General features: G+C 39.9%; 3 protein-coding genes across 9 annotated transcripts; 1 reads left to right on the top strand and 2 right to left on the bottom strand.

Annotated features, from left to right (window-relative positions):
- Positions 1-33,248: 33,248 nt before the first annotated feature.
- Positions 33,249-46,305, bottom strand: LOC120796120 (cytosolic phospholipase A2 gamma-like). Of its 2 annotated transcripts, XM_040138515.1 has the most exons (14): positions 46,229-46,305; positions 45,937-45,989; positions 45,288-45,398; positions 43,165-43,307; positions 41,554-41,740; positions 41,330-41,435; positions 41,096-41,236; positions 39,969-40,034; positions 39,652-39,792; positions 39,249-39,395; positions 39,046-39,129; positions 38,286-38,440; positions 36,774-36,945; positions 33,249-35,585 (listed from the first exon to the last, which is right to left on the bottom strand). In XM_040138515.1, exons 2-14 carry the CDS (start codon positions 45,961-45,963, stop codon positions 35,401-35,403), a joined length of 1,665 nt encoding a protein of 554 aa, XP_039994449.1. In that variant the 5' UTR covers positions 45,964-45,989; positions 46,229-46,305; the 3' UTR covers positions 33,249-35,400. The 2 variants fall into 2 exon arrangements, with proteins under 2 accessions (XP_039994449.1, XP_039994448.1); XM_040138514.1 differs by having other exon boundaries at positions 45,937-46,305.
- A 28,732-nt stretch (positions 46,306-75,037) lies between these two features.
- Positions 75,038-81,676, bottom strand: cdc42ep3 (CDC42 effector protein (Rho GTPase binding) 3). 2 transcript variants are annotated; one of them, XM_040138543.1, is made up of 3 exons: positions 81,130-81,676; positions 76,372-76,842; positions 75,038-76,218 (listed from the first exon to the last, which is right to left on the bottom strand). In XM_040138543.1, the coding sequence occupies exons 2-3, from the start codon at positions 76,607-76,609 to the stop codon at positions 75,551-75,553; spliced, it is 906 nt and encodes a 301-aa protein (XP_039994477.1). In that variant the 5' UTR covers positions 76,610-76,842; positions 81,130-81,676; the 3' UTR covers positions 75,038-75,550. The 2 variants fall into 2 exon arrangements, with proteins under 2 accessions (XP_039994477.1, XP_039994476.1); XM_040138542.1 differs by having other exon boundaries at positions 75,040-76,842.
- Positions 81,677-100,327: 18,651 nt separating this feature from the next.
- On the top strand, positions 100,328-140,147 carry LOC120796038 (regulator of microtubule dynamics protein 2). Of its 5 annotated transcripts, XM_040138336.1 has the most exons (13): positions 104,664-104,850; positions 107,232-107,686; positions 117,565-117,742; positions 117,851-117,953; positions 119,540-119,600; positions 129,452-129,507; positions 130,634-130,667; positions 133,898-133,973; positions 134,523-134,600; positions 136,091-136,189; positions 137,225-137,278; positions 137,390-137,470; positions 137,671-140,147. In XM_040138336.1, the coding sequence occupies exons 2-13, from the start codon at positions 107,241-107,243 to the stop codon at positions 137,722-137,724; spliced, it is 1,320 nt and encodes a 439-aa protein (XP_039994270.1). In that variant the 5' UTR covers positions 104,664-104,850; positions 107,232-107,240; the 3' UTR covers positions 137,725-140,147. The 5 variants fall into 5 exon arrangements, with proteins under 5 accessions (XP_039994273.1, XP_039994272.1, XP_039994269.1 ...); XM_040138335.1 differs by having other exon boundaries at positions 104,663-104,850; positions 137,390-140,147; XM_040138339.1 differs by lacking the exons at positions 104,664-104,850; positions 129,452-129,507; positions 130,634-130,667 and adding an exon at positions 100,328-100,415.
- The last annotated feature ends 1,257 nt before the right edge of the window (positions 140,148-141,404 follow it).

The following is a 141,404-nucleotide window of genomic DNA, read 5'->3' as shown; positions in this document are numbered from 1 at the left end:
GTGTCATGAATGCGTACATGTTTAACACGGGGGGCCTCTGTGGGAAGGCCTGGCGGTGGTCAAGTCACTTCCAATCTTATCGGACATATGGTTTCACATGCACCAGGAACCAAATGACGACAACGTGTGTCTGTTCCTACTGTGACATTTTGAGGGTGCTCTCCTTTCACCAGTTGTTCCTGTTCTGTCCACGGAGAAATTTCACCGTGTTGAAACGTTGGATTCCTGCAGTGACGCTGCTTGCGCCTGACCTAATTTCTCTGTGCCTACAGGTTGATTCAAAATAGCAGATCTCTCTCAAATAACATATGACATGAGAGTGCACGTTGAGGTTGTGCCATGACACACAGTCTCTTGGAATGTTTTAATTATATGCTGCAGCTCATCTTCTGATCCACTCGTGTTGCTCATTCATAGTTTGAAGCTATTTCATTGAAGTATTGATAGAGCTTTATGCTCATCTTGATATAATTGTCAGGGTTTAATGCTGTAGTCTGGCTATGAAATAAAATTTGTTCTCTTTTTTACCCCAAGGGCGTTATAAAAGGGAACTGTAAGTGCTGAGGTCAATGGTTCATTCCTGAAATACAGTATTTTGTTACACTTCCCATTGCTTTCTTATGATAAGTGTTGAGCTCCCAGTATAAATATTGCTGCAGGAGAAGTGCAGTGTAATAATGCTGTTATGCTGGAAAACAGTTGCATCATCAGTGACCCATGGGGATATTGTTCAAGACCCTCTCCAACGAAAATCAAGTTTTTGTCCATATGGTGTAATTTATATGATACGAGACATATCATGAGCGAAATAAGAAGTCAGCGCCATGGCTGAGTATTTCCACCTGGGAACTGTAGTGTATCAATGACAGTCTCAAAAACACGGATTCAGACAGTGTGGGTTTCCTACATCACATACCTAGGGAACCAATCCCGTCAACTTGCAGGGTGGGACAAAAGAAACCTGAAACCCCCAGCTCGTTGCGGAGTACAGAGAGCAAGAGTTCGCATTAGCACAACCGCTGAAGCTTGATTCATGCTTGACACAGCCACAGTGACGTCACACCAGCAGACACGCCCCTTCGCGAGGGTCCCATGAGGCGGGTTTTTTCACCTCTCCACGCACATCAGACATTGTCTAACTATGCAAACCAGCCACTGCCAGTTATAAGCTAAAAAGCTAGCAAACAACATAAACAACTGAAAGATGTTAACGACACCTGCCATTCTCATGCGCCTGCTAGTCACCGATTTAGGTGCACAACAGACTCCTCATCTGAGTCTGGGTACGACTGACGCTCAAACGTGGATGGCTGAATCTGTCTGATGTCTCCTTTAATGCTTGGCGTCTTGATGCGCACTGCTCTGTCACCGATAAACCTGGAGCAAGCAGTAGTGGTGGGCGGGGCACGAGGCCTGACCCAGAATTTCTCAATGAGGAAGTAAGTGTAGATGTGCTTCCAGTCGTTTTTTATGAGGTAAAACCATGTTAAACAAGATATTAATCATAGCAGAATATTTTTACACGCTTTAAAACGTGTCTGGAGGGGAACCTTCAGACTAGCAAAACTTCAAAATAAATAGTGAAATCCAATTAATAAAATAGGCCAATGGGATTGAGATTCCTAAGGAAAAACAATTCCAATGTGCGTGGTGAATGTCAGAAATTGAACAGGCTTTATTGACAAGTGAGCCTTCAAATCTAAGTCTAGTATGTTCTGAGGAGGTGTCACTCTTTCATGGGTCTTTAAACAATTTCTGCAGCCTTTGCTGCTGACATAATCTCAATAAGAACTTAAAGATCGATGCTTTTTTAAGAGTTTCCTCTCATGCTTTTTATCTCTAGTCAGAGGGTCTCCGACAAGGTCAAGCTTTCAATCAAAGCATTTCTCACAGACTCTCTGTCTGGCCGTCTCTCTCTCTCTCCTCCCATGCATTTGTCAGTCTCATTTTATTAAGAGTCAGTGAGCATAATAGGTTCTACTGAGTGGAGTTATTGAAGGGAATCTCTGAGGATATGCACCTTCAATTTTCAGCAAAGCTGCTTGCATACACACAAGCATCCCCTGCTGAGATGCAATTACTATAGAATTACACTCACTCTACTGTGAATCGGCTCCAAAATGGATTTTTAAGTGGCTTTTCACTGTCACAAACATTAGCCCTCGGACATGACAAAGGTCTGTACAATTTCTACCACCACCACTCGCACATCCACAGATAATTCAATATCATTATACCTTTACTGATACTCTCCAGTCGTGCTGCATTGGTTCACCGAGCAAATAGCCTTCTGTCTCTTGTGAACAACCTGATGTCGAGCTCCAGCTCCAGCTCTGTCAGCTCATTCAATGATTAGAACCACTTTTATGCATGAGCACACAGCTGCAGACAAAAATAAAGTTTTTTGTTGACTTTTTCATTTTTTATATTCTGCTGGAAAGGCAGTTGTAGTTGTAAAGGTTTATTCTGGATTCAAAATGAAGAGCACAATCCTTATCTCAAATGGAAAAAGTCCTGCACCAGAAAAAGCCGGAACAAGGGAGTGAATCATTTCCAAGTTGTCAAACAGATCAGTGCAGCTTTCGAAAAACAGACGAGCAGAGTGGGGGTTTAAAAAAAGTTCAGCTTTTGGGGAAATACGCTTAATCCCTTCCTTGCCAGGAGTTAAAAGAGATAAATCAATACCACTCTCATGCCTGTATGCTGAATATGAAGCTACAGCCAGCGGGCAGGTAGCTCAGCTTAGCATACAGGCTGGAAAAGGGCAAGGCAGGGGTGACAGCCTAAGACCTCATAGGGCTAGTTTATGTTAATCTTGCTAGCTTGCCTACTTGTACGGAAACAGATGTAAAAGATCCTAAGAGAAACAAACTCAGACTTGTAGCGAGCTAACCTCCCTCCAAATTATAACATTACAATATATCCATTATGCATATTCACGCAAATGCATCTAGATGATCAGATTTTAAAAACACATTTAAAGATCGCTGCAAAGTAAGTTAATTTTCAGTTTATGGATTACGATTGTATTAACAAAGATTTTTCACTCAAATTATTCAATGTGTGGGTCTGTCACCCAGCAAACAACTTCCACCAGCTCCATTCGCTATGTCTAGAGAGTTGCAAATGAAGAGGGCACAGCTCAATGCCATTGTAAATAATGGACGGAGGGTAATGGAAGGTAATTCTAAATTAATCGAGTCCATCTAAAATGTGTCCGTTGTGCCATTTATTCAAAATAAAAAACTCATACAAATACATCATCAAACCCATAGTCACAGCTTGCACAGCAAATGACAGACAGCAGGCAGTAGCTAGCAGATTAGCTTGCTAGCAATAGAGCTAGCTTGGCCTGGCCTTGCAGGTTGTCCATTCGGAGTCTCCATTGCAAGCAGGGGGAAAAAGCTAGCTTGGCTCTGCATAAAGCTTGCATGACATGTCATTTGTTGAAACTGTTCAAAAAACTAAATGGGGACATTTAAAAAGGACAAAGTGTTGTTTTGCAAGGAGTTACCTGCTGGGAGTTCTTACACATGGGTGAAATTAATGAATTATAATCCGTTTAACAGTGTACTTTAGAGGTGCTGGAATGGAGATTTTTTTTTTTAACTTTGGAAAGAGCCTGGCTAGCTCTTTCCCTCTCTTTATTGCTAAGCTAAGCTAAATTCCCTCCAGCTCTAGCTTCATATCTTCTGATCTAACTCTCAGCAAGAAAGGAAATAAGCATATTTCTCAAAATTATTCCTTTAAATTTTTTATACTTCAAATCTGCCTGTAATTTACAGAATTGAGTGTTTCGAAATCCATATAGCAGATAATATTCTTTTAGGTTAAGGTTCAGGAATAAGAATTTAAAAATATGTTAAATTTTCTTTGGATTCATTCAATAATAACCGAGGCAAGACTTGCTAGTAGTTCTGACCCCGATGAGCTACTTCAAAAGTCCTTGACAGCCCCTGACCGATTTCCCTCCGACTCCACAGAGCACTGTTACATCTGAGGTGGCATTTTAAGAGCCTCCTGAGTTAGAGTATATTTAGACCAATTTTATTCCAATAGCAGCTGGCGCCTGCTTTTTCCCCCCCTAATCTTAAGTAGAAATAATGCATGTGCCCAAAACCAGCTTCTCTCAAATGGCTCTGTGTTATATCATCCCTACTCTCTCAGAGGGATTAACAGAGAGGAGAACGTGAACTTGGAGGTTGAGGACAGCGGATGGTATTGCTGTAATGCACTGCAGTATACAGTGCATGCAGGAATTGAAAGGAATTGTGCTTTTAGCTTTTCACATCTGTTTTCACTCTTTTGTAGCAGCTAAAATGCCTGTGTGTTTTCAGGCTTGCAGCTGGATTCAAGCTGTTTAATTTTATGAAGCACAGTAGTAAACTCTTAAAATGAGAACATTTCTCTCTCAGGATAGCGACTGTCTTTCATTATCACGCTTGGCGTTAAGCAGTGAAGAAATTTTTCTTCATTTTAGACTGGGGCGAGACAATGCTGGGAATTTCTTTCTAAACTAGTTTAATTGCTTTGTTTTAATGCTTCATAAAACCCAAGTCAAATTCCATTTGCAGCTACAAATGCAGGCAGAATTAAAATCTAATCACAGTGAGTCACAGATTGGTGGCCCAATTCTGCCCCTGCAAAGAGCAACTTAATAACGTGAGTAATGATGCCTGTTGAATTCAAGAAATAATCTTTTAAAGGGATTCAGAGGCGGAGACTCCAGATTAACACGCTAACCTTTCTGGTGCATCTTTATTGAGTTATGAATAATTCATTACAGTAAACCATATCTTGTTCTTGCAGTAATGGGATAAGATAGATGTTTGTGTATGTGTGACTGAATAAAATCAGTGCTTGAATATCACAAATGTAAACTACAACATGTGTTAACATGCCATAGTGAGAGACATATAAAAAACGTATTATTGACACGGAGGGTCTGCTGTTCTCAGAGCCACAGAGCAGCAGTGGAGGTATTTTCAGATGCTTCGGATCTATTTTCCACCCCCTGGAGGTTTCTATTCTCAGTGGAGGCATGTATCCAAAAAGGTTTTTTTGTCAGGCTTGTGTCTCGTATTACAGCCGGGGTACCTGAGCCTGGCCAGTGTTGTCAGGCTCTGGCAGAGGAATGCAGAGGTAATTTTTCAAATGGTACGTATTTAGTGGCAACCTCGAAGAATTGTCTTTCACTGTCAAGTCACTTTCTCTAGCCAAATGAGGTAACACAATGGTGATTGAGCCTATGGCCGAATGTTGAAAGCACTGCAATACTTATATATTTGCAGTATTATGAACTATGTGTCTGTGGCGACATTCCCGGAAAAAATACTGTATTAAGTTCTCAGCCAGGTAACCAACTCCTTTCCCTGTGCCCCGCGACAGACTCAAGCCGTGTGCAGCATAAAATCAGATCACTGTGGCTCATAGAATGATGTGAAAAAGCCAATTATTGCATGACTTTTTTATTAAGACAAAAATATTTTGTTTTGATGCCCCAAGAATTCTGTGATCTGTAGTATTAAACTGCATTTGTTGTTACTACCAGTAATTTAAAGGTGTCACCCAATCAACCAGGAGTGAGATCTTTGAAATTTCCATTTTAAAGCTGCGCTAATCAGAATATTTTTATAAAAAATGGACAAAATGACTATGTGTAATGTGAAAAATGTCGTTCATAATGATGAACCCACAGAGAATTATTACCTGACTATGCAGGAGTATGCCCTAGGCCCTGTGAGCATTTTAGCCTCTTTTAGCTAATTGTTTTGGTTTTAAAGCCCCAAAACTCTGCTCTCATCAATCTTGTTCTCAGTGGTAGCAGGCAGCTATTTTTAGCGAAAAGCTCTAATAAACTCACTGTAAACTACCTAGCCAGTGCCAAAACGCAAGCAGACAACGTTAGCTACTAGCTGACGGTGAGTGACTTTAAATATATAGCTATCATTTTGGATTCTAAACTCAGGTTTAATGCCCATGTTGGGAAACTGTCCAAGATGTTTAAACTGGTTTTTTGGGGGTTTTTTTTTTTTTTTTTTTTTTTATTAGACCATGTATCAAAGCAGCTCAAATGTATAAGCAAGTTATGATTTTTTTTTTTTTTTTTACATATATCCTACATCAGAGTCTTCACTACACACATGAAACAATGGCTTAAATAATTACAAAGATGTGAACACTGAACAACTTTGATTGGATTGTTAGATTCACAAAATTCATACCCACATACTTTTTCATACTTAATGTCATACACACACACTATCACACCTACATAGATGTCAATGTTAACACAATAATGCAAAACACATACATAGATACATACATATACAAAAATTCACAGTCTGAGTTATGTGTCCTGTTGTTTTTATGCTGATTCTGTTTTATCAAGTTATTTGTTTGGGTGTTTTAAGCTCGAGTTAAATGCCTAAGCAGTGACCAGGGGTTTAATTAGGTCAAGTTAGATCTCCAATATACATTGCATCTGTTCCACTACTTATCTGTATGTAATAATGATTATTTGCATGGTCCCTGTTAAATAAACAATTGAATAAATAGATAAAGATAATGGAGCATTTAGTAGATAAAGACCCAGATATTTCCCAGGAGGGGAAAAAGAACTACAATGACAGTGAATATTGGACTTATTTTTGTCTGTTGGCCAAAAACATGACTCCGTATTAATTCTAATATTGCTCTGTGTCTGTTGTATGCATAAATAGGCAACTGTTTAATTGTACATTAGCTATAACACATTTATAAGGTGATGATGATGTGTTTTCGGCTTGGTCTGCTGCCCCCAAGTGGCCAAAAAAAGAAAAATCAGTTAATGCAGCTTTAATTTGAGAAAAAAAGTAACATTCAAAAGTTCAACTTAATATCAAGAGAAAGAAAGAATTCAATAAATGAAAGTGTTAATTATTTGTATACGGATCTTCACACCTATTACCTAATATAAAAATAAAATGTATCAAATGTCATATATTTTACTATATTTTTGTGCCATTAACTATTTTTAACTTTTTTCAATTTTAAAATTAAAGAAAAAGTACCAACAGTAAAAAAAAAAAAAAAAAAAAAAAAAAAAAAATCAATCAATCAAGATTGTAGAAGTGTTCAATATTCCATAGACAATTTCCCCTAAAGTACTGTATGCTAGGCGTTGTTGGTTTGTAACTGATACAGTATCTGTGTATATATACCCAGCTTTATTTCCCTAGCTTCCCGTTAGGTGTTTGCAGTGGCCTTGAGATTTGTGTTTCAAAGTGATGGAATGGGTTTTACTCAGTTTTTTACCAAACACACTGTTGTCAGACTCCTGATCTACATCTCTCTTCAAAGACGTAGTTTGAAGCTGTAACAACACTTTTTGTTTTGTGTCTCTCTCTTCTGTTGAAATTTCTTTTGAGCTCTGACTTTGCAAATGTTTTTTGTCCTTTCTCTCTGATGTGACTGAAATCTTGGGTTTTTTTTAGGACAATACTGCTAAAGGTAATAACTACAACACACATCTCCTCTCCACCTAACTGTTTCATAGATTTAGTTTTATGTTCGGTATTAGCTGTTTTTGCAGCTGCTCTCTTCATACATGGCTTTTAAAAATATTAAAAGCATTCACCAGGGGACCTGTCGGTGTCAGCTGTCTATTCTCCACCTGATACAACCAACTTGTCTCCTCACCTCACCACCTGCCATAAGAATTAGAGTGTTTGTATTTATCTCAGGCGAACTTCTCTGCAGCTAGTCATCGTTATATAACTAACAGGTCTGCAGATGATGTCACCTCACCTCACTCTGAAACATGCACTGCAAGCAACCCTCAGCATCATCTTCAATGTCCTTTGCTGCCACAGTGAGAAATGCTGATTCATAAACAAATGAAGATCCTCTCCATCACATCAATTGCACTGATGTTCCCAACACACACAGTCATGTACACATTATTATAATAGTCTCTTCAAGACTTAATTTACAAAAAGTCATTTGCAAATTCAAACGCAGGAGTGGTAGTAGGTGGGTGGTTTTGGCAGGAGTCAGAAGTCTAAACTCTGTGCTGGAGTAGGCTCCCCTGAGAAATTGTGGCCATTTAAAACCAATTTATTGCGATTTCACAATTGATTTGCATAATTAAAGTCCGTCTGAATAACTTTCTGCCCAGAAGGTCAGGCAATCACATCACTCCAGTCCTTATGTCAGACGTGGTCATTTGCGTCTAAAGCACCCTGCTCAATGGAACTTACTAACTACGACTATTTGCAGACACAGTTTAGAGGAAACATTACGAAAAGTATGTTATAATAACCGATGGTTATTATTGTTTCAGTAGCTTATAATTGCTTTGGCACAAGCCTTCAGTTCAAACTGCTGGTTTAATGTTGCTGTACACCTTTAAATTTTATGAATTAACACATTGTATCTTGTATGTTTAAGCCGTACACAAAGCAAAATTTAAAAACAAGAAGCTGTGGTTGTATGGGGAACCATAAAAGCTTTTTTGATTTTGCAGGGTGAAGTCAGAACTCCAATATTCCAATTAAACAAATGAGATATAGAATGTTAATTTGTAAAATTTAGATGTGCTGGTGTGTGAATATTTTAAACTTTAGAGTCACTCTAGCTGTTTTCCCCTGCTTCCAGTGTTTCAGTCTGTATTTTCCAAAATATCTAAATATTCCTTTGAGCTCTTTGTGATGTAAATTGTGGAAGTCGGTTACATCTCCTTTGCATTGCGTGTTCTGAATTCATTTCAGATCCAGTAGCTACAGCTGAACGGTTAACCAGGCTAGCTTGGTAAATGGATCACTGTGCTGCATGAATGCGGCCATAGGTTAGTAGCTGACTGAATGATACTTGCTTTCACATTTCCCTACTTCCTCCTGCTGCCTTTCCTCCTCTTTCACAGCAAAGTCCCTGTATGTTCTACCTCCCGCTCCAGCTTTGGCCTCTGCTGCTGGCTGTGTGACAAATCACATTTGCTGAGGAGACACCACACATAGACACATTAGTTTTAATCTTCCTCAGGGGTCAGGTACTTTGCTCTATGTTTCTCGACGCAAATGATTACTCTTTGCTCTCACAGATAAAGATGAAGGGCTTGAATAGTACATTCAAATGTTCTTTGGTTACAGGGAAAAATCCTTTTCTTAGCTGAGTGCAAATTTATTAAAGGTCATTGTCTTGCAGTTCTGGTCAAATAAGACAAATTTGTCTTATTTACATGTCAATGTCAGTGCACGTCTTGTTACCAGGGGTCATTTTCCTTCTCTTACTCCTGGTAAGAGAGCAAACAAGCTGACCCCTAAATTGTTTAAGCGTTACTGGGAGTAATAATTGTAATTTAATTCCTGAATTTCATATTGTAATCCTTAACACTACTTGTTACAGAAAAAAGTAATCACAGTACTGCAACAAGTTAATGTTAATGTGTTACTACCCAACACTGTCTACCAGGTTGGTAAACCAGCGTTGTCCAAGTGGTGTCGCAGGCTTGGTATACTGTAGACAGAAAAACAAATATACCTCAGATAAATGTGTATTGAACAAAGCAATAATAATAAAAAGAGAATGAAAAGACAAAATAATACAACAACAAAAAAAGAGGCTAAGAATTGAAATCTTATGCTCTCACATTTTAAAGATTTTGGCCAATCTAAAACTGGAAAGCCAGAAAAACACATATCTGTTACCTTTTATTCAACTAAGAAGGACTATTAATAAGTTTGACTCAAATTGCAGAATCTCGTTTGTCTCAACTGCTGTAGTGGAAGGCATAACCTGAAATTTCAGTTTTTGCTAGCAGGCATCAGCAGATGGTAGTTCTAGTTGTCACTGTTCTCACAAGAATACCATATTGTCAATGCATCACTGAGGAATCATAAAACAAAAGGTCACAACAGAAGAGATGAGAAACGGCAGAGTACTGGGTCTGGAAAATCCAGGACTGGAGTGCGTCAGTGTCAGACAATATAGTAGCTCTGTATTTGTTTTTTAAGCAGGAATACAGGGGGAGAATGAGGCGGACAATTGGAAAGCATAGTGAGAATGAAAGTGGTGCTCTGCAGCTTTAAAAGTCAGGTAAATGTCACAGAGCCACTGGAACGGGACAGGTATTGACGCAGTCGTTGCTCATAGAATCTCTCATTACTTGTATTGACCTTTTTAAGTAAGTGTACACTCTTTATTCAAAATTAGCATGTAGAGCATTACATGTGTGGTACCTGAGGTTGATTTTGATCAGACTGTGGGCTGTTTGGTGATGTTTAGTGATAAGATTGCTGTATGAAAGACAATATGCTTTGAACGCTCAAGGATTTTACTTTATAACTTTGCTGATTAAAGAATGATACAAAGCAGGAAAATCTGACGTATCCCCACAGTAGAACTACAGAATGGGGAGGTCGCCACGGCTGTTGGCCCAACACACTGAAGTCCAGCTAGAATGGACACCAGTCCGCCATTTGATATGACGGTTTTGCCCCTGTGGTGAGGCTGATGATAGATGATGAAAAGAACTCAGGCCTCAGACTTCCATCCCCATTCAGCAGCCCCCCGCAGGGCCTGAAAACTTATAGACAAGTGGGGGTGAAACCAAATAACAGAGGATGGTGACAGTTTAGAGGCCACCCGATGCTCTCTGCGTCACCATCACCGTCCAGCTAATCTCCTCACAGACCTGCAGCTATGTCCTGGCCTGGTTCAAGGTGAACAGAGGTCAGATGGAGGCTTGGGTTGGAACAATTACTTTTGATACTTTTACTGTAGCAAGTTATAATTAAATGCCACTTTTTGGAGATTTTTCAAGCTATATACCAACCAACCAGCTTTAAAGAGATTTAAAAGCTTGAAATAACTATGAGTTAATGGTCAAACGACTCCACTGACAACAACTAGCCAAGTGCATATACAGTTAGGTACATAATTATTTGGACAGTGACATAATTTTTGCAATTTTGCTTCTGTTACACCACCACAGTAGATTTGAAACTAACCCATCAAGATGTGATTGAAGTGTAGACTTTCAGCTTTAATTCAAGGGGTTTAACAAAAATATCACATTAACCGTTTAGGAATTACAGCAATGAGTCATCAGCCTCTGAAAATGAGGGACTATTTCTAAAAATGGCTGTAATTCCTAAACATATATTTTTAATTATCCTAAACCCTACTCTCAATTTACACTAATTTAAAATCCAACCATCTGAGAAGAAAAAGTAAAGGAAACGTTACACTGTCTGATAAACTACACACCAGTGTTGAGTGTAATGAATGATTTCCAGCAGTGGACACAACGCACTGGGATATCCCTCATCTCAGTGTGACCCATGTGGGTTCACAGATTGCCAAAGCCTCACAGTTCAACAGATAAAACAGTTAAACAACAGATAGTTAGATAGCCATATACTGTATGTAAAGAAGTACTGTTGATGCAAATTCTTTCGTTCGGGATTATTAGCTGTGATTGCTGTTGATCACCTTCCCCTACAGCAAACTTGCACAAAGTACAGACTGCAATCTCCACTGATAGCTGAAACATATTCTGTAGTAATGCGCAGTTCATCAAACAGTGCTTTACATTACACATTAAAATTAAGGTAAAGCATGAGGAGGCTTAAAGCGTGTGTATGTTTGTGAGATTATTTAAAGGAATACTTTGACATTTTGACAAAAATCCTTATTCACTTTCTTGCTAAGAGAGAGACAAGAAGATTGATACCACACTCATTTTTGTCCAAAGCGTAAGCTGCAGCCAGTTAGCTTAGATTTAGGAAGTCATTGCACCTAGCCGAGAAATAGCCTAGCACATAAGCCCTGTAAAAAAAAGCAGTGAGTTGTTTTTGCACCATGGTTTTTGCACAGATTAAACTAGAATGCCACTGAATAGAGCTCATTCCTCCACCAAGGCCAATGTCGCACAACATACACCAGACTTCAGAGGAAAAAATTCAACTTCATAGTAAATGATTCAGATCTGCCACAAAATTGAATGGGTTCTCCCCTGGCCCGTGCCCCATCCCTCCACCAAGTTCGGTGCAAATTGGTTCTGTACTTTTTTGCGTAATCCTGCTTACAAATAAACCAACAAACAAACCAACAAAAAGACACAGGTGAAAACATAACCTCCTTGGCAGAGGTAATAAATGAGCTATAACTAGTTACTTACTGAGCTTTAGAGAATTTTTTCACTTTTGGACACGGACGGGCTAACTGTTTCTTTTTGTCTTCGAAAACAGCCTGACAGCTAGCCTAACTCACTCCAGATCTCAAAAATACACCTACCAGTACCTCTAAAGCTCACTAATTAACATGTTTTATTTTGTTTTTCTTGTTCATTCCCAAAATATAAAATTAAAGCAATTGTTATTTTACAAGCAGTTGCATGCTGGAGCTATGTCTTGGCTGGCTGCATTGGTCTGCTACAAAAGTTTAAAACCAGAGCAATGCTTCAAAACAAAAACAATTCCTCTCATGATTTCCTTAGTTTATTGCTGATATGAGACTGAAAAAGACAAGTTGGCAATCATTTACCTCGCAACTGCAAAGAGAAACATTAATTAGATGCTGCTGTAGTGATGAATGAGTACAACTTATTCAGGGCTGATGCCAGTCACACCAACTTTGCTACATGAATGAATTTGCTTGTTATCACATCCTGCAGGAATATTGAGTCTGCGCTCTCTGTTTTATTAAAGGCCTCAAAGCTAAGCGAAATGTATTACTTTGCTTATTATTCCTCAGCGGAAAATACGAATTGGTCCTGCTCCAGTAACCTTGATCCATAGCCCGTCTCACACTGGACCAAAAAAAGCCGATAACACACATCTGGCTTTCGTCTTCAGTGGGAGAGGGTAAGTTCTGGCATTCGCTCCCAGGTCACATGTTTGTGCAGTAGCGTTGAACGGCGTACCGATACTAGAACGGTATTGCAATACCCTGCTTTTAAAAACGGTACTATATTTCATTTTATTAGTACCAATACTTTAAGAATGACAGTGTTTTAGAAGAAGCGTCAATGTGCGACAGAGCGGCATTCTGTGTGTGTGTGTGTGTGTGTGTGTGTGTGTGTGTGTGTGTGTGTGTGTGTGTGTGTGTGCGTGCAGCGCTCTGCTTCCACTCACCATGAAAGCGACAAAACGAGAGGCATGGCTGCAAATACAAGTGGTCTTGCCGACCATCCACAGGATGCCAACAAAGCAGACGCACAAAGTGAACTGCGGCATTATGTCACTGACACTCAAGGCAAGCCCACAAACACCAGCAAGCCCGCCTGTAAAAGCCAACATGTCCAGCTTGGCGAAGCATCTCCAGTTATAAATGATCAATTCATACTCAGTCAGTACCGGTAATGGTATCATGGCGTTTACATTTTGACCAATAATCAGTTCTATTACTAGAAAATGCGCTTAGAAGAGCGCACGCCTCCGCCGAGGAGGTGTAACGAGTTTCAGTAAACGCTGTTTAATAAGTGATATCTGGTTGCAAATATAAAGTTAACTATCAAAGAAATCACATAAACCTCAGTATAGGGGACATCAGATTACCGCATACCATGTAAAAGCTCTAAAAACACTATGACCTTGATCTGGTTATTTACACATAATCCAATTAGTTGTAAATGTACCAATTCATTGTCAAAAACACACCTACAATTATGAAAAGACAAACGTGAAAACACTTAACACTAAAGCACATAAACTACAATTTTATTAAGCATGAAAATAATGAACATAAATGACATGATCTGTAAATCCGACACTTCGTGGTGATGAAGCTCAATCCCAGGATTATTAGCCTGCACACTACAGCAGTGCAGTAAAGTAGACTGAACACAAATGACTCAATACACCCCCTTGGCAGAGGTCTGCATTTTCTAGTGTTTCTATTTAGTCAAATAAGATTGAAAAATGACAACTAATGACAACAGGCTTGTGGTATTGTTTCAGGATCGGAATCCAGGTATTAAGGAAGGTATCGCATCAAACTCATAATTTTGGAATTGTGCGCCACGAGGTTCCGGACGTTGGCGCGTAAATTGCCAGGGACCTTTCTTGTTGTTCACAGTCTATGGGAATAACGCGCAGCGGTGATTCTGTTCTTCGTATGCAACACTGCAAGATGCAACATTGGCAAGACAGCGAGGTGAGAGTAAGGAAGTAAATGCCGTAACATAGTGGCTGGCCTCCAAGCTGCTTTCTACTCCTTGCCTTATCCTAAACCCACATATATCGCTAATTTTGCTGTAAAAAGGGTATAAGAGTGTGTGTGTGTGTGTGTTGTATTTGTGCACTGTGTGAGCCATCACTTTGATTTCTTCGCAAGACAAACACTGGTCAGATTACTGCCATACCAATATAGCCTAGTCTTTATGAGTATTTATATCATGGGTAGGAATCTTGTGTTTCTTTGAACCGATCTGTTTGTCTCTCTGTCCAGGTACTGGCCTGAGAAAATTATATTCCCTCTCAAGCTCCGTAACTCCAGCTGCCGGTGAATTATTCAGCAGTGTGCTTTATTTTATGGTGAGCCAGAAAGACGCGAGGGACAGACATGGAACAAAGTTTTCAAAGTGTTTATTTGAGCTCTTTCAAGGAAGCCTGCTCTTGATATGCCAGCAGCGTGACCCAGATGCCTACAGCTCTACAGTAATTGCAAACTGGTTTTGATGATGCACAGTGGAAGTAGATCAACGGGCCATACAGCATGAGGTAAACAGCAACTGCTCTCTGCACGCAGTCCCACTGTGCAGAGTACAGTACAGAGTTTCCTCATGGAACACCAGCAGAAGCCTGACATGTAAAGAAGTGGGGTTTTGGAGGTGGAGTCTCAATTGTATTCAAGGAAAAATCAATGTAAAATAAAATTCACATGAAAAAATGTGCTCAGTTTTCACGGATGGAAGCCCTGTAATAAAATGACACTAACTTGTAAGTAATATTTGAAACAAAAAACCCCATCAGTCCACAGGGTGAGTCACTAATTCTCTATCAATGGACCAATTCAAAATGTGTCATTTGATAAGATCGTAACTTTAATACTTGATGCTTGATGCGGTGCGGTCAGAATGTCGTTGAATGAGAAAACTGGTGGTAGGTATAGCAGCTTCCAGACAGTGTGAACGGGTAAAGCCTTCAAGTCTTATGAGTGAAATAAAATGTTCTAATGGAAATCTAACACTTTTTTTCCAGTCAGTATAATATTTAAAAAAACTCTAGCAGCACATTGCTGTTTTGTTACCTAGAGTTTGAGTTTCTGTTTGTGGCAACAAGGCTCTTTTGTTGAGTCATGGTGGCCAGTATTTTCCTGGAACTGAATGTATGTCACAACAATGTTTTTGTGTTATTTCTTGTACTACTTTCCTCAAGGTATACTGATAAAGAACCAAAAAAAAACTTGCACACTGTTTATATCTTGTACTCAATTTATTAACAATGTGCTGGTCTGATCAGCTGCAACATTAAAACCAATTACCTGTTTTACTGTCGTGCCTGATTGGTGTCTATCTGCCATTGTAGACTGTGATGCGTTGCCTGAGTTTTGTCTTAAAAATGTCAAGCAGTCTGTTGTTTGTATAAATACAACAAACAACAGACAAGAAATAGATCAATAATGAATAAACCTCACCTGTCATGCGCTGCGTATAGAAATCAAATTTCTGTCCGGTTAATTTCTTCTGATGCTTGGACTTATCATCACATTTTAGGAACACATGCTGCAGCTCGTCAATTCAACAAACTGCACAGTAGATTAGATGCCTTGATTAGAACAGTCAGTGTAAAGGCTTTAGTAGACCATACTTAGGGTGACTAATTATCGTATTTACCAATCAACAATTCAGTGGCAAAACGGACATTTATTAATATAAAAAAGTAATAGATTATTGCCCTAAATAATGGTTCAAGAAGCCCACACCTTGAGCCACGGCATTCTCCTCAAAAACTGAACCTGGGAGTCTCAGAGCATCTTTTTCTAATCCTGCCGTTACACTTATCTGTCTTTAATTTAACCATCTGTAGTCGCCGAGTTGGAAATCTTTCCAAATCTACATCTAAGCAGATTTCCCACAGTGAATTTCAGTTAGCCAGGAGGGAAATACAACCAGTCATTTATGGGTAAAGTTGAACAGCATGTAATGAGCAGTGACGTAACCAGGAATCAATTTAGAAACACCCGGCATCTGTCTGATGTTTATGTTGGTCATGTGTGTCTTACTGTACCCTGTTCCAAGTTACGTAATGCTGGAAAACAGAGGAACAGAGTTGGCTGAGGGCGTTTGAATCATCTGCTGTCAGGAGTCTTATCAATGAAACAAAGAGCTGGGTGAAAGGGCTGACTGTGGAGCTGTGAATGTGTTTGGAAATGCCAAGTGGAAAATGGAGGCAGGTATAAGACGATCAGCTCATCTCATCTCATCGTTAATGCATCACCCATCGTCTTTGTGGGAGCAGGGCTGAGTCAGAGCCTTGTTTGAAGTCTTCTAACCTCATTACGAATCAGTTTGCTGATGGGGAATTGGGTCGCGCTTTCTGCACATCTGTGAGGGGGAAGAGCCGAAAGGAGGAGGTTTTGATGCTTCTTTGATGTTTCCATCAAGGGATTGTGTGTTTCTTGTCAGCAGAATGGTCCATTATGACTGAAATCCATATCTTCCCAACTCATTCACACAAGCATATGTGCGTAACGTTTGATGTCTCCAAGCAAGGCCTATTTCATGAAATTCAACAGATAAAAATCTATATTTTTTCAAATCAGCAAACTTTTTTATGTGTCGGTGACTCTTCTTACCCTAATTCCCCTCTGTCCACTCCTTTTTCCTCTTTCCCCTACTCAGTGATTATTCCAGGTGGGGGCTCTTTCATCCATGTGATTACAGCTTTTGAAAGCCTGCTGCTGGCTGTCAAGCGACAGCCAATTTCTTGCAATTTCTTTCAACTAGTATTCAGTCGTAAGAGGCCGGCCATGACCACAAAGAAATGACTAATTTTTAATAATTGTATAGGAGCCAGCAGAGTTTTGTACTCATTCAAAAACATTAGCACATCACCATAACACACCTCGGTTTAGCTAGAGTATTTGAATTATTGATCACTGTGAGGAAATTAGGTTTCTGTGGCAACAAAAGTTTACAGACACAGCATCAAAGACGAGAAAACTAGTACAAAAATATGCAAACATTATGTAAATCTGCAAAAAAAAAAGCACAAAATTTACTCACAAGGCATCGATGTCTTACCGACATTTGATTCTAATTTATATTTGTATCTAGAATTAGATTCTGCATGTTCACACTTGTTAGCGACTACATTGAAATTATTGAAGGGAAGGGTTTTGTAATTTTTTTAATTTTTTGCTGAAGGGAGGTTAAAATTTTTGAGAACAGAAGAGGGAGCTTTTTCTCATCTCAGATTTATGTTTTATTTTTATTCATATAGATTTGATTGAGATTTACTGTAAAGTGAAATGAAGCTCAATTATTGCCTGTTGTGTGGATGATATTTCCTCCATCAAAATCAGATGGAGATTATGTTCAGGCACAATTTTGACTGTGGGTCACTTGGGTTTTGGCAGCACTCAGAGCCCAACACATTATCACCGTAGTTATGCGCGTAAAACAGAGGAAAAATAGATAGAAAATTCGCAGAAATACACTTTGGGTAACATTTACACACATACAGTATAGCGTGAAGGAAATGCAAGCCATTATTTGGCCTATGTAGATAGCTATGTTGATAAAATAGGTGCGAATCCATTCCGTCAGATGTGTGTGAGATGGACAACGCCTACTGTGTAGACATCCAAAGAAAATTCAAATGAAAACAAAGAGGATTGGACCTTTTTTTTTTTTTTTTTTAAATAAAATACAATATAACATTCAACCCCCAATAATTTTCACCTCGATTAGGTGGCAGAGAGAGTATTAGTGCATCGGTGTGATTTCCTACGGTAATGGCACCCTCTAACAGCAAGTGTGTGCATCATGCTGTGAGTCCAGGGCTGGAGTGCGTGGAGGATAGAATTAACACCCTGCTAATGTCAACTTCACAGCTGTCAAAGGAAAAAAATCTTTAAAGGGATCTTTATGTTCAGACACAAAAATAGGTGTTTGTGCAAGAAATGTTTGTCCATGCAGTGCAGTTGTATGTTCAAGATAAATGTTGAGGCTGATAGTGATCAGTGCAGTGATCATTGAGTGATGAAAAAGAATGGAGGCCAGTGTTTTCTTTTGCCTTGGAAATGCATTAGTTCTTCAGGAAAACATAGTGATGTTGCCTTTAATTTGTCCCCCACTCAGTTTATTGCTTTGCTTCCTTGTTACTGTGTATTAATAAAATTACATAGACAATAGTCCCTCCAAATTCTTTTCATCTTATAACCTGCTTAGGTATTCGCCTCACGGTGCTCTGACTTTACATCATTTCAAATTGTGTCTTAGTTTCGGTGGGAGGGATTACTTCTTTCACCATAGTTACCAGAGCAACTGTTGCAGAGCCTGACTGCTATTCAGAATCAATTTGAACATGAGAGAAGATAATCTAGGCACCGCATCAATCCCTTATTTTCTGTCAGAAGGCTTCAAATTACCTGAAAAGATGCAAGCAACGCCTTAATGATCCTCCTTGCTGCTGACATTCTATCATCCATCCATCCACCTGAATTTATTCACAAAACTTATATGAAGGATGTGCTCTTTCCCTAAGCTAAATAGCATAACTTTGCTCAGGTTATTTCCGTCTGGTGAGGCTCACCCTGGAGGGTTGTGTGAAAACCTCACTTAAAATCAGCAAATATTGAGAGACTTGCTACCCAGGGAAGTGTGATATTAGTGTATTAGTGCGCTTGCCTTTGATTTTGATATGTGAAAATACAAACATAGTGTGAAACCTGACATAATGTGAAACATAGTGTGCAAACTGACAAGCAAATACACATTTCTCAAGGGCGAACAATGAGATTGCCAGTGTTTATATCAAATCCTCAGATGGATACGTATATTGATTAAATAACATTATACCAGCTTTAAGGTGACCGTAGTACGTGTAGGCAGGTCATTCTTTATTAATGCCTTTCATCGAGTTCAAAGTCCCTCATGTCTTATATATGGAATTGTGGTAGAAATCTATGAAAGCAGGATTTTTAAAAAGGTGTCGATATAATGAAAACTAATAAAAAAGATAGCATTCATCAGTGTACATAGTTAATCTGTATGTAAAAGTTAGCAACACTCATAAAAATAGTTTTCACATCAGGTAAGTGGGTACCGTAAGCAGTATGTAGCTAGATGATATTATAGTCTATAATACATTATAGTGTAGATACAGGCTTTATAGAAGGGGCTGCCCAGATTTCTATTTGAAGAGAGCTAGTTACACTTTTCTCTAGGCAACCTGAGTGCTACAAATTCCGTTCACATACTACTAATTTTGCAACAGCAAATACGTTTTGAAAGAAACGTAATGCTGCCTGAATTATGTCATTGTTCAACATAATGGGGAAAATGTTTTTTATGATTGTATGTGCAAGGTCAAGAAATGTTTGTACTGAAAAAGTGAGGAAAATGTTAACTGACAGCGTATTTAATTTTTTTCCTGCCAGTATCCACTCTTGCAATACAAAATCTGCTTGTAGCAACTGAAGTATGATATCGGTTTTTTGGGGTTTTTTGGTTATGGCAAGGAACTCACAGCAATTGATCAAAGAAACTGTTAGACACACTGCACTTTCTTGCAAGAGTTAGATAAGAAGATTGATACCACTCATCATTCATGTCATGTCGGTATGAGAAATGCAAAGCTACTGCCAGCAGCCAGTTAGCTTAGCTTAGCAGAAAGACTGGAGACAGATGAAACAGCTAGCCCAGCTCTGTCTGAAGGGAATAAAATCTGCTTACCAGCACCACTGAAGCTCACTAATTCACGTGTTCTGTCTTGTGTGTTTCATCCATACAAAAAACCAACTCTTTAAGCTAAGCTAAACAGCAGCTGGCTTTAGCGCTCACAAAAATGAAACACTCCAGTTACTGGAAAAAAACGGTGACTGTGAATGTAGTCCACACAGCAACTATGTTCAAAAATGTATATGGCAAGAAAAATTACTATAAATATAATTCCATGCTATATTCAATGTAAATTATGAGGCAACAAAATTACAAATGTTACTGTAAAAACTGTTGATTGCAGGCAGAAAATTGTAATTAGAACAACAAAGTTTTAGTCAGATCCCTCTTGAATGCTATTTAGTCATATAAGTTCATTTACACTGTGGCAACAGAAGAGCTGGAGGGATGGACACGTGTCCCTTCAATTAGCTTGTTATAGCATCACAACTTTCTCACAAGTCCTCATATTGGCTTTGACCTTTTGATCTTCTTAGAGACCATTAGTGCCTTACCTTTGAAAACCTCTCATTACATTGGTTTCCTTTGTGCAGTACTCTTAGCATGTCTGCAGAATCATGGGCTTTGAAGTGCAGGGACTCTTACCTACAAAGATAACACTGGACACTTAGTCTGGAGCAAAATACAGAAGTTTCTGTTCCTGTGTGAGAGGTGTTCCGCCATTCTTTCAAGGCTGAAATTTTGGAAAATACACTTGTTGGGATTTACATTGATGGAAGGCTTTTTTTTCTTTTAGCCATGCTAGCAGCGTGGCTCCCTGAAAAGTAATGCTATTCACTCTGTCTGTGTTCCTGTCCACCACTTTATATCTCAACAATTGTTATATGGATTGCTTTAAAATTTTGAAAAGTAATGCTATTCACTCTGTCTGTGTTCCTGTCCACCACTTTATATCTAAATGTTTTGTTAAAATTTTGAACAGACATTCATGTTTCCAAGAAGATAAACTCTACTGACTTCGGTTATCCCCTGACCTGTCCTTTAGGTCCACCATGAGGTTGACATTTTTGCTTTTTAGTGAAATGTCTTGAGAACCTAGATTGCAATGTGGTACAGAATGTCCTCATTGGGATGAATTGTAATCATTCTATTGGTCTCCTGATGTTTCATTTAGCACCATCATCAGGTCAAAATTTCAAATTGTCCAATACTTTAGTTTATTACCAAATACTTGCAGTACTACTAAGCACAGCTTTGTATTTGGTAATTAGCAAATGTTAGCATACTAATATGCAAAACGAAGATGGTGAACATTGCATATTTTATTACATTATACCTACTTAACATCAGTGTGTTAGCACTCGCACTGTGAACATGTTAGCATGGTAAAGTTAGCATCTAGCTCAAGTAGCCTAGCGTGACTGCAAAATCCTAGTCTTGTTTTTCCTTTGACTAATCTAGTATAACGGTTTCCTTCTGATTCCAGTCTTTGACTTAAGTTAAATACATCCTGGAACAATCACTGTAATGGAGGCTAAAGATGACCTTTCTATGGATCTCCTCATCTGCCTCTGGGTAAAATGGCAAGCATAAACAAGGATACTTCCCAAAATGTCAAACTGTTCCTTTAAATGCCTCTAACAAGGTTAATATTTTTGTGTGTGCTGACCATTTATTTGTGCATTTTATTATTACACTCATAAATGTTATCATGAATATTCATCACCATTAAACCTGTGTATTCTTTTGAATGTTTGCATTTCCTGTCTCCAAAGCTGCTGTTGGAGTCAGCTGTCAAACCGACACCCTCTCTTCCTTAGATTTCTATGACAATGTTGTTCAGATTAAAGCTTCTCTGGTTCTTTTCTGTATTTTTTGTGTGATTTATAAATCTTTTCAACTTTTTCTTTATGACCTTTTTGACACTCTTCCTATTTCGGATGATAAAGATAGAGTTTTGCTTGCGTGCTTATCTGCCCGCAAACTGTGTCAATAAATGCATACAGGAAAGGTGTTATTTAAGTTGACAAAACAGTGCCACTGATGCTTTCATCAATTTTAGATGACATGGTATTTCAGTGTACCCGTCCCTGTTGTATAGGTGTAGGCCATTTATTGTGAAACTAATTATCATGAATTACTATAGCAAAAGCTGTGTTTGACCTCCCAGATGTGACCGCATCATGGTCAGTGTAATCATGTCTGCGTGGGAGAACAGCTGCATCTCTTTCTAATGGTGAGCAGGTAAGTGTCTGTGTGCAGGATGCAGAATATGTGAAAATGGTATATATTTTAAATGTGAAATTATGCATTTTCATGATGTGACATCCCACCAACATCTGTTTCCACATCAATACCATAATTTAAATTGCCACAACAATCTCATGCAGTTTGTCACAAATGGAAAAAAGCTGATTTGCTGTGATAGCAAATTGGGAGCATCAATTCACCCTGGCTTGTGCACAAATGATAGCGTTGTTTTATGGCCACCAGCTGTTACGCTTGACTTGCACACTGGTTGTCAAACGCAGCAAAGGCAGACAGCCCGTCTGCATAAGCAAATTATTCTAAGCAGGTAGCAAGTGACACAGAAAATGTGACCAGATCCATGCTGTCCGCTGTTCTCTTTCATGATGGTGTATTGTGGTGGAGGTCTTGTAGCATGTTGTGGCAATCCCACTGCCATTGCTGCAGTCGGATATGTGTGATAGCAAATGCCAAGAACAAAATAACCCACAGAAGCATCATTAACAGGAGAAATGTTGATGTAATGAGGTGAATCAGACGTTCAATACCTATTTTATGGGCCAGCTCATTTTCTTATGATCATTGTGGAAAAATTAAGAACAGGTGCTCGGGTTTATTCTCCTAAAAAAAAGGAATCTCTTAATATTAAGAAATACACTTTACTTAAGGGAAAACAGAAAGTACAAAACATCTACTAGGGGATATTTTTATTCAAGTGATGTTCCAAAATCCAATTCGCCAAACACACAACTGCTTCACACCAAACACTGACTATCAGCCACCATGGGCCAAGTGATGAAGCACAGTCCGTTCCGCTGGAAGGTTTACAGGGAAATTCCATCAACGGTGAAGTGGAACCACTGATGTATTGACTCCAGCTGCTTTGCAGATGAGAGGAGCCGCACAGGCAGGAGATTACAGACGTCTAAATTTAGGAGGCATATTTCAAAAGGAAATGGCTGAAAATAAGACCATTAGGTGGGAGACCTTGAAACAATCAATTTCTCTCCTTCAAAACATTTGTGCATGAACAATGAACATGGTATGGGTGGAAGGTAGAATTACAGCTGCTAACCCGTGTTCTCTCTGCAGCAGAGACGTTTGGGAAGTGACCGTGTTGTATGAAGGAGAAAATGGTGACCTATTCGGTGCAAGGCTCAACTACTACACCTAATTATGCTGAATCAACATAACAAAGTTTCCTTTAGTGAAGAATTATGTGATTTGTAGCAATGGAAACACATTTGTCATGAATATAATGTTAATGACTCCCAAAGCAGCTTGTATATTGAAAAAAAACTGTTTTTTGTTTACACTGACCTACCAATATACCAACCTAAAGACTTCATTGTTATGTTCAGCAACTTTTCAGATCAGAGGTCTTGACTTAACTTCACTCAAGAAAATCTTGTGCTTCTCCAACCATGGGGAACAGTATAAGTGTGTTGCCTGAAAGAATTTACCTTCAGATCCTCAGATCTGCATGGTTAATGCTGACTTGAACTGCTTGCTTTTCAAAATCCAAAGTGCTTTGCATACCAAAATGGAGCCCCCCTCCTTTTGCTGAGACTGAGGGAATGATACTGACATGCTGTATGATATCTACTGACTTCAGAGACAAACACACACTCAGTTTAAGAATAGTTGGTAACAACTTACTAAAGAAGAAAATTATTAAGATTGATTTCCCTGTTTTGTTTTTCAAATGCTTGCCATTAATGTGGATGATGTGTTTTTTCGGTATGATCCAATATTTCTTCATTTCAAACAAGGCAATGACCGAATCTAATACACTCTTTATTTCTTGCAACATTTCATACATTCAATTAAATGAAAACTTCAACAAATTGGGAAATATTTGCATTCTCTTTCTACCTGAAAGTTAAATGAGACAATCAATACCACTCTCATGTCTTTACACTAAATACCTTAAATTCTGTACCGTAGCTAGAGCCAGGAGACTGTTAGCTTATTTTAGCACAAAGACGGTTAAAAAGGTTTAAAAAAAATCTGCTTGCCCGCACTTCTAAAAGTCTTTTTAATTTCATTTCGTATAATCCTTACTGAAACGCATGTGTAAGAACAGGACAAGTTGTGCATTTAGCTGTTTTCCCCTGCTCCCAGTCTTTATGCTCATCTAAGCTAATCGCCTTCTGGTTCTAGACACAAACACAGATGTGAGAGTGGTATCAATCTAAATCTCAGCAACAAGGCTAATAAGCATAATTCCCAAACTGACAAACTATTCCTTTAAAATTGTTGTTGCCAGTCACATACCAAAAAGAGGCGGTTTACGTCAAAACAGTTAAAATAGTTATCATTCATGATGATAAATGACACAAAATGTAGTTCACCCTTTGACCTAAACAGTATTGTGTCATATTGCCATAATATTGTATCATATATGCATAAGCATAGTCTTTAGTCTATAAAGCTGTGTGTTAGCTATGAGCTTGGAACATTTACTGGTTGTGTTTCCTTTATTTTGTATTTTTCTGATTCTGCATCTCAATGTCACAGGCAGGGAACAAAGCACGGAACATGAAAATTAGGTCTTTAAAGATAATACCCACTTATGTATAGTCTGACATTCATTTTCAATATGTAGCAATATCTAACAAACTTCTGCACAATCATTTCATTTATGCAAGATAATCAATGATTTGACATTTAAAAGAACGATGTGTGTTGCATGATGATAATTCCTTTGGTAATGTCCTTCCTTTATTTTATGTATGATCAATAAGAGTCTGTCTTTTTTTTGTCTCCTCCCTGAGGGTTTGTTCTCAACAGGCTATTGATTGGAACCGTTTCATTATCCTGATGGCAGGCCGCAAAACATTTACTGCCCATTGTAATCAGAGAAGAGTACTGCTACTACTACTGCTACATCAAAGCCCCGTGTATACGGCATCCATTTGTATGGGCAGCTTCGCTGCAATGTGAGCTTCTAGCCATAAGAATGGATAGTCATAAATCTACTGGGACACTAAATATGTAATTATGTAATAATATACAGGGCACATATACATGTACACAGACATACAGTAGGTAAACACCTCTAAACATATCCATCTAGAGTTGGTACAGTCCAGACTTAGACTTGGACCTGCCTAGTGTTAAAAAATGAGTGTTAAACTGAAAGAAAGAGTAAAAGGTTATCTGTTAATGACATTTGTCACTTCAGTGTATGTCCAGCAGCTCCCTCAGCCATCAGCAGATTGTCTAGGCTTGAGGGAATTATGTGCATGTGTGTGTTTGTGTATGCGCATTTGTGTGTGTATGTGTGTGTGTGTACGGATAGGGTGGGGTTGGGTGTGTGAGGAGAGTACAGTCTCTCAAGGACAAGGTCATTGAGGAAGACACAGCGAGAGAACAGTAAGAGAAACAAATTGAGCAAGTCCAACAAAGTGGCTTGCACCGCCCTTAACATAAGTGTTAGTCGTGCACATACACATATATTGTATCTAAAGTCCTGTTATTTAGCCTATCAGGCTCATGCTAAGGCCTAAGATGCCATGCTGGTAGATACAATGTCAATGCACAATGACTACACTGGTGCTATGACAGCCTTTACCACCACCGTTGACCCAGCAGCAAAGCCAGAGCCAACTCAGTCACTGACTGATTGAGTGGCTGAGTGGCTGAGTGCTGAAGTCACATCATTGGTTGGCCGGCCCAGTGTTTCAGTTTCCCCACTGGCCGTGGCTCTTTTAAAATGAATTGTGTAAACAGTTTCTGTTGCATCGTCAGGGGGCCGTTTACAGACAATGTTGCCATTTAGCAGCTTTGTCGCTAGATTGAACTTTTTGCATCTTAGGTGACTGTTTTTCAAAAAAGCAACTAGCGACAAATCTAGTAACTTTGTAGACAAAGCTTAGCTACTTAACGTAAATATAGCCGAAATCACAGCACAGCCGTTCTCTTTAACTTATGTGTGTGGTGATTTTGTCAGATGTATAAAATCAGGATTTGAGCAGAGCAGGGCAGCAGCTGGGAAATGGCTTGAAAGTGACTGCTGGTTAACATGTGGTCTTCATGGGCCGCGTTTCAGTCACTATTTCATACTTGTTGCATTGTTTGACAACATGTAAATGACAACAGCTGTATTGGGATTCATCTGTATTAAAATACTGTATATGTGAGCACAGAGAGTAGGCAAACAGATAAAGGGTGGTCCAGCCATATACTAGATAGCCTTTGAGTTGAAGTCTCACCTTCTTATTCATTTGCCGCCTTGGCTTTCATTCCTTTCCCTCCTTTCTCCTCCCATGATGCTCCTCCTTTGTCACACTCTAGTGGAGGTGGTAATCGCCACAAGCAGAGGAAGGCACTGCAGAGATAAAGGAGAGGGATATTTTGTTGCTGTAGACCCCCCCCCCCCACACTTCTAATGAGCACATGCCTGCTTCACACTTCTAATGAGCATACTCACACACACACACACACACAGACACTGTACCTGTCTGAATAGAATTGTTTATAGTGTCTTTGCTCATCATACCCCAGTCTTTCTGCACAGAATTGGATGTCAAAACCATGGTGAGTTAAAGGAAAGATATTTTTAGCATTCAAACCATAGCTCTTTACCACAGCTTTGTGTGTTTTTGAACTATACCAAAAACAGCAAGGCATGTGTAGTTTGCTGTGATGATGCATGAGATAGTTTGCTCTGTTTAGATGTAGAAAAACTGAAACCTCTGTCTGATTCGTCAATAAAATCTGATTAAAATCAGGAGTCATCAAAATTTGGCTAAAGTGCTGACCGTCATTTGTGTAATATGTGTGGGTTCTGTTTATGGGAGAAAGTGACTGAAAGGGAGGCAGCAAATGGGTAGTAAACAAAGTGAGGTGATGCTAAAGTTGCGAGCCTGTGTTTACACTGCGGGCACTGGCAGCTGATGTCCACGGTGCCTGCAGATCAAATCAGACTCCGTCTCCACAGGCCACCTACTTGAGAAGTGTTGAGCTGACAAGGGGACAGCTCTGTTTACCTGGAGGATGTTGTGCTTCTCTGCTTCAGCCCCTCTGAAACAGTCATAATCACTTACACTGTTGACCCCCGGTGTCTCACAGTTTTCACTGGTGGTGTTTGTCCAATTCATTAATGTATATAAGTCCATTCCAAGTTCGTTCTTTCCAAACAATGTGCCTGGCTTGAGTATGTGTTGCATAAGTTGTTTTTATGCTACTATTTCCTTATACATTAATGTGTAAACTAAAGCAGTCCCAACACTAAAATTGGGAATATGCTGTATAACTGGACAGACACACACACACACAAACACACACACACACACACACACACACACACACACACACACACACACACACACACACACACACACACACACACACACACACACACACACACACAGTATTTCAGACTTGGATTTAATGGGTGTTTGTGTGTGTGACTGCACAGTTGTGACCTGTGACTATCACAGGGGTTTAATGTAGGAAAGTCTCCTGATCAAGTGTGTTTTTGGTTCCGATCCCGAATCTGAGTCCGGAAGAGGTTTGTCATTTTAACCTTTGGAGTGAAGGTATTTTTCAGAATCCTCAAAGACTCCTCTAACCACTTGGATGAAAAATATTCCATCTGCTGCATAAAAAAAAAAAAAAGATTTTTAACCTGTTTCCAAGTTGGGTCTGTGTCCTATCCAGGTGGCCATCAAGCTGCTTTCTTTGTTTTGATTCTGAACAGAGGTGGAACTTGGTAAACGGATTGAAAATCGTTTTCATCGTGCAGACACGATATATTTTCATCCATATGATTAAAGAATCTTTGGGGATTCTGGATCTTCAGATAAAAGTATGTGTTTTTAAATGACTGGGTTTTTCAAACATCACTGGTTAATTATTATCATTAGTTATTATTGTCAAATTATTTTAGAAAAACTGATGGTTACCTCTTTGATTTGATACATGCTAATACATGATAGGCACGAACTGGAGCTAGTTTATTAGAAGATAAAAAAAACTCTTTGGTCCGACTTTTTTTTAAGTAGTATGGACCAATTAATCAACGTCGTTTTAAGAGACAGGGGTATGCACCATAACAATCCCATGGACAGTGCAGATGGACTCAGTGTCATGGTACAGACACTGCGTCTTGAGCTTTCAATTGCACATGACTCTGGTCATGTGCTTATTATAATGAAGTGAGAAAGAGAAACTAAAACATTTGGTAATTTACAGCAAATACAGGAGAAACAAATCACGAGTTGTCATGAGAAAGAAATCACTGTGCTGGAACTTCTTTTGAATGTATTTTTTATTCATTTATTTTATTTACAGTGCATTCGGAAAGTATTCAGACCCTTCACGCTTTTCACATTTTGTTATGTTGCAGCCTTTTGCTAAAAAAGCGGAAATAAATATTTTCCCTCATCAACCTACATTCAATACATCGCAATGACCTCCACATTTAACCCATCCGTGATCAGTGAGCAAACACCCAGGAGCAGTGGGCAGCCACGCCGCAGCGCCCAGGGATCAGCTAGGGGGTTAGGTGCCTTGCTCAAGGATAGTTCCTCCGTGGATGTTGAGGGAGGGGAGAGCCCTGTTCATTCACTAATAGGCCCCTTTCCTGCTGATTGCCCAGTGTGGCTGGGCGGCCAGCTCTAGATTCCTGGTTGTTTATGCATTGCAGAATTATGGAGCCCACCGTGCCCTCGGGAACCTTCAATGCAGCAGAAATTTTTTTGTAGCCTTCCCCAGATCTGCGTCTCGGCACAAACCTGTCTCTGAGCTCTGCAGGCAGTGGTTTTGGTATTGATTGTAGATTGATGAGGGAAAAAAATGAATTTAAACGATTTTAGCACAAGGCTGCAACATGACAAAATTTGAAAAAGTGAAGCGGTCCGAATACTTTCAGGATGCCCTGCATTTTTATCGGATATCACATCAGATCACATCATATCTCAGTTAGTCTCACACCAGGGGTCAAAACAGGAGCCAGGACACCAAACTGTCCTGCACTGATTTACTCCAGTACTGCTGGTTTAGACCACATTAGTGTACCTAATAAATTCCCATTCGAATTCTGGTTGTCGATGGATTTGAGAAACTCCTTCTTCTCATACTGCCAGACTTATATGCCGGACTTATATTTTGTGCTCATTCTTCAGTTTTTCTCTGGCCCGCGAGGCTCATTATCTCTGCAGTACATTTTTCAGCCGTCAATTTCCTCCAACAGCACTTGGTTCTGCTTCCTGCCTTTCTCTGGCTGCGAGGCTTCCATGCAGGCATTACAGCTCTTTCTTCCCTGCTATGCGTTCCTCTCTAACAACTCTGTCCAGCCGAGCATTTCATTGTACATGATGAACATGTTTTTTACCCTCTCCAGTTCCTTGCTGAACTTCTCCTCATTCTACTTCACCCTCAGTTTTCCTTTGGCCAAAAACATGTTTTGTGAGGTCACAGTGACCTTGACCTTTGATCACCAAAATCTAATCAGCTCATCCTTGAGTCCAAGTGAATCTTTGTGCCGAACATTGGATTCCAAATTCCCTTCGGGCGTCCCTGATATATCACATTCATGAGAATGGGACAGACGGACGGACAACCCGAAAACACAATGCTTCTGGCAACAACTGTCGCCAGCGCGTAGACATAAAAAAGAAAACCCACACTGCACCTGTACCACAACCATCCTAAGTCAGTGGCTAAGGTTAAATGCACAGGTTTTTTCATTCTGATTAAAATCCTTCGGATTGTAGATCTCAGGTCCAGTGTTTACATGAAATGTGATTTAATACGGTCTGGTGTTTACACCAGCCCTACGCATTTGATCGGAACAGCTGTGGGACATGGGCAAAAGTGATGAATACGTCATGCATCCGTCTTCCTCAACGGCTGTCTTATTCCTTTGGCACGTGGCATCTCAGAACGCTTCGGTGATTTGATCGACAAGAGCAAACTAAATACACGGAGCAAATGCACATTAATGGTGGAATAATGCTTCAAATGCCAATAAACCATTTTAACTAATCGCTCTCCAGCCAGTGGAGGCGTTTGAATCAGCATTAAAAAGTTTATTGTCTTATTTATCGTCTGCTTTTATCTATAAATTAGTTATTATAAATATCTGTTGTCCACAGATGCTGTAAACTGCATGAAGAGTTTTGTCACATTTTATGGTGCGTTTCTGAGCATTTATGATGCCGGATGCCATCGTGTGTGTCTGTGTTTGTGTGTGACTTCTTATCTAACAAATTAGTTAAGGTAAAAAATAACTTTTGTTTGAAGATACTTTAGTATGTTCTAACAAACAGGCCTCTGACCTTCTTTCACACAGTCTGCTCCTTCCTCTGCCATCTTCTTTGCAGGAAAGTTCTCCTTACGTTCTGGTCTGGAAAGTTAACAGAGTGACAACACATAGGCTCCATCCTCGAGAGCTTAAAAAGATTCACAGTAATCCACTCATTATATTTTCAGCTGTCTTATACAAATATAAATGTAATAGTCAGCCTTTGAGCGGTGCTACGTTAAAGGGCAATTCCCTGAGATTGAACTAAAGGGCAAATAGCATAAACCATAAAAACAAAGCCCCAAACTAAAAATAGACAAAGGTATGTGGACAGGAGTGTATTGTTAAAGTGTAGTGGTAAATTACTTTTGGGACATTGGATGGCCAGAGGTTGATTCACGGTGTTACCATTAGAGAAAGGGTTGTTTTAATCACGTCATCCAAACGATGTTTGATTTTTGATGCTCTCCGCTGAGCCCGAGCCTCTTCTAGGGCATTAAGACTAATTTGACCACCAACCCGATTCACAAACACACTTGAAAGAAAAATTCCCAGAGAAAAGTGCGACTCTTTTTCCAAACCTCCATGATTCACAGTGATATATTAACTCCTACTGTTGACTTGAAGCCTAAAACAAGTGACATATTAAAGATGGAAAGAGAACATTATCAGATCTGATCTGTTCCTCCAAAGTTAATACTGTAATACTGTACTAGCTGATGAGAGCCATGACTCCTGTATCTACATTCAGAAAGGGAAACACAAGCAGATGTAATTCACTTCAACACAACTCTATTGTACAGTTTACATGTGTACTATAAGTAATACATACACAAGGAGGGATGGGTGGGCGGTGGGGAGTGAAGGGTTGGTTAGGGGGAGCGGGTAAGGGGTAAGGGGTGGGGGAGAAAGGGGTAAGGGGTGGATAAAGGGCAAGAATGGGGGCGGGGGGGAGTGCTGAGTGGGTGAGGTCGGAAAGGAGAAAGGGGTGGGGGGTTCAGGGAGAGGGATGTTGTGCTGTAGCTAACCCCTGTTCTTTTTCTTCCCCCTCTTCTTCTCTGGCTTCTTCTCTTTTTTCTCATTCGTTAGTTTATCTTCACTCCTCCAATGATGTATGTGAAGAGTTTGACACTAAAGGCATGTTATCAGATTCATCTCTGTGCTCATTTCAAATCTCAGTTTAAGGTTTATTTGAGACATTTCTCAGCTTTTTCTCGCACAATCATTTATGCTGGAATTGTTGTTGCTTTACAGATGTCCAGAAGGCTTTTGACAGTGTAAATGAGCATCTCCTTAGCTTTAAACTACTGAAATTAGGCATTGGTGGGAATTCTTTATAAAGCTGTGAAAGCTCTCTATCGAGTCTCAGTTGCATTTGTGCAAATTAATGACTAAACCAGGTTGGTTGAAATTAAGCAGCAGGTGTTGGGGTCACACCTTCTGTTTTTAGAGTCGGTACTTTTCTTTCTGCAGATGATCTTACTCCTCTGGTAGAGACTGAACAGGCTCTTCAGGGTAAATATTGTACAATGCTGGTGCAGTGAATGGCAACAAAGATAAATACAGGTAAAACTCAGATCATGCATTATAAAGAAAAGGGGATACCTTAACATATTGTGTTTCATATTGGTTCAGTTCTTTTTTCACGATTAGATTGTTACAAATATTTAGGTTTTACCTTGGATGATCATCTTACTTTTTGTTGGGGCTCTGGGAGCCGTTCTAAATATGGTTAAGCTTTGTGAAACTCGTGGTTACAATATGTACATGCAACTGTTTAAATCTTGTGTCTGTCCAATTTTCGATTGTGCTGCAGGAATCTGGGGCCGTAGCCAAACAAAAAGTGATAAAGTGCAAAACAGAACATTGTGTTGTTTTTTGAGTTTGAATAAAATGGTACCAAAACTGTCCGTACATGGTGATAAAGAATGGGAGCCACGTGAAGTCAGGCAAAATAGTGACATGCTGCTACTGTGAAATAGATTAATTAACATGCCGGACAATAAACTCACTAAACAAATCTTTTATTGGGATTGCTCAAATAATTATCCATGGGAAAGTGAACTTGCAGAGTTGCCTTGTTGTGTTACTTATTATCTGATATTTGAAAATTATAATGACAAATGGTCAGAAGAAATATCAAGCAAACCATAACTGAGAACATTTCATGTTATGAAACACACTTACCTTCCCCAGCAATATGTCACCCTTAAACTGAGCAAAGATCAAAGTCTGTTTGTGCTCAGTTAAGCTCTGGCATTCTGCCTTTGGCTGTGGAAACTGGATTCTTCCGTTCAGTCCCAGAGGAGGACAAAATGTGTCTCCTGTGTTATTTGGATGAGGTTGAAAGTGAACCGCATTTTATATTGTACTGTCCCCTTTACCCTGATCTTTAAATTAAACTTTTTTTGAAGATTGTCTATCAACTATCAACTATCAACATATGAAAGCACTTAATTCATATAAATGGGATGGACGTAATATTAGGAACATTTCTCAGTATAATCCAGTGCAGAGGAACCCCAAACTGTCCCAGATAGCTGTGCAATCAGTATGTGTGAGTGTGTGTGTTTGAAAGTGGCATGTAGTGTAAAGTGCTTTGAGTGGTAGATAAGACTAGAAAAGTGCTATGTAAGTGCAGTCCATTAAAATACTATTTACCATTCAACAGCACCACAAATTACAGCCTCCAAAATGACCATTAAAATAAATCAACATCTTCTTAAACAGATTCAATAAAAACTGAACATTATAATCCTCATGAAGGGAGGATTTATTGCAGGGCTGTTGTATTATACTGCATTAGTTTTATTTGGTGTAATTGGCTTTGTCATAGCAACCCTTTCCCTGAACTGGAGAATCAGTATTTTTACTGAAGAACTTGAGTTAAAACTTAAAATTGGTGTGACATGGATTTATTTCACCACTGGAGTAATATGCATTGAAGAAAATTGCCCCAGCCCTAACGGACTGTAGTTTAATGTTTCTCTTTTTATGTTTCACAAGAACCACTGATCCAAAAACCTTCACAGTCGACACTGCACTTCCTTGGGTCCTCAACAATACACACGTGACGTTTGAAGTCGATTGGATGAGCGGTTGGCAAGACAATCAAAGGACAGACAAGAATGAAGACAGACAGAGATTCCTCCATTTATAGTTAGATTATGAAACCAGAGTTTCAAAGATCTAGCGCAGCACAGACACCCTGGAAGGGAGAAGCAATGGGCGAAAGGAAAGTCAGTTATGTTTTCATCAGCCATCCACGTCTCTCTCTCTGTCTCAGACACACACTGACACACAGATGTGACATAAACTCCTTTAATGGAGTCCTTTTTTATCCATCCAGCTCCTTCTTTCACACAGATTGGGCCTCACGCATATGAAGAAATTTGTACTTAAGTAGTAGGTACGAGCGATTTAAGAGAATTTGCGGCATTCACAAATTTTCTCGTCCTTAGAATTTTCTTTTAGGTACCAACAAAATTCACGAGGGGTCCAGACCTGTTGTATGAGTCCTGAACAGACACACTGCCTTTCTTCACAGGGCGAAAACACACTCATTCACCCTAAGAATTCTCTATGAGGCCCAAATTATTTAAATTAAAAAACATCTATAACAAAAATGGTGTACAATTATGATTCTGCTCACCATATCCTCATCCTCACGGCTTGCCAATTTACTGGCAGTTTCTTTTAGATTTTAGTATTTTTAAATCGCACGTTTCATCACAGCAGCTTATATATTTCAGTAGTTGGTAGGAAATTTCTCTCACTCCGACAGCTGCCTCAGGGTCTTTATGCAGGTCGCTGTCCAGTATCACCATCTGTGTGACATCACCTACTGTAGGCTGAAATAATCTCTAGCCTACTATCACAGTGACTGTCATCCCCTTGACCGCCTCGCATATTGGTCATGTACCGCTTTGCTTTAAAAAGAGGTTGTTTTTTTTTTAATCTAACTTCATGTAGCTTTGCAGTGTGAAATTCTTCTTTTTACTCTTGTTAAATGACATTTCTGTCAACGAGACTTTCCCGCAAACGAAGCGGAACAGGCAGCCTTATATGGCAATTTTAGGGGCTTTGATTATGCTAATGATCAAATCTCAAAAACGCAGACTTCCTCACAGACAGGTGGTGTTCATCAGTGTGAAATGAGCAATTTACGCCAAATGTGTGCAGCTAAGAGAGTTTGTGTTCTGAAGACTCGTACACCTTAAAACATCATACAGAAATTTAGTGGAATCGACTAATCTTTTCTCATTAATGTAAATATGTAAGTTTGGTCAATTTCAAGTTAATTCAACATCGAATGTTTGGTATTAATGTCAAACCACTTTATAAATAGGAATTGTTCAAACTTGAGGTCTTTTGACTGACATAATGAGTTGAATGAGTGAACTGCTGATCGATCACTCAACTCATTGCATGATATTTTAAAAGAAACAAAACTAGCATATTAACAGACTTCCCAGCATGCATTGTTTGAGAGTTAAAACTCGCCATAGAACCTTCTTTTTTTGTAGTTTACAGAAAACCGACATGATGTAAACTTGCTGTGTGTTTTTAACGCATGCAAAGGTGATTCATGTCAAATGAAGAACCAACTCTTTAAACTGAGGAAATGTAAAAGGAAAGCAAGTCTGTCTGTAATAACTGTCCATGTGACTAAACAGTCGATTCAACGTAATATCTCAAGTTTATTGATCTTGTTTTCTCAAGTTCAGTTAACTTGACTCAGTAAGTTTATAGTTTCAAAACTCATAAAACGATGTTGAACTAATTATTCAACTTCCTTCATAATGTCAATCTGTGATCAGTTATCTCACAGTTTTAAGGAAGCAGTTGAATGAACTTAAAATGGTTTACAGTGTACAAACAAGCCTCAGAGAAAAAAGTAAGAGGATTTTAGGACTAGAATGTGAAAATGTTCTTGCATGAGGCTCATTTTTTCCTCAGACACATTGAGCTCACAAATTACATGCTGGAAAGAGATGTAAGGTTCAGGTTTGACCGAGATTGTCAGTGCTTTTATGTCTCCCTCACTGTCTCCCTTAACACCTTCTCCCACTCAGGCCCATCCCTGCCTCTTGTTCTGTCGGCGGAGAATGGCCTTGTTAATCTCCCTCAGCAGAGTTTCCTTGTTGTTCTTCATGTTAGCTTTCGCCATCTCCAACAGAGCCTGAATGTTCTCGTCACTGAAGGGATGCTTGAAGGTGGCGAACTCCTCCATCTTTGCCTTGAACACCTCTGCATCTATAGAAAACAGTGAAGCCAAATTAGGCTCAAGTCACACGTGACCCTCCTTTTCCATGACGCACTGCTAAAAGTATAAAGAAGACCTGAGCTAGCTAGTAGTATGTAGCACAACTAGTGCTAAGAAGTCAATTTAGTTTCCTTTTCATCTATTGATTTGTCAACAATGCAACTCAATGCTTATATTTAATAAAGGTTTGGTCTTAAACAGCTGTTGGTCCTCAGAGATTCTTCTTTTGGTGAGATGTGTACCGTCAAGTTCTTCAAGTCAAGTTTCTAGACGACTGGTATAGCATTTTTGCACCATGAACCATATCAAACTAAACCTGAGTAAAACCATACCATTTTAAACAGTCTGACACTCAAACCAAACACAAGATATGAAATAGGAAGATCCACAGTCTGTAATATATGACCGACACAGCTAATGTACTATGAATAATCAGGCTGCTTCCAAATCAAAATCAAACCATTTCACTATTAAAACAAGACCACAAGTCTACAGCCACGCTAGTGGCTCTGTTGGGCTCAGCAGTACTTTGACTTAAATGCTAATGTCCTCATGGTAACATGCTCACAATCACTATGTTATCATGCTGATCTTTAGCAGGTATAATGGTTACCATCTTTAGTTTTGCGTGTCACCGTGCTAACGTGCTAATTAGAACCGAACACAAGTTGCAGCTGAGGCTGATGGGAATGTCACTAGTGAAGCCAAGATAAATCACACACACAACTTCAAATGCTATTTTGTGGGGTATTTATTTTCTCCCCAATTTCTTATTTATGGAGTAAATGTGAAATAAAGCTTGGCTTCCACTCGGAGAAATGGTTTCAAAGTCACAAAAAGAATCAGGCATTGTTCAAAGCAAACAGAAAGAAATCCAATACTGTTCCAGTATAAAAGGGGCACAAATACGGTAGGGCACGAGTATGGTACAATATACGTCACACAGCACCAGCACCTCTATAAGTTGGACAAAACAGAAAAAACATTTAGACCACTGCCCTGTGTAAAACATTATATAAAACACTAACGAGTTAGCGCTAACTTGTATGCCAAAAAGTAATGGTTCCTCTTTGCTTCTGTGAATTGAAGTTTAAGATTATGCATGCCTTCAGAGCAGTTCTGTCTTCGACTAGAAAAATCACTAAAAACAAATGTGTGTGTATGTGTGGGTAACAGACCTTCGCAGTTCTGTCTGTTGAAGAGTGGCATGTAAACGATTGTGGGCTCCTTCTCTTTTCCCTCGAACACGTAGCAGTCCTTTGGCCAGTCCTTGTCCTCCAGGATTTTATCATCTATCTCTGGGAAAGGCTTCTTCACCTCCGCTGCATAGTCTCTGGCAAGAGTCAGAGTCTGTGAAGAGAGCAGAGGGCGACCAGCGTTTCAAACTCTCAGGTTTTACAGCATAAAACTTGTTGTGGGGGCAACAAATCACTGTTGAGGAACTCAGTCACTCAGGAACTCAATTACTCAGTCATCTTTCACGTCATAAGTCAGAGGTGCAGCCACAGGTACCAATTTTTAATAAGTAATAATATATTATTTAGTATTTAGAGTGTGAAAGAGGAGAAATACAAACACTGGCACAGCTTTACAGAAGAAACGGGTGTGTATGTAACATAGCATCAAACTATATCGATATAAATAGTATTGTCGCATCCTATATTTTGTTTGAAAATATACTGAGATATCTTAAACAGCTGATCTACCATCCAGCCCGAAAGGGAAATGTAGGATCCTGTGTTTTTGTTTTTGATCCATATTTGTAACTAAAAGTCAGACTATGTATTCTTTTTTTAATCTGTCTCTTGTGAGTCCCTTAAATTTATGGGAGCCCAATGCTAAATTCCTGGAGAGACCTTTTAATACTCATACTTTTTCCTTTTTTAAAAACTATTGTGTGATTTTTGCAGTGTGTTTGGGATCATCGTCATGTTGGAAAATTCCTCTCCTGCCAAGCTTCTTGAGACTGGGAGTCATCTTTTCATTCAATATTAGGGTACATGAATTTGCATTCATTGTGCACTCCCACCTCCATGTCTCACGGTCGGCACTATGCAGTCACTGTGGTGGTTCTGGCCAGGTCCATGCCAAAACAGACTGAACTCCATCCAATGCAAACTAATTTATTTTAGTTTCATCTGGCCAAAGAATGTGCTGCCAATATTTATCAGGCTTCTTTTCATGTGCTTTTTCGTGAGAAGTGGTTTTCTTCTTGGACGCTGCCCATAAAGGTTGACTTTATACAATGTCCTTCACACTGTCTGATCAGTCCCGGAATCACCAGTTTCCACAGATAATCCTTGTGCCATGTGCAGCCATGAGGAAGCTGTTGTGTTCATATTTTATTTTATAACCTTGTTCACACAATTAGCCTTAACTGAAAATCACACCTGTGACCACTTTTGTTGCATAAAGGTTGTACTTTGTGGTCTGTATTTTCAATGTATTCAATCTAGCCCGTTTGTTTTTAATGATACACAATTAGCAATTGCTTATTGTAAGATGGTACAATTTTGAATCATTTAACATTATATTGATATTGCACAGGGCAAGGTGGAGCTTATTGGTCGGTTCTCATTTCTAGCCAGCAACTATCAATTTTCTCATCTTAAATTACCTCTACAGTTAGCTAATAATGCTAATGTTAGCTCCATGGTGCACACACACAACACACACGCTCTTTACAGTACTTCAAACATGTTTCCAGCGCTGTATTCCAGTGCGATGATGAGGTCGATGTCTCTTTTATCTCCCAGAAATGGAGGGTAGGCTACATTGATCAGCATCCCGGCATCCACAAGGTGGAATATTTCTTCAGAGCGAAGGCAGGATGGAACGGTGGAATCTGACAACAGAAAATGTTCAGTTTAGGAATGTTTTTTTTTACCACCATTTAATACCACTTTTAAAAGCGGAAACTATTAATTATTGTATTGGATTCGCCCATTACTGGACAATGGGGCTGTCATTGTCCACTTATTTTATCTTTGTTTCTTTACTTTTTTTATGTTTAACTATGTCACTAGGCAATGTTTTATACGTCCTTGAGGGGTCATTATGGAATTAAAAAAAGACCCTCTCAAAAAGTCTCTCAAGTAAGCAGTAATTTACATATCCAGTAGACACAGAGCAGCATTAGCATTTACTTGTAGTCATGTATCAGGCCACCTCATCAAGGTAAATTAAATATTAACTATTTGCTAACCCCTGAGGGGAATATTTGGCTCTTCAGCTGCTAAATGCTCCACTATGTTCACCAGCTAGTCGCTAACTTTCTCTGTCTGCTGTTTGGTGCTGTGCTACCAGTGTGCAGTGTGTTTTTAGAGCTTTTTCACCAGAAACAGCTGCCAGATGCTTCCCAAAACCATGCTGATGATAGCTCTGACACTGAAGTTAAAATGTGAGACTAAAGTTAATTCTTATTGTTGCTGAAGAGGTCTGTCTTCTCACCTTTGTATTGGTAGAGGAAGTTTCTGGTTGTTCCCCACTCCCATTTCATAATCAGTGGAATGACTTTATTAGTAAGCAGAGAGACTGGGGAAAATACATTGACAAGAAAAAGACAGATGTGTTTCCATCTCAGTTTAATAAAATGTGTTTGTTGTCAATAATATTGACCAGTTTGGCTGTAGTCTGCCATACTGTACACTGACCATGTGTTCTGAAAGCTCCATCCTCCAGACTTTGGCTCCATGTTGCTACTGCTTTCAGCAGCTCCAGACTCCACTGCTGAAACAAAATTTTTCTTTCCTCCAAACTCTTTGACTCCAGCAACGTAGACTCATTATGAATTAACTTGTCTGAAAAAGATAAGAATCCAATAGGCACTGTGGATCTTTAAATCAGAAATTTTCTGTGTCATTATTTCCCCCCAGGCCAAAAAAAATTGAATTAGGCAGAAAACTAAGACACTGATAGCATTCCTGTTGGGTATCATTAGCTGCAATTTCATGAATTAGCTTACAGCTATCAAAATAGTTGGATTTAATAAGAAAACTAGTAAGAGGTCAATTTGATAGTAAATCCTCTGAGCAAAATCATCATCATCACCACAACCTTTTAGTATTTTCTGCATCTTATTCAGGTCAGACTGAGCAACAGGATCCTTAATGGTACTTCTGATCACGCCCACCAGTGTATCAAGGGTGCTGACTACATACACGTACTCTTCAGCAACTTTGTCTACGTGCCCAGGCACTGGACCAAACACACACAAAAAGAGAGAAAGTATTTAAGATAAGACACCCAACTCAAACATGTTGTATTTGAGAATTACCATGAAGCACTGACTACTTTTTTCACCTCGACCAGATATTTATCCCCGCAGCTTATAAAAATACATCTAGCATGTACTAAAATGTCATTGTGATTACCATTCAGCCAGGGAGGGATGAAGTCTCTGATAATGTCCTCGTGAGCCAACGCACAACCCAGAATACCTGCACAATTTCAACACACACACACTCTCACACACACACACACACACACACACACACACACACACACACACACACACACACACACACACACAAACAAACATATGTATACACATTTTGAAAATTAGGACTGATATGTAGGTATGCCCACCAATCCTATCAATTATTATTGTAAATAATTATTATTTTATGATATGCAATGTTAAAAAACGTACTTGCTGCACCTTTAAAGGCCCCCAAAACCTATTTTGTCAGTCAGCCTCTTACCAAGGGTAATGGGACCCTGAATGAACACACATTATTCTGCCAAAGTCAGAACAGTTTGGGTTTCTGCATTAAGTTGGGGGGGGGCACATTTATAAAATAACGTATTTAATAATACTTTGATTGTTTATTTATTCATGAATATTTAATGATACAGAGAAATACTTAACTTAATTTGAAGGCAAGTTTTCAAGTTAATTTCAAGGCAAGTTTCTTCCGTAAAATGAACCTTGTTGGGTTCACTAGTTTTAATTTTAGAATTGTTTTGATCTTTAATTTTAACAAAAGTTTACCCTTTATTAAAGTGTACTCAATCAGCCACAAAATAAGTAATCAGATTATAACTATGACCAATTAGGAAAGTGAAAGTATATACAGAATTTTAACATTATGTATCTATTAGGTGAATTTGTCCCAATCTGAATTTTTCAAACATGCTCATTTTGTTATAGCTGCTTTTTTCAATAATAATAATAATAATAATAATTAGATTATTCCCTTTGGGGGCAGTATAACAACGAGTTGCCTATTTAAAGGCAAATATGGTAGTAACCATATTCTAATGCCTGTAATTTACCAACCACAGTATCAATACGTTCTTGTTGATCAGATTTGTTAGGAATTCCTATGGCTCTTTTTATCTTTTTATCATGTAGAAGATTTTTATACTTCAAAATAAAAGCTGTTGCTCAGCTGTAAATTCCAGCCTTGGTTCTCACATCTTTGGTTATTGCACATCCACGCTGCTCTTACATTCTACTGTTTCTATCACGTCACCTGCTTAACCTGTAAACACATACCTTGTAGTCTGACCATGTCCATCTCTGGTTCCTGCTCCAGCAGCTCTCCAATTTGGAATTTGCTGCCCAGGAGAGATGTTTCAATAAAGAGATCCAACTCTGTGAATCCAGCCTCATGAGGGCTCACTTCAAACCATTTCCCTATGAAACAGAGAGGTTATTTTACACTTGCTGTATTAAAAATCAATGACTCACTTAGGCCCTAATGTGACATGTGCATATGCATGTATGTACCTTCTAAAGGCCCATCTGAAAAGCATTGTTTCTCTATGGCGCTGTAGATGGGGAAAGGGTTGGTGGCATTCCTACTGGCCTCATCTGAAAGACACCTTAAGTCCAGCTGATGAAAAACAAGATACTTCGCTGAAGGACTGCCCATACAATCATTGTAACAGAGTGTGTTGCATTTCAAATCGGAAAAATTAGGAGTAAAAGTGTGTGGCTTTTTGCTCTGGTACCTGTTTCATCAACCCAGCACTGGTTAAGACCCCCAAGATATCGCTGAGAGAAAAGAGCTCGTCTTTTGCCCTCTCGTCCAACCAGGCCAGAGCCTGCTCCAGCTCAACCCCAGGACCAAACAGCTTGGACACTGCTCTGTCCATGTTGGTGCTCCACTGCGGGTCGCTGTACAGGGAGGACATGGACCTGTCAGAGGAAGACACACAGCCACACGTGTCAAGAGAAATCGTATTTTTTGTAACCTCTGTAATAAAATCTGTGTTTAAAGCTGTTCCAGTCAAATGTTAATGTAATAATACACCACCACCATCTAATTTATAACACGGGTCTTAAACTAGAGAAATTTTCACTGGAGAACAAATGACAAAACCAACTTAAATTGACTGTTTCACCAACATCTGTCTCAACCCCAGCAAATGTCCTCTGTCCACTTTAGCAGGGATTCTCAATGACCAGGCCATGACTCAGTACTGGTCCATGCAATGTTGGCTACCAGGCCACAAAAATGTGAAAAAGTTTTCAAGCCCCTACTCTATAGGCTATGGAATCCTAGTTTGCAATTATTTTTTAGCCACATTTGGACATGGCTGTGATGACAGCAATGTTGGTTGGTTGCCTGGTCAGTTTGTTTGTTTACAGATATTCACAATCCTATGAAGATGAATCCTCCCTATGTTGCTGATCCCCCTGAAATTTCATCTAGCGTGAGGTATTCATGGTTCCTAGGCATGTATCCTAATGACTTTGGTGATCCCTTAACCTTTCATCTAGCGCTATCACTGGATCAAAGTTTCTGCTTGTCCATAACTGTGGTTTTTGGCCAAATACATCAGATCAAATCCATCAACTTAGCTGTACTTTGTGTTTAGTGCTCATTAGCTTGCTAACACACTGAACTAAGATGGTGAACATGCTAAATGTTATAAAGTCAGAATTTCCAGGTTCTGTTTTGGGTTTAGTAAATTTCATTGAAAATCCAATTGACATTTGAAGTAAGACAAATTATAGCATTAGAACATACAGTTCATGTTGTGTGGTGAATTAGAATGGTAAATTTAAAAAAAATTTAATATCGTTGTTTATTCAATATTTCTGTTTTTAGCTGCTTTTAACAAAAACTATTCTCCAAAATAGGAGTGCAGGTTAAGCGTAATGAGCTCAACAAAATGAGGTGACTCAAGATAACAGGATTAAAAAGATTGCAACTATGGCCACTCCTATCTTTCATACTATATCACTGTAAATGCAAATGCAGGGTTTGATCATTACTAATGTGTTAACGCACTGCTTCCTCCTTAATCAGTTTGCCTTAAGGTATTCCATATAGCAGTTAATTCCTGAGTATTGCATGTCACACTCCACTCTACTCAAGTAACTTTCATGGAGTCTTTCCACACAATGAAACAGAAATGCCATAAAATAAGACTCAGGATTAAATACTAGCATCATACAGTTTAATCCAATCGTTAGACTTTTTTTCCTTTCAAGGTCAAGGGCCTTTCTTAAGGGCACATCGCTGATAGCTGTTCATCATCCATCAGCCATCCATCTATTCAGCTCTCATTCATACAAAAACTCGACTTTATGTGTGTAAGTGTGATTGTTGTTACCATGTTGACCCAGAAACTCCTCCCAAGTAGAGCAGAGTGTTCAGCAGACCATCCTTCTCCATCTGATAAAGGGAACCCATCAGACCCAAAGCTGCCCTCTGACCCCCACCTGACGCCAGCAGAGCGATGTGGGGAACCGAATCCTGGTTGGAGAGATGATGGAGAGATGGTACATTTGATGGCTGCTACACTAATTGCAGGGATTAGTAAACTATAAGAGAATGTATTAATTTATCTATTTAGTACACTTCGTTGTTAGGGTAATTTAAGAGGGTTATTATTGGTTATTAGGGTTATTAGTGGCATTTGAACTCTCCATCCCTTTCGATATGCATTGCAAACAATGGAAACATTGCAATGCATTCAACTTTTCAAACCAAATGTGATGCTTCTGCCTTCTTCTGACTTCGTTGCAGTTGCATTTAGTGCCTGGATGTTCGAGTGTTATTTTCCCTCGATATATAGCGGGTGCGGATCTCTAAATGTATTGAGTATTACATGTATTTAGAGTTTTCCAGTCTTGGTGTTGCACATTTCAGGTCACAAGAGTACAGGACGCAATAACAGGATTTGCTGGTATTGAGTGGAAGTAAGTAAATACGCTTCATTATCCTCCCAAACTGTTTTGTGTTTTCTCTCCAAATGAATAATATCCACAGGCTAACAGGCTACTAGGCTAATAGACTAACAAGATACTGTTAGCCTACTATTAGTTTGGTAAAATAAAAAGGAGAGTAGTTGGGAGAAGGTGAAAGCTTTTGTCAGTGTTGATTTTAGAGTGTGTATATATGGCTATTTCCTGGGGGCAGTACGTACTAATGTAGACTTGATTCTATCGAACTCGCAAAAATCTATATCTGGGTATCTTAGGGTTTAAAATACTGACCATAAACTGTACCTTCAGTACACCTCTCTCTTCCTCATTTCCTGTCATCTCTCTACTGGCGTTATCTAATAAAGATACATGCTCTAAAAAATAATATAAAAAAATCCAGTTGATATGGCTAATATTTTAGCAAACAATTGCCTTTTTACACATCCACCAGACACATTGGCATCACCAGCATAAATTTGGGGTTGTGTTTCTGGCGACCTTTCAGTCTAAAATTCACTCTTGTCTAAGCTCTGTTTTGGTCTCCACCAACTCCTGTGAGAAATTAATTTTTAGCTGCCAACTATGTTCTCCAGCTAGTCTCTAACTGTGTCTGTCTGCTGTTTGGTGCTCAGCAAAGGCAACTGAGCAAAGACAACTGAGAAGAAAATGCGAGGCTAGATTACCATCTAGGCGAAGCAGGCAACCAGATCACTAGCATCCATCAAAATACTCTGTCAGCTAAGGTTGGTCCTACATTATTAGCTAAGGTTGTGGCTCTTGTCTCTTAGAGAGACAATGTGTTACAAACTAATTTGAACACCACAATTAATTTAGCTTTTATTGTTCTCACAGACTACATATTCCTAAATAAAGATGTGTTTAATTGAATTGCTTCAGACTCACTGATACACAAAAGATCCGGTGCCGTGTATTCTAGAAATACTAGTTGGCTTGTTAAGGTATAATGAAGGCTTGCTAAAACTTGAAAGGACTTAGGAGGGGAGTTAATAAGGTCTCAACTAACAGGTCAATCGAGACATACTTAAATGTCTTAAATCTACTGTACATACACCATACACCATTAGGCCATAACATTAAAACCTGTAACTGGTTTTAATGTTGTGGCTGTGGCGGTGTATATTATATCACATATAGCACATATCATATCAGCCATTTGGATAACTTACCACAGTATCTGTCACCTAACAACCATATAGCTTCAGCAGTACAGAGAATATTTGCTGTCAAAAGGTGCATATCAGCCTACTCTGTTCCCGTGAGTGTCTAAAGCCTGCCCAAAAGTTATTATAAGACTAAAAAACAGTGATCATATAAGTCATGGAGGGTATGGACATGTGTCTTATGTAAAGACAGGCCAACACATGTTCTGTACACGTGAAGAACATCTGTGCAAACATGACACATTCCCAAAGAAAAAATAAAAGAAACAAAGAAACAAAAAACAGACAAATAACAAAGAAAAGACAGAAATGGTCTTTCTCAAAAGTGTAAGCAGGTTCTTTCTTACTTCAGAACAGTTGATTTCCAGGCTGTTGAGTGACTCCAGAACAACTCTTTTCCTCCTGTTAACATACTCCTGTTCACCAGCACACAGAGAGTGGGACTGACGGATGGGTTTCTGGAAAAAAATCAACTGATTTAGACTGAAGAGGAAATGTGCATTTTTTTTTTTTATTTTAAGTTAAAACTTAAAAAAAAAAAGTTACATTCATTTCATCCTAGAGTTGAATTTGAATTTAAATTTGAAATGTGTGACGATATAATACTCAATGTACTGTGTGTGCTGTATTCATAAAAAGACCTCTTTAAATTGTTCTTATGCATTAAACTGCTGCTGCAAAATATATTATAAATTTTGACTGAATTTATATGCAAATAAACTTTTTGAGCGATAAAGGTCATACTTATAGCCATGACGGTCAATAAAGGTTTATAGCCAAATGCCTGAGCCAAGTGATTTTGTTTGTTTGTTTTTGTAATGTTTTTGTTTTTGTCAGTATATAGAACCATACAGACAAATACAGATATATGCAGTATATATGCAGCAACATCTGATAAATGGCGTATTTTCCTGGTGAAGGACATTAGATAGATAGTGGATTATACACATCATGCTAGCAATACACATCTTAAAGCCTTTGCAGTGCACCCCTCACCTCTGATGCAGTTTCATTTCTCTCCATGTTATCCACTGTTTCCAACAGAGCTCCTGAAATCACAAGCCAAAGGCAAATCAGTGAGCAACTTGCATTTCCCGTCAACATGTCTGGACGTAGAAACAATCTTCAATGCCAAATGAGATGCTGAAATTAAATCCACATTGTAGTGAGTTATGCCTTCTTCCGACTTCTCTACAGTTACATTTCTCTGATCAGAAGTGGCTGGTTTTTAAGTGGCTTCTTTCTTTGAGGAACTGCCTAGGCTACAGACAATCAGACACACACTGACATGCAAGTGTGCAGACACAGGCGTGCACACACAACATCGGGCAGAGGCAAGTAACAGACTCGAACAAGCACTCAGATATGCCTAAACTCTCACACACACATAAAAATCTAACACAGACACACTTATTGATTTCGACCATGTGTTGGCTATTTCTCAATATGAAGCTGGAAAACAAGGAGGGGTGAAGTGGGGAAAGTTCCAGTGCCCCCAAACAAAGCAGATAAAGTAAGCACATAATACATTTAAAGTGGTAAATGCTTTCACAAAATCACACACACACTTCCTCTTTCTTCTCACAATAATGTTATCTATAGAGGCTCTGATTTGCACTGGGCTTGTTGCTGACTTTAGTTCATCTTACTAATAGATCATATGATCCATAAAGTGTCCAAGGAATCAGCAGGCAACCAATCAACGATTGATTGCATCAATGAGAAGAAAGATTTTTTTTTCATTGTTGCACCAGAAAAGAGCTGAGTGGTGGAAGTGTTGGACTTAAAATACATCCACTGCACAGGTTCAAGTCCTGCTCACAGCGAAGACTGGCTGTATTTAACAAACTGACAGGCTGACTCACATGAAAAGGTGGTTTTGGTCTGTGGTTGAAGAAGCACTAAGACCCTTTAGTAAAAGTACTGATTCGAAAACGCAGAAATACACCATTGCAAGTAAAAGAGCGTAACGTAGTAAGCTTTGTCTGTGCAAAGACCAACATATCACCGTAGGCCTAATGTCGGTCACTCTAACCAACAACAATATCAATACACATAAAAAATGATTAAAAAATGATTCTCAGTACGCTGATTGCCACTTCAACAAGCAGAGTAATGCAACCGACCTAAATATCATTCAAACACTAATATACAGTTACAGGCTAACTCACCAGTCCAGCTGAGTCCTTCAGAAGGGGTCCGTGTACGTTCAGGCAGTTTTTTTTTCCTTTGAATCATAGACTGTATATAAAAATGGGCATAGAGAAGTTTGAAAAGTAAAAGCCATTACAGACACGCATTAAACCTGCATTCTTTCTAATAGCCAGCTGGGGGTGACTCCACCGGTTCTGAAAAGAAGTCAGATTGTATAGAAATCTATGTAAAAATGACCCTACTACTATTTTAGTACCTCAGTAAACATTTTCCTAATGACTTTATGGTCTCAATCGCTAATGTTCGTTAGTGTAATGCCGGGCATTAATGTAAGTTAATAAAATTGTCTGTTAGGACGTTGTGATAGATCAGATTAACATAACGTTTATGTAACTTAAACAATAACAGGGCATTGTGCAGCCCGTTGAAGATGTGGCTATAGTGTAGACTTCAAATTATGCTGGCTGGGTTCGAATAACATAAGTCAATACGTTTACACAGTAAGTTGACTAGTGGCCCCGGAGGACATATAGCAGGCTATAGCTTATTGGCTGGACAACAACAGTGAGGCCAGCCTTAAAGAGGTGAATGTCTGTGACTGATTGAATGACTAACTGGGTGACGAAGTTCCACCATTGGTTGGCCAGATTGTTGGAGTTGGCCGTTGCTCTGTCAAAATGAATTGGTGTGAAGGGTTTTTTATCATCAGGGGGGCGTTTACAGGCAGTGTTGCCAACTTTACGCCTTTGTCGCTACGTTTACCAATTTTTCAGAACCAACTAGCTACAAATCTAGGAACGTTTTGGACTAACCATAGCTACTTTGCACCGAAGAGAGTATTGCCCCACGAGCGCAAGGTTGGGCTTTCCCTCTGCAGGCAAACCTTTCTTAAGTCTCATTAGATAAACCACACGACAGCTGAGCTTCTAACGTTCTCTCCATTGATCATTTTACAAGTAAATATAGCCGAAATCACAGCACAGCCATTCTCTTTAACTTATGTGTGTGGTGATTTTGTCAGATGACGTCGTGGGTATAAAATCAGGGTTTGAGCAGAGCAGGGCAGCAGCTGGGAAATGGCTTGGAAGTGACTGCTGGTTAACATGTGGTCTGAATGGGTCGCATTTCAGTCACTATTTCATACTTGTTCCGTTGTCTGACAGAAGAGTTCTGTTGGGAATCCAGTTGCATTAAAATACTGGGTATGTAAGCCCAGAGAGTATGAGAGAAGCAAACAGATAAAGGGATGAAACTTGCTGTCAAAAAGCAGAATGCAAATAAGACGCGCTGACATCATGAATATGCGAATCAGCATATTACATCTTCTAGCAACAAATTAGCAACTTCTCAAGCAGGCTTTAGATACTTTCCACTGAAAGTAGTTGTTTACAGCGGTTCCACAACAGTTTTCACCTATGTCCTCAATTTCGCAAAGTGACCATACACGGTGCAGCCATGTATTAGGATAAGACCTAGTCTTGTTCATGATGTAATTGACCCAAATATTATGATTACTGTGCAATTAAATATAGTCTCATAATCTGGAGTAGCCTAGTGGTTATGTCACTGTGATGTCAAGTGTTCATAGTGGTGTGTTGCTTTTGATGTGTTGACGCATTCAGTGTTTTATATAACTTCTGTCTTACTACTTTGTTGGTCGCTTTATGTGTGTCTATAAGTATTCTGATATTGAGCTTTATGACACCACCTCCACCATATGTTTATACTATGCTTTGTGTGTTGCTATGCCACAAGCTTGCATGTTGCCATGCTGCATGATTTCCCCTGTGCGATGAATGCTGGATTGCTGGGTTCCAGGGTCTTTATCTCTGTTTTAATGTGCTTGTATGTGCTAATGGCTGCACGTTGCCTGCTAATTCTTGCATAGTATTTACTATTTCTCTGGTACTTATGTGCTTTTGTATGTATTCTTCCTGATAATATACATGTCACTCTGGAATGTATGTACTGTACACAGTAAATTTTCTAAATGTACCGATAGGTAGTGGTGAAATTGGCTGAAATACAAAATCTAACATGGGGTAATTTTTCAGCTAAAATTTATTGGAATGTTTTGATAGCAATTTTAAATGAAATAATCAGTCCCCCTTTACAATGTCCGTGATTACGATGCCACCCTTTTCATTTTTACCAACATCAATACAGATTCATTACAACTGCCAAAATTTATATACATAATAGTATTATAGTATTATATCATTATGATTTCAATGTTCCTGTATAATGTGAATATATATATATTTTTATAAACGGTTACTAAATTTGTTGTTGTGACTACATCCCTTTCTTAAAGTACATGGAAAACCCAAAACAGGAAATCTTTCCAATATGTTACTTTGAAATTAACCACTCTTGTTGATGCTGTTACACTGATATCTTTCTTCCACTTTGGTGGGTCTGCTCTTCAGTAAGAGGACCTTCTGTTAGCACAGAAGACCGTTTTGAGATGACTCATACACACGTTAGAATCTCTATTTAGAAATGCTGTTGCGATGTGATGACCATATCACAAAACGTTTGCAGTGTGTCATTGTACAATGCTCAATGTACAGAAGAACATTTGTCATGTAGGAGCACTGGAATTAAGTGATAGATCAACTCTAGCACAGTCACCACAGGTGAAAGCTGTAATGGGTAGGCTATGTCTTATTCCCTGCCTTCTCCTCTGTTTTTCCCTCCTTTGTGTGTTTGTTTGTCCTCAGTTTGTATTTCTCCCCGTCTGTCTGTGTGTGTGTGTGTGTGTGTGTGTGTGTGTGTGTGTGTGTGTGTGTGTGTGTGTGTGTGTGTGTGTGTGTGTGTTTGTTTGTGTGTCTGTCCGGAGCTGGGTGTGGTCACCTTGTTCCTCTCCAACCCACTTGCACAGCTGCTTCTCATAAACTCATCACCTCCTCAACCCGGTGCAGTATTTAACCCCGGCTCATGCCTCCAGTTTCTGCCGGATTGTTCAGTCTGTCATGTGGAACAAATGTCAAGGCCAAGTTGTAGTCTGTTGGTCCTCATATTAGTTTGTATGTCTCAAATCCTGAGCTTCCCTGTGCTCTAGGTTAACAACTCTAGTCTGCCACAGTAACTTGTCAAATCCAGCTCTGTTCTCTCTCCTTCCTCTCGTTTTGATCATGGCTTCCCTTCCAGTCCGGCTATGTTACAAGCTCTGTCCTGGTCTCCTGCTCTCCATTTGGACCCTCGCTTCATCGCCTGCCCAGCTCCGCCGCTAATCCCATTCTCTGACCTGCCTCAGCTGTCAAGAATCCCTCACCTGTTCCGCTCCACTTGCTCTGCTTGCAAACCTGTTACACTCCTACGAAAGGACTCTGGTGAAAACAAACCATCTCTCAAAATCAAATAATAAATAATAAATCCTATTTTTAAAACTGCTTCTGCCTCTGAGTCTGTCTTCTTCATCTTTGGTCCTAAATTGAATTATTATAACAAAAGTATTTCCCAATTTCACAACATTCTTACAAGTGTTCAAGTAACCTGGTTCAATTTATTTGCAGATGCTTTTTTTTTTTTTTAAATGCCCTTACTTAACCAGGTGGGTTTCTCTGATAAGAATTTAGTTATCTACATTGTGCAATCCTAATTCAAGGTTTACATACATTATTTATGGTCAGAATCACATCTGCCTTATCCAACTATAATCTAAGATACTTGCTACACCCAATAATATAATTCATTTTCCTTGTTGATCATGTCACATTTCAGTGATGATCTCTGGCTCTGGGTTCTCAGCTGACTCATGGACGACCTCTGCACCAACTGTGCATTCTTTGTCGACCATCTCTGGGCTACATCTTCTCCTCTCCCCGTATTTCTGGTAGCCAAGGTTAACTTCAGGAGTCCAGTCTACAGACTCAATGTCGTTTAAAGCGCTAGGGCAGCCTAAAGAGAACATCAAAACTGTATTCAAACGCTTGTAGCAATAAGGTTTCACCTCACAACACACTTACGAGTCCACTAGCGTTAGTTATCATTTCTACGTATTGTTGTTCAGTTGCAGGGGCACAAACTCCCAACAAAGCAAAGAAAGGACAATAAGTCTTACATTACAAAGTAAGGAAACAACTAGTTAGATAAACATAGCCACATAAGTTAAGTCACCTTTGATGACGTGGTCACTGCTCACTGTTCCATTGTTCGTATAAAAATATGATTAGTGCAACTTTGAAGATATGTAATACAGCTATAATATGGTTGCACTCCTCCATCGCTTCCTCAGAGGCAGGGGAATCCACAAAACCCATCAACCCAATGGTAGTAAACTGATATGCTTAGCTGGTTAGTAAAAATATTAATCAAATTACACTGAGTTTGAGATTTTGTGACCACATGTCTTCCAAAGTTTATTTTTTATTATCAGCCTGTGTCAGGGACATGGCAGACATTGATGAGTACACATAAAGTAAGAGGGCGTTTTCTTGTACAAATCAGGCAAGACGCTTGCAGGGAGCCTGTGTTGGACACTGTGCAGTCTTTGATCTCATATTATGAAGTGTTTTTTTGGATAAGTGAAAATAAATGATATATCATCTGTCCCCCACATTCTGTATCCGTCTGTAAGTCCCTCAATTGTCCTGAATTCGGCTTTCAATAATAATTGAGACATACTTTGTACTACGAGCACAATCCTCTATAAAATCCAATCCAGACGCATAGAAACATGCAGCAACATTGTGATTTTCTACCACATGATGGGTTGTGTTTGCCACCTGCCTCTGCAACATCTGTGAAGTCATGCTTAATTTTAGGGAAGGGTGTCAAACTTAATCAGTGCTTCACAGGGTGGTCAAGTGCAGCTGTAAGGCCTTGTGGCATTTACCCTTGAACTGTCAATCAGTCTAACTATTCCTAACTGTCCCACAACTCTGTGTGAACCTTTGATCCATCGTTGAACCCACCACTCCTGAATTATCTCCGTTCAGCTGAATTCCCAGCAGAGAGGAATCAGCTCTGATTAAATGATCTTATCTCCTCCTGCAGTTCTCCTGGCAGGCCGCTGACAGACTGTTACAGGGGTTGGTTCAGTCTTTAAAGTAGACTGGAACGTAGCTCTCTTCCTCTTTCAAGCACCTTTACTCACTTTCACCCACTTACACCCGCTGTAGAAAATCCTCTAACACAAGACTGAAACATGCAGAAATGATAAAAGAAGCACAAATAACAGTATGGATGTTATGTGCCTGTGAAAAACATTTATCTTTATGATAAAACTCCCACTCCACTGGAAAACCACTTTAAAATTACAATGCTGTATCTTTTATAATTCTTTTCCCTTTGATGTATGAAAGGCTCTCATTCTCAGGAACACAATTTCAGCATGAACAGCGATGGATGATTGCCCACAGTGTTGATGTAGTTCAAAAGCAAGCTATTTAACTTGACCCTAATTTTAATGTTTTGTTTTGAGTGAGACATTCTTTCCGCCCAGCTGTGAATATGCTTTCATTAAATTGATTTAGCAGTAATCCATCAAAAGGTTTTTCGTGCCTCTGGAAGGCTGTTGTTTTAACCACACGTCTTTTTCCAACGGGATTCCTGTTGAGTATTTCTTTTAATACTGAGAAGCGATGGCTCAAAATGATCAATGTCATTGTAAATTCCACTCCTTGTTTTTCTCTTCACTCAAATCCATCTCCCATGTGGGACATTACATGGCAAGGCAACTTTGTGGAGCCACTTTGAAAACACATGTACACCATTGCACTTTTTTAATTTCCACAATCTCATTGAGAAGGACGCACTTATTCATCCCACTGGGAGTTTCCAAGGATTCGGATTCTGAACAGCTAGTTTCATAGAATGTAGATGGAATATTGTATATGATGTAAGTAAATGTTTGGTTGTGACCCCTCCTTCCTTATTCCTGTCCAAGTTTGGTAAGGAATAGCTTGACATTTCGGAAAAATGCTTATTCGCTTTTTTGTCGAGACTTAGATGAGAAGATGGATACCGCTCTTCTGTCTGCATGGTAGCGTTTGTTTAATCTGTTTAAAACCGAACTGAAAACATGCTAAGTTATGTTCAAGACTACTTCACCGCTGGGTGCGGTCACTTTCTGTATTGCCAAGTAATAGTTTGAGACATAACCCCTTGTAAAACCATAACATGTTGTTTTTTACACTTCAGAATTAGTACAGATTAAACTAACAAGATAAGTGGTAATCAGTGAACTGTGGAGGTGCCGGTAGGTGGATTTTGTGAGGACGGAGTCAGGCTAGCTGTTCTCCCCTATTTCCAGTCCTTAAGCTTAGTTAAGCAAAGTGTCTCCTGACTCCAGCGTCATATTATTTGGTCATGACTTTGGTTTCAACCTGCTCATTTAAGTCTCGGCCAGAACAGGAATAAGCGTATTTCTTTTGCTTTAGTGGAGGAAGAAGCTCTGAACTAAAAAAGTTGCCTGTTATTCATTGGTTGATGCTTTTGTAAATCAATCACGTCCTAGACATTGACCCTTGACCCCTGTAGTCAGACAGGTTAATTGAGTAGTTTAGTTAGTAAAACCTGTTTAAAAGTTACTTTCAGTAAATGCATGTTGTTGTACTTTATCATTTTTCCCCTATGTTATTTGCAAACCTGTCTTCTTGAAATTACGTTACTACATGTACTACTAATTTTGCTAGTATGAGTTTACTTTTAATGATTGCTGCTCGGAATAAAAAAAACTGGAATATTTGACACCTTCGGAATCTTATTAAAATGCATTTTGTAACAGAATTTTTAAAGGCAAATCTAAAGCCTACACATACTGTATATACAATCTCTCATAAAATTTGAACGCAACAATTCAAATGGCTGCATTTATATAGTCCCTTTATCCTCAGACACACACACTCCCACAGCAATGGCAGGGAGCTACCATGCAAGGTACTAGTCTGACCAGTGGGAGCAGTTTGGGGTTCAATGCCTTGCCCAAGGACACTTTGACACGTGGACAGGAGAAGCTAGGGATCGTACTGCCAAACCCAGTTATAAGTGGCCACCCTGCTCTACCTCCGGGGTCACAGCTGCCCCAATTCACATCAAATATTTCTTTATGTTGCCTGCTAATAACAGGCACTGAGAGTCAGATTTAATAGAAGTGCCACAAAATCACAATGTTAGGACTGGGACTGAAAGGGTTGCCGTCTGTTTATTTTCCACCCTTTTGGTTTAATTGTAGGGAGGTGTAAATCAGTTTGGCATCATAAATCTCTAATACGGACCGAACTGTCGTGATGCAGGGCGTAATGTATGTCACAGATGAAATAGTGTGGCATTGCAGTATCTGTGTAGGATGTGTGGGCGAGTGAGACTGGCAGATGAAAATAACCCTTACATTAACAGGGAAATGACAGGCTGTGACAACTCGAGGCACTCAGTTGTATGTCAGTAAAGTAATTTCATTTAACATTTCTATTGGCGTATGAAATATTATATTTGATATTTCAACATCAAAGCTTTAAAAGTTATTACAAGCTATCCTCAGGGCATGTTAAAATTAGATTGCAATTGTGTTTTTTTTGAAACCTTGAAAAAAATATTTCATTTTCGGATCAATTTAACATTCAAACAATGAAAACGTAAAAATAATTTCTGCTAATTGACCATATTTGAATATCTTTACAAAAATAAAAAGAGAGAATAAGCAGGGGAGGACAGTTAGAGTAGCGGTCACCATGGGAGACAGAAGTTTAATTTGTTTGTGTCCTACTTTTCAGCCTCTTCTTTTGCTCTTCGTGCTGTGAGAGCCTGGGATTAAAAAAGAAAAAAAAAGTAGCATTGATTGCCATCTGCAGCTCAGCTTTTTAAGCAACAATGTTCAAAGGCCTGCTATGATTAAAAGCAGCAAAAGATGCAGCCACCAGACCTCCACTTATTTGTGTCATATCTGAGGTCTGTCTTCCTCTCTGGCTTTCAAAATCAATTTGAGAGGGTGTGAAGTAGATGAACCACTCTGAAAATCAGTCTTGACCACCAACTCTTAAATAAGGCAGTTGCTTTCCTAAAAACTGTCACTAACGTATGGTTTCAATCACAAAGCATAAACTTTCCTTCCCAAACTGTGAAGCACCCTCTGAGGACCTTTGACCCAGGGCCTCTATATAAACACAGCTCTACATATATAAACATGCACCTCAGCTGCATGCTCGTCGGTCGCTTGTGTTGAATTTAAATGAGGTGTGTGACAAGGACAGCAGAGTCCAGACTGCGCAGGGCTTCATAATGACGGTATGAATCAGCACACAGCACCGGACTTTTCTGAGGATTTGACAAATTTCATTTTTGTTGAAGGCATCATTTGACAAGCACTGGGCATATAATTGCGCAGGTGGTGACGCGTGTTTTATAGGTGCTGGACCTTGAGAATTGGGGGCTTTTGCACCTATTTTCTTTCAGTTAACGCATATACAGTAACTACGGGGACAGCGTGTTGTGCTCTGAGCGCTGCCAAAATGCAGCTGGTCTACACTCTATACTGTGCCTGGACACATCCTGTGTAGAGAAAGGTGGAGGAGCTGCGGCGATACTTACGTGCTGCTCTTACCACGCGGCATGTGCAGACAAGGTGTAAAAAGTAGTGGAAAAGCTAAACAGGAACAACGGCTGGCAAATTATGTAGGTCATCATATTCAGATGAAACTGCCCGTCGAGCCAGCTGGGCCGGCCGATGCAGTTGAACTGAAGCAGGTACAATGCAGATATTAGATATACTGTATATGAGTTAGAAGCTGAGTGTCACGGGTGATTTATGACGGCACTGGGCTTCCATAGAAACGCTCACCTAACTTTTGGCACCCTTAAGCATTGTATACAGCTTATGTATTGATATACACATACTGTATACATATACTGTTTTTGAGGCTATATCATGCATTTATGTCTTCCTGTGTACTTTTCCTCAAAGAGATTTGCAGTCCTGCTCTACAAGCATTTTATGCTATACAAATGTTGTCAAAGTATCTCTCAACCTGATTGTCACCTGTACAGGACGGGTTTCAGATGAATGACTGAAGCTGCTGCTGCTGCTCTGCTAATGTTATGCTCATGCTACGCTTCCTGTGTAGACACTGTGTAAGTCACTAGACTGTATAACTGACAGTTAAAGGGCTCCTGATGTCACAGTTTGCCTGTCTGTTTGCCGCATGTATTTCTTGGCAAGCTCCTGTCCACTGTGCTGGATTTAGCACTCGGCTGACAGGCTGATGATGGCGCCTCTGGCAGCAGACATGTTTTTGTCCCTTAATTTATCCGAGGTGTGTAAATCACCCCAAGTGTCAACCTTAAGTGCACCCGCCATTTGGGTTGTGCAGCCCGGGCCCAACACAGCTCAGGAAGTCATCTCTTAAATGCGTCATAGCACTACAGAATAGCCACGTACCCTCGGTTGGGGGAGTGGTGAAGGCTGGGCAGGAGACATATCTCACTGCCCGCTTGTGCACAGTATTCCAGAGGGTTGTGCCATCTGCTATGTCTCATTTCTCCTGCTGCCACGAAGCTGGAGTAGAAGTAGAAGCTGAACCTCAGGTGGAAAGATGGGGATTTCTTGAGGTTGTTCAAAAGGGGTTTTGAAAAGCAATTTAGATAATTGATTGTCCATGTTTTTGTCATCACGTCCCTCAGGTGTAGCCTCTCTCTCAAATCCCTGACAGGGAGATACATGAGAACACTTTAAAAAAAACAAAACAACTTGTTGTCATTACATGCCAGTCTGCATCTAAAAGAGCAAGTGGCAAGTATTATACCCGAGAAGAGATGATGAAACCCTCCAGACACAGACTCCATAATTCATCAAATGAAAACAGTCTTGAGTCCTAATGTGAAGTGGCAGGCAGACAAACACTGAGTAGTAACTGACTAGCAAAACATACAAATCTTGTTCACTGGGGGTTGTTCCTCATGGGGATTGCTCAGCATGAAATTACAGTGCATCATATCACAGTCGCACACATATACACACACACACACACACACACACACACACACACACACACACACACACACACACACACACACACACCTCCCCCCAGCTATTTCACAGTCAACTAAGCATCTACATTAACATTCATTGGTATTTTCTCAAAAAGAGGCTGGCATGGATTAGAATTCAACAGATGTGCTTAAGCAAACCACATGATGGTAATGTATTAAAGCTGCTGCATCTCTGTTTATGTGTCTCAAGATTAAGCGGGGTTAAAGACTGAATTAATCATCCACTAGGCTTGTTTTTCACTTTTTTTCTTTAAGGTCCTCTCAGGGTACTTCACAATGTTGGGTTCGTTTGGAATAATGTGCCTGTTAACTAACTGCAAATGACGATGAGGTGGGATGAGGAAAAAGAGGCTGTTGATTGCTGTCAGTCAAACTCTCTTATCATCAGACTCAGGTAAAACCAATGCTTTCCAGAACCTCAGGCGCTTTTTCACACCAATCAAACTTCAAACAGCTCTCCCCTCAATTGTCCCCGTTTCTGTTTCTGACTCAGCCTGTCACTTCTTAAGAGAATCTCAGCCGCTCGCCCTTCGTACTGGCAGTGCCCCAGCACTGAGGGAGTCTGTCTGATTCCTTTTTTTCCCTGGGGGGAGACAGTTGACCACTATGTATGAGCAGAGATTCACAAATATCTGTAATTCCACCCACATTCCCGCTCCCAACTGCCGGGGGGATAAAAGTCTCGCCCAGCAGGTAAAACTTGGTGATTCTCAAAATGTGCATCCAGAGAAAATATAATCAGCATGCCGTGCTGTGTTTGCTTGCTGTGTGCTGAAAGCATCTTTTTGTACAGCATTGACAGACATCTAAAAGTATAGAGGGGTATGAAATTGTTATATATTTAAAGTAAAATCCCAGCGTTTTTCAGCCTGGGTCTTTTTGTCCCAGTTTTGGAATTTAACCAAACAGCTAGCTTGGCTAGCCAGCTAGCAAACTGCCAGCTCATCTGCAGTAATAACAAACATTTATTTCCTATAGTTTATTATTAATCATGATTCTATTTTAATAGACAAAATTTTCCAATTGTTTAGTGTTTAATAAGTGAGACAGGATATTTTTAAATACGGGGATAATGGTGCACATTTTCAGACAGTCTGTAGTAAAGGACATTCATAGTGTTGCACTTGGTTGTACACCAGAAAAATGACAGAAATTGGTGTGTAGAGAGTGACACCTCCGCAAAGCTGAACAATCACAGTGTGAAGTGCGTGTGAATGTCGGATCATCAGTTTCGGAAAGTTACAAAAATGGTCAGATATAGCCTGCCTAATCCGAAAGATGTAGGGGGAAAGGGTTTCCATTTGATCTGACAGGCGGTTCTGATGGAGTGTACTAACCCCTTCACACATTTAAACAAACTGCCATGTGCTAATGAACAGGCAGCTGTTTGGTGAGCTGGCAAGTTTCTCTGAAAACAGATCCCTATGCAGTTAGCTACAATAGCTGATCCAGGGGGCTTATTCATGTATTTAATTGAGATGGGACTCAGAGACAAGCTGGAGAAATCATCCGTGTAAAATTTAAGTTTATTTGTTGTTGGTAAGATTTAGGAGGCTAGCGCTACTTGCCCCGATATACAATGCTTTGCTGGAGTTTTGGTTCCTGAAGCCCTACATCATTGGTGGTGAGTGCTAAGTAAGCATGACCCATATTGAGAATGGCTATACATATGAGAAGATCCAGGTTGAAATATGTCAGAATTTCCCTTTAAAGGGCATTAATCCCCGCTTATTAAATCATCAATGAAGGAATCCAAGACAGGTAATGATACATTTTCCGGTATGATTACTGAAGCCAAGTGATTTATGACACCAGAGTCATCATGGGATGGCTCGGAAGGTGGGAACTGGGAGTCCTAGCCAAACTGGAGGGTGTAACCTCTTACCACAGTCTCATTGTTGCTATGGATACACAGGTTGACGAATGACCTTGCAGTGATGGGGTTTCAACGTGCTCTCCCCTTCCTCCTGCCAGGTTTTAAAAAAGCATTTAATTGAATTTAGCCTCATGGTTAAATGTCAAATGAGATATACTGAATGCCTAATGACTTTTATAAAACACTGGATAGGGAATTCATGATGACCCCCTACAGTTGATGCCACAGCTGTCTGAGATAGCACAGGTTGAAGCCATACAGTGAAACAGGGATGTAATCACTTCAGTGCTTCAACCCATCACTCACAGAAGGTCAAGGTTATTCTCAACTCAGGTTTGGATTTTTGCATTAACGCATTTTACATTTTCAAGATAAGTAGTATTGAGGATATTTCTTTACTTTCTTTTGGCATGGCTCTATTTTCTCTGAAAACTGCAATTTGAGATTTTAGGATGTTAAGTCATCCAAATCAACAGTTCTTCCCCTTTGGTCTAAGATATTTCATTTTTATACCGTTTGGAATAAAAAACATTCCTAGATGAATCAAGCTGAACCAGATGGTCAGGGGAAGTGGAATCCCACAGATTGTATGATGGCTGTAGATTCAAAGTTCAGCAATGTCTTGGCAGAAGAACTTCAAAAATGGTCGAAAGAGCTTCCAGAGAAAAAGAAAAAACAAGGAGAAATAAAATACCAGCCAGTGAACTAAAAAGTGGCACCGAATGATATATGGCGGATAGAACAGGTCTGATCAAACAAGAGGAAAACACAGTCAGCAAAAACGTTTTCTCTTTTAACTAGTTTTGAAGTCAACTCACTGTTTTCTCATATTTGCAATCTACTGAAAAATACTGCATCAAGTAGCATCAAGCATTAAGAGCGATGGTTTTTGTTCATATTAATTCTCTTATCGCTCTGTACCCATCCTTGACCCACTCTTGTTTTATGGTTGCAAATGAGTCCATCAGCTGTGATAAAAATCTTAACTGGATGGGTAATTTCTCTTGATTATATGTCAGGATATTAGTTCTTGCATGGTGCTTTACTTCATTTCTACATAAACAACAATAAGATCATGTGTGGGGAATAATGAAATGATTCCAGTGTGGTCCAAAACTCCTTCAGTAGACACCAAACCTAATTTCTCCCATGAGATGTCCATTACACATTAACACCTATGTTACACTATACTTTTATGTAACATGAAATAACATTGTATGTTCATATACAAAGCATGAAAACTGTACATTTTACACCATATATGATTCTAAACTATTTCGAATGGGCAGAAACAACAGTATAGTAAGTGACTGCAATGGTGCACAACCACAAAAATACCTATAACCCTCCTAAGGCACACACTTTAATGGAAATAAACATACACACGTTTGACCTACGCTGTGTCATTATAGATTGATGGCTATTGAGGATTTTCCTTTACTTTAGTTTCTTCTCTCTGAAAATTAGAATTTGAGATTTTGGGATGTTAAGTCATCCAAATCAACAGTTCTTCCCTTTTGGTCTAAGATATGCCATTTTTGCACTATTGGAATAAAAATGATTCCTAGATGAATCAAGCTGAACCGGATGGTCAGGGGGATGTTGATCCCCTGTAATCATCCTAAGGCATACACACGTTTGACCTTCGCTGTGTCATTATAGATCTTTGGCTATTTGTATGCAAGGTTACAGCAGAGAGTCAGACACCAAACACTTGACTTTTAGTCCAATCAGCATGACAACATGGCAAGTTGCTGTTGTCATGGAAAATCACAGCAGCAAGACCAACACACTGTGCAACACAACCGCTCATCGACAAGTCCTGTATCTCCTGTTACACACGTTTATTTAGTTTAAGATAATTGCTGACTCGCAAATCTTAATTATGGGTTGATTAAACCTCCTAGGTTGCCAAGGTGTGGTGATGATAGGGCGTTTAATAGGGAAGCTAAGTTGTGTCAGTTTTAATGACAAAAGTGAGATTATTGTTTAAAAATACACACTTCGGGCTTTTAAAGGAATTGAAATTTTAATTACACTCTGTTGTGTGTTTTCTTTGACTGCTGTGTAAAGATGCTCTGTGTTTCTTGGCTTAAAACAACAACTATCAAAAAGAAAAATTTGGTTACATGATAGTATTTCCTGTTAAGTCCAAACAAGCATCACATTGGTCAACAAATCAAGTGACTGACTTCCAATCACAGCCATAGGTGCCTGTGAAAAAACATGTTGGAATTTCATAATAAACTGTGCAGTCAGAAAACAAAATCTGTGACGTTTGGATTGGTTAAACTTTATTTATGTATTCACGGAGGACATATGCTGTTATGATCATGTGGCATACTTAATATGGCTAAACATCTAGTGTGAACTGATATGCTGTGCTGTACAGACAGTATTTGATTTTGCACCATATTGGCTTGAACACTAGATGGCACATGAGGTTCAATAATCAACACTGTCTTGCAGACGGAAATTATTAATATGAGTATTTCCCAGGGAGGTTTTCTCACCGTAATACATGAACTCCTTTTGATTTCCGTCCCATTTTTGAAGTCTGAGAGATTCCCATAAATTTCTATTTTGAAGCCAACCAACACTTCAAACACTAAAACTGTCTGTTTGACGTTTCAGACTGCTTTGAAGAGCTTAACCGTGATCTCATCACCTTGAAACAAGCAGCTTAACTTGTCGGTTTTTGGAGACAAATTGTCTGACGGAAAACACATTAGGGCTTCATCACAATTACAGAGATGTTAGTCAAAAGACATTTTGAATATGTTACGTTAAATGTTTAGCTCAGCTTCTCTAATGCGTCACCTCAAATCCCTTTTCACTACATACAAATGCACACAAACACACAGAAGCACACAGAAACACATAAACTTGCTGCAATGGCCAGGCCAGAACTGTGAACTGTGACCACTTAACACCAAACAAAAACTTTCCACATGGCTTGCTAAGTCAGTGCAATTGGTTTAAAGATGAAACAAAAGGTTTTCATGTGAGATTACAGAAGAGAATTCAAAAACAACATGATTTTTCTGCGTTCACCGATGAGACTTCAGTCATATGGCGGCTGTATTGTGACTGCTCCACTTTCTGAGTTGTTAAACTCTTCTAATAAGGTTTATGTAATTTAGAAAAGCTGACAGGGATCGGATCGTTTTAGGGCTTTAATGGATCAGTTAGCATGCGAGGATTAAGCTGCTGGAATATTCCCTCATAATTTTCTGTATTAGTGCCAGCCAGGCGCCCTTCTTAATACAAACACAGGGTGCAGGTCATAATCAGATTGTGCTGAAGTTGAACAGTTTTTTTCAAAATTATATGTACCCTTACATTTGAAAATAAAGTCAGGTGAGAACTTTTCTAGGCTTTAACACTTAAATGTCTTCAATATCTGAGTAATGATGATCCCATGTTTATGTTTTGTCTCTTCCTGAGGGTGGAGTTTCCATCAGGAAAAGCAGGAGGAATCTTTCTTTTCTGTTGCAGCCACTCTTTAAAAAAAACAAAAAAATAGTCATGATTCCATTGTTTGGTTGTTTGTTTTTATTTGAAATACCTATTCCGACATGTAAAATCCTTCAAATAACTACTAAATGCACTAAGTAGAGAGCAGACATCCGCCAAGGCCAATATCAAAGAACACACACCAGACTTCAGAGAAAAAAAAATCAAATTCATAGTAACTGATCGGGTGGGTTTATTCCCTGGCCCGTGCCCTATCCCTCCGCCAAGTTCTGTGCAAATCAACATGACTGCTAGCAAGCAAACATGGATGTAAACACTGCACTATTTAGAATAGTTGGAAAAATCAGCTGTTTTATGAGGAAAGAAATGCGCTCAGTATGTTTGTTGGAGCTCAAGGATACACACAGTAAGTTTTGGTGAGTAGCGCTGAACGACACATGACTATTGACTGTTTCTAAGAAAACTCCACAGGAGGCCTTTCAAGGCAGAAGTTGGGAACCACTGTCCTGTAGTGCAGCTTTAAGTTGTGACTGAATGCAGCTCAGGCACTGAGCTTCTTTCTACAAATTGGTCATATAATGTCCAAAGAACATACCTTTTTGAGGTGACACTACTGCAGTGTCATTCAGTATATTTTTTGGATAGGAAGATGGGAATTCAGATGTTCATATTTCAAAACACTATCACATATGTTCTGGAATAGGAAATAGACTTCTGGTGTGAATTTGGTGCTACCTTTTAACCAGACTGATGGAGAAGTGCTTTCACAATTGCGAAGATCTGGAAAATAGTAAAACCACAAGCCCAGAGAGAGTCCATATAGTCCTCCTGTGCAAAGACACTTATTAACTCTCAGTGTTTTGGTGTTATGTGCCAAAGTTCACAGTTCTCTGTGATTTCTTGCCTCAAAGAAATGGTCATTTGTAGTCAGTGATGGCAGTGTGCCACCCAGTGGTTCCATCCATTACGAGATAACACATCTCAGTGGATAATCAGACACCAGTTTCAGCTTCACACATAACCAAAAATGTAAAATATGTTTTTAAAAATAGCAATAATTCGATTTCAAAGCCACACTGTGGACCCAAACAAGAGTCTACTCTTTTTCTTTCCTCTCGTCAAATCAGAAACAGGCTTTTTATATTGTGTTTTGCTTGGACAGACTCAGAGAGGCAGTGGACACACACACACACACACACACACACACACACACACACACACACACACACACACACACACACACAGTAGCAATCACTTCTCTTGCTACCATTAGCTTTTTTTTTCTTTCTTTAACTTACAGCAGTTCCCTGTGTAACTTGATGATGGATGACAACAAGCTTAAATTGGAGTTGACGCTGGGAGTAGTTGAAATAGAAATAGAGAGAATGAGACACACATTCTGGTCCTGTCACACACTGGCACAGTATGGCTTGGACAGGTTTGTCTGCTATTATAAGGCTGATGGCAAAGTCCGTTTAGCTCTTTAATTCATTAGAGAGACCTCTTTGACTGCCTATCCTCCTAGGTTTTGCACCTAGCCACATTCTATGTATAAGTTAATAAATGGTTATGCCATAATAAGTTTGTAAACGTTAACAAGCACTTTATAAATAGATTTTGATCCAGATGCCCTGCTCCTCCTCCGCAAAGACATCAGGATTTTTCACAACCTCGCAACCCAAAAGTGGTTCTTATTAATGGCTTATTACTGACCTATAAAGTGTTATTAAACAATTCATGAACCATCAATAAAGCCATTAATTACGGCTTATAAACCCTTCATAAGTGGTGCCTCTTCAGAAAGTGAGGCTTAAAGGGTCAGTTCAACCAAAATAAATACATACATTTACCACTGGTGGTATGCAGCCAGATGCCTTGTCATATCCAGCAGATAATCTGGATCTATTTTAGTTTCCATTTTTTTTTATTTTAGTACTTTTTAGGTTTTGATATCTGGGGGATTTCATAAATGTCAGTGTGTGAGCACCACAAGCTAAATTTCATTCACTTCAGTTATATTGCGGCGGCAGCAGGAGTCTAAGCAAATATCTCAGATGCTCAAGCAAATAAAACCTAAAATCCTAAAACTATCTACACCGTAAGGCATCAGTAAGGGTGTGTTTTCTTTCCCAAATTTTAGTTTTCTTGAAATATTTAGATCCAAAAACATTTTGTAGTCTGTTTTCCTTAGTTTTATAACTTATATAAAAGAGCAGTGGGACAACAATGGCCCACTGGAAAAAAGCAACTTAAAATGTATATTTCATGTTTAGTAATAACTATGATCACTGAGATATACAGTATATGTACATGTTTATACTTATTTAATCAGTCAAAAGCTTCTCTGGGATAACTATATTTTCAGAATATATTTGTCTTTGTTCTTTTTAATCTCTGAAAGGCTTCAACCTGTCACAGTCCACCAGGTGCCTTATGTCTAGAATCACATTTTACTGGACTAATTTGTTAAAAAAAGACAAAAATCATACAAACATTAGTCTTTGTTGCTTCTATTAGCAGCTTGTCACTGCTCATTTATTTAATTTTCCTTGGCTGTGTGTGTCACGGCCACCACTGCTCACGCATGGCCCCCAGCATTCGGCCCTGAATGGAGTGACCGGGGGGCATGTGACATGTTTGGTGACCGTTTCTGACGGGACGCTAATGATCGAATGGCACGCAAGCAGGTCGTTAGCCAACCGGACGAATTAGCAGGTTGCATGCAAAGGACTTGGGATCTTGGGATCAGGCCAGACCACAAAATAGTTGAGTCATTTTCATTCTTCCTCTCCCTGCCCTGGGAGGGAAGTGCCAACCAGATAATGTCATTAGTAAAACATAACTTTTGCAAAAGAGCTTTAGAGTAACCCTTGGCTGAACATTTTCGGTCAGTTCACCGGCACAGGCCTATTACATATCTAACTTCACTTAAACTACACCTGGCAAAATCTAAAAGTTATCATTATATCATCCTCACGTGAAAGTCTTTACTCCCTACACCATGTGATGCAGTTCAGTCTAATCTTCCTGTTTCATCGGCCACCTAACCACCCAAAGACTTCACTCTGTGCTTTGAATGTTCAGCTCCAAGGATCACCTCTGACCTGACCCTGCAATGAAGGATGGAACACTGGAGGTGCCATGATCATCTTAAGACCCTTTGACTTGTAGGGTTAAAGCACAAATATGTTAATCTGTATTGTCATCTACATGCTCTGATCTCTGAAACACTTCCATTCAGTAGTCACAATAGTTTGACAATCTAGTGACAGGTTATGACCATGTAAAAGGAGATTCTAGCATAAAATAGTAAGATTTACTGTAGAATTTTTTAACTACCATGACTACCATATTAATCTCTCTTCATAAAGGAGATCTTGGTCCCAGGACAACTGAGGACACGTTCAGCCCTAATTGTGCTTGACGTTCATAAGCGAGGAATGTTCTAGTCAAGACAAATCTGGGTGGTCTGGAGTTCGGCCTCATGCCAACAAAGGAAAAATCCTCTTATTAAAATTAAATCTATGATTGTTAAAGCCCTTTTGTTAAATGAGGCTGCCTTCACGCTCAGACTCAGAGCAGCGGGCAGACCCTACCTATTATAACAGCAGAGGGTGCTGCTCACCATTCATTGTAGCCACAGTGAAGTTTTCTGCATGTCTCAAAAGTTTGGTGTCATTTTGACACACACTAGTCTAAACATTTGGTTGATTTTCTATTTCCAGGATTATATTTGGTAAATTCTTGTAAGTGAGAGGTTTCATATTCCTACTTATTTGCTTATTTTATCCAATTTTTTTGGATAAAAAATTATCCAGTTTTTTATACTTTCCACAGCTGTTTTCATATCCAACAATTTGACTTGACAATACAAAAATATAACCACACAAACAAACACACAAAAGATTAAAAAAAATATACTATTCATATATAATATTCACTTTATTAAATAAATGACTGAAGTCAATTGTATTTAGTACAATCGACGGTGCTCATCAAGAGGTGACTCTTATGGGGCCAATTTTATGCCTTTTAAAATAGTAGTCATGACTTCAGCCTAAAGGACAGTATCTCAAAGTAATGCTGCGATTCATCCCACTTAATGAGTGTACTCATTTACAGTGGAGGGAAAATGGTGTTTTCCATTCATTAGTAATCATTTTATGTCCCACCATCAGTGCCGTTTGAAGCCACTCTACGTCAGCAAAGCTTAACATTTTTAATTCTTCTTCTAACTTTGCCCGATGCTTCACCAAGGGACTCACCTCGGCGCGAAAAACCTCACTCTGTTATCAGAGAACCAGGGATTACATTTAGTAACCCAAAGGTCTGACAGATGACGGTAGCAGAGATTGACAGGAAACACAGGGAAAGAGAAAGAGGGGGTGACATGTAGCAAAGGTTGCGGGTGTTATTGAAGAGGGGTGTTGCGTCCTAAACCACTAGGTTGCTGAGACACCCCAAGTTTTCATATTTCTATTACAACATGCGTAATACCTCTGCTTACCTTAGGAGACAAAACAGGTCATTCTCTAAGGCCCTGAAAAGTCGGTATTTATATATAACAGTTAATATTCCTGACTAAAGAGACAACAGTTAAAGAAACAAAAAAAAAAAACATTCCGTTTTTCGGGGCCTTTTAAAAGCTACGTCATTTTACATGCCATTGCCATGTACTTAACAGAGTGAATATGTCCACAAATAAAGATGAGGATTCTCACAATGTACAATATTTGAAGGATCATTGAGATGTAGCTCCGTATATATCCGTCTCCTCAACAGGATGGAGGGAAAAGCAGATACATTTTCCCAGAAACATTTAACCTCTGGACAGTCCCGAACCATGTGAATAAATGTCTGTATCCTGATTGCTTCAACCTGAATTCAGCTTTGTGAGCACTGACAGACTACTATTAGCCTATTAGAGTTTTTTTTATTTTTTATTTTGTTTTTCTACTGGTATTACCAATATTTATCCTTCTGTGTATTTGCTCCTTATCTGATTAACTATCAATAATTCATCAATTTGACATATGGATATTTTTTCAAAAACTTGACAGCAGAGCAGGCAAGGAGCACTCAGGTCCTCAGAGGTCATTAACTTTGACCTCAGTAATCTGTCTATGGTTCGGGATATTCCTCATGATATGTTATGTTCTTCAAACCCACTGATAGCCAAAAAATGAACTTTGCGTCTGGGGGACTTCTCCGCTGGTATTTTCCCCTCTTGCAAGAAAAAGAAGACCCTGGGACCTGTGATCCCTGGGAAAGGTCAGTTATGTAAGAGTTGATGTGTGGGATTAATGAGGCTGTTGTGCAACAATGTAGAAGAAGTCTTGCCATCAGCAAAAGAGACCTGAGGTAACTGGGAAAGTGAACATTCAAAAATACTCTTCTGCATGGTGTGTAATTCAGTATTATGGCCCAACTTGCCTATGGAGGGCTCACTGGACCTACTGTTTTTCTTTTGTCAGCTCAGTGAAATACTGATAACTTAAATCACAGACCTATTGGGGAGAGATTTAAAGGTATATTTTTATAGAGATATATTTGAAGAAAATACGACATTCTGCTTTGAGTTATTGAGACATCCTCTGAGATACCCACATCCAGACATTGACTCCTATTGTATTGTTCAAAGTTAAAACTTTCGGTAGTCATTTAATGTTGATCCCGATGCATACCGGGACTATGTCCAAGACATTCTTAATGTTGACGGGGTTTCTGAAGAGAGCCAGGACAACTCAGTCCTCAAAGATGATTGACAATCCAGTGAAAGCGGCTGACGTATAAGCTGTTATATTGCTTTACTCCCCATGGTGTCAAATGGAGAAGAGATGAATTTCGCAGACGTAGCGTGGTGTGTTTCAGGTGGAAGCACAATGCAGCTCTTGAGAGTAGGACAGAGGTCACAGCACTGTGAGAGTATCATCAACACTCATTCATAACTCTTCCTCTTTTTTTCTAAAACTGGAAGTTTGGGGATCTGTGTTTTGCTCTCCAACCTATCTCTTTCTCCGCGCTGTGTGTTGTTCTGCTTTACTGCCCGGTCGTAATTCAACTGTGCAAACCTGAAGTGTAAAAGCTCCTCCAAACAAAGCGTAAAATGAATGACCGCCAGCTGCTGTTTCTTTTTAGTGTCATAGAAAAAAGGACCTGCTCTGAAGCTTCCTGCAGATGTGATCGAATGACTGGTTGGTGACAACTTATAAAAGGAGACTCTGGGGCACCCAGTGAGCCCCCGGGAGACAGAGGGATCAAGCCTGCATGGGGATAAGGAAAAACAGAGTGGGGTCTTACCTTAAAAGGCAGAATCCTGAAGGCTGTCAGCCATAACGGAAGGAATGTAGTCCTCTGACCTGAACACTTGTTGGTTTCATGGACCGCACTTTCTATAACTATGTAATTCTAGACAGGTAGAACCCACATTTTATCTTTGACAAATACACTTGATGACATAAAATATGAGTAAATTGCTGGCATCAATAGGGAAAGACTCCATTCAGCTTCTACATTAAAAATGAACTGTAGCTACTACTAAATGCTTGGACGGTTCAGTATTGGGTCATCCCTCTTGCAGAAATAAGAGTCAGGAATTTATCATTGTTATCAAGAAGCCAGAGGCAACTCAACTGAAATTCAACAGAAGGGTAACTTTCTTAGGTCAAGGTAATTTTCTGGTAATGTGAATAGTCTTGCTTCTTTAGAGCTATTAATTTTAAAGGCCTTCAGAGAGCTAAAAGCACTCAATATTGCTCATCAGGGTGTAACAGCCTCAGAATCAACCAGTCAATCAATCAGCTGAGGGATGAAACTTTTAAAGCGATAGTTTAAAGTCTTGGAAAATATTTTTATCGTCGTTCCGAGAAATACCACTCTCATTTCTGCCGGCCGAATATGTAGCTTCAAGTCACTTTTTTTTTTAGATTGTAATTACGAGCTGAGCAACCGAGTCAGAATGAAAGATTCATGTCAGCCTCCAAGCAGAAACTTGACTCAAGAGATACCAAGAATTTCTGACAGCAACGGTATCTCCCACTCAGAGAAAAGCTCCAAATACTTAACACAGCAAAAGTATCTAATTTACGGTATTTCATTGGTGTGACTCCAGGGCTAACAGTGGGGTGTAACCATGTGTGGACATGTATGAATGCAGCAATAACACACATATACATGACACAGGTATTGATTTTCTCATCTAACTCTTAGAAAGAAAACAAATTGACATATGTCCCAAATTGCTGAACACAAGGAAGGTGATATAAACCATGGATAACGGTTCATTCAACGGTTCAATTAAAGAATGGGCTCATGAACAGACTGTTTATACTTCATATAAAGAATAGTAACACTGGAAATCACATAATGCAACAGAAAAAAAAATGTTTTGCTTATTAACAAAGTTGAAACTATTTTTAGCAGTGGTATGTATCCACCATTTAATGCCACTCCCAGGGCAACTCAATGACCTGTCCTCATTATTGGATCTCAGAAGGCAACTGGGTACAGTCATCTCATAAGGGTGACAGAGATGTTGTTGACCTGCGAGAGAAAAAGATGGCCAATGATGTCACCCACGTCCATAAGGGGAGACACCCCTAAGCCCGTTCCCCTTTCACACCCCTCCCTCTGCAATGCATTGAAGGAATTCCCAGTGGGTTGTCTGGGGGAAATGCAGCAAAGAGCAAATGTATAAATACCTCCTATGGGTGAATATAGACCGCTGGCTGAAGGAGAGCACCCAAATGGGCAGTTGCTGCCCTGGGTTGGGGGCATGCCTTTTGAAAACACACAAAATATAGACAAGGGTGATCTTAGAAAGACTCACATGATCACTGAATTTGGTTTCATTCCCTCGTGCTGCCTTAGAAGGAGAGCTGAGATACAGACAGCATACATTACTGGCCCATCCTACTGGGCTCAGTCAGAGTCCCATTCTTCCCAAGCGGGGATAAATATGAATAAATATGAATAATTCATGGATTGTTTGCAGTGTAGGGGTTGTTGTAAATTAAGCCGATTAAAATGGCGAGCGCAGACTTTGTGCTAAGTGTGAAGTCTCAGAGCACCCTCGCAGTAATTATCCTAAAGCTGACAGGAGGACAGTGAATGTCACTGACTTCTGGCTGAACCTAGCAGAGTAATGTACAGTATCTAGTGTCTATCTGGAAAAATGCAATGTACTTTAGCACCTGGCAATATGCTTTAAATAGCAGGACCCAACACAGTAAAACACAGTTGTAACATAAAGTTCCTTTTTTATTTTTTTCTTTGTTTACTTGCAGTTAATTTTTAACAGGACCTTAAATGGTTTTGGTATCAGACATGATCATTTCCATTCCACCGTAAGCTATTTGCCTAATTAATGAGATAACAGGAAAGATAATAGATTTAAGCAAGACTACCTACATTTTGCTAAACAGTTCCTGCCGTGGCTACAATACAAAATAATGTTAAATGTTAAAACACATTGTTACAGAAGCACAAGTAGGGAAGTGTCAAAAAGTCCACGTACTGACTCATTCATGTCAGCTAGATTGCAGTATCTACTGTGTCTTAAGCTTGTAAACAAATGAGCTAACACTAGTGACCGTGAGCTACTGGTCATACCAGACCAAGTAAGACATCAGCAGCGAAACCCCTGGGTTTATTTCGCCCTTTAAAAGTTACATAGTCTTGCTTTAAATCTGGTCTTTCATTTTACTTTTACCAATTACTAATTGGGAAAGGCTCCTTCCCCCCAAAGGATCAAATAAACATAGTTTACTTTAGATGACTAGTTAGTTTTTAACATACGTGTCCTCACTTAAACACTAACATATTTCCTGGGGTTCATTATTGTACAGTGACATTGCTCACAGATACATTAACTGTATTAAAACTGTTTTAACTTTGATACTCAGAAATCATGCAACATGACCAATGATATACTGAGCACAAAACCTCACTGGTCTGTGATGCTTAATGCTAAATTATACCAATTTCTAAAGTATACAAATTAAAAATAAAAGGCATCTAATATTGTAATTAACTTTTCAAATTACACTTAATAGCTATAACTGTAGTTACATGCATATGAACACTTTTTATTATGCTGAATAGTGCCCAGTGCAAATAACCCCAAAATTATGATGCACATTAGAGATAATTGAAGTACATGATTAAGCATACAGTAGCTCTTGTTTTGCTCTACATAGCGTGGCACTGCGATTAACTGGGCCTGCGTTTTGTCACAGAGGTATTCTGGTGCCTCTGAGGTGACGTTGCTCTGTTTAACTCTCATCCTCTGCTTGCCCTCCTTCCAGCTCAGTCCTCACGTGCTGAAGATACATACTCAGCTCGCTATGGTTACTGTCAGCCAAACAACAGTCAACAGTGCAGTGAACCTGAGGTATCCATCGCCTGCCAAGACCAAACTGCATGTGAGCCTGCTCGTATCTGCGCTGCATCAACCCCTTGTCAGGCTCATTTACTTCACCCCTGAGAACAAGCTGTCTCTACTCTCTCCTGTTATTGTCTTTTGAGAGGGAGTTGCAGCTCTATGCTGCTACATCAGCAGATCTCCAGAACACTTGAGTCCAAGCTCCATGCTCAGCATCCCAAAGTAAATGTTCCCAAGAAACTTCTACTACCGAGGCCCCAATTATCATAGTCATGGCATTCAATTTTGGAGTACGTACAGTATGTATCAGCAATGAATGATATCTCTCCAGCAAGCAAGAGAAATATTTAACAATAACATTTCTGAGAAAAGCTGTGCTCATACCTCAGATATTTCCTCCTTCCCAGTCTTTTGGCTGGATGGAAAGTACTGTATCTGAGTTTGGGCTCACTTACTGCTGTAGAACATTTACAGCAGGTGAAGACAAGAGGAGCTTTATCCTGCTGCTCACGTCTCTCCTGTATCCATCAAGGGCCAGTGAGCGGGGAAACATCTTATTAAAGTTTCCCCCTCATCCGCCTGACACAGCTCAAGTCCGACTATGTGGGGCTCCTTCACCAACACCTCTATGTGAAAGACAGTGTGCATATTATGCAGCTCTGTTGTGGAGGTTGGGTGGAAAATTTTGCTGGGTCTGAGCTGTGCTTTCTTTGGCACCGGTGGCCTCTGGGCCAAAGCATATTCATCTGTGAACTGACAGCTTCACCTTAGCCCAGGAAACTGAGGAGCTGGATCCCCCGAATCACTGATGGGCTGGAAGAACGTTCATAAAATGATCTTGAATGAATTACCTTTTAATATAATGGCAAATGTTTTGAGGACATAGCCTTTGTGTGCCTTTTGTTCTTGATAATTTATATTTTATATGATTTAATTTGCCTCACAAGATATGTATATTTTCTGGTTAGCATAAACCAGAACATGCTAACGTGATGGATAAGGTGTTCTTTTTTTCTCATGTTTTTCACAATCCTACGACATCAAAGAGACAGAATTTAGCAATTTGGGGTTTTTTTTCAGTTTTTTCTTTTTTCAAGAAAGCAACCGGTTGGGAAATTAAGGCAGCAGGTAGTTGCAACACCCGGATCACCTCCCTTTCTCAGCTAATGTCACAAATTTGGCAGTCGTTCCCCTGTTTCCAGTAACACCAGTTTGGCTCGCACAAAAAATAATAAAATAAATTAATTGAACAAAGATTTTTAAAAAGGTTTAAAAAAGCAATTTTTCATTGAATTTATCTTAAGAGAGATTCAAGCATAGTCAAAAACGCCAGGTTAAGCTACGCTGTCACTTGCAAATGACACAAGTGGAATATTGTTCTTTCTGTCTGTGGGTGTCACAATGAGTTGCCTGATTGTGTTGCTGTACAGCATCTTTGTGGTGTTAACATGGAATATCAGAGGCAGTTGGAGTCAAGGTTTCTTGAGGTCAAACTTCCACCTTGGCCCTTTGGTAATGACGAAGAGTTCTGCCTTCCATCTCTCGCAGTTTCTTTTCTGCCCTCAGGCCTCCCAGAGAGGACTAAAGCCAGAAACAAGACAGTCCGCATCTGCCGGTAGCCAACACACTGTGCAAGTTGTGCAATTCAAATACAGATGCAGTGATTTGTTATTTAGAGGTTGAAAAAATAGAAACATAGATCTTACATAAGACAAATCTCTATAAAATAAGGGCACAAAGCCAACTGGCTGATCAAACAAACATAAATCTTCAATCTGGATTTCATGTAGAACACTCAATAGCTAAACAGTGTTCAGGGTGTAATATATGTCGAGACCTTCTATTGGATTTCATAAAAGACTGGTATTTCCTGGTATTTAGTGTCTGAGAGCTTTGGCATCTCAACAGAAATACTTTTAATATGTTACAAAACACACTACAGTTCTGTGGTCACGAGTTTTTTGTAAACCAAAAGGAGTTCGCTTGGGGTCCAAGCCTGTCAAAATGAAGGTTGTCATTGAGGCAGTGATGTACCATTGCAGGTATAAACATAGCAATTACACTGACAGCAAAGGTTTTCATTACTCAGGGTTAGAGGTTGCATGCTTCAGCTCAGCATATGCAAACTCTTTAGTACCAATTCTGGATTTTCCAATGGCTGAGGCATCTGCCATGACATAGGTTTTCTTGCATGGGGAAAGGTTCATGTCTCCTCTAACATCTGGTTTTACAGCGGCTTCAGATGCCTGGTTGTGGTTGTTTACGGACATATTGAGGCCTTTGAGGGATTCGCAGAGGTTCACCACATCGGCCCGCTTAATGACAGAAGTGGAATCGAGCCCAAATAATTATTTGCATATGAAATGAGCTAGCTAACAGACACAGTCAAGACAATCTTCATTTCTCTGCACAAACATGACAAAGTAGCGCGTGGGTGTTTGGGGGGAAACCTATTATGAGCCTCCAAAGGATCTTGTCATGATTTACCCTTCATGTCTACACAGAAGGGCCCATAGGGACTGAGGATCAGGCTTAGGAAGCCACTACTGATGGGTGGCTAAGTTTAAGAGGCTGCATGTATGGATAATCACTGCTGCCCTGCTCATTCAGACCGTTTCTTCAACACTGCTGTGTCGACATATCTTTATTGTAATTAGACAGAAGCAGAGGGCTCATCTATCGCTCAGCACTGGCCAAATTTTGCCTGCGGGTTGTAACTACGTTTTAATAGCCTCATCTCTCTATACATTCTAGCTGATGGATCATGTGGCTCTAAGACTGAAGCCCTCCCTCCTCTCTTGAAACAGCTGATTTATGTCTGGTCCTGGACACTTGTGCTCTACGGCTGGAATGCAGGGAATTTCAAAGACCCCTCCTCTCCCTGTCCTGTCCACACGCAAACAAATGGAGCAGGCGCCTGGATGGGCAGATGAAGGCCCACCGGTGCTCCCACTGCAGGGCCAGGAAGCAGAATGTATGGAATGTCAGAGGCGAGAAAATAAATCCATTCTATCCTTCTTTCTGTCAATCTGTAGCTCTTTATTTCCTTGGTATCTTTCTTGCTTGTCTTCTCTTGTGCCTCGACTTTCCCCAGCATTATTCTGATTTTTCAGCCTTTCTTGGAGTTATCTTGTTTAATCATTTTTGGAATTAACTCTGAGTTCTGGTGTATGCACACATTCCCTTGCAAGAAATTGGCCAAAATAGGACAAAATGAATTTATTTGTGTTACAATTTTAAAAACACAAATATGCATAGTGTTCTGTTACTTGAAATAGTCATGTGGCAAATGAATTATGTTACAAACAAAATAGTGCTTTGTTAAACACACTTAAAGTCACAAAATTATATATGTTCATAGAGAGTCTGAGAGTGTAAAAAAGCAAAGGGCCTCATACTGTGGAAGTCAACATAACACAAATCTATCATGTACTATTTTTACAGTAATTTTAAATCAAAGGCACGATGGCTGTGTTTTAGCTGTAACTCACTATCACATGCATCCTAAACATGCGGCTGGCATGGCAAACAAAAAAAGAAGAATCAACACTCCATAGAAGCTAAAATAGTTATATGTTTTGACAATAAAAACATAAGCAGCTCTGTCTATTGTAGCTCATTTTCATCTTAATGATATATCCAGACACCATTTTGATTGCTTTGTGAGTCTTTCTCTTTCTCATGGCTATAGTTTAAAAATTCCCTTTCTCCTCCTGGGGCCTCAGCGCAGCTCAAGGCCTGCTCTTTGCTGCGGGTTTATCCATTATGTTGAGCACATCGTCCAGGATGGATGGGCCCAGATCAAGTTCGATCTGGGTGAGGGAATCCTGAGATGTGCTCTTCTCCTTGGAAAACTCAAACTCAAAATCACAGATGCGGCCCTCCTCCACCCCACTGTCCCTATCCACCCACTCTCCATTGCACTTTGAGAGCTCCTGCTTGAAGCCCAGCATAATGTCATTGTTAAAGTGTCCATAACCACTGCAGTTGTCATTGCCATTGAGACTCGTAATACCATTGCAGATCTTGCTCTGGAAGTTCCCTTTACCGCTAAAGCTGTCAAAGCTGTCACTGCTTGTGTCGCTGTTCAGGCTTCCATTAGCTTTGTAGATGCTGTTGCTGTGGCCATTGATACAATATGATGATTGCTTGTCAAATCTGCTTTCACTCTTGTTTATTTTGTTAGCTTTGGAAACTGCCTTAGAGGTGGACTTATCTGTGTTTTCCAGCAGATCCAAAAGGACGTCAGGCTTCGACTGGATATCTGCGGAGGTAGATGAAGGCTCGCTCCTGAAGACATCCAGAGAGCGCAACAGAGCATCCATCTGCAGGATCTCTACCTCCTCAGCGCTGTCAGGTTTTATGGAAGCTGTAGGCCCCATGAGGTCCTCCAATGGCTCTGGGGGAATGGAGAACACAGTGGAGGAGATCAGGGGAAGGGTGAGGGCCTGGCAGCCACCGATAGTTGGTAGGGAGATGGCATTCTTGAGTACCGGAGAGGGAGTCTCGACAAAGGAAGCATCCCCTGTACTGTTTGCTCGCAGAAACTCACTTTGGATGCCATACTGAGGGTGAACATCTCCCTTCCCTGGTAGGAGCTCATACTTCCCCTGGAGGAAAGACATGTCTCCAAAGGCATCTCTCTCCCCGCCCCTGCCAATGTGGATTGTATGACGAAAGTCCCCGAGCGGTGGACTGATCATGTCTGGGGACAAAATATCCCTGAGGCGACATTTTTTCCCCTTCTTATTATTGGTTGGTTTCAGGTATATGGGTGCTTTCGCTGGCATGGCTGTCACTGCGGAAGAGAGCTCAGATTATGCAGGATAGAAAAGCCGGAAATGCTCTATAAGTTCTGGACGTTAAAGTTCCCCTGGGACGAAGCTCAGTTACATTCTCAGTAACACGCCAGTCGAACAGGACTCCAAAAATAATTTCAGCAATTGTGGCATCGATCAGGAAACAGAACTCCAAGCAGGGCTGATGATGTCTGGCAGTGTAGAAAGGTCAAATAGGTACTTTCCTGGAATCAGAGACAAATAGAGAATATGTCAGCATTTCTTCTAAAACATGGACTCACTGACAGATTTCCAGAAAGATTCCTTTGATGAGTGCTGCTATTGATACAAAACTCCTGTATCTGGTCACCAACACAGGCCCCAGAAATAAACTGGATCCTGCAAGAAAAAAAACATCTTCATCTTTCTCTTGCATCTGGCGAGTTTAGAAGCCAGAGCAGAAGGGGATGAGGCCTGGGTATAAGGCTTTTTGCTGCTCTATTCACATTTCCACAAATCAGCCTCCTTTGGCCTCCAACACTCGGCATGTGCTAATGTGGAACAGCTGGACTGCAGATTGGGAGAGGAGAAGCAAGCGGGGACTTTAGTAGGATCAGAGCAGGGTAGCCTCTTTTAGGAGTGAGCTACTGCTCAGACACACACAGAGATAGAGAGAGATGGATGGGGGTTGGTGGGGTGGATGGGGGGGTGAAGGGGTTTAAGGGGTTTAGGGGGATTGTGTGAGCGATAGAGCGAGGGGTTAGTGGATCTAAAGAAAGAAGGTGATGCAGATTGTGAATTGATTTGGCTTTGATGGGCAGAGAGTCAGCTCCAAGTTCAATAAGTGCTAAGATACCAGCTAGGTTGCACTAAATCAGGATGGGTAAACATTATTAAGGGGGTATTGGATTTGATAAAGGGTGCCTGATTGCAAGCTGGCTTCTCAGAACTTTTCCATTACAAACCAAGAATGTCATCACGGTGGCAGCCAGCTTAATGTAAAAAGAGGAGAGAATTGGTTTGAAATGACATAGCAACCAAGGAGAAGGGGAAAAACAGTCTGTGGAGGCAGGGAGTTGATAGTGTGTGTGTGATGGGGGGTGGGAGAGAGCACCAGTGAGGAGAGCGCTTGCCCATTTATAGACATATTTACTTATGAGAGGACTGTCAGCAATGACCGTCTGACAGAGTGCACCGTTGCACAAAAGTGCCTGGGCGGTCAAGTTCACCCACCCACCCCAAAAAAAAAAGGTTTTACTGAGAAAACATCCACATTCCTGCTGCAACTGACCCCATAGAGACACACTGCATCAGCCTTATCAGAGACACTTTAAGTTGGCTATGTTTATTCAGCAGGCACATTAGTGTGGAGCCAGAGAGACAGACACTTGCTATGTATTTGAATCCAAATAGCAGGCTGGAAACCACTGCGCGGACGCCCACTTTCAACATGGATTCCTGTGGCTGTTTGAAGAAGTGTCACAGAATCATTATCTTCCTTATGAAAGCTGCAACTTCATTTAACAGTATGGGTTTAGGAGTACAAGATGAAATCTACTCAATTTAGGGGATGCCATTGCAACACAAGTAAACCTGTCACCCAGAAAGTTCTGTAGGGCTATATATAGCCATGACAAACACTGAGGGATGCAGAACATGTGTGAGTGTGTTGAATGGCAATATTCTCCGAGTGCTGGTGTGAGTGTTAGTGCTCGTGAGAGATAGCGGTTTTGAATGCATGCCATGTGTGCGAAGGAGAGCATGTTTGTTTGCTAATAGTGAGGAAGAGAAAGGGAAGGGGAAGGGAGAGGGCGAAGAGGAGTGCTGGGGTGTTTGATGAAGGGAGGGAGGGGAGAGGGTGTTGGGGGGTGGGGTAAAGCAAAATCCCTCACTTGTTTAGCTCATGCTTTCCTCTAATTTTTTCCCTACTTTTCTCTTCCTCCCACTAGATTTTTTCCTTTTTTTAGCCTCTCTCCCTTTTGCTGCTGCTCCTCAGTCTTTTCTGACCTTGACAGCTGATGCTCATTGCAGTGGGAAATTGGGCTTGGATAGGAAGCGAAACAAATGCACCACCAAGCCAATAGGTGCTTCCTGTGGGCTTAGTGATGCACAAATCCATATCTGTGTTAACTTTGGTTTTACTGTTCCCAAGAACAGAAGGTCACTGCTGCACGTATGACTAAAACATTTCCTATCAAACGGATCTATTGATTATTGGTCAGACCTATTGACGGTATAGCATCTGCCTGGTCTGTGTGGACCCTCTGCTCTCCAGTGGCATGAAAAAACACACAGCCCATGCATTATAATAGATGATAATGCTGATTTAAACCAATAGTAGGACAGAATTTATAGGAATTCCTCTTACGGATGAGCAATCCAACTCTCCCAGCTCTCACAGGGGGACATCTGCCGTGTATCCTACCCAAGGTCAACACTTGTGGCCTGTGAGAAGTCAGCTGGTATGGTGAAAGCCTGAAGGTCTGACCTTCACGTCAGCCATCCGGCTGGTGCTCAGTTTGGCTTATATGGCAAACAGGACTGGAATTCCAGAGGCCACCAGCAAAGCATGAGGCAAACAATATCTTTCACGTCTGTCTTTTAAGGATCTGCTGCATAACCAGTATGAGGGTTCATTTAATGAGAGATTGAGTAAATTACTATTGATTTTAGTGTATGTGGAGAATCTCTAACGTCTTAGCAATGTTAGGTCAGCTTGTGTTTGCCCGAGAGAAAATTAATCAATTACAACAGCTCAGGATATTCTAGTATGGCCCTGCTGACCCAATGAATCCATTTGTGTCTCTGCAGGCTGTTAATAGTTGAGCAGGTGTATTCTGGTATATCTCAAAACCAAGGCCAGATTTGCACCCTCCTTTTGGAACTGCTCCAAAAAGAGGTGGCTTGGCACGTGTTGTGCGGTTCGAGCCCGGCGGCGCCACCACTGCATAACACGGTCGCAGGTTTCATTGACACCTCTGGGGAAGTGGGGATCTGATGCTGCCTTCCTTTCAGAATTGCTTATCTGAGCAGCCACCCAGTCATAATGGGAGCAGCAGGATAAAGCCACTGTGTCATTGGGTCAGCAACAGCTATCTGTCTGGGCATGAAGTGATCTGGAGCCACTGTAGCCTCTTTAAAAATGGAGCTTTGCCTCATTAGTTCATGCCTGGAGGGTTAATTATTAGCGAGGGAGCAGAAGAAGGAGCGAGCTGATGAAAGTTTGAGTGTGAGGATAGATAAATGTGGGGTTGGTATCTGGTAATTAAAGTAATGGCTTGTGATTTGTCAGCGTATTTCTGGACACCTAAAAGTCACGTGTGATATAACTGGGTCAGTATATTCTTAGAGGCAGTGTAACCCCACTGTAGTCTAAACAAATGCTGCAGTTTGATGATGTTTTACAGTTCACTATTAGCCAAACTGCTCCAGAGCTGGTGATGATGGACGTACAGAGAGGCTCAGGAGAGCAGCTGTTCAAAATATGACCTGTATATGACTTCCCCATTCTTTAAAATAGAAGCCGTGCATCCACTAAATTTTCCTCCCGTGATGGGATTACTGTGCTGAAATTTCATATGACTACTGTTGAAAAGTAGCATGCCGTTGTACACTTCTGTAGTAGTTGTGGTTAGTGTAACATCCTCAGCATGTAGGAGACAAATTCCGATTCCTCCCACCGTGTCTACAAAGCAACTTCACAGAAGTTTGAAGTCACCAAATACTCCTCAAACATCTAACCGTGGCCTTGACTTCTGTCACGTCTTTGAATAGCAAAAAGACCCTCTCTTTTGGGCTGTTCTAAAAAGCAAATGCACATACCACAGATGGTAATGGTAGCCTTAAAGAATAGACTGAGCTTTTTGTTACATAAAAAAAGCCTCAATTATAGGCAAAGGCCTTACTTTCGGGGGCCTGGTGGTGGTGCTGGGACTAGCGTGAATAGCAGGGTGGAGTATTTATTCTTTCTTTCTTTCTTGCTCCCCTTGTGCCACCCGCAAGCATGGCCAGCACTTGCCAGAGTTATCCTTGGCAGAGATGAGCAGGAAGCCGAATCAAAGCATATGAAACATGAAGGGAATGTCAACACATACTGGCAAAAAGAAATGGTCCTTTCCTCCTAGTTTATCCATAAAAACCTCCCCCAAATTTGCTCCCTCAAGAGATAAAGGCAAAGCCCACTCTGCATGTCAGAGGAACATGCCTTAAGCGTGTAGCTGGACTAAAAATGTCTCTCTTGGAAAGTACGGAGGATATCACGTTGCTCCTAACAGTTCAGCTCTTGTGTTACTTGTATGAGAGCTGGACAAATGCTCCTGTACAAGCTTAACTTACCACGCACGCTTTCACACGTTTCACTGTTACTAAGCAATATCCCATTCTGCCCCAGACATTCGCAAAGACTGTGCTGAAAAACATGTACACTTACTGTACAAGACAGGAGGCAAACTGCAGCAGCATTACCCCGTGTACTAATTCAGATTACTGTACCAAAAGAGTATGAAATGAACCATGTTCCCATTCTCGCTCACCTCAGATATTCCGATGGGGAGATCTTGATCCTTCCCAGGTATCGCTGGTGTTCTCCTGAGTGCTGCCACCCCAGGTTGGTGTGTGGGTCTGTATGTGTGTGTTCAGTGGCTGCTGTGCTGCTCCTGTGGCTTGTTGACACTGCCCTGCCTCCTGTCTCTGCCTCAGGGCTACACTTCTGTCGACTGGGACGTCTGCCGGACAGCTGTTTTGGAATTGCTCTCCGGCTCCTATTCCCCTCTGAAGCAAGTCAAGTCTCCTCCTACACCTCCCCTCACTCCCCCCTCTTCTTCCACTCTCTCTCTCTCTCTCTCTCTGTCTCTCTCTTTCTCTCTCTGTTCTCGCTCCCTTCTCTCTCTCTATCAGCACCTGTGCATGTCTGTCCTCTCTCTTACCCAGAGCTCAGATTTTTTGAAGCAGCTCTGTGGTGTTTGAGGATCCTCCTTTCCTTCCTGTTGCTTGGTTGAGCTGCGATGATGAGCAATCACAAGCTCCGCTCTTGCAGCCCACAAATTAGCGCTGTGCAGAGAAAGACAGATGCCTCATGGGATGTCTGGCTGTCTCTCCTCTCTATAACAATCCTTCCTGATATGTACAGTGAGTGGGTGTGCGCTCTTTCCCTCCCCGTCTGCGACTGCCCACATCTGATAAGAGCTATTCCGTAAATGCAGCCGGCAGCCGGCAGACACTTGACTGGACTCTCCCTGTGTCTCTTTTGAGCCTCTCCTCTCTATCCTTATCTGTCTATCCCACATGCACAACCATACCTTCCCATTATTTTCCTAAACTATAACCCTGCAAAATCATTTCATATTCTATCCAGTTCTATTTATGTTGTGCATAGTCCTTTATTTTTCAAAGCTGCAGCACGTTGAGGTGACACTGTACGAATGGATTAATTAGTGCAGAATACTGCAGCACTGCAGCACATGCAGGGGACATGTGCAAATAGACTAATGGACAGCACATGGGTAGCTGCAGCTAAAACAGACTTCCTCAGTGTGAATCTTGGTCTCTCTATACCGATTTTAAATCTATAGACAGAGACATGGGACAGGGCGTATAGGGGTTCTAACCTGATGCCCTGAAGTCAAGGACATGGTGAACCTCGCCTGTGCGTCCCCTTTTTTTTTTTTGGTTCTATTCTTATGTAGAAAAAAAAAATCCAATCTCCTTGGTAACTGGTGCAGCTCAGAGGTGATTTCACAGTTTGCTGTGTAGTCCCCCCCCCCAAAGAGGTTGGGGAAAGCAGAGGAGAGGTGTCTGTTTCTGCTCATACAGTGTATTGAGAAGGGGGGGGGGTTTGTGGCTCAATCAGTGTGTGTGCATGTCTGCGGTTAAGAAAAGGGGTGAACGCATGTCCTCACAAGCCGTAGCAGATTTTTTATAATAATCATGCCGGGTCCAGCATATGAAGCAGTACATCCTTCTGCAAAAACACCGCGGATTCTCGCTCCCTGGATAAATTGGGGCTGGCTAGCTCATTCTCCTTAATTCACTTTTCCCTATTTTCTATTTCATGTGATGGATGCACCACTGTAATGACTACCCATAGATAAAGGTTTGCAAAGTCTTACACTGAAATGAATGCGGGGTTGTGTCTGTGGACAGCTTTCAGTCGGTGAGGCACCTTCTATTTAACTTACACAGGTGTTATTTAGCACCAGTTAAAGAGCAGCTGTGAATGAAGCCCTTTTAGCATGGTGTTGTCGCGTCGCCCTAGGGTGATGTCATCGTGGCGGCCATGTGGTCGGCACATGATCTGCAAGTATAACACACAACACTGTCTTCTCACCATTAAACCTCGGAAAATTCAGAGCTACTGCTCTGAACGGAGATTGTAAGTAATTTCCCCTGAATAGTAGAGAGATGGGAACTTCAGTCAGTATTAATGTCTGTAGAAAATTTGGCACGTCCTAATAAGAAATAAGGAGTATAAATGGTTTATAAGTTGTAGATAATGATTTTATAAATGTCTAATAAACCATTTCATTTATTCATTTGCAAGGACAGACCACATTAATTAAGCCATCACTCATTTTTTTATTTATACCTATGCTTCCTATGCTTCCTCTCATGACATGTCAAACAATCTTCAGTTAAAAAGTCCAATGTAAAAGTCCAACAACAGCAACAAAATCGGAATTCAGAGCAACAGGAAGCTGCAAAACATGGATGCAATAATATCACAATTACATCCACTTTTTACTGTGCAGTATGTAGACATGCAAAGCATTTTGCACGAGCCATGCAGAGCAGTGTTAAACAACTCCCATATTGATCTCAATGTTAAAAATGTTAATAGAAATAGTTAGCTTTAGGATTATTATAATTATTTTAAAATATACAAATAGTAAGAAACAAATGTAAAGTGTTGAAAACCACTATTTGCCAATGAGTTAGCCCTGACAAACTGCCCCCAAGAATCAAATTAGCATGTGTAGAGCAACAACGTCCTTTTTTTTTTTTTTTGCTATATTTTGAATACTTCTTTGCTGACTTTTAATAATCCATGAAAATTTTAGCCAGTTAATGGCTATCTTACAAAGTTATAAAGTGTTACCATAACTTCACAGCCAAGTGGTAGATTACTGCCCATGACAGTTTTTCAGTTTCCTTGGTAAGGTCTGGTGTGCTTTGGAGTGTTTTTCCCCTCCACTATTCTTAAATATTCCTTTACCAAACCCAAGGCAGCAGCATAAACCTATACTGTATGGTGTATTCTGTTGAATACACAGTGTTTGCCAGGATTATTCTTGTGGTCCTATTTTTGTTTTCCATCACAATTTACGTTTTGGGTTGTGTTATGGGAGGAATAAGTCTTATGTTTTTTTTTCCAGTTAAAGACTAATTTGTCTTCGTCTGCTTTGGACCATGTCTTTGCCCTGTGCACAAGGAGCGCTTTCTTAGTGAGCTTTCTCTAAAGTGTTTAGGTGTCCTGTCTGAACGGTTCCACTGAGGTCACTTTTCCCCAACTGACACAGCACACACTGATCCCAAGTCAGGTACACAAGTCTGTCCTTGTCTACAGAAGTAAATCAACTGAAAAAACAGGAATCAAAGAGGCATACTCAGCCCTTAACATATATTTTCTGCTTTCATGCTACTCAGGAGGTGTGACATGTGTCTACAGTAAATGTGGTTGATGACTTTATCCTGTCTCACAAATTTCACTTTAATCTCATGTTAACACCTCACTCAGTTGATATATCAACCGACTCCACCCTTCCTCTTCCAGCTGCTACGACACATGTGTTCACACCCATTATGGAGTAAACTACATCATTATCACTTGGTGCTCGGAGGAGGCCAAGTGATTAAGGTGAGGAATATGAAACACTAACACACAGCGCTACTGCAGATTGTCTTTTTTTTTAAAAAAGCTGCTGCTTCAACCGCTGGCTTTTCAGTGCGGTTATTTGAAACTGGTGATAGTGTGATGGAAGTTTGCCAAGTCTTTACGTACTGTAATCCATCTATCAAATGACCAACATAGATAGATGGAGAGAGGATATGGAACAATATATTGTAGGCATAATAATAATTGCAGCAATGAGAGATGCATACTGTATCAGCCATTTTCCCAGGGCCAAGCTGAGTTCCCTTTTTCATGATTAAATCTGATGAGGGCACTGAGGAGGTTAGTTTCCAAAAGGAACAAGTCTAAAATAATAAAGACGTATGTAGGTATAACAGCAACCTTCCTCCCTACCTCTCTCTGGAGAGGGTTTCAAATGCATCTGTCAACGTTTTTCACAGCTTTTAATAACACTGTAATGAAAAAAATGTTCAGCAGACATATTCAATAGACTTGACGCTGCATGTTGACAGCCTCGTCTACAACCGCTCCATTTAAATTCTTATCAAAGCTCTGTCATAGGTTTGTACTGTTTCATTGTAGGTCATCATGTGCACATTTATTTTCACCCTAACTGTAAACATTTCATAATGTTCTTGGCCTGTACAGACAGCACACAGGGAGGGACCTGATGCTAAGGGCACTGGCCAATGTTCTGAGTGCGGGAGACGTGCAGCCGAGCGGAGGGGAGGAAGGGACTGTGGGTAGCATAAACACTGTCTTGCTCTGTGGCTGTATCCCAAAATGTTTTTCTGTGTGTGTGCGTGGGCGATGCACCATCCCAAATTAAAGCAGACCACACACACCAGAGGTAATACCCACGGCTTTTTTTGTGTCTATTTTAGCAACTGAACAAACTTGACAAAAGGTGAAAGGTGGAGTTCAAGAGCAAGAACAGCAAGAGGTCAAGATTTAAAATGATAGCATTTATTTGCAATGCAACTACAGTGCAGTTATTGTGCTCAGTAACCTCTTTTCTGTGTGCAACCTATGTTTTATTTTTATATGAAGATCGTACATTAACTTCCACTGAGATTTAAACTTTTGAAAGGAAATATTCAGAACACTAAAACAATTCAACAATAATAACAAATAGCTGCATTTTCTGTGGAATTGGCCAAATGTTGATGACATGATGTTAAATTAAGATATACTGCCAACGTATACCCGGAACAGAGATTACATATTTTTTTTAAAAATCAGTTTTGGTTTCACTACCTTAGAAATCAAGGCAAGAGCTTCTTTTGGACATTCAACATTTTTTTTGCCAATTTAAAGCAACACCAATCATTTTTTTTATTAACAATAGGTCAAATGACTATGTGTAATGTGAAAGGGGTCGCTCATTGTGACCAACAATCAGACGATTATCACTGGACGTCACAGCCCATCTCAGCTCTAGAAAGCTTTACAGCATCTTTCAGCTCATTGTTTTGGTTTTATGGCTTGCAGCTTTGATTTTTGAGTTCATTTGCACTGCTTTCATAAATCCCGATTCTGACTTCAGCAGTCGGAGGTTTTTAACAAACGGTCTGTTAAACCACTGTACATTACCTGCCCAGCACCAAAAGGTACACTGAAGATGTTAGCAACCGGCTGGTAAACAAAGATCGTAAGTAGCTATAGAGCAAGACATCTTCCTCAGGAGCGCGGGTTAAGATCAGAGCTAAAAGGAGAATCAATATTGCACTATTCCTTAGGTGACCAGAAACATGACTCGGAATTAATGCTAATGTTGTATTTAGGCAACTGTTTGCTACAACATTCACCATAACATCTTTAAAAAGTCAATGTGGTGTTTACAGATTGTTTCACTGCCCATTTGTGCCTGCTTTAAACAGTCAAACTGGGAGAAATCATGACAAATATGGCTCAGGTAGCAACCTCACCACTTTACCACTGTCTGCCTCAAAAGACGAGAATGCAGTGAGGCCGCGGTCATGCTGGGCACAACCTCTCATTTTGTTAATGGAAAAAACTTGCCAATACTCAATCAATAATCTTATTGCCTCCTATTATTACTGTTATGCATCTCTACACTAATGTGATGTTCATGTATAAACCACAACTGAATGCAGCAGATTAAGGCCATGTTCTCTGGGAGATGGGGACAGGACAAACTTTGAGAGACAATGTAGATTTTACTTAATGTAACACTTCATCACAAAATAATTCCAGTAATGCATAAAACATCTCAGACTGATGATAGTGTAAGAGTATCCAAGGGGATCTTTTTCCTTAACCTTGCAGAGACAAACTCTCTTCTACAATTAGACATCTGACCACATCCACAGTAGTGTGTCGATGTCTGGCTCACAGCCTTGGAAAGAAACCAAGAGATACATCAGTTGGTAAGGAGTGAGTCTTCCCACTGGAATTCCAGTAGCTGTGCATCAGGCCACCCTCTCGCAATCAGCTTGTGGTTGTTCATTTCCACCAGCCTACATCCTGCTCCATCGACAACCAAAGCGGTATTATGTCCATGAGAATTGGCAGGCTGCCCTCACCCATATCAAAGATGGGTGAGCGGAGCAGGATACCAGCTAGAGCCAAATTGAGTTCAGTCGGAGGCCTGAACCTGAACTGTGTTCACATCATTGGCTGGGAGGAGGATATTACCACCAATACCAGTCATGGATGTCTCATGTTGTGCTGGTGGAGATCTTATGATAGCTCGAGGGACACAATGTTCTGTATGTACGATGTCCTTAGCAGATCTTTGATTTATTCAGCGGCCCCTGGCAAAGTCTGTTCCTCATCAGAAACATGTTTCAGGCTCGCCAAAATGCACCACCATGTTGGAATTTGGAGTATGTACCTTGCAGTGGTTATATAATGGCTTTTCATGTGAGGAGATAATGTGAGTAAACTGATGTTTTGGTGCAGTTATCAAACAAGTTTTCAGCTGTATGTCTCTTATGGGTCACAAGGGGAAGAGGAAAAATATTCGGCATTCCTTGGTAGATACAAGTGAGATACTGCTTGAATAGCTGCTCAGCTCTGTTTTTGAACCTTGAATATATTATATGGTCATTGCATGACAACTTTGGGAGTGGGGGGGGTGACCTCGACTGAAATCTTTCGTAGTTGGGTTACTTCCAATCTGATCGAATGATTACTTCCTGTTTTTCTTCATGCCTACTTGAATGTCCACTGGGAATACATGTGTTGCTCAAGTTTGGTTTATGAAAGTCTTATCTGTTTGGTCAGTAGATAACATTCCACGGTTGAAGCAAAAAAAAAACACAAAAAAAAGTTTCTGTTTGTAGCTGACACTTCAAATTTTCGTACGTCCATTTAAAAAAACACACTTTGTTGCTACTGGAAACATCAGCAGAAGAAACAAGTCCTAAATCACTGACAGAAAGCCATGCCTTTGATTTCCTTTAGCTGTAATGATAATGCCAAAAATAATAATAATGAGAATTTATGATCTTTGGGAGAGTTTTGCCGCACTGTACATTATCAGAGTGTGTATTGGCTGCTTTTCTCTGCCTTTAGATACAAGTATGTGTGGTTTCATTTTATAAACAGCAATGTACTTTGTAACATCTGGTGAGATTTTCTCCAAAAATTCAGTTAATTAGAAGCGTTGGAGGTTTCCAGCTGCTGCTGACTTAGAAACACTTTGATTAAGTTGATTGCATTCATACTTCTTATAAAATTGCTTAATTGTGTTATTTGAAATAAGAAACGGGTTCTTGAGGATTTCTCTGCCATTGTTGCTCATTTTAGTGGCAGCTCAATGTATGGCCTGCATCCCACAGTAAAGCATATGATTGGTTCCAAAACAGTGCTTAGCACGGAAAGGCAGAAAGGCATGGGAAGATTTGAGCCAGAATTTTTAAAGATACCCGGACATCCTCTGCTCTACTTTTTATATCGGCAATTTTAATTTGGGAATTTAATTCTTTTTAAACAGTAAATGTAACTCAGCATGCGACTCCCATTGCTCCTAAATGGATCCAATTAATCTGTGTCTTTTGCTTTTCCTTTTTTCAGAAGATATTGAATTAAGCCTTGTGATGGTTACATCATGGCCACAGAAGTGGCCAATGGTACAATTTTAACTTCTTACGCAGAATCAGATAGACCCACAGATGCATATGTTTCTGTCTTCAGTTTAAAGGTATTGAATAATGAGATTAGCTTTTCTTAATTAATCTTTGGGCAGGAGCTCCATTTAAAAGCAGGGAAACACACCTCTACTTTTACTTTAAACACAGTAGCATTGAATAAATACTGTAAAAATTCACTTTTATTTTCAAAACTATAGTAACTGTGGCCATTGTATAAAGAAGGCAGTGTATATTTCAAAGCTGCATTAAGTGATTTTTTTTTTTTTCCAGTTAGGGGCAAACAGTAAATACATTGACATCTGATAAAGTTGTTATGGCTAACTTGTTAGCAAATAACTTCTACTGCTTGACAGAGAGTAACATAATTTGGAGTTGCTTCTGGCCACCTAATAAATAAGTCCAATATTCACTCTCCTTTTTAGATCTGCTTTGGTTTTCCACCAACTCTGTCTGCCAATGTGGTGCTGAGCAAGTAGAGTAAAGTGTCTGCTGTGACTGGAAACAAGGTTGACTTAACAAAACTGTTAGATGGCGGGCCATAAAACCAAAACAAGGTGAGAATTCTCTGTTTTTTTTAACTGCAGTCCATCCTTTTCACATTGCACGTAGTCATTGGAACCACTGTCACTATTAAAATATTGATTAACACAGCTTTAAGTTCCATACACTTACACCTTCACACTGTGTAAGAGATGCTAAAGGAAGAAGCTGGAGAAAAAATTCTGGAAATCCAAACAGTATTCATTTAAAGGATAGAAGGCCAATTAAGCCTATTGGCTCATGGGCTGGCAAAGGTGTGTAAAGCAACTTCTCAACTACCGCGTTGTCGTGACTGTTACATAAAGCTGACACTGTAGTTTAAAAGCTGACGGTGGTAATACGGTGGCAACCTGTCCAAACCTGTCAACAGAAGGGAAAAACACTGCAGGTATTTTGACTTGAAACCCCTTCAGTTACTCTGTCTGACTAAATGAAGTCCACTGACACTGACATTCCTCTCAGCCTCTGTTCAGCTTCACAAAATGACCCTTCACTTTATGTAACGTCAATACATGCCACAAACAGTATCATATTCTGCATTTCTCAACTCGAAGGGAGAAATCACCTCAAGAAGGATTGTATGGAGGCCTGTAATAAATGCCTGTTCCTAAGAAACTCTAGCAAGTGTCAAAGGCAGAGGGAGCTGCTGCGGGGGCAGGACAAATACCAGGGATAACTCAGCCTTTATTGTATTCAGAGCCAGTGAGCGTGTACAGAAGGTTTGAGACACGAAGCGTGCGCGGTGAAACTGAGCGTGTGCAAATGACTGAGCCACTGAGAGGCCACAAAAGAGTTGGTCATGTGAAAGGAAGGGCATTTGATAACTTGGATGCAAACTGTGTGCAGCATCACACACAGACTATCAAAGAGGACATTGATTGGAAGCTGAGCTGACAAATGCATCTTTCAAAGATCTTTCCAGTTAACAAATTAGAAGTTTCAGAGTCATTTTACTGAGTTTATGATTTAATGTTGCATGTAAGCATTGAATATTCTGGATTAAAGATTTAGTTAATGAAAGTCCTGGGAGATTCTGAGCCCCCAGATTCAAAAGACTACCTTCACATAAGGTCAAGGCTGGTAGTGACGAAATAAAATTTCTATATTGCTGTAAATTAGCAACGTTGTTTCGACAACCATAACTTAATCTTTTAAGTATTGATTTATTAATAGGCCCCTCGTTTAAGAACAATCTACACTAAACTTCCAAATGTAACAAATTTGACAGACTCCCTTTTAGCCATGCTAGCAACAGGCTCTTTGGATGGAAATGTCTGTCCCTTGACTTTACATCTAGCCCCATTATCAGGTGAAGATTTTAATTTTTCCAGTATTTTCGTTTAGGAACAGAAATGTGCAAGACTTTCCCATCAGCCTAGTTATTTTTAGTGCTAATTAGCATGCTTAAATAAAAAATGATGAAAACGTCATACCCAGCTGGTAAACATTCTACCTGCTAAACATTCGTGTTAGCATTGTCAGTGTGAGCATGTTAGCATTTAGCTATAAGGACTGCTGTATCTAAGTACAGCCTCACAGAGCTGCTAGCGTGGCTGTGGACTCTTCGTCTTGTTAAAACGCTAACTAAAGTCTCCTCTGAACTTTTATGCCGATTAATTTCCATTCTGCTTGACTTCAGCCTGGCAAGAAGTTTTCCAGGTATTCTGGTCCCTCTCCCATATGTAAGCTACCCAGAGGCTCAAAACAATGCATATAATCACTGTAAACCATAATGGTAGCATAAAAAAACTTTAGACATGAACTCCTTGACAACCTGGTAACCTATGTTTCAAGAGAATTATTAAGGATCAAATTCAACTCCAATCAGTTTACTGTCTTGGTCAACACTGACACTGTCTTGTTATCCACTATATTTTACTCCAAAATAATGGATATAATCTCCTAACGTTCCATTCAACCAGGTCAGACAGAAACACTTATTCTTACATGATAGCATCTGCCTCTGTTACTGGGCCATCACTCACTGTCTGTGCCATGCTTAGTGGTAATTTTTCAACTTACCCTATTTTACGGCAGCACGAAGTAAAGCAACCTCCCGACCCTACCGGTAAGCAGGGTCATAGATAAACGCCCATCAGCTCTCTTCTTTGGCATAATGAGCAGCCATATATTTTATCCACTGCACAGTAAACCATCCCAGCCTCTCTGCCCCTAGTAGCTGGGTCATACAGAGGCTGAGTACAGAGAAACACACCAGCCCTGTCTGGATATCCTGATTCCCCCACAGGGCAGATCAAACGGTGATCTACAACTCTCCCATGTGGTATGTATTTGACATGGGGTAGGGGGTGGGGGTGCAAGCTCAGCACTGGTCCCCTCCACTGTCCCAGACTTAGGACTAAATCATTTGGGCAGACATATCCGACCTGTCCCATCTGGGCCTGCTTATCTCTTCCTTTGTGGAGCCAAGGCAAGTCGTCAATCAGAGCCTTCGGCCGCTGATATAGACAGAAGTGTCTGAGCTGAGATGTGAGGACAAGACAGGGTTGCATTGTGGTGGATGGAAGGCGAGAGGATTTCTTTACATCTCTGGGTTGAAATGTGTTGGGTTGGACAGGTTGGGCAATTCAGGTCACTAAACCATAAAGAGTGGGCCTCTATAGTATGTCCTGTATGTAATGCAGAGTAGAGAAATACAGTAGGCCTAGGTGGCATGTTTCCAGGCCACTAAAGCTCTGTAAGTGTGAGAGTAGGAGAGACAGAGGGAGATAGAGGGAGAGAGGTTATTTGAGTGGGAGATATAGCAGTGGCTTAAGTTTTATACAATGTTCGGTGGACGCATTCTTCTACAGTGAGTGTCTGTGTGTTTGTGCTTCACCAGGTGCCTGGAATGCATCTGGACAAACAGGCAATATTTCACTCATATGGTCCTTTGTGTTGCTGGATACTGCACATTTAAGTCAGCAAAGAAAGCTGGAGAATAACAAATGTTAACTTAAGGCCTCCCTAAAACAATACCCCTCTCTGTACGGCTGAGGAATTCTCAGCCTGTCATTACATTGTTTTGAATTTATATTTCCCAGCAGTGCAGTTTCGCCGACGCATTCAAATACCAAACAAAAGGATTGTTTCACACTTCCCTCAGATTATACTGCCCTGCCTCAAGGTAGTGAAACATTCATTAGACACTGAATTAGACGTAATCAGATCCACATAATTGTGTGATCAGCAACAGTAACGCCCCAAGAATGTCAATGTTATCATCAAAAGTGCATTTCTCACTGATGACCACTGCTGTGATTAACATCACCACGGGGTGTGTTTACCCTTTTTCCCGTACTGCTCACATTTTTAAATCCAGAAATAGCATCATCCATTTAACCATCACTGCATATATTATTTCTTCCATTTGCATTTAAGTATTTCCTTCCTCTCATTTATGACAAGGGAAAAATAAGTAAATATTCTTGTGTCACCGGCATTATATTACAGCATAGCAGCCAAAAATATAACTTGCATGATTCAAAACAGACAGTATGCGGAAAAAGTAACTCAAATAACTTCGCCAAAAACCTTTTTAACTCATAATAAATTATAGAATAGGAATACTGGGAATACAGGAGTAGAATCAGATATATATTCAAATTTTTGTTCAGACAGGAGCACTATAAAGTGGAAATTAGGGGAGAGGGCAATATTCTTCTGGCTATTCTCCCTGTCAAACCCAATTTTCTTCCTACCTTCCATCTTCCTGTTTGCTTCCACTGCATTTGCAAATATTTTATAACTCTAAAAGGCAGCTTTGTCTGAGAAAGAGAGAAAAAGAGAACAAGATAGAGGAAGAGAGAAAATGAAACAGAGCAAGAGAAGAGGACCGAAATAGTTGAGGGTGTGTAGGCCCTGCTCTGACCACTGGCATGCATGAGGAAGCAGCCTCCATTCCACAGGCCAGCGGATGGTTTAGAGACACTACAGAGCGCACAGCTCAGCAGCCCACATTCAAGTCCGCTGGCCTTCCCCACCCTCGGCTATTCTGGGTTTCTCTGCCGCTGTGGTGGCTTTCACTGGGCAACCACACAAATAAAGCCTGAGAGAGAAAAACATGAGAAATTGAAGCTTCATGCGAAGAGGGGAGGAGATGCATTGTTTACTGTTTTTTCATTACCTCTTGCCATCATATGGCTTCTTAGCTGATTTACGGGACTGCAGCATCGCCAAAACAAAGACATCTGGCTGCAGTTTACAATATGTGGGCCAAAGCATCACTACCATGCCAAGCAGCACTACCCATGTTTAAAGGATAATTCCCCTTTATTCTAACTTGGATTTTCCTGTTGTTGTTTTAGCTGTCATTTCTATCAGTTATGATAACATTACTCACCACAATAAGTGGAAAAATCGGGGAATATTTAGCAACATCTCAACAATTAAGTCGGACAGGGCAAGGTACATGAATAGATAATCAAACAGGATGTGACTAAATCAACAGCTTAGCCAGATTATCTAAACCACTTTATGTGGAGATAAAACCAAAAGTCAGCACACCCAAAACGTTGGTACTATCGCATTGGAAAACTATGTTAATGTACAACTATGGCATGTATGGAAGTTGAACCAGGACCCAGGTTTCGCGAAGCTGGAGGTTTATTTAAAACCCGTATGATCACTGCTTGTGTTTCTTGCACAATTGGACTTCTATTTAGCAATGTCAACACATTCCCAGATCTCAACAATCAACTTGGTGAACTGATAGGAATGAAGGCCAAACCTATGGTGACACAGTATGACCCAAGTTGTAAAAATCTAGAATGATCCTTTACGGAAGCACCGCCCAAGTCAAAGCGACATTATGTAAGTGCGTAATTTTTTTATTCAAATTCCCCCATAATTGTTGAGAATTCAATCTGATTACATAACTGAAATTCTGGTATGTGGTGTGGTCACTTGCCTGACCACATGGAATTAGGTAATCAGATATGATTATGAATGAGTTTTCAAAAGTGGAATAAGGGTGACTCCTAAGCTGCAGTGAGCGAGCTAAATGGATGTATTGTGAAAATTGGATACAATGTTCCAAGATAGCACCCATTCATTTAAATGAAAGTAGCTCACCAAGATCATACAACAAAAAATATTTTAGACATTGTCAGGCTCTCAGTTTAATCAGAAATAATCTACTGATGCAGCTCAATGAGACTTTTTTTTACTGGACATCGTGGCTAAAATTTTGATAATACAGTCATGATGGAGTATTTGTGATGGTGTAAAAATGCATTCATTGTTTTAGTGTCTTTTGATTGTGTATGGGACCCAACTTAGGCCAGTGAGTCTAAATCACCAAAAGTCGAAGTGTTAGAACTCTTATCCATCTGCAGTGCCTGACATTTTTCCTTTTCCTTTATTGGGAGTCAACGAAATTTGTGAGACTGTCCTCCTGTAAGCATCAAATGGAAAATGCGCTGGAATTTGTTGTAAATAAACAAGTTTCGTTCAAGTATCAAATTCTTCTAATGTTTCAAAATACTAACATTGTTGGGCAAGTTACTTGAAAACTGTAATGGATTACATATTACTCCTTGAAAACTAAAATTACATTACATTACTTGTTACTTTACTCTCATTACTCAGCTTTGTCTCTCCCTGCTGTTCTAATGTTCTCTCTTTCTGCCTGCTTCCACTCTCTCATTTTCACTGGTTCCTCTTAATGAGCTCTTTTAATGATGAAATAATGCATTGTTTTTAATAGTCAAGCATCTGATAATTTCTTGTGGTGGGGCTACGGAGTAGTTATTATAATTCCTGGTCAGGCTGTAGCTCCATCTAGCCCCACTCTAGCGCTGCCTTGCTCTCACCTCTTTTGTATCCTTTGTTACAAATCAACACACAATGGCTGGACATGAGTGTATACTGTTTATTGATGTAGCCTTACATGACTGAGATCCCTGCTGCAATTGTGCAGTGATACCTGATATATATAGTATTACGACAAAATTTAACTAAGAGAACAAAGTTTTATAACCCGTAATGTCATCAGGAGCCTTGTCTAAAATATTCCATATAACAATAACCAGATTTATTCTTTTGAGCATTCATGAAACTTTATATTGCTTTTTCTAACGCTCATAATGCTCTTCCAGCAACTTTTACTATCTCACATTTTAGAAATAGCACAAATGTTTCCCCATTTCCTCAGTAAGGCCTCACTGGTCTGAGACAATACAAGCCTGTGCTGGATACTGGAGCAGTTCACTGTGTCCATAAACCATCTTCTCAACCTTCTCCTGATCTTTCTGTAGCTTTGTGACAAAACCCCTCTGCAGTTTGCTTTATGAGAATGACTTCACCTTTGCCTGTTCTAAACAGCCTGGTCAGCTCTGCTTATGGCCAATTCAACAGTAAATCACCTTCTGGACTGTACCTGCATTTCCCATCAGGATGGACAAAACGATAGTTAACAACTGACTGATGAGCATTTAAAGAGGCAAACTCTGTCACATCTTATGGCACTTGTAAAATAGGATGGCCATACACACTCTTATTAGTATTTCTCCTTTTACTAGGGAATTCACTTTTATATGCTGTAGATGTACTGTTCCCCCTTTGAGAAATCATTAAACATTGATCAAAGCATTGATCATCAGAAAGAACCTTCAAAATCCGCTTCTCTTTGAAGCTGAAGAATTTTCTACAGCAGTGTCTCCTGGGGTGACTACAGACGCTGAATTACTCTCTCGCTGTGTTTTATTTCAATTTCGTTGTAAGATGCAAAAGTCTTTGTCTAGGTGCAACACCTAGACAAAGACTTTTATTAGCCATGTTAGTGGCATTGTTCTATAGATGGCAATGTTTCTGCTGGTCCAACATTTTAGTCCAGAAAATATCTCAACAACTATTGGATAGATTGCCGTAATACTTAGTCATCAATAGGACACACTGAATCCTAATGCCTTTTTTGTGATCCTCTGAGTTTTCCTCGAACACCAGTGTCTTGTCAAATTTTCCAAAATAAATGTAGATATTTGGGATTTAAAAAAAAATAATAATAATGACATTCCCATCAGCATCAGCTGTACTTTGTGTTTAGTGCTAATTAGCGATATAAGCATTTAGCTCAAAGCACCACTGTGCTGGACTGCCATGGCTGTAGACATGTATTCTTTTTTTAATGACATCAGTAACTATTTTACTATATATATACACTTTATATACTTATATATATATAAGTGTATATATGAGAGACACTCAGTTTCCAGTGTAGGTACCTTTAGCCAAAACTAACATAGTCTAATACAAGAGTCCTGCAAAATCCTACCACCATGAAGGGTATAATGTCCCATTTTTGTTTAAACTGTTTTAGAGAGGTGTTGATTCAGCGCTATGGTCATTCTGGAGGCTGCAGTTTGCGGTGTTGTTGAATTGTATTGCGTAATTCTCACAGGTGTTTCTGTTATTTTGTCCACCCCATTTATATCAATGAGGGTAGGCTAAATAATTCAAAGTAGATTAACAGATTTTACAAAGGGCCTTACATGATGCCCTACAGTAATGTTTTGGACATATAGTGAGTAAAGTCTTGTTTGGCATTTGGTAATACCTAATTATCATGTTCTGGTCTACCTGAGCAGAGCAGACATAATGTAACTACACAAGTAGACATGAATCAGGCTTTCCTCACCATTACGTACAGAAATGCAGCCTGGGTAATTGGTCTGGAGCTGCCGACATAAAGCACAGGCAATGTTTAAGAGACGATTATCTTGATCTTTGGTTTATTCCACCCTGAACCACAAAGAGCTGTTGTGTCTCGGCCAGTGCAGACTAGTGATGAATCTCATTTGGTTTATCGCCCAGTACAGAATATGCTGAGGATGACAGTGAGCAACATCTTTGTTTGTAATGCATCCTGTTAAAAGTCCTTCTTGTGCTCCTCACCCACACTTAATCCACACAGGAGGATTTCAATACTAATTCTTTAGGCGCCACCTGCTGGCCATTGTCTGCTTGCAACTAAAAAGTGACATTTATCCACTTCAATTAGGATAACCTTAAGAACCAAATTCTGACAGTTTATTTTTCAAAATAAATTTTGTGGGAACATTCACATATCTCTTAGAAGAGATAAACATGTTTATCTGTTGTGCTTAGTACTGGGAGAGGACATGGAGGGCTGACCAAAGTTCAAGGCCAGGAATGTGTTGGTGTTATTTTTCGAATGTTTTGTTAGTCAACCATGTGTTCTTAACAAGTGTTCCAACTTTTTTTTTTTTTTTTTTTGGGGGGGGTTTATTGTGAGGGACAAAGATCTATTTACAAAATCTGCCACAAAGTTGTGTAAATGATGTGGATCTGCTTTTGGACGAATGCATCATGTCTGATGGTATGAGTAATTATACATGCAGAGGAGGTCAGAGAGGAAGGAAGAAATCATTATGACTCAAAGTCAAAAGTCACCGAGAGGTCCCTGGTGTAATCTGCCTGCCCTCCATTTTCCCAGCATTCGTCAGTTGTCACTACTTTATCACCTTAATCACTCTTTTAGCTACTGTCTTGTGATTTGCATAAAGCCTATGTACTAATTTGACCAAAAATGCCAGTCAATTCAAACTAATAACATGCATTGTACCTAATGTCCAAATGGTCCATGTGGCATTGTAAGGCAGTTCACCCTAGCTTTTATTTCTTATAATTTGGTCAAATTTTGTGCTTGTTAAGTTTTTTTTTAATCACATTTCATATGTACAATATACAGTACATATATTAGTTAAAAGTAAATAGTAAAAAACAAAAAAAACAAAAAAACATTTTATCATTAACGAAAATCACTGCAATGTTTAAATTTACAGCAAAATTAATCTTTTGAATATAAACTAAAAAGAAAAAATAGGTTATACACTTGCACATATACAGTACATATATACTATCCATACATATCTTTGGGTTTTGAGATGTTAATTCCCAAGTGACTGCTACTGTCAGTGACGTAACTAGTTTAGGACACGGATTTTATTTATGGTAATTACACAGCAAGTATTTTAATAATGCTTTGACAAAGAAATCATCACAACATTGTTCTAACTCAGTGTTGCACAGTCATGAACTTGGCAAAGGAACAAAACACACAAAAAAAATCACAGTGTAGAACCATGTCCAAAGTGGCAGGTAATCTAACATCTCCATCATCTACGCATACAGATACAACAATGTTCTAACTCAAAGAAAAAAATATTAAAGGCTGAGCTGGAACTATTAGCATGTTATAATATGACTCAGTGTAGAAATTATGGTATTGTTATTGTAACCATTGTTGTTTCAGGATATATAATATCTTACTTTTTTGTCTGCCACACCAGTGTGCAATGACTGTCAGACAGGGGAAACAGGATTTTAATAAGGTAGGACAGGTGGATATGTGTTTTTGTGTGTGTGTGTGTGTGTGTGTGTGTTTGAGAGAGGGGGCACATTGTCTACATGCTAGTACGTTGTATTCTCACAATCTGGTTCTTGTTTAGCCTCTTTTTCAATGAAAACAGTATTTTTAAGTGGAAAAACGGTAGTAAACACTGGAAATTGAGTTGAAAAGGTGTAACCAAGAACCCACCAATATTATTTGCTTCATTCCATCACAAAAATGGGTGGGACTGGAACATACCAATTATTTATGTTATTCCAACAGTAAACTAGTGCGAAACATGCAGGAAAAGGAACATGCTGTCCATGTTCTTGAATTATATTTCAGTTAAATTTCCCATTATGACTAGCATCCTCAGTAATGTTATCACTTAATAAAAAGAAAACCCATTTAGATGTGAATGGTGCGAAATTCTTCAGCTTTCAAAATAGGGCGGAACAGAAAATGGTTTGAAAACCACCGTAGTAGACTACAGTATATCGAACTGGGATCGCTTTAGAGAAATATACATAAACTCCAAGTTACGGCCAAAGTCTAATACAAAGAAGAACTGATGATTTTCAGTCTGCTCAGACAGCGGTAACACCGGTTGACCTCCAGGGCTGAATCCTGAAAAGCTTGCCTGGGACCAGGGTTTAAGATCAAGCTAACCTGCCATACAGCAGGTTTCAGGGTATCAGTAGCCACTGCGGCTACATACCCAGACTTTCAATAAAACTGGTTTTTAAAAGAGGGGAATTTCTGAGCCCCATCTGTGAAACAAGCATTTCCTGAATTTCAGTTCAATAGATCCATTTAACTTTCCCCTTCTGATAACCCCCTTAAAAGACTGAGTATTCATTTCTGTAGCCCAGCCAATACCTGTAAACCATTGTCTACCATTTTTCTTCATTTCTACATTTTCTAAAGCAGCTAAGACAGTGAGTCCTCAGTCTAGTATCATAAAATAAACTCCATTTTTCTAAACGTCTGTGAGTGAATGCAGAACTCAGATCTAAAAATGGAAATTGCTCATAGGCATACAGAGCTCAATTGTGACCGTATTCAGTAATAACTGTTGCTTTCAAGGGGTTGTCACCGTTTTAAGTTATTTTTTGTTACAGTTTTGGTTTACTTGGTGGCACACCCTAACTCAGTAATGTAGGGTAGCTTGGTCTGTTGGTAGGCTGACGGATAAGAAGAGTGAGTGCCTGCAGTTGAGATAGACATCGATACAGCAAGTGTAGGCCCATGGGTTGGACTTCCCCAGTTCCTCACAAACACTGTAGTTGAGCGATATTGTGCCTTCTGTTACACAACACTTTTCACATCTTTATGGCTGAATGAAATTTTAAACTATCTGTAAACACACAACTGATACAGAAGTTAGTTTTCCTCCCACCGAGACAGGCGTCTCATGCACATGAGCAGAAAACACTTCTACAGTACTGACTGGGAACAATTGGGCTTTACACTCTGTGGTCTGTAAGTACAGCCCTGATAGTGATGCCTTATTTCACCCTGATTCTTCTCCCATGTATTGTTTGACAACTGTAATGGGCTTATTTCTGTGCACAAAGGCAAATCTGAGGCTGCTTTTATTTCTTCCCGTGTGGTATGAAGGCTTGGGCAGATGTGTGGTGGGTGGACAAAACGACAGTGTTGACAATATCTTCTTATCTGCTGGCTTTAACCCGATGGGAGCAAGGCCATGGCTGGATGCGCCTCTCTTATCACCATATCTACGTCTGCGGGGCCAACTCAGAGCCGCTGGCCAAACGTTTTTTTTACGCCGCCAAGCCCCCAGGTTTCAGGTGGGCTATTTTGTTCTCTTTGCAGTCAGAATGCAGGCTGTGGGCTGAGGAACAATACTGTGTTCAGAGAGCAGGGAAGAAACTGCACGTAGCGATCCCCACATCATATTATGCAAGGGAACTCCCTGTTACCCCTGTTTCCAAGCAAGTATGGCTTTTTACCTTTCATTTAGAGAGTTCACGTACCTCTGTCGAGTCAAATAACACCTCAGATCAGCCCAGGAAGAGACCATTTATATAAAAAAAACTAACTCTTAAGGTCATCAAAATCACTGCTGTTGTTTGTTTTATTAATCAATTTATTTATCTTTCAGATGGAAAAATTTCCCAATCTGTTGATTTGTTCACTTGTTTGTATGTGCAGGGATAAAATAAGACAAAATTAGAAAAAAAAACACATCATTCTGACAAAAATCTACAACAAAAAAAAATCTGTGAAAAAATGAATAATTAATTGACGTAAAAAAATAAAATTTGGTGTAGCATCTTAAGTGGGGTTATACTGACTTATAATATGGAACCGTGAAGTAAAACTCTAGTTAACCATTCTAATGCTTCTCCACAGCAAATGCCATTTGTAACACTTGAATAAAACCCAGTAAGGGCAGCTCCATGTTCACTGACCACAGGTCCAAGGTTGATGTGATAGTACGTGTTTAGTAACTTTTTAAATCCTGGTGCGCATTCTGTCCAGGTTCACTGCAGGGACATACTCGTGAGAGGAATCATAGAGGTGAGTCACAGTTTGAGCTTCTTATTATAGAATAATGATTATGAGCAGAATAATTTGAATTTATAGTTTATAATATGCAAGATCATAATATATTCTAGAAATAAGTAGGTATAGGTGCAACACACACAAATGAGATTGGAAATAGACTACCTGAAATGAAAACTAGTAAAAGAACTTTTAGTGACTGAGGACTCCCTTTAAGGGCAACTGTTATTACCTGTCCATATTGCTAGTTTTAAACAACACACTCCTTAAACTATTGTAGTTCTACTACTGAACTTTGGCCACTGATAATTCACTCACGTGTTGTGACAATACGGTTGATGAAAGAGAACTCTTCTCAAAGAAGCAAATTCTGACGCAAAAGATCTAAAATGGGTTTAATGTGCCACTAGATTTCGCCCACATCTCTATTATTAAAAATAGTAACATGAAGCAAGTAGATGTCAGACCACAAGGTTATTAATAAGTGTGCAATAATCAAATGCTTTAATACTGCTTATTACAGTGTAGTGTGCATGGAGGATGATGAATGGAGACAAATGATTTTGATTGTGCACTGTTCCTTGCATTTTATAAATAAAAACATCTTTACAATTTAACAGTCTGAAGGACATGCCTGTGCAGTGCCTGTTTATAATTTCAGTCTAGGGCCAATGGAATTTTCTGAGATGTGATGGACTGTAATCAGAAAACAATATGTTTTTGTTTTATCAATGTAATAAGACAGGATTTATTTCGGTAGATATAAAGCATAGGCGTACACATGCTGCCAGTTTATATTGGTCGGTATATGCGGGGGCACACATCCTGTAGAGTAGCTAAAGTTGAGAACTATCAGCCAATCCTTACCCCAACCCGTCCCCACAGGGGTGTGTGGGGCCCCTTCTCTTTGCAGTATAGACCAGTTCCTTGGGTCCAATTTTCTGCTCACATGGACTCTCTTATCACTGCTACGTAGACAATACCCAACTATACCTGTCATTACCGCCAGATGACCCAACAGTCTCTGCACAGAACTCAGCTTGTCTCGCAGACAGACACATGGATGAAGGAACACCACCTTCAACTAAACCTCTTTAAGACTGAACTCTTGGTCATCCTGGTCAGTCAATCTCTCCATCACAATATCAAAATCAAAATTATCTCCTCACCTCTCACAAAACCACTAAGGTTCCTAACCTGCCTGCTATCCTTCTCTTGATGTGATCTGTCTCTGTCTCTCACAACGGCCTTACGTGGCTCAGTATATCACCCAACTCTTGGTACAGACCACGGTTATCTCTTGCTTAACTACTGCGATGCCCAGCATTGTGAAACCCTTACGGATGGTCCACAATGCGGTGGTGCATCTGGTTTTCAATCAGGCTAATAGGGCACATGTCACTCCACTGCTCATTGACCTCCACTGGGTACCCATGGCTGCCTGAATCAAATTCAAGTCACTACTGTTTGCCTACAGAGTGAGTTCTGGGTCTGCACCCATCAACTTGAACTCAATCATGCAGGCTTATGCTCCTTCTCAGTCACTGTGTTCCTCCAAGGCACATTATCTGGCATTGCAACCCCTATGCACAAGGGAATGTCAGCCCAGACTGTTCTTGTTTGTGGTTCCACGATGGTGGAACAAGCTACCAAATGTTATCAGACCAGGGACTTCCCTCTCTATCTTCAAGAATATCTTGAAGACTATTCTCTTCTGGGAGTACCTCCTCCTCTAACACCTCTAACACCCTAACATGCCTAACTTGCACTTACTGTGCACATTACCTGATCTCCTTGCACTTTGTCTCATTGAACAGATTTAGTACTTAGTGCCTACTCCAAGGTCTACTACTGTACTTTAGCTTGAATGTTGTTCCATTCCAAATGTAAATATAAAGGGAATATATGCAATTAATAGAACTTTGAACCAGTAGACCTGTAGCCTGAGGGGGAGACTCTATTCTATTGTACGGATGATGATGACAAAAGCTCAGCATCTGCTCCCCAAGAACAAGCACATTGAGGGGCTAATAGTATACATGCAGTAGGTTAATAGAGAGGGTGTCCAAGGTCAAACCATACAGGAAACACAAACTCAAAACTGGGCTTTGATATTTCAAGATGGATTAGACAATAATGCAGATTTTCTGGCCTTCAAAAGAAGGCTTAGGAGCAACAAGAAAAAAAGGAAACACTACAATGTCACTCACGAAAAAAATCAATCAATTCAGAAAAGCAATAGCAGTTATTAAATTCATTAGGAAGAAGCCCCATTTCCCCCATGGTAGGTATAATTAAGCAATGTGACATTAATGACAATAGAAATCCCTTTTTTAAAGGAATCTTCCAGGAAATTTCTAAAAAGAAGTTAATAGAATAGGTTTGTCAAAATATAATAAGAAGTTCAAAATTTTAAGGGCAAAGATTTGAATGTTCATTCATGTAATGTACTTTCCGTATGCACATACACTTTCAGAATTGTGGAGCCTTAACCCAGCAGTAAAAACAACTTTATTTTTATCGCACCTTTTAAAACAATATTATAAAGTGCTTTATATGTTACAAGGTGGGTGGAAAGCAAGAGCTAACAATGGATAAGTCAGAAATCTACCAAAGATCAAACACATCAGGAAGGTAGACCACACCTAATAGAAATTTTCTTTTCACTTGACTTGCACCAACTTGGATTGAGGAAGGGCACTCAGTGGGAACATCCTGCCATAATTAGCAGAGGAACCCAAATGCAGGACACAAAACACAGAGTTCAAATCAACAAGAGTGCGTTTATTATTTATATAACTCGGCAGAGAGATTAGAGGAATGAGCGGGGGTTTTGAGCAAGGGGCTGAAGGAAGGAGGCAGCAGGAAGAGAGGGAGATGTTAGGGGAGCAGGAAAGGTGGCTGTCCTGGAAGCTGAGGAATGGGTAGATGAGTGGACAAGCAGGAAGGGTCTGGAGGGGCAGAGGGAAGCAGGTAGCAGATGAAGAGGGAGCTGTGTGGAGAGCAGGGAATGCAGCCGTCTTGGGAAGCCAGGGAAAGAGTAGATGAGTGGGAAGGCAGGTGGGGTTCTGAGGGCTGGTGGCTGGCAAGGCAAGCACGTGGTCTGGAGCAAGGCAGTCTGATGTGTTGGCAGGCAAACAGGTGAGTAGTGGTCCTGAAGACAAAGAGACAAAGAACGAGAGAGACGAGGAAAAAGCATTGAAGCAAGAACGTACAATGTGATTTCTAAGTGGCCTGAGCGTAATCTACCAGACTGGTGAAATCAATGATCTGGTGAGGAGTTGCTGTAGGACCGGGGAATATATACTGCATGCTTGATGAGCTGAAGGACTGCAGGTATGCTGGCCGATAGGCAACAGGTGGCTGAGAGAGAGGGAGATAGGGAGGAGAAAGGGAGAAGGAGGAGCACCACGACACAGACACACCTACACCTACACATACACATACACACACACACACACACACACACACACACACACACACACACACACAGACAGACGAGGGTAAGAAAGAAAACACAGGGAAAAGGGAAACGCTAATAACATAAAGGAAAAAACTGGAGTCACGGCCTAGACCGTGACACATCCTTTAACTCCGGTCAGAAAGCACCTATGAGGAAACAGTGATGACATGGATTTCCAAAATTGGAGATCATAATAAGCTCGACTTAGGTCAGATATTTGGATTTTAATGATAAACTAATTTTCACTGGGGATGTATTTGAGCCAAACTTGCAAAGTAAGTAGCTTTTATTGTGAGGTTGACGCGGATGAAATCCGGAACGCTTCATTGTGGCGCATGAGCGCGCACGGAATGTTTTGACGGTTACACAGGAGAGCTGTCAAGACAGTACCTGTACAGTAAGGTCTCTGATGTTGTCATTTTTGTTGATTTTGGAAAAACACGTGCTCATGTTAATGGTTGCTGTGATTGTGTATTCTGTATAAGCAGCTTAATGCTTTTTAACAGTGTAACCTTGGCGAGTAACTGTGAGTGTTAGCACAACGTTTGGGAAGGGGCGACTTTTAGCTAGCAGCAGGACTTTGTCATTAGCAGCTAAATAATATAGTTAGCTAATTATTTTAATGAAACCAAGATTATGCATAGGATCAGGCACGCTTGAGACCCCGTCAGACATTGAATTTCTCAGGCTGTTAAGGCTGTAAAAAGCTGCTGTCTGACTGCTGGCTAACACACCTTCTTAGTGATTATGTGTTGATCCAATTATCTAAGCTAGCTGGCCAGCCATTCTTAACGTAGTTCCTTGTAAACAGTATACTACAGATAAATGAACTCCCTTTAACTCATTTGTCTGATAGAGGTTTTTCTTTCCCACTGTGTTAGCTTAAGCAATAGGGACCCAAAGCAGGACTGAGGTAAAATGTTGAGTTAATGTTGAGTGTGTACACACACTTTAAGGGAAAACGTTTAAAAAGGTGTCATTCACCCCCTGTTGTGTACCATGTCTCCTGCTGTGAATATGTGGATCGACTCAAACGACAACAAGTACATTTTGAGGACTCACACAGGGAGCATGATGTCCAAACATAGATAAGAGATTAGAGATTTCTTCTCAGAGAAGCCAGACGTTGCTGTGTCCCGGTGCTTCTCCTTAAGTTGTCAGGCTCTTTACAGTCAGTCGTTTCTGCAGTGGTTAAGTGTTGAAATCGGTGTGAAAAGAGTGAAGTCAATAACTATGGTACCTATAAACCCATATAGTACTGTAGCTAGACATTGAGAAACTCAGTACAGATCATCACCTCACTTAGTGTTAATGGCCAAATGTATCTATCTGAGAAAGATGTTGCTTTTTTTTTTTTTTTTTTTTACTACCAGTGCACTTGAAATGAAACCTGAAACATGCACACTTGTCTGGTATATGGACTGTCTTATATTAATGTTCATCATCTGACTTTGGCTACTTAGAAATCATGATCAAAGCACTATTATATTGTACCTAACTATAGCACGCAGTGTTAATAATTGTTAAAGTGAACCCATAACTGATCTTAACTTATCAGTCAATACTTAGTTAGGTATTAACATCAGATGGTCCAAATAAAATGAAACCAGTAGACTCTATTTGCAGTATGTACTTCTCTGGATCATGTGGCCACAAGCCGAAACATGTTGGTTACACAATAAAGATGTTCTCTATACTACAGGTGTTGCTGACCTCTTCAGATTATGTACTTCAGAAATTACAATGCATTTTTACCAGCCACAACAGCATGGCTGGTATGGTTTTCATCATGTCAGTCCGTGTGTGTGTGTGTGTGTGTGTGTGTGTGTGTGTGTGTGTGTGTGTGTGTGTGTGTGTGTGTGTGTGTGTGTGTGTGTGTGTGTGATATCATGGCAAAACGTGGTCCCGGAGAAATTGACAGTAGCGGGAACTAACACAGAGGTGGTTTTGAGTACTTTGGCAGGTGTTTTTATGTCTGTCTATCTATCTGTCTGTCCGTCTGACTGTGGGCAGATTTTGTCACCACGACAGTGTCACAACCATGCAAGATGTAGTCACGAAACTTTACATGTGTGTAGTTGAGATCAAAATGAAGGCTGGATTCAAAGATGGGTGTGGTCTGAACCTTTACTAGTGAGTACTAGTGTAATAATGTAGCAGTAACCACTGAGTTCTCATGGGTCCAACCGTGCAAACATGTTTACGGTTGTTGCAGTTGTTTTTATCCCATTGCAACATGGTCTCTAGTTTAAGTGTTTAAATTATTAGTTTATTAATTGTGGAGTTGATAGATTAGAAAATGAATAGACAACAATTTTGGTCATAATTGAACTGTTTAGGTCAATTATCAGGCACAAATTTCACAAACATTGCTTTTGGACAGTTGGTCAGACAAAACAAGATGTCGTGGGCTCTAGGAAATTCTTTTGGACATTTGTCATTGTTTACTTACATTTCATAGACTGAACGATCAAGAGAAAAAATAATCAACAAAATAATGAAAGATGGGATTAACTGAGTCACAAGTAGCAGCAGGTTGTAAATAGCTATCTTCAATCAGTTTACCAAACAAAATACCAAAGGCAGTTGCCAATGATGTGGACCCAGACTTAGATATTACATGTTTTGCTTGTTTGATGCATGTCTCAACTTGATATCTAAAACAGAAAGTGTAACTGCAAGTCAGCTGTATGTGTTCTTTTCACTTTTTGTTTATACAGTTTCAGCAAAATGTTTATGTAGTCAGTGACGTAAAATGTTTTATTTCTATGCATTCTTTACAGACCTTTAGGATGGCCCAGGCAGACAGCAAGGTAGTTGTTCTGGGAGCATTGGCTGGAGTGGCTGGTATCAGTTTGGCTGTGGCATGCTACCAGGGCTTCAGGTCAAGACGAAGAGTCTCATGGCCGGGATTCTACCTCAACCGCACTAATGAACAGGGCACTGGCGTCATGTTGGTGGATGGTCCAGGTCTGCCCAGGGGTCAGGCTGAGGTGCTAGAGCGCCTTGAGGCCCTGATCCAGTGCGTGTCCGAGCTGAAGGATGAGATGAAGGCGTTGAAGAATGCTCTGCCGACACTGCAGAACCAAGTCAGGGAAGAATTGAGGGGACATGATGAAGTGCATCGACCCAGCCCTCTACACAGGACCACACCAACACGGAGGAAAAGAGCCGCAGGCACTATCACAGGCACCAGAGCCGGGGGTCGGAGCTCAGAGGAGGCGGAGAGTGAGGGAGGGTGAGTACTTTAAAAGCTGTAAATTGGGGAGAACTTGTAATGCTTTCAGTATTCCATTTTTCTCATCTGTGATCATTCATTTCTCAGGAATGTATCCTTACATAGTTCTTTTTTCAGATTTTCCAAACTCAGTTTGGATCTTATGACAGTAGTGCAACTTCCTAAATTTACCCCTCAGATCAAGCCACAAAAGTATAACTATACCCTTTATCCTCATCCCTTCAAAATGACACACTCACAAATTTTCAATTGTCTTATTTGAATCCAGCAGTTGTTTATTACAGAATTCAAATATTTACAGCGGTTCTATTCATTCTTTGACTCTCACAGGTGGAGAACACACAAACACAAACACAAACACGCACACACACACACACACACACACACACACACACACACACACACACACACACACACACACACACACACACACACACACACACACACACACACACACACACTATTTTCTAGACCAAACATTATTTGCATCATATTGAACATTAAACCTTTGTTTGGAAGTCATATTCTGGATGGTTGCTCCCATGACAACTATTCATTTGCTACATCACCTTTTGCTAAAACTGCCATACATTGTCTCATCACACTTGCCATCTATATGTACACAAATCACACACTGTGCCCTGCAATGCATGGATATATTAATGAATCTGTATCCAAACATTGCAGTCAGTTCATTCCAATGAGAGCATCTCATCTCTCACATATCGGCTGTCCTGAAATAGTACCTCCAATTTCTGCTTCCACCCTCCACTGTAGAACCCATAATGCATGTGAAATAGCGTCTTACTCTGGCGTAGCCACTGACTGCTCACATACATGAATGGCATGAAAATAACACATCAGCAAGACTGATGGCTTTTAAATACATAAATGATCTAAACTGATGGCTTTAAATTGTGACTAGTCCAACTAATTTTTGAATGTCTGGGATGCTCAGGAAATGTTATTCTTAGGTGAACTGCAGTTTATTTTATGAAAGATATGTATGGCAGAAAGTCTTTCTGGATCCCAAGGGGTCATGTGACTTGTTGATCGTGGCCAGTATACCAGAACTGCAGCACAATGTAGTGCTGTTCTGGTGGACCGGTACAATATCACCAGGTTGTATGTAACTGCAGTGACTGCCTCTCATAAGACTTTTGAATGAATTTATTTTAAAATTCCTATCATGAATAATAATTACACATTTGTATAGTAAGGATACAGAATAGAGTGTCCTGCACTAGGAAGGAAGATAGTTTTTCTAACTAGGTAAATAAAATAGGTCAACAATTAAAGGTGTTTGAAAGCCACTTTTAGAGTCTGGCTCATCACATATTACTTTGACATATGGATGCTGTTATTAATCATCTCTTAATGTAAGTCATTCCAGTGGGTAAGTACAGGATAGATAAACAACAGATAAATATCTCAGCAGGTGGCAAACTGCAATTTGATTTCAGGTCAACTTCCGATGTTACAACCTTATTTATTGATCACTATGTGGATCAAAAATCTTGTGGCCCTCCTACTTTACCAGTTAAACTCACCTGCTCGTTTAATGCACTAAATTATAGTTATGACACAATGCCTGAGGTGCTGCAGAGAACAGCCGACTAATCAAGCACCGCATGCCCAGTCACCCACCTCCACCCTCAGCCAAATGCCTTGAACTCACGCCAACTTTAGATAACATAAACAACAGATGTGTTCCTTTTGAATGGACTACCATTTAAAATCTCATCTAATAAAAACAAATATCAACAGTTAAATGATGATGACTAAGCCAAGGGTTTAATGTTTTCAGCAGTCAGGCAGACCTCAGTTTTTTTGGACATGATTATAGATATTTTCAACACGCGACTCAGAAATTGTATCAAATCTGAGGAACATATCAGAGAACGCTGAGTTTGGATATTGTAGCACATGGAGATCTATGCATGGACCTGGATGGAGATTTTGTCTGTCATTCGAGTACTTAACCTGGATTGACCGCTGCTTCATTTGTGTAGAAAGTAGAGCATGTGAAGTGCCAAGAAGACTTCAAAACACTAACTGCAGCTGCTTTCACATCCTAACCATGCAGTTTTTAGGTGTGCAGTGAGCCTTGGATCAGAGTTGTATGGCTCCTCCCCATCTCTGTTACTGTTCTCGCAATGATTAATCAGTTGCCTTGGAGCAATTTTTTTTACAACCACAACAACATAAAAGAGGCCAACTGAACAATCCAATCCAATGTTTTTTACCGTCTGTGTCCTCTAAGAATCACATTCCATGCAAAGGTTGGGTTGAGTGGGGTTTTTTTGTTTTTGTTTTTTGTTTTTTCTTTTTTTGTGCGTATGTTTATTCCAGGAAAGAAGCCAACATCAGTTGTCATATAATGTTTTAGATTCTTGAGATAATTCAGATGCAACCAGATGCACGTGGGCATAAACAAATCTTATCAGAAAAAAGTAAATCACAAACTTCTTTCAATATGATTTTTCTTGTTTTTTGTCTCTTGAACATTTAGGGTGACAACACAACTTTTCATGCCGGTTGTGTTTAATTATTGACACGACACAGGTCAAATTACATTTTTCTGGAAAATTATATGAGAAATTTTCCTCTCCAGATACACTAAAGTATTTCAGGTCATGTACGTTTGTTGTCATTGGAAGTAAGACAGCTCATAGACAAGAAATCACACCATATCATATGAGTCTTCTTTCACAATGGATAAACATTTCAGGACACCCTACATATACTTATGTTACCATCACCATCCTCATTGGCCGATGGAGGTGCAAGAGAGCCCTCTAGCAGATGTGGTTCACAGGTTTTGAGTGACAGTCGTTGGCTGCATGAAATGCTCCTAATTACAGTTCGGATTATTATGCTTTAAGAGAAATCACATCATGAAACACCTCCCATAATTAAAGAGCCTTTCCTGCTGCTCTTTTATTTGTATGAGCAGAGGGTGTGGGGGTTTGTGGGAATAATGCAATGAAGAAATTCCAGCCCCTTAGGGAATGAGTAGCGTTCCCCCAGAGCAGCCAGTTACACCCCTAATCCTCACATCGATTTAAAGGGCTCTTCGTGTCTGTTCAGCTGGCTTGGAAGTGACACACAAAAGCCCTGTAAAAGCTGTGATTCTAAGGCCTGGGTAATAGGCATTGCCACCCCTTGCCTGTTGATATCTAAAGTCTTGAGAATTTAATTAAAATTAGCAAGATTAGCGTATTTATTGCTATGTGCAAAATATAAACTTGCAAGCATCTCCGTTTTTCTGCCCCAGAAACGAGTAGAATCCATCTTGAGGTGTTGCATACTCTCAGTTTAAGTAGCAATGAGCATCTGATTTAATAAATTAGAGAAAAAAAAACGTGAATTTGAAATTTGATTTAACTAATGTAAATAATGTCATTAGTGGGGCAGCAGATTTCCGGCAGGGGTTATTATGAAAGTATGAGCAGGACCTTCACCAAATCTTTGTGCAGCAAGCTATGCTGCAGGACATGATAGTTGCACCTCATGAATAGGCAAATGCCTATTTTCGTGACATTCTGGAGTTGATTCTTTTTGCAAGCTTAATGGTTTTCTAACATTTGTGTTTACATGTTTTTTCTAGTTGCATAATTGCAGATGATTAATTACAAAAATATAGGAACTATTCTTTTTCTAAATCTCTGTAGATTAGACTTTGTCCTGTATATTTACAAAGTTATTTCAAGTTTGGCCAGTGTTGACAGAATGTCTGATAAGATGGTCTAGCTCCAACCTGAGTCTAAAGTATGAATCCCCAGATTCATTCCAGTTGGTTGGTTAGTCTGTGTAATAATAACGCATATTTCAGCACTTCTGTAGAAATGTTCAGCACTAACAGGAAAATCAGCGTGACAAAATTATCGAGCAGGGTAGTGTCGATCAAAACAGGGAACATGTAAACCCAGCCACTGAAAGGTTGTAAGTTCCAGCTGTTTACTCCATTCACTCCTCATATATCCCAACGGCATCTTCAGAGCTACCTCTCTGCAGGTAAGGAGACCCATCAATCACCCTGTCTGTGTGCCAAGCTGTCAGAGGCCTTATTTAAAGGTGTCTTGTAGGAACTTGTAATTCCTTGAACAGTTCCCACTAAGTTTATTATTCACATCGTCACTGTAGCTCAAGGACATTACCACTTCTTTTTTCCTTTAAAAAAAAAAAAAAAAGCATTTATGACACTGGATAGTTATTGATTTAAGCAGCTGTTTTGTTTAGTGATGGGCAAGCCTGATCAACACACAGAAATGTTTAGAAAGAGAAAAACGGGCTCATTGTCTGCATTGTGATTAAAAGCTTTACTATGTTTTCCCTGTGACGTCATAGTATGTGTTGCTCCACAGCTGTCTGTATCCAAGATATTGACATTTATATCCCCAGATTCATACTTCAATAAAAGGCTTTTAGCCAAAAAAAACATGTTTATTGAATAGAGCTACAACAGTACAGTGTATACAGTGCACACAGAGCAGACACTTCCAGCTGTCCATTGTATCCCCAATCAACCTGGCCGGTCTCTGACCTACAGTACATCTGTCGACTTTGACTCCTACCACATCTCCCATTCGCGTTTGCTTCATTGGACCTACAGCCTCGACTGCAAAAGGCTCTTAAATGTAAATTTTGGGAGCAATGAATTGTTGATCATGCTCCCTGAATTGTTGTCTCCTTTTTTCTATGATACATTCAAGAGGCAATAATCAGTATTTTTTTTATATTAACAATGTATCGCATGACCACATGTATGTTAAAGGAGTCACTCTTAGTGATGAACCCACAGAGAATTTTCTTCCAACTTTGCAGTTCCTTCCAGCTTTACACTGCGTTTTAGCATCTATCAGCTCATTGTTTTGATTTTATGGTCTGCAAATTTACTGTTTTGGTTCACTCTCACTGCTCTCATAGTTGTTTTCACCTGCAGCAGGCAGCTGTATGAGTGATAAGGACCAATCTGTGTCCTTGCATCCCTGGCAATCTTGACAAATCTATTATTACCATTAGAGGACTAAACTTTTCTTTAGGTCACTCTCACCAACCATGACTCTTTTTCTTTCACATTTCTTTTCTGTTTCTTATTCATTTCTTGAGTTTCATCCTCTGTAAGTGTAGGTGTCATCTGGCCTCCTTTTCGGATTTATTCCTTTCCTCTCTGCCTTTTGGAAAAATTACAAGCCAGAGTTCCATTTTTATACAACTGTGTACAAAAACCCATTTCCAAATTTGTCTCTTCCTCCTGCTATTTTAAGAACAAAGTGTTACAACATCCCAACATAAGTGCTACTTATGGTTTCATAAACACATAAGATTAATTGTTGCGTTCATTATTGACATGTAATGTTATCGTGTGTCTGTGACAAATGAGTGACAGGTTATTTTTCACCCAACATTAGTTTCAACTATGTGTTACTAACCACAACAGAGGACTTTCTAAAGTTAGAAACCAAGTTATGTTTGGAGAAGGTGGTTCATGAGCTGATCAGTGGGAATGTGAAAGTTAAAATCTAAAGAGCCATTCCCTGTCCAGCCTTTGGGGGGGATAGAGAATAAATAACTGGACTCTCTCCAGTCAGTCAACCATTGTTGTAGAGCAGGCTTTGATTGGTCCTGTCACCACAGCTACACGAACTGAATAAGATGGGCTGCATGTTCCAAGGCCCAGTGATGTTGGGATGGTAACTCGGGTTTGTTTTGAACAGTGTATCCGTGGAGACTGCCATTACTAAGCCCTATTGAGACATCCATTCATTGCCCCTTGGGGTCTGTATCCTGAAAGGCTGATCTCACTTAGTGCGCACACAGCCTGTGAAAAACAGAATTCAAAGCTTTCTAGTCTTTAACTTTACATAGTACGTAGAGTGTTACGAGGTTGGACACAGCATGGGTAGATGGCATTGTACTGTTTCTTTTAGTTGAATACAAAGTGGAAGATAAAACCTAATTTTGCCGTGGGCTGTTTTTTATACAAGTAACAGATTTTCTGATTCTGGCACTGACTTGGTATTATGAGTTTTGCTTACCTTTGTCATGGGGGTTATGTTTTCATCCATGTCTGTTTGTTGGTTAATTTGTCAGCAGGATTACACAAGAAGTACTGAACCGATTTGCACCAAACTTGGTGGAGGGCGGGGCATGGGTCAGGGAAGCACCCATTACATTTTGGGGCAAATCCAGATCCCTTACTATGACTTTGAATTTTTTTTTCTGAAGTCTGGTGTAAATTGTTTGAGATTAGCTTTGGCGGATGTCTGTGCTCTGAGTGCATTTCTAGTTATACAAGGATTCCTTATCATCGTCAGTTTTAAAATACCTATGTAAGTTAGAATAGCTATATCACTGGAATGCCTTATTTAGGATGTGTGTCCATAGTGTTTATCAAACTAATATACTCATTATCAATTAAACTAATCGAACAGTCTATAAAATGCCTCAACCAAAAAAAAATACAACTTACCAGAACCCATAGTTCAAATTAGTGCTGAAAAATTCAGTTTCGGATTAATTAATTTAGTTGATCAACAGAAAATTGATTGTCATCAATTTTGAAAATCAAGCAATCATTCAGGATATTTATTAGGCAAAAATGCCAAACATTTTTTGGAAGACAGCTTATAAAATCTGACAAAAAAAAACAACAAAACAGCAGTTTAAAGATGTCACACTGGGCTCTGGGAAATTTTGATATGCATTTCTCATTGACTGAATGATCAAATGATGAGTTGAAAAAATAATTCAAAAATCCAAATGTATTGGACTTACAGAAAACAGAGAAAAGCAAGCCATTTCTCATTTGTGAAACAGTTCTTGGCAAATGGTGGTATTTTTTATTTGGTAATGATTTAAATTATTCATCATTTATCAAAATTGTCAGATTGTCTGTCGATGTAACAAATGGTTTGACCACTCCTATCAATACTATAAAGTTAAAGTCTGAATGGGCCAAAGGTGTCAAATACCACATCATAGTCAACCTCTTCCATTAAATCTGCACCATGAGCATCATTTCCATGTTCATCAATTACCCGAAGTTGTTAACCTGTGAATGTTTTGCATGTATTTTTTTAATTTTTTTTAATTTTTGCATGTAAGAACAGGCAATAAATGTGTTTGTTTTTTTTCTTTTTTCTGACCTGCACTTCTACTTGCCTGCAATAAATAATTTCATTTCTTGTCATGTGTGAGTCATAGGAGTGCCTGCTGGTATATTATGTACCTAGACAGTGTTGAAATAAAGATGAAAATATTTAGACTTGTTCTTTCAGAGCTGTGCACTGCTAATAACATTGCAAGGATTATAATGGTTCCTGCACAAACATATATACATTATGTAAACACACACAGTAATACAAATAGATCCTTAGCTTCTTTTTCTTTCAACTCAAGTGATTTATGAGCCATGGAATGGCGTGACAGGAATGTGCTGATCACTCAGTACTGTGCTGCCTGTCTCTCCAGCTATTGAGTAAATCACTGCTGGGAGGGAGGGAAAATGGACTGCTGAATGAATAAAAGAACAAAGGGATGAATGAATTAGGGATGAATGAATGATACAAGTCCAATAATATGTCTTGCTACAGTTAAATGGCAGGTCTATTTATTACAAGGCAGTGCTCTATAATAAGGTGCGACCAGACAAAAAAGGAAGACCACACCAGTCAGAGTAAACACAAAAGCACATCCATTCAGATTTTTTAAGATTTGGTGTATTGGCCAATAAATGGTTTGAGCCTTGCCTTCAGGTTTAAAGGTTTACTCAGGAGTTAGTGCAGAGAGTAAGATTGTAGAAAGGCTTTGGCGTACTATCCCAAAATTGATGGTGTAAAAACAGATGGAAATTAAAATGAAGATATTGTAAAATCTAGTTTTTCGAACAGTTATGGTGATTCTCTGTTTCCTCCTAAACTGTTGAATGTGAATAGAGTACAATCCAATGGGTCACGTGTTCTCACTTTATATCAAAAAATGTCTCAAAATATTTCAACTACTATCGTTTTTTATCTGTTCTTTAAAGCAAACATATGTACATTTTGAAAGAAGGAAGAACATAATCTCCCTTTTACAAAAGTAAAATTAATAATCAATAAAATGCACCCTCACTCAATTTACTACACTCAGGGGTCTTTCAATCACAGCCTTACTCAGTCAGGTATTACCAGTATCTTATGGTGGCTAATTTTAGCTGATGTTTGCAAACTTTAGATAGATATTGCTGTGTAACTGAATTTTCCTGTTTTAGCTCCTTAACATTATGACTAATCTCTACTTGACCTGTTGTTACACTAGATTTTAGCATTAGCCATCTTGTAATCGTAACGTGTGGCCACAGCAAAAGTTACATATGTTTGCTCCAAACCTGCATTAACTAATGTTTTAGCCCCTTGGGGGCAGCAAAACAGATAATTTGATCCACTATTAATGTAGAAATGATGAATATAGTAGCTTTTATACAACACAACACTGACATATTTGCATACCAAGAAACAGAGAGCAACATTAGCATTCATTTAGAGTCATGTTTCTGAACATCTGGGGAATGTAAGTCCAATATTCTCCTTTTAGCTCTCATGACAGTTGTATGAGCAGTGAGAGTGAAGCAAAACAGTAAGTGGTGAGCCGTAAATCCAAAACAATAAACTTAAATATGCTTAAACGCTCCGTGGATCGAGAGGAACACCATAGCTAGGTGACAAATCTCTGTGGGTTGCTCACTGTGGGCGACACTTTTCTCTTCAACATAGTCCTGTGATCCATTGTTTATATAAAAATATTGAATGTAGTAGCTTTAAAGCAGATGCATTTTCATTTAAATTAGAATTCATTTACATTATAACAAAAAACATTGTACTTAAAATAGCACAGATTTCATTCATCTCAGCACACCATTGCTGCTTCTTTTCTTGACTGAAGTAAATCTCTGCAGCTCAAATGCCCTCATATTACTCCTGTAATCACAGCACTCAGGGTCGAAGGTGTGTTGTGGGGATGGAGTCAGGAAGCAGTCTCCAGCACGAGGTACCTGTTGGGTTTATGGTGTTGCTGTCTGTGGCCCGCTCTGACACATCCACCCAGAACCATGGCTGGTAGCCCAAAATATTCCCCTAACCACCAATGACGCACATGCAGCAGCTGCCAACGCTCAATAGAGGCTTTTCATATTTTCACCCTTGTCTATGTCTTTCATTTCTACCTATACCCTTAATATAGCAATTTTCTTTACTGCTGCTTCTTAAGTGTTAGCTTAGGGTGTTAGTTCATACAACTATAGTAGTTGAAAGGGTACCATAAAACATCTAATGGGAGCGTTGCGTGCCTCACTCTGACAAACAACTCTCCCTGTGATCGTGTAAAAGCCTTCAGGTATCCACATTATGACATCAGGAGTTCCTTAACAGCTAGTATTTATAAACAATTAAGTGACCCACTTATGTAAACAAACCCGGTGACATTTGTGTGTAAACAGGCAGTGATGAGTGATCCTTTATAATCAACACTTGGCCAAAAAAGGGCTTGTTAAAATGCTCATTAGGACAGGATTTTGATTGATCTGAAAAATTCTTCAGGTGAGGTATTTTCATTCCACCCCACAAGTAGAAAATGGTTTTACATTGAGTTACGAGGACACAGGTCATCGTCTTGTAATTAAGCAAACTAGCAACATTTAGGCTATTTATTCTTGCTTCTTGAGGCAATGTAACACATCTTGCTGATGGCAGGATGGAGACAGTCTGGCCTGGTGATTGGAACCATAAAGGTATTAAGTTTAGCTTTCTAATCCAGTGCAAACAGCGACAGCAAACTGAAACTACTACTTTTCTTTTACTGACACGTCCTTCCCTGTGTGTTTTTTGCGCTTTCAGGTATATGACTGCACTGACAGACTCTGAGGAAGAAGAGCAAAGTGATGCAGAGCAGAGGGATGAAGACCAGCCTGTGGACATGTTATCTGTCCTTTTTGAGAGGATCGACTTTTTGCATCAGGGCACTGAATCTGACAAAAGGGAAAGTCTCAACATCCTTCTGGAGCAGAGAGAACAGGTGCGTTAAATTGGTTGTTAACCTTGCATATATTCAGTTTATAGATGATTATGTCACTATGGCTGAATACAGAACAAATTGTCTTAACACTTTGATGTACTTCTGTAGTTTGGACAGAACTCAACGTTTCTTTGGCGGCTGACCCGGGCTTACTGTGATGTTCATGACGTCAGCTCCACTCTGGAGGAGAAGAAAACCCATGCAGAAACTGGTAATTTACTAAACCTTGTTTTATGCCTCATTTACCAAGCATCTCAGTCTGGATTTGAGTGCTAATGTAATAACCAAAGCTGTTATAATGGACAAACCTCAGTTATCAGTGTCTCATCTGGAAAACCCAAATCCATGCAATTCTGTATTCCTGCAATGACCTCAGTCAGTTGGTTTGACTTGTTGACCAACAATGAATTGGCAGAAACAATGTTTGGCAAGCGTTGAACAAACTTAGAATCTAAAATGGATCAGATAGGATTAACTGCAACTGTAATCTTTACATGTTGCATAGTCATACAATCCTCAATAGATTTACTGTACAGCAACCTTTCTGCCACATCCGTTATGTCATGGTTATTGTTCCAGTTTATGTCCTTGTATTTGTGTGAAACATCTGACTGTTGTGGTGGAAAGAGCACTGTGCATCAATTGAAGATTGAGCTTTTAAAGGCCTCTTTACCCTGTGCGATTTCAGGCTGATTGTTATTATCAGTAGCAGTGGTCCACCAGCAGCAGATTTAGAGCTTCCAAACCGATAGATGGGCAGCATCAAACTTCTGACAGTCTCAGATGTTCAGGACCAAAATCTCACAACGTGACTCTTGCTATGATCTATGTTCACAAACCAACCAACTGGAATACAGCATGAATTGACAAATATACTGCTCAGCTAACCTAATGTTTCTGCTTAAACACAAACTCACTTTACCAGATTGCCATTTCATGTTGCCTTCTTTTCCTTGGCTATGACCAGGTTGACAATTTCCTCCCTCTCTCTTTTTTTTTGGATGTTTTCCAATGTGTAGAAGTGCCAGCGCTATGGCCCAAGCTTGATTATTGTTTAGCTACATCTGTTTTTCTGATTTTTTTTCATTTACATCGTACTACTACGATTTAACAGACATGTCTGATATGGCTCAAAATTGATATTGTACAGTCTGACACAGATTATAATTTTTTTTTTTAAATTGTCTCACTCAGTGTGACATACATTGAGCTTTTTAGACTGTTCACCTTAACACATTCACCTAAGTTTTTTGGTCATCTATTGCATCCTCAACTGTCAGTGTAAAATTGCAATACAGATCGTAATGATCGTAATGCTTTTTTTTTCCACAAACAGAGGCTGTTTTATGTTTCTGCACTTACAAAGTTCAGGCTGGATTGACCTGTTTCTCTCTGATCCTTCCTTATTAATGTGCCTCTAATCAGAGTGGGCCAGGTGCGTCCTGCAAAGACACCTTTGTCAAAGCATTTGACAGTTAGACACATGGATATTTAAAGCAACAGGGCATCACATTGAACATTCATCCAGATATTAATAGAGCAGATGGAATGAGACACTTTCCACTGAGTGATGAAGGACTTAAAACCAAACTTTCTTCCTGGATTGCATTTCGTATAATTTCTTGAGTTACAGTATGTACTGTATGTCCTGTTGTGTTTTCTCAGACAGCGCAACCCTTGACTCCATTAATCCATGCTCTCTTCTTTTGTAACGTGAACAAGAATTGAATTGTGTGCGTTGAGTTTGTGTTTCATCGGAGCATCATTATCTTTTGTCTATCTGTCTTTTCCTCTTAGGGAAGAAAGTTGGTGAGGAGGCGGTGAGCCTGAACCCTACATGTGCTGAAAGTCATCAGTGGTAGGTTTGAGTTGTTTCCTTTCTTCCACATTTCGTCATTTAACAGCTGGCTCTTGTTTATTTCAATAAAGTTAATCCAGCTGCTTTTTCAAAACCAAATCAATCAAGCATACCTGAAGATACAGTTTGATGACATGTGACTTTCAGTCACTGAGCCCCATTATGGGAATAACCGATGGTAGAATTAGACAGAATGAAAGCATGAAACAGGTACTTTCCCCAGATGAGAGGTCTTGGAAGGCTGTGCCTTTGAGTGACTTGTCTGCCTGGAGCAGCTGTTCCTCAGTGTTGGACTGGATGTATGACTCAGGCGTCTCTTTGGGCAGTTTAGCAAATGTAACTGAAACGACTCAAGAGAAAACTCCCAGAAAGCCCAGAAAGGTAGATGACAGAGTGACTTAATTGTGTATTATGTTCATTTACTCTTTGGGCCAAATCAAAACAGATCAGAATATGCAAAGAAAAAGGCATATTTTGTCAAATAAGAGTGAAATAGTTGTTTTCAGCAGAGCATTGCTTCATGCTTTGCGGACATGCATGTTTATGAGATAATAGTAGCTTACCTCCCAAACATCTGCTTCCTGCAGATCACCCCCCCATCCACCTGATAGCATCATATCCACTTTCAGGAATGTAAACACAGTAGTTGTCGGCCAATATGGGTTCTTCAATGGCTGATGCCGATATTTAGAGAGCAGGGCTGCTGATGGCAGATTTTTTTTTTTTTTTTTTTGCATCTGATAAATTACAGCAATTTAATAATAATAACAAATGGGAGACACGGTTTAACACAAATGTTATTGTCTGCATTGTCTGTTTGCTTAAGTAGATCTGCACTCTTACAAGTAATCAAAAAACTTAGCAGCATTTATCAGCAGATAACAGTATCTCCTTGTTTCTGAGAGAGAAAGGAAATTTGTAAGTACTTGCATAAATAAAAATTAAACAATGTTAGTGTAGTACACACGGTAGCAGCATCTCTGTTTTTAGTCCCAGTTCCAGTTAAGAGCACAAAGTTGTAATGTAGGAAACAAAGTTTCTCTACACTTTCTCCACTGAGCCTGTTTCTCTTCTTCTCATAAATGGTCCCAACCTCACTGAGTTTTCTCTCACTGGGAACAGTCGAGGGTGGAGGACAGAAATTTTCTTGCCAGTGGTGCAAGAATGCTTAGGCGGGTTTTGTTCTATTTCCACTATTCCAGTGGCAGACCAGTCTTTCTGTCAGTCACCAGCTCCAGGAGGAGCAGTTGAGCTTGTGAGATATGTCCTAACTCTTCTTCAGCATGAGTTCCATGATGACTGTGAGCCCCGAAAATGTTTGCGTACATTCAGTCAACAAAAACAGAGAGTTCCTCTTCCTCCACCTTTATTCATTTAGGATCCAGTCCTTGGTCTCCAGTGGTGGCTTGTTGTTGTTCAGACTCAAAGGCAATAGCTTCGCTTTTTTAGCCATTTAAGTGCTTCGTTCAGTGTATCCTCTGCTACAAAGAAACGGCCTGTATTGAGGATCCAGCAGTGTTGTCAGCACCAAACATTTGCACTCATCAATCATGGAAAATCTTTTCTCCACACTCTGCAACATTGTCTCCCGAATAGTTCTGATTCCCATAGTAGTGGGACCCTCTGCCTAAAGCAGCATCTTCGGCACTGCAGTGCTTGGGTTGATGCAGGAGACAAAGGCCTCAGCCTTGCTCATCTCAAGAGTCGGCTCTTTGATAGGGCCCAGTGTCTCAATCAAATTTGAGATGATATCCATTTGCTCCACAGTTGGACAAGTAAACTTCCCGTGTTCTTGTGCATACACGTTCAGGGTTCGCTTCTGATCTAACATCCTCTGCAACATATGCATAGTGGACTTCCCGTGGGTGAGAACTGGCCCACAGATGCTGTTATGCTAGCACAGAGTGGTTGACGTGTGTTGCACAAGTCTTCAACCTGCTGGTAATGTCCGCCACTGCTCTCTGACTGCAAATGCACTCGTTTAACACAAGCTGCAATGTACGTGCACTACAGCTGAGGTCTGGTATCTGTCCCCGTCTCATGCTTTTGATCATATTTGCACCAATGTCTCTGAGCACAAGCACAACTTTTTCTTGGTTTAGTCTTTAATGAATCAGTTTCTTCAGACCAACAGTCTGTGGTGAAATACAAATTGGGGCCAGCATTCTTTGGTGCAGTCAGTGCTTTGATTTTCTTCACAACCTTTGTGTGCATACTGTCTTTTAAGGCTGTACCTTGGTTATGCTTCAGCCCACTACCGCCGAAAGCCTTAAAGAAAAAACCGTAACGGGCTGGTTGTCTTTGGAAATCATTTCTGTTATTAAAGTGTCAATTTCTTTTAACCTGGGAATCCAATTTTGCCATTTTTTTTTGAGCATCAAACATTTGTGTCATAGTAGGCTGAAGCATGTCAGCTCTAGCAGCATCTTCTTTCTTTCTACTATGCCTTTTATAGGCACTTCAGGTGATTCCAGATGTTGGTGGTGTGTTTTTTTTTTTTTTTCTTCTTTTTTTTCCTTCCCTGTTTAGCCCCCCTGCTCACCAATTTGCTGCAGATATTGGATTTGGCCTTTCCGGGTGTTGGCTCAATGAAATACTGCCATAAGGAGCTAGAATTCTCTCCAGCCTCTCTAAAATAATTTTTTTTTAATTTTTTCAATTTGATTAAAATAGAAAATAACAGATTCAGTATTTGGGTTAAATATAATAAAAAAAATACAAAGAAAAGTATTTCCATTATTCCATGCACATTACAATCTAATATACTGTATGTGGTTATCTTGTAACATGTTGTTTCAGATGGAATTTCTTAGTACCTCGTCCAAGGAAGTTATGTTTTCACCTGTGTCTGTTTGTTGGTTTGTGTGTTGGTTTATTTGTCAGCAGTATTACACAAAAAGTACTGAACCCATTTGCACCAAACTTGGTGGAGGGATGGGGCATGGGCCAGGGAAGAACCCATAGAATTTGAGGCAGATCCGGATCATTTACTATGAATTGGATTTTTTTTATCTCTGAAGTCTGGTGTATGTTGTTTGACGTTGGCCTTGGCGGAGGTATGCGCTATACTGAGTGCCATTCTAGTTATATATTTGCTATGTTTGTTGACAGACTTGGTTACAAGCCAAATAGCCAATCTAAGCGATCGCATTAAAAGAATAATAATTTTGTTCACTTGCATTGCACTGCCTGCTGATATAATCTACAAAGTGATTAGAGATGACAACAAGATAGAGCGGAGATTCTGTAACTCGAATCCCATACTATCTCTCATTAAACACTATGCCAACACACACACACACACACACTCAAACACACACAAACATGCAGAGGGAGAGAGACATGCACATAATTGCATTACAAGTGCACAATGATAATTTTAACAGTGATAATATTAACGCTAGCTTTCAAACTCCTGTTAACGTAAGCCCACTTGTTTAAATGAGGCTATCTCTAGCCCATTAGCAAATGCAACTGACTGTAACTGAAACTGGGTATCTTATAACTATCAAAACTATCAGCCGCTCACGATAGCAGATTGTTGATGAGAGGAGAGGTTCGTCAATCCTGTATTCATCGTCTGCCTCAGCTAACAGCAGGTATGGCTGACTTTGTCCACTTGAGAATAGTTCTGCGAGCTGGGTATTAATGTTCTCTACTGCTGGCAAACTTTGCACTGGTATGATCATCTATATAAGTGTCATTGATGAAGAAAATATGTTTATATTACGTAACATGCTTAACAACAGCAGACCACAGGCTGACCAACAATAAAAGGCTTCACAGTTACACTTGCTTACCGTCCCAAAACCATTCCAAGTGACAAATCTGATAAATATTTTACAACCATGTCTCGTCGGGAATAGGAGTGGGGGCTGGGGATGCTCATAAACCATTTTTTCGAGCCCAGTAAGCTAGTTTAGCTGGTTGAAGGCTTTCTACCATTACAATTCCCAACTAATGCTATTTGCATTTTCTCAATAAAAGACTGAAGTAAATCCAATTATACAGACAGTAAACATTGTTTATGTTATTAAGAGTGGCCTGTTAAATATGTTGAGGTTTGAAAGTTAGGAATTTAAGTCAAAGTTTAAAGTATCTTTATTGTAAAATTGCGAAATTGACACAAGATGGAGCACTAACATGGTCTCACAGCAGCCACACTGACAAGGCTGCATGCAGATTTGTCTGTAGACATATTATGTCAATCGGCCTCATGAGTGCAGGCATCAGCCGATTCCGATTATCTCAAAATGCCAGAGATCGGGTAAATTAAGCAGTCAACGGATTAATCGGTCGCCGCCTAGGTTATTTTCGCTCAAATAGACTATGGTTACAGTGGAATAACTCATGCAATTAATGATCTTCTGTTATTGCAGTTGCTGTTTCTGTCTGTTGGCAGGTGCGTAAAAGCACAAGCTTAGAAGATTTGTAGCTATACATATTTTGTTCTTGAAGTTACACTGGTGATACATGTGGCACCAAGACATTGTGGATTTGTGTCCAACTCATAACATTTGTCTGCAATTTATTTACTGTATTCTTCTGGTCTATTGTCTGACTTGTTCTGCAGAAATTACTAAAAATTATCTTAAAAGGCATTTTGGTTGCAGCTAATGGACATTTCCAAGTGGCTAATAATTCTCTCTCTGATTGGTCCTTAATATAACACTAAATTAAAGGAAATTTCGCAGCCACAGGTAATTCTCAGAAAAATGAAAGGAAAGGAAATTGGGAGAACCTCTTCCCCTCTTTTATACCTCCCTGGTTGCTCTGAAAATCCCCCTTGCTTTTAATTAGTTGTGTGGAGTGGGCCTGATGGCATGAATACCATTTGTATTTGTGCATGCCCCAGTGGTGCATTCCCCTTCTGAAACACTGCTCATGTCAAAACTTGACTTATCATACATGGAATCCCTGTCTGGAATAGAGAGATGAAGATTGCACCAGATGCAACTCTGGGATCAGCTTGCCACTGCTGGGGTTTGAAGACAACTCCAAAGTCTGTTTTGAACACAGCCTCAATAAAATGATACACGGCCCCTTTTATTTAGCTTTGTTTAGCTCATGTTCAGCATTGGACCTGGATGTATGAACTACATACTTTAAACAGTGTGGTGTGTTTGCTTGTTTATATAATACTAATAGTTTCCAAAGTGTGAATATTTGATACTGTTAATTACTTTCCCTGAATTAGTGTCCTGTATAACTTAGATCATGTGGTTACTTTCTGTATACATGCATGTTTAGATTCCTCCTGGAAAATACCCAAACTGCCTGTTTGAGCCAGCAGCCCTGTTTACTGTGTTCGTTAGGGAATAATTAGCTTTAGCTCATGCACATACCGCAGCCCTCGAGACGTCAAGTGAAATAGAAGGCAGTGTTTGTTTAGTTAATTAAGAGCAACAGCTTTAAAAAAGCTTAATGCTTAATCCTATATCCACTAATGGAATTTGTAAGATTCTTAAACCAAGCAGAAACGCTGTCTAAGTTGAATGGACAGGGCAAAGTAGGTAAAGCCGCACTTTGAAAAAGGGAGGAGGCAGGGACTGGGGATGGTGCCAGGCAGTGTTGCAAGGAAGTTTATGTCTGAGGTAATTGTTTACTTAGTGTACCGATGCCGTGAGAGAACTTGTCACCTGTTTTCCTGAATGCCACCCAACTCGTCACAATTTGGCAGACGTTGTTTAGACATGCGGCCAGTCAGTTCCTGCTCTGCCACTGAACCTACTTATAGAGACTTCTTTACATATCCTCAGTGAATGAATGGCTTTTTGGACCTTTCCATTGCCATTTACCCTAATGTAACTTTATTAAAGTCTTTGAAGATGTTCAATTGGATACTGTTTTTTTTTTTTTTTTTTGTATGTGAAAAATCAACAAATGATTTGCGACTTACAGTTTTATACAAGCTTTGTTAAACTTGTAAAAATACATATGCAAATAAAAAGGATAAAGGCAGAACTTAAATGTGCATGCAACATCACCAACAAATAAACAGTTAATTAGTACTACTGTAAACAAAGTTAACAGAGAAAGGCAGGATGGGAAGTGGTGAGTTCCTAGTGAGAGCTCCTGCAGATTGACTAAAGAACGAAGATGAGGTCACAGTGTCCTCATATGTCCCTACATGAAGGAAACTGTTGTTCGCACTGTAACTAACGCAGTTATTGGTGTAATGTGTTATTTTACACATTGATGATTGATGACACACAAACTCTGTTGTGTAAGCCAGTTTTTAATTAATTACAAAGTGTCAAATTACTGTTTATGACCTATTAATACTTACAAAATTTGGAGGAAATTATACAATTCCAATCCCCACCATAGGATTTTTAAAATAATTTTGTTTATTTTTATTTGTGGAAATTTGCTTAAGTCATTTTATAGAGAGAGAGTATATTCACAGACTGTAGCTGGTAAAGTCCTGTGACCTAAAACATTTTCACTCAGAGATCGTGACAGCTTAGCTGGTAGGGTGAGGAAGACAGTCTCAACAAACCTGCTCTGTTATATATGTACCTTACATGGCAAGTCAGGCCATGGCAGATTTCAGTGAACACACAGTGTCTCTATGAAAGGTACAACTGCTTTAGCGGCGTACCAATTAAGGGGCTGATCCTCCAAAAATGTCTTAATGTGCTGACAGAGACAAAGTCGCATTTCAGTGGCTGTTCTAAATAGAGTGGATAAGTGGAGGACACTACTGGTGTATCATGTGGGGCCATCAGTATTCCAGGTAGTGAAATTAGCACTGGACTTGACTCTCAAGTTGTTTTAGGAGGAGGAGCAGGTTCAGCCTGGCTTTCAGGTCTTCTGAAGGATCCTCCTTCGTGGACTTTGTCCTTTGAGGAACGCTGACCATGAATTGGAACATAACTTCTTTCATTACACACAGCCATTGCACGCTGCTATACTGTGAGCCACAATAGCCCTTATTTGATTACACGAGTCGGTTTAATTTATAATCTGATGTACATTACAAGTAGATTTATCATCTTCACATCACATTGTAGTTACGCTGCAGAATGACAGTGTACTAATTCTGCTGTGACTGTCAACCTTGCATAGTTTCCTCTAGAGCCCGAGCAATATGTCAGCGAATAAGTAACAAGTTCCTAAATTTAAGGGATCCTCATTAAAAGTGTGTTTTAGGTAAAACGGATATTTAAAAAACACAATATCCACTTACACACTGTTATCAGATTTTTTATACAACATTGATGTTGGTACTGTTATTGCTCTCGGCTCAAATCCAGCATTGGCCAGGCTGTAGTGTATACAGTCACAAAAGTTTATATTTAGCCAAAATTTGAAAAACCATGAACCTCATTCTTGTAGGTTTGTATTTATTTGTATAGCTCCCAGTCAATACCTATAGTGACAGATCTCAGAGTGTATCATAGAATCAGGGATTACACTAAATAACCCAAAGCTTTTACCTATTGAAAACTGTTGATGTGCAGCTGGTTGTTGCAGGGCATTTGTGAACCTTACTCAGTCAAAAAACATGCAGCAACCCTTATGATCTTGTACATTTGCTGTTTGAAGACCTGAAGTGATGAATGTGATGTCCGTTTAACAGTTATCACTTCACAGGAGATTACACATACTTTCCCACTCTGTCATCCACCAAATCTCTGTACTTTTCCCAGGTGAGGTGGATGAGCACTCTTTTGAAGATGAATGTGTGTGGAGGCACTTGACTTATTCAAAGAGCACCATGAGGTGGATACAGTCACCATCTCTACAGCCCTCCCACTGTCACCTGCTAAATTTTTTAATTCCCTGTGCGTGTCAGAGTAGAAAATGATTGATGCCCACAAAGCTGAAGAAGGCTATAAGAAGATGGTAAAGTGTTTTCAGGTAGCTGTTTTCTCAGCTCATAATATAATTAGAAATGGCAGTAAACAGGAATGGTGGAGGCCAAGTTGAGGTCTGGAAGACCAAGAAAACTTTCAGAGACAACTGCTCTTAGGATAACTAGAAAGGCAAAGTGATAGTGGTGCACTGTTCTACTGTGCAGCGATAACAGCACAAATATGACCTTCATGGAAGTTTCATCAGAAGAAAACCTTTCCTGTGTCCCTTATCCCAAAATTAGAAGTTTGCAAAGGAACATCTAAACAAGCCTGATGTATTTTGGAAACTAGACTGGCACTGGCATACCTCCCGCAATGCGAAAAATGTTTGCAATTAAAGTGAAAAGTAAAAAATCTACACCAAAATTTTATGGGTTCTTCCCTGGCCCATGCCCCATCCTTCCACGAAATTTGGTTTAAATCGACTCAGTACTTTTTGCATAATCCTGTGGAAAAAGAAAGAAACCAATCAACAGACACCGGTGAAAACATAACTTCCTTGGCGGAGGTGTCAAGTCCTGTGAACTGATGAAGTTAAAATAGAACTTTTTGGCCACAATGAGCAAAGGTATTTTTGTAGAAAAAAGGATGCATACTTATTATATAAAAAAATAGATGAAAATGAACAACTTAACTCCTTCAAGAAATGACATCTTTAAATTACCCTCTGAGTGTTAAAACTCTACTTTGCCCTGAGCTTTAATGTCCTAAAAGACAGCTGATACACAGAATATCAAAATTTCATAAAAAGAAAGCCTCTCCAACTGTTAAGCACGGCGGTGGATCGATCATGCATTGTACTTTGGTCGCAGCCAGTGGCAAAGGGAACATTTCACTGGTAGAAGGAAGAATGGATTCAAGTGAATACCAGCAAATTCTGGGAACAAACATCACACATCTGTAAAAAAGCTGAAAATGAAAAGAGGATGGCGTCTACAACAGGATAATGATCATAAATACAACTCAAAATCCACAATGGTGTACATTGCATGCAAGATGGCCCTATACATACATACATACATACATACATACATACATACATACATACACACATATAAATAATATATATATATATACACACACACACACACACACACACACACAAACACACACTATGGCTGATCGTTATACATGCATTGGGTTACATGAGGTGCTTTCGTGACAGTGAGGCTGAGGCCTATTTGTATAATCTCAGCAGGCTGGGAGAGGTGATTCGTTCTTGTATCACCAGCTTTGTTTATAGGTGCGTGTTCAATGATCCCACCGTGTGAATTCAGCCCACATAAATCCCTGACTATAGGGCCTCTCTGATGGTACAAAGGCCCATGGATTAAGCAGGGAGCCTGCGCCAGTGCTACTCAGAGGAGGGGGAGAATGGGCTCACTTTGTCCTCTACAAAGACAACTTTAATTTCAAACACGTGCCTCACAGTGACACAGTCATCGTCAGTGTCACTGTGGCAGCATTGTGCTCTGTTCCCAGTAGCTGTGGAAACCCTGTGTGTGTGTAACTTTCAGACCTCACTGTACTCTGGCTCATCACTGTGGGAACACTTGACACACAGCCACAAATCTCACCTCCCATCCAAAGAAAACACTATCAGTTCATTCTGTCATGGGCTAAGTATATCAGCGCACTTCACACACTCAACACAGGTTGTCCTTGAATTCCTCAAGTTCCTCCTCTTGTTTTTGTACATGTTTTAGCCTGGAGTCTTGCCTGGCCCTCTCTATCATTGAATGGGGTCCCTGTGTTTGGATTTGAGGGCTGAAATCAATCAAAATCAAGCTGTTTCCGCCAAGCAACTGACACTTAGGCCCTTTTGTTTTTGCCCAGCAGAGTGGGGGATTTCACTGAGCCGCAGTAAGAACATGGTATAACCTTGCGCAATGAAGTGTTCTGTCCTTCTCTCATCTTCCCCCTTGGCGTGTTTTGCCACTAGCCACCTTTCCTCCTCCTCTTGATATTTCCCTTTTCTTGCCTAGACAGTCAAGGAGAGATAGTATTTCAACTCAGAGAAGAAAGGAAAGGATTAACAACAGCAGGTAGGCCCCTTAGGCTAGACACACCTCTCTACACCTTCACATCCCATCTCCTTATTCGCTCCCTTCCATTAATTCTCACCACCCCTTCGTCTGCCTCTTCACTGCCGGCCTAGTGCTGTTTCACACAGTTACAATAGATATGTTGTATAGGACCCAAAAAGAACACACACTCCATTTCCTACATGGCGCAGAAAAGTTAATCTTTAATCTTTTTGTGAATTATACACATAGAAAACAGAAACACAGGATACTTGGATGTAACCACAACTGCTAACTCCCCCAGTCTAAGGCCAGAGGGGGAAAGTCCAGGTGCCGTGATGAGCCAACAATGTTATATGCTGGTCCAATCATGATTAGCTCAGCCATTGGCACTCTTAGGTTTACATACTTCTAAGTTAACACTGCCAGAATTGCCACATGCTGATTAATGTTACAGCTAGCCATTCAGAGGGAAGAGAAATATGTCTTGCAGTAGCAGTTGTTGAGCAATCTCTCCCACAGCCCTCACCTGGGAAATGTTCAATCTCGATTATGATTACTATTCCTCTATGGTATGCTGCTCTGGTCGCTTTACTCATTTAACCACTGCAAGATTTATTGCATTTAGTCACATTAGCATATGACAACATGATGGTAGAAAAAGAGTAATTACTAACTGGTTAGCATAACTCCTCAAAGAAGATTGCAGCTATCTGGACTCATTAGTTCATTGCCATTGATATAGATGAAGGACAAGAAGCAAATCCTCATATTTGGAAGCTGCTACCATCTGTTTTTTGGCGTTTTTGCTATATCAGTTTATAAACAATTAGCAAATTGTTAATTTTCTGTGGAGTGACGAATCATTTATCCATCAACTAATTGTTTCAACTATGGTATTTCATCGCTGCAAGTATTAACAGCCATTCTGGAGTCTACAGCCATTCTGGCAGCTCTGTTAGGCTGTGCTTTGAGCTAGATGCTCATGCATGCTAACATAATCAAAATAAAAATGCTAACGTACTGATGTTTGGCTGGTAATGTTTACCATGTTCAGCATCTTACTTTAGCATGTTAGCATGCTAACTTTTGCTAGTTAGCACTAAATATATGGTATAGCTGAGACTGAATGTAATTTCTGTTGCAGGAACTGGACCCTATAGCAAAGTGCTGGAAAAAATGTAAGTTTGACCTAATGATTGTGCCATACGGAAAGTGAAAGTTTGTACATTACACAACGCCTCTACCAAATTTTACAGTAATGCATTCAGTTGTTGAGTCATTTCACTCAAGACAACAAATGTCAAACTCATGGTGGTACTAGAGGAAAGGTCAGGAATTGCAGAAGTGAGTAGTCTCCACCCTGCGAATGTCTGTACAAAATTTCATGGCAATCCATCCAGTAGCTGTTGAGATATTTCAGTCTGGACCAAAGTGGTGGATTGACCAATATTGCTAAATGTGGCTAAGAAGGGTTTAATCAAGAAAATGGTCCCCTAGCTGTTAATTACTGCTGCCAGGGAGGTTATGTTTTCACCCCTGTCTGTTTGTTGGTTGGTTGGTTTGTTTATTTGTCAACAGGATTACACAAAAAGTACTGAACCCATTTGCACCAAACTTGGTGGAGGGATGGGGCATGGCCCAGGGAAGAACCCATTAAATTTAGTTGAGGATCCGGTTAAAGGGGCAGATCCAGGAATTTTTTATCACTTTCCTTAACATTGCGAGATGGCGCATTTTGTAAAAATTTTTGTCAGTTTCTCAGGAAATAATGTATGGATCTTGATGTAAAAAATCGGACGTATTTAGGGTGTTGAGATCTATAACTTTGTAGAATTTGGTGCAGTTTCAGATAATGATCCAGATCTGGTGGAAGAAATTGCTGAATACGGTTTACACACAGTCCACTATTTATGATTTAATATGTTTTATGACAATTAAATCATTTACTTTATCAAACTACTTTTTTTTTTCCTTCTATTTTTCTATTTTAAGAGCTAGACAGACGTGTAGGATTGTTTGGCCTTGGCGAGGGTATGAGCTCTGCTGAGTACCTTCTAGTTGTATTTCTCTTAAATGCTATTCCAATGCATTAGTTCCGAACTATAATTCTTCACTCTTCTCAGTAATAATTTTTGGCCACTGTTGCTTTCACTTTGTTTAAATTGTATCATCTAACCAGATTGTGGAACCACTGTCTACTGTGAACAACTCTCATTATTTGTATGAGGGGAGCTCAAAATTAGATTAAAATGTAGTGGAAAAGTGCAAACCAACTGTGTCCTGGCTCCATTTCCTCACAGAAGATATTTAGTCACTGGTGATGGCTTTGCTCAAAGCCTTTATATCCAGCAGACTGTTCTGATCGGAAGCCACTGCAACTTCAGACAGATAGCATCTCTGCTCCTGTGATTTTGTGCAGCTCTTTACTCATCGAGCGCCAGCCAGCGGCAGAACACCCACACCCTGCGCTACCTTAAGAAAATAAACACTGATCTTTTTAGTTACAGTTACACATAATTCATCTGGCTTTCCTTGCTTTGCAGAGAATATTTAGGGCACTTGTAAGTGATGTGGTTAGTACTTATCTTATCACTGTTAATTTTCCATACAGCCCACAGTAATGGTGGTTAGCACAAAAATTCATGTTTGCATGATGTTTCACCCAGTTATAACCCCCAGACTCACGTGTTTTTTTTTTTTTTGTACATTTTGTTCACTTACTAGGAGGAGAATTTTCAACTGAAGTCAAAGCGCGGTTTCTTACTTACTTATTAATTTGTCTAACATTATCTTAATTTTATAATTACCTGGTAATCATGTAATATAATTTGCACTCTATAATAGTTCATTACATCTCACCCCTTTTTTCTTTTTTTCTTGATGTTTTAATTTGTGTCGGCATGCTGTGGCTGATCACTATCCAGAGATAGAGAGAGTGAGAGTGAACAGTAGCCCACCGCCAAATCATGCCCTGTTAAAAAAATCCATTCACACATTCCAGACACCTCAGTACACACATACAGATTCCTTCTACCATGAGCACCACCATGTTAGACGACATTTTCAGATGACCTTTGCACATGCTGATCCTTCAAATAAAAAGGTGTTTATGTCGCTCTGTGGTGTTTGACAGAGTACCAGCAGGATTAAAGCAGCCTTGCGGTGAAAAGACTTTGATCATCTCTCTCCTCTCCTCTCCAAACCCTCAGCGTCATGCTGACTTACAGATCCAAAAGCTGAAATCGCTCTTTGTTTCCCCTCCACCTGCCCATTGGTCCAAGTCATTCTATTAATTAATGAGGGAGGGAATAAGGCGAAGCAGCTTATCTCTGCTGATGTTGTCTAATGAGGAGTCTTGCTAAGGAACAGTGAATGTTGTGGTTTTTCAGTGCCCCCTTGGTTGACTCATTGTTAGTGACCCAGAGAAAAGGCGGTGTGACTGAATGGTGGTGCCCAATTTCTCTCCAATCCTCCCACCTACGCAAAACTTCTCTGCTTGACTTATGTGTTGTAGCTGGATCTTACGTTTTCAATAATGCACAGGTACCTTAAAAGCTGAGAATAATATGATTCTTTGGTGACCTAATCGGGCAGTGAAAATAATTTGTGTATTTTGCAACTTTCCTCGGCAAGTTATTCTATTTCCATCCAGTGACCTCCTGATATTCATTCTGTCTGCAATATAAAGATGTGGCAAAATGAGGACAGATGTGATCTTGTCAAGCAAGGTCAAAGATTCAATTTGCTGGACCAACTGGGTGGCTTGATAAAGGAATGGTTTTGAGATGCCCTTGTGCAAGACTTTCGGTCCCCAACACATGGTGGTCCACGTCCTAAGGAAGACGTGTTTATAGCTGTTCCAAACAGGCACACTTGAAAACAGCGTCAAAAGCTGGCTGTCATAAAAACAGGCAAGACTCAATAATCATTCAGATACAGGGATAACAGCACACACTTTCAAGTCTTTCGTCAGAGCCATTCATCGTGTTGTACTCGTTTGTAAACACAAAAAGTGTGTGAAGAATACAAAAAGACAAAGTTTAAACACTCGACACACCTGGGCGATTGGCTTTTTGAAGTCAGTGTGCTCACCAGATTCTTAGTTTTGAAAAGGCAACAAAAATTGTTGGATGCAGCGCCCAACCGCTTCTGATGTAGGAAATGTGCTGGCAGAGAATAACAAGCACTTCAGTAAAAGCATACTGATGCCTGTAATCTGTGTCTCACACTTGTGAATGTATTAATCTCTGTGAATGTGTAGCAGAGTGGTGCTGGAGTATCACAACTGTGTCCAGGCCTTCAGTTTGCCAGAATAAATATTAGCAAAAAGATGCCTTTGTGTTCAGTGATGAGCCAAACAGTATAACCTGCAGACAAATGACTTCTACTTAATATGGTCTCTGAACAGGTATGCCATCATGTGTGGAATTATGGCAGAGTATGACACAGTTCAGAACAAGATAAAGAATGGATACATCTTTAAGGTAAGTCATTGTTGTCATAATTTGTGTCTGGGACTACACATTCTGAAATTTGGTGTGACTATTTAATAAAATGCTTGCACTATTATGTGTGTACATATTTCATATATACATATATGTAACTAGAGTAGAGGGGGAAAGGCTACTCATATCACTTAAGCCAATCCTGTAGCCATTCAGTTGCATAAGACAGAGTGTGGAACACCGGCACGTAGCATTTCATCTTCTGTCAGCAGCTACCCCAAACACTGTGTACCTGCAAACTCTTGACAGGTGAAAGAGAGAGATAGAGAGCTGGAGAGGGAAGATATGAAAAAAAAAAAAAACTGGATCAGAGAGAGGGAGAATGGAAAAGACTGAGGGAGGGAAGGTGCGTGACAACCAGGAGTGTGTGGTCGCTCAGCGAGATCGCGTGTGTGTGAGGTGTTTGTGAAATACTTGTGGGTTGGTGAAGCAGGACAGATCAGGTCAGAACAGAATGCAGTGAAATAGCAGCCGTGTCATGAATCAACAGTGAAAATCTTCTCCTTGTCTGTGTGCCTCTCCTCCCAGGATCATCTGGATAAAGCCATTGAGCTTAAGCCACAAGACCCCATGTCCTACTACCTGCTGGGCCGCTGGTGCTACGCTGTATGTGACCTTCCCGACACACAACACATTTGTCTCTCCCATCTCTCCACACATTGGCAAAAATTGAATTAATTGTGGCTGACGTGTCTCTGTGGCCTCCCACCTCCCTTTGCTAATCTACCCATGGTTTCCCCCTTTCATTCCCACTTTTTAGGTTTCCCTGAGGTTTGTTTTTCCATCTGCAATATTTGTACCATTGAGATTTTTCAACCCTTTTCCTATTCGGTTCATGTTCTTTCATTGTAGCCAGTTGTTTTTGATTGTTTCTTTGATCATCATGTCTTTGTGTCTGTCAGCCATTTAATCACTCCTGTCATTTTTGAAAATAATGTGTGATGATGAATTATTGTCATTTAGATATAAAGGTTTACAGATGTTCTGCTATTGAGTGTCCAGTTGTTTCATGAGTAATTTATCACGTAACTTCTAGTTGTCAAACTAAGTTGCTGAAAGGAAGGAAGCTGTTACAGATATTGCTCTGGTAAAATGATTTAATACTCGCTTATATTGTTGGTACCGGAGAAAGAGTGAGTTACTGTGCAAAACTAGTGGAGCAGTAACACCTGATGTTTTCAGGGATTGAGTTTTATGGGCCGTCTGTGGTGCCTTCATGTTCAACAATGATCTACTGTTTGCATTCAGCCAGCAGTTCTGTTTGAAAGGTCCTGTGATGACGCCAAAGCAATGCTACACCTGCAATTAGTCTTTGCTCTGATGAATGGTGTGAGGCAGGAACATTACATGTTTGACCCAGGCTTTTCCTGGCCATTATCATCTTCTGCGAAAAGTGTCAGTACAAAAGTATCAATGCACTGGGTATCGGTTTTCATAGAAATACTGGACAAATCACAGTCTGGTAACGGTGTTTTTCTGGCCAGGAATAGTTTAGAAAAATTATATGTAACTAATCCTGCTAGGAAATTCATGAACTTTGTTCCCGTTAACTTCTAAAGCACTTAATTTTGCGGTTGGTTGCTCACAGACATGATTACTTTTAAGTTACAAAAGGAGATACAAGGAAAAACCTCCACTTTACATTATATCTCATGAGATAGCTGCAACATGCCTCAGCAAGATCTGAAAAATTTAGTTTTAAATCTGATGAGATGAGGACCTTTTTTGGTACACATCTCCTCAGATTGTTGTTTGAAGTTGATGGACATTGTTATTCAAACTGCTCATTAATCTCTTAAACTAACTTAACACCACCAAAGATCTTGTTTTTTGCTGACCTCCAGGGGTTAAACTGTGCCTTGCTGCATTGAAGCACATGTGTACTCAAGGATCATTGTGACAACACTGTTGGGTGTGGTTGCAGCTGCCAAAAGGCACATTTCTGACCACACCCAACCACACCCAGCATGTGAAACAGGCTTGAAACCTTCAACCAGAGAGGGCAGTGAAACACTTCTTTTTAGCCTGATGTTAATTCACTCTCAAACTAATTTGCAGAGTTCTCTTTTAACGTAAGGTGTTCGACTGTTTTGCAGGTAGCTCAGTTATCATGGATTGAGAGGAAAGTTGCGACCACACTATTTGGAGAACCTCCAAGTGCCACAGTTGAAGATGCACTAAAGAATTTTCTTAAGGTACTTTTTCTTAAGGTACTTTTTTACACCAGTCTGGGGACATTCGACTTCTTAAGGATGGAGTATTCTCAAATTGAAATAGTTCTTACAGTGTATCGTCCACATCTGAATGAAAAAGTGTTTCCGAAAACTTTTTTGCCCCACACCAAAAATGCAGTTTCAAAAGCCTGCCATCACAGAAAGAGATGAGACGAAATGATTCATACAAATAGGAATAAATCTTGAGAGGGTTCAAATCCTGTGTATTTTCTCACCTCTGCACAAGTGGACAAACATTGCATGAAGAAGGAATGACTATTAATTTTCACTTTCTTTGAAGCATATTTACACTTTTAGGAATCACTGAATTTCACTCAGTCTGTATTCCTAGTGTCTTAACTAAGTAAACTAGAAAATAATTGCACAAAAATAGGGACTGATACGTAGACTGCTTATTTTTATTTTCATACAGTTTTATTGATTTCATGTTCTCCCCTGAACTGTCCTGATTAATGAAAGTTGTAGCACATAGTGTCCTGTTTGTCCAGCGTATACTTGCAATTTGCCTCCAGGTTGCTCCTGTACCCAATTTTCAAAGACCAAACCCTCAGTGTTTAGAATTTCTAATGTTTATGTAGTAGAGAAATGAATTTTGCTTCTGGCCAATATTCCTGAGCTTGCCTCTTAGTCACGTCTTGTGTATCTCACTCATCAATTTGATTTAAGTGGTCCTGTTATGACATGTTGCTCATGACACTGGAGGAGAACCTCTGGAGAGACTGTCGAGCTTCAACAAATACATCCTGCGAGGTTATAGCAGGTCCCCGGCTTCTAACCTGTGGTTATCTGTATTTGACTAACTGTCGGGATGAGTCAAGGAAAATGCCTGTTGTTTTTGGCCTTTATAATGATACAGATAAAACTTTTAGCCATTCATGCGTGAAGAACAGTGCCTTCATTTAAATACAGTCCACTGAAATCCAACCAATTAATGAATATGTAATCCATCTGATATGGATAATGAACCAAAACCTTTTTATCTGTGTTTTTATTCAGGTTGAGGAGATCAATCCAGGATATTCTAAACTCAACTATGTGTTTCTAGCCAAGGTTAGTACCAGAAACTTTAGATCGCAGTTGTCTTGTAAAATGTGCACTGTTCTGTGGGATCCTACTGGGACTAAAAAAAGCATTGACAGTTTTTGTTTTTTTCTTTGGCAGTGCTACAAAGACCTGGGGCATAGGGAAAAAGCTGTGAAGATGTATGAAGCTGCATGTTCAATGAATACTGTCTCAAAAGAGGTAGAAGTCATCACTGTCATATTGCAATGCTCTATTTATATCCATCTCAGAGGGTGATTCCTTCCGCCTTTTCTCATCTCTCTTTACAAAATGCACTATAAATCAGGAATCTCAGTACAGATGCAGCAGTTGTTTGGGTGGCTTCCTAATCAGTCAAATAGCCATATTTTATTGTATTCTCAATAATGCTTTTTCCTCAGGATGAAGAGGCACAAAAGGAGCTAGACTTACTCTGCCCAGCACTTGGAGTGTGACGATGACAGCGCAGTAGCACATTCTTTTGGAAAATTATTTTCTGAGCGCTCTGTGTGTGTGGGTGTGGATATAGTGCGTACTGAGAGGCCATCATGTTAATTCACTCTGTGAGTGGAGGAAGGTGTGATGTGGCATTATATTACCAGTGGGAGCAATAGGCTCCCTACGTCAGCACCGTCCTGTGTCCTTTTAAATCAGACTTGTATTCTAATGTTGTGTTGTTATAAAAACTTTTTTAATAGTGGAAAACAAACTTGACATTCCTAGTTGTACTAAATCAATTGGATAATTTGTTTTCCCTCTCTCAAATAATCAAGTCCATTGCCATCAAAAGTTTGAGATAGATTTTTATTGATTTTAATTTTAGAGAAATTGGATTAATCATAAATTTTAGTGAATTCAGTGTGATTGTTAGTATATACAGTATATCTGCTCCTGTCTGTACAGCAGTGTGTAGCAGACATTCTCTCCGAAATCTGATTGCTCCGAGTTTCACTGACAACAAAGACCTGTCACTTTTTGGGAAAGTGACCCATAGGACTTGCTGTTCCTTCCTCTTCCGTCCTGTGTTTTTTGTGTCTCCCATCAAACATTGAAGTAGGAATAACAAAAGCACATCTGACAATGGCGCACCCAAACAAAGATCTTGGAATGCCGTGACCACTGGACGACCTCTTGCACTCTTCACTCTGCCGTAATTCAGACCAGCATAAGTGCTCACTGGCTACATTTACATTCAGACTTTGTAAAATAATTAAATCATGCAGGAAACACATGTAGATGAACATTTTCTTTTATGTCCTTTTTCATGAGATCTGATGTACTGTGGTTTTTGACTTTGGCATTTGTTCATTGAAGACATTCATTATTCAGTTACCTCCTGCTGTTCAGCACCTGTGACAGTAATGTCACCCCAGTATAACTGCAGTTTATCAAACGATCCAACAGGAAGACATAATAGAGTACTCTTAGCCCTGGGTGCAGTACGCTTTTAATGTTTTTCCTTGACCACTGTTATACGGATCCGCAACAACCCTCACTGAATCATTCTAATCCGAGTACACACATACGAATATATCAAAGTTTACTTACTTGACATGATATGTCATTCCTCACATTTTTTTAAGCCCTGGTTATCAATTGACCTGGGGTATTTGATATGCAGAATTTGAGGCTGTAGGCCAGACGTCCTGTGGTTAATGTGCCCTCGTGCACGTTCGCCAGATCATTGAAAAATATTTTTTTAGAAATACAGGAACAGGTTTAACAAAGAACCCATAAATGATATCAGTTATTTCTTATTAAGGGGTCATGTGAAGCACCCAATAGGTGTTTTTGAGAAAAACCCCTTTTTGATCCTGAGTTCCTGTTGGAACCTTTCAGTAATGTTTTTCTTCAGGATGGTTACCTAAATGATTTTCCATATGTTCCCTTTTGGAGCTCGGACCCCCTTACATTTCATTTGTCTTGTATTGTTTTTAATCAAAAGTCAATTTTATTGAGACATCTGTTTTATTATGAACTTTTGCAATGTCAAAGATGTGGAGAGCTGTCCTAAGCACACCACTCAAACTTGGTATGCCTACTTAAAAAATGATCTAATGTTCAGTGAAGGTTCCTGTTGCAGTGCATATATACAGCACCTAATTAACCTAGTTTGGGTTAAATTAAGGTTTCAGGCTTCAATTAATATAAAAAAACATCCTGCTAAAGTCCACATAGTGAAACATTTTTCAAACATGAAGTGAAAATATATATGATGATAAGGCTTCATTAGTACAAGATGAAAGGAGAACAAACAACATAGTTAACTGTGTTTTTTGTTTTGTTTTTTTTGTAATCTTTGCTTCTCTCTGTGGCAAAAGGGTTGGACAGTTTAACTGGCTCTCTAGTTAAACTATAACAAATAAAGCAGGAAAGGCCGACCCATTGCTTTAGCATGATGGGATGGCGCATACAATTGCATTCCAGGTTAAATAATGCCCCTAAAATCTGCGTTAATGGTTGGATATTTAATTTTAGGTATTCCTAACTGTTTTGTGAATGTTTGTCCTCAATCTTGTAAGTGTGATGCATTTTAAACATGCATATTGTATGAAAACTTTAGTTTTGTTTACTCTTGAGATTTGTTTTGGATGATTTTTATCAATCTACAGTCTGGTTAACTTTATTTCATTTTGTGTATTAAGGCTACCTGTATTGTGAAAATTACAAGAATATTTGTTTTTATTTGTCAATTAACAGATTTTCTACCAGCACTACGAATGTATTTGATTTTTTTTCAAATGCCAAAGCAAGTAAAATATTTACGGTTATATCAAATCTGATCACTACATAGAGATTATACTGTACAGTATCATAAGCAGTGTGTACTGAATGATTAATGGTACTGGAGTCTATAATTAAATCTGTGCAGTCCTGATAGGAATTTGTCATTTGTCTTGCTTGTTTAAAGGAATAGTAATAGGTTCTGGAGAAAGACTGTTACTGAACTCAGCAGCAAAACAACTACACGCCTCCCTTCAGTGCTCCTTCAGAAGATCCGCCCCCCAAAATTCATGGATGCGCATTGCCAAGGCAACGACACTAACAATGGTGGGATCCAGATCATCTGATACAGCAGGGAATTGGACTCTCTTTCTCATAGCTGAAGCAAAAAAAACCTTAAAAAGTCATCAAGCAAACAACACGCACACAAACATCAGCATCCGAAACACAACAGGGTAAAAAGTAGAGTTAATTTAGAGTGCTTTTATAAAACTACAGTGTCAGAGGACCATAGGTTTCTACCTAAGCTAACAAGGAAGGTAACGTTACCTGGCATAGCATTTCGAATTATACATCAATCCAGAAAATCTAGCAATCTTGTGTCTGTAGGTCTGTATGGCTGTTAAACCCCTTTGCACGTTTACGGACAAATATCATGATATAGAGCAAAAAACAAGACAGTAAACCGTCTCTACAGTTGCTGCTAGGAAGCTAACATGCAGAGAAGATGAGATGGTTTCCCAGAGCCAGCACACCAGCTGCAGACAGCGACACTCACAACTCCTGTGCTACTATAGCTCACATCTTGATGGCTCTTCGCCCTTGCCCGATCACAGCGCTTCCATCTCAATTTTTGTTCTTCTGAACCTCTCCTCTTTGGCTGGTTCTCGGCAATCTCTCCTTCACAATGCGATTATGCTGCGGAGTATACACCGCCGTGATGCCGCCGCTGGTAGACGTTCTCTTGTCTGCAGTCCAGATGAGTCCTGTTCAAAACTCCACATGGTCCGGTAATGAAGGGTAGACTGCTCCTTCTCCTTCTTCTGGTATTCCTTAAATTGGCACTATCCACCCTTAATAGTTAGCATGTGCCAGATTTACCATCTCCTTCTCCCGCAGTCCCCTTTCCCCAATCTGACCTCTTCTCTTCTTCTTTCCCCTGTCCTGTGCACAAGGACAAATGCCCCCCGCCCCTGTTGCTAAATAGCTGGAGTAACGTTGTTGCCACTTTGTTTCCCACTTACAGAGCCAGGGCTGTGAAGGAACACCAGATTTTTTTTCAGCGCACACAGAAAAGACAGCTAGTGGACCACGAGGAGATATTTGCTGAACTTGACAAAAAGTGTATTGGATTAGAATAGCGGATTTTACCTTTAAGTACATAAGCTTGTTTGTGTGCTTGTTAGTTTTA

Source organism: Xiphias gladius, chromosome 11, assembly GCF_016859285.1.
Source record: "Xiphias gladius isolate SHS-SW01 ecotype Sanya breed wild chromosome 11, ASM1685928v1, whole genome shotgun sequence".
Classification (NCBI taxonomy): Eukaryota; Metazoa; Chordata; class Actinopteri; order Istiophoriformes; family Xiphiidae; genus Xiphias; species Xiphias gladius.
This window is presented reverse-complemented; position numbering and strand designations above follow the sequence as displayed.

Excerpts from the sequence above, each read along its gene's own strand:
- cdc42ep3 (XM_040138542.1), bottom strand. The coding sequence starts at position 76,609 with ATGCCAGCGAAAGCACCCATATACCTGAAACCAACCAATAATAAGAAG.
- LOC120796038 (XM_040138335.1), top strand. The coding sequence starts at position 107,241 with ATGGCCCAGGCAGACAGCAAGGTAGTTGTTCTGGGAGCATTGGCTGGA. Across the intron at positions 117,954-119,539 it reads GAAAACCCATGCAGAAACTG|GGAAGAAAGTTGGTGAGGAG; the intron begins GTAATTTACTAA and ends TTTTCCTCTTAG. Across the intron at positions 137,279-137,389 it reads ACTATGTGTTTCTAGCCAAG|TGCTACAAAGACCTGGGGCA; the intron begins GTTAGTACCAGA and ends TTTCTTTGGCAG.
- LOC120796120 (XM_040138514.1), bottom strand. The coding sequence starts at position 46,044 with ATGTTGACGGGAAATGCAAGTTGCTCACTGATTTGCCTTTGGCTTGTG. Across the intron at positions 45,399-45,936 it reads GAAATGAAACTGCATCAGAG|AAACCCATCCGTCAGTCCCA; the intron begins GTGAGGGGTGCA and ends ATTTTTTTCCAG. Across the intron at positions 36,946-38,285 it reads GCGCTGGAAACATGTTTGAA|ACTCTGACTCTTGCCAGAGA; the intron begins GTACTGTAAAGA and ends CTCTCTTCACAG.